The sequence below is a fragment of the Tachypleus tridentatus genome, chromosome 13, assembly GCF_004210375.1.
Source record: "Tachypleus tridentatus isolate NWPU-2018 chromosome 13, ASM421037v1, whole genome shotgun sequence".
In the NCBI taxonomy this organism is placed as follows: domain Eukaryota; kingdom Metazoa; phylum Arthropoda; class Merostomata; order Xiphosura; family Limulidae; genus Tachypleus; species Tachypleus tridentatus.
In genome coordinates, this window is record NC_134837.1 from 73,968,984 (window position 1) to 74,113,102 (window position 144,119).

Here is a 144,119-nt window from a genome sequence, read left to right on the forward strand (position 1 = left end):
CATTCCATGCTAAAGGTCATTTTAGGCGTTTATACAGTTGAACAGCCACCGAAAGCTAGATATCTTGTAAACCATCAAAGCGCTAACAAAGAACGAGTCTTATTTTCGTGTATATAATACTTTCGTATAGTAAGCTGTTTGCATGTCGTTTTCAACTGGCACCGTATATGCGCAGTTTTCATTCCAGTGCATCCTCAACAGAGCAGCGGCAAGTCTTGAGCTAACCTCTTATTGGCTGACGGCAGGCATGTGGCCCCACCGCGTACTGCTTAGGCAAGCAATGACAGCCAGCTAAGGGGCGGTTTGCCTTAGCCGATTGGCAGGCAGCTGAAGTGGGGGCGAAAAGCGGCAGGGCGACAAATGTTTGCTCTCTTGTGGTGAGATATCTCAACCGCTGATGGCGGAGCGCACTTTATGGTCTACCTCGACATTTCATCTGCCAAACGTAAGTGACAACCAAGCCGCAAGCTGGACAGTCTTTAATGTCAAACTATACAGTCGTACACTTAGCAGTGAGATCTCGGTGGTGCTTTTGAATGTAGTCACTTCAATACCGTGATTCTGGAATAGGAAGTAAAGATAGAACCTGGCTTTCCTTGTTATTGTGTATACGAATATTTTAAGCTTAAAAGTTTATTCTGTTCTCTAGAGGTTATTTTTTTTAATCATCTAACATATGCGGTTCTGAAAATTTTCTAAGCCTCAACCCCAAACCTAAAACGTTTTATGCGCTCAAAATATGAATCCCGAGTTGAAGTAACTAAAGAACTACATTAAGATAATAATAAAGAGATAGGAGTGTCTGGAAACTGAAGAACCAGATGACAGACGAAGCAGAAAAGTTAATGCAGAGACAACAAGAAACAAAAAGGCGTCGAAATTACTGCTTGAGAGGACCGTTAAATTAAATTAGGAAAAATATTATAAAAGAGAGGAATATAAACACAGAAGTTGTTTAACGTGTAAACAGTCACAAAGAAGAGAGCGAAAGTTCAGCAGTGAGTGTCCATTAAAAGTAATAATCAAGATTCAACCTGCCTCTCATTTAGTGTCTTGTATCGTGAAGTGTGAACCTGTTCTCACACACAGCTCAGAAGGTAAAGATACTGCTATCCTATAATTTGCTGCATGTTACATAACGTATTCGACTGCTTTCAAATGACTTAGAGTTGAACTGAAATATTCATCAAACGAAACGACGAATGTCAGAGAAGTTTCGTCCTCTGTTCCACTTATAGAAAAGAGAAAAACAAACAAATTCTCGATCTTTATCTGATAATAAGTCCTCCATTTCTAACGAGTTAGGTGTGTATGTTGAAAGTTTGTTTGAATTAATGTGCTGTTTGGTGCCATGTGACACACAAATAAACAGGGTTATATTAACTTCTTTTTTCCAAACCAAGAGAAGGCTTATCTAGAGTCGAATACCGTTTTGCGTCAGGCTAATTTAGCACAAAAATAATAATTTTTAAAGCTATATAGTTTATTATTATTAAATTTATAGTGGAATCAGTAGTGAATCCTTTTCATTTTAATGGTGCACGCCAGCTAGCCAAGAATTGGTGATGTTAATGTACAAGTTCATAATCATATTTCCAGAACGACGCCCTCTACTTTCTGTGGTTAATGTTTGTTGATTGGACTCACCTGAAACTCGGATGATAGAACGTGCTAAACAATAAGAGCAACAATTGTTTATGATTTTAAAAAATTTCTATAAAAGGCCTACTTAGGTGTGAACTGGTTGTTAAAAAACAAGAATAGCAAGAACTTACGTATTTAAAACTATTTATCAAATCCTATCTGGGAGCGAACTGGTTGTTAAGCGACAGGAATAACATGAGTTTATGTATTTAAAACTATTTATCAAACCGTACTTAGGATTGAACTGGCTGTTAAGCGACAAAAGTAACATGTATTTATGTATTTAAAACTTTCTACACAATTCCTATTTAGGAGTGAACTGGCTTGCAAAGTTAGGGTACTTTGTAGCTGCAACAGTTTATAAAACACACGCATAGTAACACTACTTATTACCAGCATATACAGTTTATTCCATACAAGAAAAAATTAGTGAAATTGTATGGAAATTACAATATAATTGGAATAACTACATTGGGCATTGAAAACATCAGGCTTTGGTCTGGACTTCACCAAATCATCAAGACGAAATCAAGCAAGATGAAACTGAACAAGACCAAAAACTGAAATCAAAGCAGAAAAAACAAACTTTGATGAGTATAAATTCGTGAAGAATAATCATCCAAGATCGAACATTTGTGGGGTAAGTATCATTTTTTTTCTACACAATTATCGTCTCACATTTCTTATTGTATTCCATTTCGTCACACATTTATTAACCATGCATGGCTCTAAGATAGATGGAAGAAATATATAAAATGTCCCGCAAACGAAACTTCCACTTCTATAATACAGTGTTTGTTTGTTATGCATTTATCGCAAAGCTACACGAGAGCTATCTGCCCTAGTCGTCCCTAACTTAGCAGCGAAAGAAATAAGGGAGCTGATCATCGCCACTCCCCGCCAAATTTTAAGCTACCCTTTTACCAATGAAATGATCATCACGTTATAACGGCCCCACGGCTGAAAGGACGAGCATATTTGGTGGGACGGGTATTCAAACCCTTGACTCACATATTGCGAATTGAGTGCCCTGACCACTTGACCATGCCGGACCAAAAAGAGAGAAAAGGACTTTGATTCTTTTCTGAAGAAAAGCCGTTGGCTGAAGAACAGTGTTAAAGTTCGGAAAGCAATATCAACACCAACCAAACTCCAGAATCTAGATAAAAGGAAATAACACTCCAAACATGTGTATATATGTGTGTGTGTGGGTATATATATATATATGGGGGATGTGTGTGTATATATATTATAAAGTTCAGTGTTCGTGAAACATCTCTTTCGTTTCTTAGTAGGAAAAAATAAATAGAAACTAAACCTGTAATACTCCACCTGAAAAACAAAATTTCAAAAGTACCGTGAAAAAATCTGTGAAAAAACGGATAATGTTTCATTTAATAAAAAGTGAAAGTTCCGACGTGACTATACCTTAAGTTTGATATTGTAACTATTTTGTTTCGAATTCTTATTGCATGGTTTTTTACCTAACCATATATAGCAGATATTTATTGTGTTGTTTTTTCCTGTAAATATTTTCCTAGTGTTAACAGGACTTTTTTGTTTCGTTTGTTTGTTATTTTTGCCGAAAAGAACGAAAGTTTTTTCTTTCCAAGCCAAGCTCAAAAACACTTATTTCCATTATAAATTGTAATAGTTTCCGTCTGGTTTCATATTTAGAGCATTGCTATATGAAGCTATCTTAACACATCATTATCCGTATTGGTAAACACAATATCTGACACTTCACCAGTGAGAACATTAAACAGGACAGTGTTAATTCGCCTGCGAGAAATTGTACATGGAACGTGAGTGCCTTATCTAAGACTTATTTTTAGAATGGAATGTAAAAATAATACGTGTGTTTATTTGTTTAGTTTGTGCTTATGAAAACTAGAGAACGGTATAAAACGAGCAAGACTTTGAAAGTTCACTTGAACTATGAATGCACTTTTGTTTCTATTGAATGATTCTTATTGTATCAGATAATTTGCTGGCTTGAAATCAGTATGGTTTCCACTGTGATATATATGTATACATTAAATGATAACTTGCTACAAATAATTCAGTAAGTCATGTTCTCTGCTTTACCGAAAACGTTGAAAACTGACCTAATCTTCACATATCTAACACTTAAGCAGTCACAGTCACGTAGACGGAAGGGAAATGAAAAGCAGTCACTCCATTGAACATTATCATGTATATATAATTTCTAATAACGTGTACTTAATAATACGTCATATTTTGAATTGCAAAATATTAAATAAAACAAACAAACCAACTTACATTGTATATCTTATTACGTTGTCACGATTTCTAGTGTATTATGTAACGTAAACTGTAAAAATGGCGGTTACACACGAGAACAAAGCCTATTGTCTCTAACGATGACTACAACATTTATTACATTTAAACACGTTTGGATACCATTTTAAGCTTTCTGCCTAAATAGCTTTGATGCCTATATGTAAATCGTATAAGTCTGTCTAAATTTCTTGGCTGAAAATGAAAACATTAAAAAACGTTAATTCAAACATATTTATATACAAATATTAACAGTTTCAATCATGTTTCTCTAAAATAAAAACAAAGGTTTTTAGTAAATAAACTTACTAAATCTCGTCATGTTATTTTGGTTTATTGGAAGTGGAGGATTTAAATTTTTATGAAAAACATGAAAGTACAGTGGACACGTGGGTTTTTTTGTTATATATAAAAAAGTGAGATAAACATAATTCAACCAATAAACAAACTTTTTGTTATTGTAGGCACACGTGTATCACTAGAGATGGAACTGTTGTCATTAAAGACGGCTCAACAGTACTTAAAAAACAGAATTTACACTTTTTTCGTTAGTATTCAAACGTTTACGTGCGTTTTCTTTGTTGGTAGGTAAAAATAAAGTGAACGTTAAAATATAAGAGCATTCCTTGTTCAACCTTGGTGGGTAGAAATTATAATATCAAAAGTTTAAATGAAATAAACTCTGATATTGTAATGTTTATCTAGCTTTTACTCACTAAGGAATGGAACGTAATACTCGAACAATGAATGTTCTTATATTTTAACTTTTACCCACGAAAAAAGGAACGTAAAAGTTGTTAAAAAAGAATTATTCTGGTATTTTTACCCACTATCTAAAGGGCCATAAAAGATGATCAAGAAATGCTTTAATAATTTAATGTGTAACTAACACTTACCCACAAAAGTAAGGAAGATAACGGTAGAACAAAGAATACACTTACATTTTTATGTTTAACTAATTTTTATACTCTAAAGGAAAAAAATATAACAGTAGAACAAGAAATACTCTTATGTTTTAATGTTAAATTAATTTTTATCCATTAAAGAAAGAAAAAAAACAGTTGGACAAGGAATAAACTAACATTGGTACATAACGTCTTGTTACCTACTAAGGAAAGAAACGAAACTTGCACAAGGAATACACTTACATCAGCACTTAACTCCTTGTTACCCACTAAGGAAAGAAAGCTAAATTGAACAAGGAATACACTTACGTTAGTACTTAACTAATTTTTACTCTGTAAGGAAAGAAAGCTAAATTGGACAAGAAATACACTTACGTTAGTACTTAACTAATTTTTACTCTGTAAGGAAAGAAAGCTAAATTGGACAAGAAATACACTTACGTTAGTACTTAACTAATTTTTACTCTGTAAGGAAAGAAAGCTAAATTGAACAAGGAATACACTTACATTAGTACTTAACTAATTTTGACCCACTAAGGAAAAAACGAAACGGTTGAAAAGAACTTTTATATTTTAATTAATTCTCACTAAGGATATTTTTATTTCCGTTTGGACAAACAGGTCGTGTAGAGGTAGTAGCACGTAATGAAAAGCTAGAAATTCTAACCAACAACTAACTTTCTTTTATATTTTCACACACGTATAAATCATGTACACGTTTACACAGGCTCCGGCATAGATATTAGGCTCTGGTCTGACCACGTGCTATGTATCCCATCACACATGTTAAGATATTACTAACCTACATTCTATAAACATACTCTAGTACATATGTTATTACACATTAGCACAAGTTTATAAAGGGTCTAGAGTACATATTAGACCCTGATACTAACCCACATATTATACAGATCTTATAACACACATGTTGAATATGTGTCACACTTTACAGACGTACATACATTATATCGGTCATACCAAATGTATTTTAAAATATTCCAGTTTGCTCTATTTTCATTTTCAAATTTAGCAGTGAAAGACTAGAGGGAAGGCAGCTAATCAGCGCCACTCATCACAAGCTCTTGGAATTACTCTTGTTACCAACGAACAGTAGGATTAACCGAATCCTACTTATCTTAACTGTCTTGAGTTTCTTCGAGCGATACATAACGTCAGAGCGTGAGTCGCACGTATAAGCTGGTTTTTAAATCTTTAAAACGATGAAAAGTTCTTCAACTAACTTGATTGGAAAAGGTGGACGCTGTGAACAGGAAAAAAACAACATATTTTTTACTTTACTTAATAATATTCATGCAAAGTTACACGAAGGTGTATCTGTGCACATTCGTTTCCAATGTCCCCCGCTAGTACAGCGGTAAATCTAAGATTTCCAAAGCTAAAATCAGGGGTTCGATTCCCCTAGGTGGACTCAGCAGATAGCCCAGTGTAGCTTTGTTATAAAAAAACACACAAATACACACATTCGTTTCCAGTTTTGAGCCAATATACTATAAGGAAGGCAACTAGTCAATATCACCCACCACCAACTTTTACGCTATTTATTGTTTGATCAAAGAGTGGGATTTGACAGTCACCCTAATAACGCACTTATGGCCTCAAAGTTCAGATCGAATTTTGGGCAAAAGTCCACGAACTCACGCTACTCGTATAAAGTTGACAACTTCAGAGTGACTATAAAAAAGTCTCGAGAAGTACCTAAAAGCTAGAGCGCTTTCAAAGAGCGGTCTTTTCTTCTTAGTTTTTTGAAAGCAGTCAAGAATAATTGTTATGTTTTTTTTTAGAATATAAAAATGCTCATCTAGGAGTAGTGTTTTTCTTTGCAACAACATAAATCATACATTTAAAATTACTTTATATATATATATATATCGACATTTACAGACGCAGAAAGAATGTACCCACGTGCGAAGTTTTCCGGAAAATTAACCAGAAAATGTGTTGTGGCACGTGCTTATGCGTAACGAATATTCTGTGTTCTTTACGAGTGTTGATACTTACTCTTTGGAAAACGTGAAATTCTCATAAATCTTTTTAGCTTACCGTTATACGAATAAAACTTTGTTTTAACACACTTGTATGTAAACGTTTATCCAATGAGTCTGAGTTATTAAAAAGTGCGAAAAACATAGCTTTAAATTACAAAATTAAATTGAATACATGTTTACAAATAAGTTAGGTAAGTAGTACAAGTCTATTTCATTGCCTTACTGTATGCGAATCGTGACAACTGAGGTGATTATATTTACATCGGTATCTCAATTAAACATTACGTTTCATTTCCGATGGTAATGTCCATTGGGCGTGGTGCTAAACAAACTATCACGAACTCGACTAAGAGGGGATTTATTGACCTCTTCAATTACCGGATCGTTTTTACACAGTTAAACCTGTCGTTTTGACGACTTATCTCTCTTTCTCTGCTCAGAACCTTACCCCGTGACTTCTGAAATTCGATGTTCCGTATAACTGTCGACGGTGTCAGGTAACCGAAAAACTGTACCCTCGCCTCTTAAAAGACGCCGCTCTTTGCTATATCCAACGAGAATTAGGCGAGTCGAATTTTCCGCGCGGCCCGCACGCACATTGTAGTACGCGGTACGCGAAAACGATATGTCACGACCAGACCAGCGCTGCCAATCGTTCACATGCTTACCCATCCGGAGTTATCTGTGCCGCCTTCTTATTTTAAACCGTGGGGTAATGTGGTAGTACAATGTTGTTTTATTTACAGACATAGAATTAAAACAACTAACAATATATTAATTTAAGATTCCCAAACTGAAATTATGTTACAACATAGGGGGCGATATCGTCACGAAAGCGTTGAAGATACAGATTTGTATCACAACGCTACACATTTGACTTTCCCGAAACACTAAACAAAATAAATTTGTCTTCCATTTCATGTTATAATGCGTATCGAACAAGAAAGAACAAAAAACACTCATTTAATATTTGAAAAGAATATTTCAGTTGTTATTATTTCATATATTATACAATCATTGTATTCTTCATTACAATTAATAGCTACGTTTACATTGGAACATTCTATAAACACGAAACAAAAACATCTAAAATAACTGTTTAAACAAATAGACAGAGAGGAACGCGCATCTGTTTCATACTGTCGTCTGAGAAACATGGTTACTGTTTCTACGCCTCGGTAGACTCAGCAGATAGCCTGACGCAGCTTTGCAATATGAAAACACACACACAGTTTCTACGAACTCTCTGGTTAAGGTAATACAGTTTTATGACAAGCAACAATATAACAGAGTGAATCATACGTAAGCTAGAGAGCTTATAATACTAAACGTTGTTTGATAAAAATAAAAAAAAACGACCTTTACATTCCAGATAAATATAACATATTTTATATTTAAACCAACATTTCGCCTTTGCGGCTTCTTCAGGATTAGTATGCATAACAGTTATGTATGTTAAGTGTAATCTTTAGAAAACTTATATTATCACTCCATTTTATAGATTCTATATTGCTGAAAAATCTATAGAACCTCAGATTACCTTTTCCTTTCATAGATTCTGTAATGTTAAGTAAAATCTACAAACAACTCAGATGATCCTATCCTTTTATAGATTTCATATTGTTTTTAAAAATATCTATAGAAACCTCAGATTACCTCTTCCTTTCATAGATTCTGTAATGTTAAGTAAAATCTACAAACAACTCAGATGATCTTATCCTTTTATAGATCTCATATTATTTTTTTAAAAATATCTATAAAAACCTCAGATTACCTCTTCCTTTAATAGATTCTGTAATGTTAAGTAAAATATACAAACAACTCAGATGATCCTATCCTTTTATATATCTCATATTGTTTTGAAAACAAAATCTATAGAAACCTCAGATTACCTCTTCCTTTCATAGATTTTGTAATGTTAAGTAAAATCTACAAACAACTCAGATGATCCTATCCTTTTATAGATTTCATATTGTTTTTAAAAATATCTATAGAAACCTCAGATTACCTCTTCCTTTCATAGATTCTGTAATGTTAAGTAAAATCTACAAATAACTCAGATGATCTTATCCTTTTATAGATCTCATATTATTTTTTTAAAAATATCTATAAAAACCTCAGATTACCTCTTCCTTTAATAGATTCTGTAATGTTAAGTAAAATATACAAACAACTCAGATGATCCTATCCTTTTATATATCTCATATTGTTTTGAAAACAAAATCTATAGAAACCTCAGATTACCTCTTCCTTTCATAGATTTTGTAATGTTAAGTAAAATCTACAAATAACTCAGATGATCCTATCCTTTATAGATTTCATATTATTTTTTTTAAAAAAATCTATAGAAACTTCAGATTACCTCTTCCTTTTATAGATTCTGTAATGTTAAGTAAAATCTACAAACAACTCAGATGATCTTATCCTTTTATAGATCTCATATTATTTTTTTAAAAATATCTATAAAAACCTCAGATTACCTCTTCCTTTAATAGATTCTGTAATGTTAAGTAAAATATACAAACAACTCAGATGATCCTATCCTTTATATATCTCATATTGTTTTGAAAACAAAATCTATAGAAACCTCAGATTACCTCTTCCTTTCATAGATTTTGTAATGTTAAATAAAATCTACAAACAACTCAGATGATCCTATCCTTTATAGATTTCATATTATTTTTTTTTTTTAAATCTATAGAAACTTCAGATTACCTCTTCCTTTTATAGATTCTGTAATGTTAAGTAAAATCTACAAACAACTCAGACGATCTTATCCTTTTATAGATCTCATATTATTTTTTTAAAAATATCTATAAAAACCTCAGATTACCTCTTCCTTTAATAGATTCTGTAATGTTAAGTAAAATATACAAACAACTCAGATGATCCTATCCTTTTATATATCTCATATTGTTTTGAAAACAAAATCTATAGAAACCTCAGATTACCTCTTCCTTTCATAGATTTTGTAATGTTAAGTAAAATCTACAAATAACTCAGATGATCCTATCCTTTATAGATTTCATATTATTTTTTTTAAAAAAATTTATAGAAACTTCAGATTACCTCTTCCTTTTATAGATTCTGTAATGTTAAGTAAAATCTACAAACAACTCAGATGATCCTATCCTTTTATATATCTCATATTGTTTTGAAAACAAAATCTATAGAAACCTCAGATTACATCTTCCTTTCATAGATTCTGTAATGTTAAGTAAAATCTACAAATAACTCAGATGATCCTATCCTTTATAGATTTCATATTATTTTTTTAAAAAAAAATCTATAGAAACTTCAGATTACCTCTTCCTTTTATAGATTCTGTAATGTTAAGTAAAATCTACAAACAACTCAGATGATCCTATCCTTTTATAGATCTCATATTATTTTTTTTTTTAAAATCTATAGAAACCTCAGATTATCTCTTCCTTTTATAGATTCTGTAATGTTAAGTAAAATCTACAAACAACTCAGATGATCCTATCCTTTTATAGATCTCATATGATTTTTAAAAAAAATCTATAGAAACCTCAGATTACCTTTTCCTTTCATAGATTCTGTAATGTTATGTAAAATCTACAAACAACTCAGATGATCCTATCCTTTTATAGATCTCATATTGTTTTAAAAAAATCTATAGAAACCTCAGATTACCTCTTCCTTTCATAGATTCTTTAATGTTAAGTAAAATCTACAAACAACTCAGATGATCTTATCCTTTTATAGATCTCATATTGTTTTTAAAAATATCTATAGAAACCTCAGATTACCTCTTCCTTTCATGGATTTTGTAATGTTAAGTAAAATCCACAAACAACTGAGATGATCTTATACTTTTATAGATCTCATATGATTTAAAAAAAAAATCTATAGAAACCTCAGATTACCTTTTCCTTTCATAGATTCTGTAATGTTAAGTAAAATCTACAAACAACTCAGATGATCCTATCCTTTTATAGATCTCATATTGTTTTAAAAAAAATCTATAGAAACCTCAGATTACCTCTTCCTTTCATAGATTCTGTAATGTTAAGTAAAATCTACAAACAACTCAGATGATCTTATCCTTTTATAGATCTCATATTGTTTTTAAAAATATCTATTGAAACCTCAGATTACCTCTTCCTTTCATAGATTTTGTAATGTTAAGTAAAATCCACAAACAACTGAGATGATCTTATACTTTTATAGATCTCATATGATTTTTAAAAAAAATCTATAGAAACCTCAGATTACCTTTTCCTTTCATAGATTCTGTAATGTTAAGTAAAATCTACAAACAACTCAGATGATCCTATCCTTTTATAGATCTCATATTGTTTTAAAAAAAATCTATAGAAACCTCAGATTACCTCTTCCTTTCATAGATTCTTTAATGTTAAGTAAAATCTACAAACAAGTCAGATGATCCTATCCTTTTATAGATCTCATTTTTTTTTTAAATCTATAGAAACCTCAGATTATCTCTTCCTTTTATAGATTCTGTAATGTTAAGTAAAATCTACAAACAACTCAGATGATCCTATCCTTTTATAGATCTCATATTATTTTTTTAAAAATATCTATAGAAACCTCAGATTACCTCTTCCTTTTATACATTCTGTAATGTTAAGTAAAATCTACAAACAACTCAGATGATCCTATCCTTTTATAGATCTCATATTGTTTTTTTAAAAAAATCTATAGAAACCTCAGATTACCTCTTCCTTTCATAGATTCTTTAATGTTAAGTAAAATCTACAAACAACTCAGATGATCTTATCCTTTTATAGATCTCATATTGTTTTTAAAATATCTATAGAAACCTCAGATTATCTCTTCCTTTCATAGATTCTGTAATGTTAAGTAAAATTTACAAAAAACTCAGATGATCCTATCCTTTTATAGATCTCATATTATTTTTTTAAAAAAATCTATAGAAACCTCAGATTATCTCTTCCTTTCATAGATTCTGTAATGTTAAGTAAAATCTACAAACAACTCAGATGATCTTATCCTTTTATAGATCTCATATTGTTTTTAAAAATATCTATAGAAACTTCAGATTACCTCTTCCTTTCATAGATTCTGTAATGTTAAGTAAAATCCACAAACAACTGAGATGATCTTATATTTTTTTTTTATCTATTATGATTTTTAAAAAAAATCTATAGAAACCTCAGATTACCTTTTCCTTTCATAGATTCTGTAATGTTAAGTAAAATCTACAAACAACTCAGATGATCCTATCCTTTTATAGATCTCATATTGTTTAAAAAAAAATCTATAGAAACCTCAGATTACCTCTTCCTTTCATAGATTCTGTAATGTTAAGTAAAATCCACAAACAACTGAGATGATCTTATATTTTTTTTTTATCTATTATGATTTTTAAAAAAAATCTATAGAAACCTCAGATTACCTTTTCCTTTCATAGATTCTGTAATGTTAAGTAAAATCTACAAACAACTCAGATGATCCTATCCTTTTATAGATCTCATATTGTTTAAAAAAAAATCTATAGAAACCTCAGATTACTATCTAAATTCCGATATTCCTTTATCCTAAGAAATAAATACGAAAGTTCGAACCAGTGGTTAAAAAACAGTTATTATATATAATGTATTAAAGAGGATAGGTTGGCATTATATGTAGGTAGTCGGTATTATCTTAACTGATTTACTGATTATTGCAGGGACGGAGGTGCATGTTGTGTTATATTAACAACTTCACTCTACATAAATGACACACAGTATTTTGTTCATGTAAACTGTTCTGGGATAAAACTTGGAAAATACACACCCGAACGTGTCTCTTTTGTAAGAGTTTTTCTTCCCGATACTCACTCAGGTTATGGAAGATGTAGAGAAGCCATTCTCTAGAGGGAGCTGTTTTTGCTTGCCATAACACGATAAATATTTTATAAAACATTATAACTCACGATAAATCCTAGAACGAAGTAAGTAAAGTATTCCTCCGCCATCAAATTAACCTAAGTGGGTACTATGAAAAGTTCAAGTTCGTCTTTTTAAAATTAAGCACAAAGCTACTCAATGGATTATCTGGGCTGTGTCCACCACAGGTATCGAAACCCGGTTTGTAGCGGTGTGAGTCCGCACACATGCTGTTATGCCAATGGAGGGCAAGTTCATGTTTGTTCGTAAAACTTCGGAGAAACAGCAATCTGAGGAAAGTCTAGAGAATCCGTATGTTTGTTTAACCTATGATTTTAGTTTAAAATACAGAATAATGTTCATATACACTACCCATAAATCATTAATAGGATAAAAAAACACTACAATAGAATACAGGATCAAACTATATTATGTGTACTATTATTACCCATAATCAAAAATTGAAAACAGAACACAGAACTCTCTGTCAGTACTATTATTAACTATTACCGCAGAATATTGTAGGTTCAAATTTCGGTGTATTTGCTATTATTACCTATTACTGGTATACTATTGTAGAATATTGTTAGTTTGAAACTTCATTATATTTACTATTATTATCTACCATTGGTACACCAAAGTAGACTTTTGTTAGGCTGAAACTTCGGGGCCCGGCATGGCCAAGCATGTTAAGGCGTGCGACTCGTAATCTGAGGGTCGTGGGTTCCATCCCCATCGCGTCAAACATGCTCGCCCTTTCAGCCGTGGGGGCGTTATAATGTGACGGTCAATCCCACTATTCGTTGGTTAAAGAGTAGCCCAAGAGTCGGCGGTGGGTGGTGGTGACTAGCTGCCTTCCCTCTAGTCTTACACTGCTAAATTAGGGACGGCTAGCACAGATAGCCCTCGAGTAGCTTTGTGCGAAATTTAAAAAACAAAACAAAAACAAAACTGCAACTTCGTCATATTTACTGATATTACCTATTACTGGTACACTGACGTAGAATAGTGTTAGGTTGAAACTTCGTCATACTTACTATTATTATCTACCATTGGTACACTAAAGTAGAATACCGTTAGGTTGAAACTTCGTCATATTTACTATTATTATCTACCATTGGTACACTAAAGTAGAATACTGTTAGGTTGAAACTTCGTCATATTTACTATTATTATCTACCATTGGTACACTAAAGTAGAATACTGTTAGGTTGAAACTTCGTCATATTTACTATTATTATCTACCATTGGTACACTAAAGTAGAATACTGTTAGGTTGAAACTTCGTCATATTTACTATTATTATCTACCATTGGTACACTAAAGTAGAATACTGTTAGGTTGAAACTTCGTTATATTTACTATTATTACCTATCATAGATACACTATCGTAGAATATTGTTTGGTTTATAGTCTTTTTCCCTACGTGTACTCTTACTATCCATCTTTAAACAGTATGGATAAGACATTTTGAATATAAAGTTTAAAAATCTCCAACTTGTTACTCTGCAAAAAAACATATTTGTAGTCCTAACCCTATTTCATTCATGCCCACACAAATATATGTATCTCTTCCTTGGCTTATAAAGTGTTAGAAACTAGTCGAGTTATAAGAAAATGTTAAAAGAATCGTTTCATGTTATGAAGGTGTAATCGGTCTACTGACTGATATATTTTTATCAAAGCTTACAGCAAAATTTTATACGCATGATATTGTTATCACGTACTGCACTGCATGTAGAAACTTTAAGCCAATATTACTGAAAGTTGGCGTATTATAGTTTACTCATGCAAATTTAAATGGCAAAATATACTATTTATTATGTTTAAAGGCCCTTGCAAATTATCTATGTAATCATAACCCTATTATTGTATTGAGAATTCTAGATACATACGTTACAATGGCCGCTATGACACGCAAAATTCATGTTCTTATCATTTGAGATAGTCTGTTAAAATGTTTTGTTTATTGTGTGTTCTTTATATAATTAGTCTGTAAATGAACGTATATATAGCTTATGTCCTTCTGTTACATTTGTTACTACGACGGCTTAAAGTGCCGATGCTAATTGAGAGGAAACTCACCACTGCGTTAAGTATGTCTGTACAAACAGTTTATTTTAATAATAGTAATAATAAACAGCATAGCAATGTAGATATAAACGTATACATGCTTACTTTATACACATATTTATCTACAAGCACAGAAATACATACATAGTTAAAATATATAAATATACCAAGAAGTATCCATATACACAGGTTCACTATTACATGTATATATCAACGTATATGCATAGTATTAAAAAACACAAATTCCAGTTCGCACACTCGCCGTGTAACATTACAAACAAAGTGAAATAAACAGTTTAAAGCAGCCATATTTTATCCATGTTAACTGACAACATTCCACACTTCGTAAGCAGAGATTCCCTGATATTAATAGTAGAAGTTTAGCAGGCTTACGTAAGCCATGTTCATTAATCAAATGCATTGTTACCTACAATGGTAGCCTGGAATGGCAGGTGCTTAGGGCGCTCGGCTCGCAATCTGAGATTGCGGGTTCGAATCCACGCCTGAAAGGGCAAGCACGTGTGGAGGCGTTTTAATGTGACGGTCAATCCCACTATTCGTTGGTAAAAGAGTAGTCCAAAAGTTGGATTAGGTAGTGATGACTAGCTGCCTCTCCTCTAGTCTTACACTGCTAAATTAGGGACAGCTAGCGCAGATAGCCCTCGAGTAGCTTTGCGTGAAATTCAAAACAAACAAACAAACCCTACACTATTATCTAGTCTAGTCTCTCAGTTCCCCTATTATATCTTTATATGGAAATATTACAAAAAATACTGTGAAATAAATCTTTCGTTATGTATTTCCGTTGAAGACAGTTTTTATATGGAAAACAATTCATTTTTAGCAGTCGTGAGGTTCGACTAAATGTGATTTAATGTTAAGGGATAGCCTTACTATTTCAATTACCTGTTTAGGTAAACTAAATTTCCTAACAGCATTCCTAAAAATAATCCAATAAACATTAACTGAAAAGTCACTTTATATTCCTCAATAGCATCTTTAGGTTAAAGTACTAACTGAACAGGACCTTAAGCGATCTTTCTGAGCAGCCATTCTGTTTAACATACTTACTGAACAGGACCTTTAGCGATCTTTCTGGGTAGCCATTCTGCTTAACATACTTACTGAACAGGACTTTTAGCGATTTTTCAGGCAGCCATTCTGTTTAATGTACTTACGGAACAGGACCTTTAGCGATCTTTCTGGGCAGCCATTCTGTTTAACATACTGAACAGAACTTTTAGCGATCTTTCTGGGCAGCTATTCTATTTAACATATTTATTGAACAGGACCTTTAGCAATCTTTCTGGGTAGCCATTTTGTTTAACATACTTACTGAACAGGACCTTTAGGGATTTTTTAGGCAGCCATTTTGTCTAATGTACTTACTGAACAGAACCTTCAGCGATCTTTCAGGCAGTCATTCGGTTTTGAAATATCTAGAACACTTCTTGCAATAATCAAACTGATAGTTGTTCCAACTACAGGAAGGTATTATTAACTGACTGAAAATCTTATCCTACTTAAGGCTCAGGAAGGATGGGAGATATAATGTAAGAGAAAATGAATGTTTTAGAAGGTCTCTTGTAGAGTTTGCTTACTGTGCATTAGTTTCGTAGCTACGTCTAAAATGCAAGAATTCTCCAGGTAAAGTATGTTCAAATGTAAACTTCATGTTCTCATGAACGTGGTTTAGAAGAGGATGGAAACGAACTTGAGTATTTAACCCATCTTCCAAATGTCGTAAATACCGTAAATATAAAAAAAACTAAGTTGTTAATCACAACCTTACCAACTATAGAGAGCCTTTGTTTCCAATGAATGCTACGCTATTACCCACAGCTAATCGTTGTAGTTGATGATAAAATTAGTCCCAAGGCCTGAAAATATATGTGTTTATTTCGTTTTTTGAATTTCGCGCAAAGCTACTAGTGGGCTATCTGCGTTGGCCGTCCCCAATTTAGTAGTGTAAGACTAGAGGGAAGACAGCTAGTCATCACCACCCATCGCCAACTCTTGGGCTACTCTTTTACCAACAAATAGTGGGATTGACCGTAACATTAAAACGCCCTCACGGCTGAAAGGACGAGCATATTTGATACGATGGGAATTCGAACCCGCAACCCTCAGATTACGAGTCGAACGCCTTAGCTCACCTGGCTATGCCGGGCCAAATATATATGTATATATAACACGTTCATGGGGTCAGTATACACTAGTTAGAAAACCTTCACGCAGGACAAGTTTAGTTTAATGTTGACCTAAAAAAAGGTCATGACCGTGTCAGTTCTTTCTTGAATACGAAAAGATGAGTATAGCGAAGTTACACCAAAGCTAAAAAAGATATCGTTGGGAAGTTTGTTATTAGAAAGGTTATCTTTACTGAAGAAATCATAGACATCAGTTAGATTAGAATAAAAAATAACTGTAATAGAGAATAGAGATTTTTTTTGCAATAATCTCTGTGTATTTTCTGTAATATTGTTCGTTTGTTATTAATTTTTGAGCAAAGCTGCGCTGGTTGTCCTTATCTTTGAAGTGACAGCCTGGAGAGAAAGAAGCCAATCACCACTAACTCTTGAGATACTCTTTACTAATGTGTATCTGGGATTGTACGTAGTATTATAACGTCTCTACGTCTGTAAAGGTTTGCATGTTCGTCTACGAAATGCGAACCCGCTCTGAACACCCAACCTTCAGTAAGAGAACTAAAGCTGATACAACAGGTTTCAGCGGTATTCTGAGCTTCTAGTTCTTCAGAAAGCGAACATATACAGGTGTTATACTGTGGAGAGATTTTAAAGGTTATAACAATAAACCCACTTCCCTCATCAGAAACTTCATTTATAAGACCATTTCCCTGCTTGAGTTCCTTTCGTCCAATGGCATCTTTAGAAGTTAACTTTGATTTGGCACCATAACTTAAGAATTTGGTAATGATGTCACTTACTTCTTGTCCTTAAAAACAATGCAATGTTCTATATTCTATGACCTACTTGGTGGATTAGGACATGAACAATGGAAGATGAATGTTTTGTTATCACTAAATGAGATATTTGTGGTATCAGATTACTCGGGACTATGGCGTTTGAACGATCCATATGATAAGTTATCACGAGATAAGGAATACCAATTACTGACATCAGCTTTAAGAAGACGCATTCCTCGAGTTTCGCCGTGTTTAAAGTCAAGTATGAGTTGAATGTTTGTGGTTTCTTAGAATTTTCCTCTTACCTGCACCTCTAAGGTGTTTTTCTGAAGAGATGGTAATGTACTAAAGGATAATTTCATTTGTGACATCTTTGAAGGTATTTGTCTCGAATCGAAACGATATATTATGAATAAGGGAAATATTCGACATATGAAAGTTTTAAATTTCAGTTTATAAGTTAGCGAGCTTTTATTTCGTAGCAAAAGCACTGTTCTTGCATTACTTTTTTCAGCATTAATGTTTTTATACACGTTTCATGAAACTTTACCTGAATAATGAATTATCCACCAAAACGAAACCTCGTTTTTAACAAATTACTAATTTTCCTCTAACTCTACTAATCTGATTATTAAAGTTTTCTATGTCTGCAGGGATGTCTTCTGCATTGTTGGTTTTTTTTCGTGTTCAGATCTGATAATTTAACTATCATGCAAACGATAAAGTTTACGTAGAGAAAGTTTTAGAAACGAGACTTTGTGAATCCATGAAATTTGATAGTGGAAGAACAACAAGATGGCGATTTAATGAATCTAAAACATCATTTTGTTACTTACTGTGCAGGATATTATTTTTGTATTGATACTGGTGCTTGTTGCGTGATTTTGAATATCGCTAAAGCAATTAATCATTTAACCTTTATTGCAAAGGACAGAAAAATAAAATAAACGCAAAAAGTCTGTTAAATCTGCTGGGAGAAAACTTCACTATTTATCATGAAATGTTAATCTCTATTTATGACAAGCACTGATTTGTATAACGGTAGATAACTGGTGAATTCATCGATCTTCTCACTGTATGAAACAGATGAAAACGAACAGTCTGCACGTGCTGTTCTTGTGATTTTCATAGTCATTTCCATCTCCTGTCCGTTATCTCAGGTCCTCAATGAACCACTTTGATGGTGTCTCCTATAAAAGAAAGAAGAATAAAAAAACATATAAAAGGAGGTAACGCCGCAGTTTTAACAAGAACGCATTGCTTATAGACAATTTAAACCATTTATTCGGGTTTTGTTAGAGCTTTCAGTTCCACATTGCATGGATGGGCTTACCATGGCCGCAGCTGCTTTACTGTGTGCACATTGCTAGAGAGCTACTTCCTTTTCGCAGGTGTGCCTCTAGCAAAGGACAAAAAGTGGCGGTAGGGCGTCTGGGTTCAAGGCTATGGCGCCTTTCTTCGGCTACCCGACATCTTCGGGAACAACCGGTTGTTGCTACTGTTCAGTCGTGTAAAATGCGCTTAAACCGAGTTTCATTGGGAATTTCGTTTTGTGAGGACAAATCTGGTGCTGCTGGAGACTTCCCGTGCCTTTTTAGAGACCGATAATTTTAACACAAAAGAACAGCTTGCCACGCCACCTAGCTGCGAAGGAGTATTAACGCAAAGTTCAAGAGTATTCGCTCGAACAACTCCCAAAGAATATTCGAATTGGCAAATTAGAATAAAAAAACAACAAAAACATCCGAACATGGTTCTCATATTGGGAAATTGGCTATGAGTAACTGGAACTGTGTGTTCTGTTTCAGAAATTGGTATGAAAGATGGGAAAGCACTCACTATTATAGAGTATGATTATCATGTGTCATTTGCAGAGAATATATTAGGGTGGATTTAAAAATGATTGTACAGAGCAGAGAGGTAATATTATGGGCATGCACATTAACACAGGCTGTAGCAAAAGTTGTTTTTGTAAATGTAAATACATAACGAAATATTGTAAAAAAATATTCCCATCAGACACTAATTTTAGAGATGACAAAATTTTAAGCGAAAAAAATAAAGTGGAGAACAGTATACAATTAAAAGTAAATCTATATTAGAATATGCTTTATTTATCAGAAGGTTAAATAAATTAACTAGCTTTCAAGTACAAACTAAGATATTTGTACAGAAGAGTTGAAAAACGAAACTCTTGTCAAAGGCCCTGCATGGCCAGGTGGTTAGGGCTCTCGACTCGTAATCTGAGAGTCGCAGGTTCAAATCCCCGTCGCATCTAACATGCTCGCCCTTTCAACCGTGAGGGTTTTATAATGTTACGGTCAATCCCACTATTCGTTGGTAAAAGAGTAGCCCAAGAGTTGGTGGTGGGTGTTGATGACTAGCTCTCTTTCCTCTAGCCTTACACTGCTAAATTAAGGACATAACCCTGTGTAGCTTTGTGTGAAATTCAAAACAAACTTTTCCCGTCGTAGCCCGTCTTGTCTTCGTCGGTTTTATAACACCAAACAGTAGATTTAAAAACAAAACTGAGAACTCGCTGGTATCTAAGGTTCGATTGTTTGAAAAATTCTACAAAATTTCCTTCTTGTACGATATTTTGTGTAGAAGAGGTCCAGAACTAAACAAAATAAAACCGTACTCACCGACGACTTAAAGAACGACCATGTTTCACATGTAATCTTCAGTTCGAAATACTGCTCACCACAATGAGTCCTAAACACCGCCAATCTCGCGATCTATACACTTAATCTGACTAATTCCGATTGTTAAACGATTAGGGAGATTTACCCGTCAGGGGCTGAGCTTAACCCGCTTGCGCTTAGTATCTTCGACTGCCTTCAATCCCGTGTTGAAAGTTTTCTTACAAACTGGACATACTCATAAGTTTGTTTACTTCTTACATTGTTAGAGTGAAAGGTGACGGTGTAGGTACTGAATGTATTAAAGGTAATATAGTATAATTGAGGTTGTGAAAAAAAACCCATACCGGAAGTAGTTCGGGAAAACCACGAGCGGAAGCAGATCATTACAAACCTATATAGAATGTATAATACGTAAAACTAAATCGTTAACACATACATAATGTGTAACGATTGTTTGTTTTTTGAACTTCGCGCAAAACTACACGGGGGCTATCTACGCTAGCCGTCCCTAATTTAGCAGTGTAAGACTAGAGGGAAGGAAGCTAGTCATCACCACCCACCGCCAACTCTTAGACTACTCTTTTACCAACGTATAGGTGGATTGACCGTAACATTATAACACACCCACGGTTGAAAGGGCGAGCAGATTTTGGTGTGACGGGGATTCGAACTCGTCACCCTCAGATAAGGAGTCGAGCGCCATAATCATTTGGCCATGCCGGCGTAAGTTTAACGATTTAACAGATACAAATAAGAGTAAAGTCCGGCATGGTTAGATGGTTAGAGCGCTCAGTTCATAATCTGAGGGTTGCAGGTTTGAATCCCCGTCACCAAACATCTTCACTCTTTCATCCGTGGGGGCGTTATAACGTTCTAGTTAATCCCACTATTCATTAATAAAAGAGTAGTCCTATCTGTTGGCGATGGGTGGTGCTGCTTTTCCTCTAGCCTTACACTTCAAAATTAGAGAAGGATAGCGCAGGTAGCCCTCGAGTAGTTTTGCGCGAAATTTCAAAACAAATGAATCAGGTCTCATCTCAATATATTACTTTAAAAGATCAACACTGTCGTGCTTGAAAGAACTTTATTCTTTTATAACTAGTATTGTACACCGGTGTTGTAGTCTGAAGTCAAATATTTTCTGCTAGAAGTATTGTTATCAGCCTTGAGGAAGATCACAAAGTAATATCAAGAGAAAGTAAACTGATTAAGTTAAAATATAAATAGACTGGACAAGATACGTTATAGAAAATAAAAACAATCGTTATTAAACTCGTAAATAAAACAAAATGTACGTATTTGCTTTCTGGACACTAGCAGGTTACCTCTCATTGCACTCACTAGCAGGTTTCCTCAATTGCACCGAAAATTTATCAACTAGCTTTATTGTTTTCCTGTCTACCAGCTCACTTGATATCTTATGTGGTGATTTGTAAACCTAACGTTTCTTATTATTAGATTTACCTATGATAGCCCGGCATGGACAGGTGGTTAAGGGCGTTCGAGTCGTAATCCGAGGATCGCGGGTTCAAATCCCCGTCGCACCAAACATGCTCACCCTTTCAGCGGTGTGGGCATTATAATGTGACGGTCAATCTCACTATTCGTTGGTAAAAGAGTAGTCCAAGAGTTGGCGGTGGGTGGTGATGACTAGCTACCTTCCCTCTAGTTTTACACCCCTAAATTAGGGACGGCTAGCACAGATAGCCCTCGAGTAGTTTTGCGTGAACTTAAAAAAAAAAAGAGATTTATCTATAGCGACTAGCGTTACTAATGTGATTAGTCATTCTCATTCGTAACCTCTAAATATCATACAAACATATTGCTGATATCTATATTATTACACTCAGTTCGAAAACTTTTATATCAAAATAAGAATGTAGAAAACACATGGTATATCTGAATAAAATAGAGACAAACCATATTGCTTCTACTTGAATTAATATAACATTTTGATTATTTTCTGTTTACTACGTTGTATACTCTGTTTTTCACTTAATATTTTAGTCACTAAAGCCGTCAAACTCCTTTCAATTTAGGTACTTGTTGTTCTGTGTCATTTACATAGAATATTTCTTTATTTTCCTGTTAACCATACATTTATAAATATATACAGTAAACTTTCTCATTCATCTGCTAATTGCGAGAAATTATTACTTTTTTGCTAAACACAAAGCCACACAATGGACTATCTGTACCCACAATTAGTATTGAATCCTGACTTTTTATCATTATAAGCCCTGAAGGTTCCCCCTCCAGTGGCAGTAGGGTATGTCTGAGGACTCACACCGTTAGAAACTGGATTTCGATACCTGTGGTGGGAAGAGTGTGTGTGTTTTCTTAAAGCAAAGCCGCATCAGGCTATCTGCTGAGCCCACCGAGGGGACTCGAACCCCTGAGTTTAGCGTTGTAAATCCGCAGACATACCGCGGTGGTGGGGAGAGTAAAAGTAGCAAAACAAAGAAGAGCATCGTTAACTTTGAACTTACAGACTGGAGGGAAAGCAGCTAGTCAACAGCATTCGCCGCCGATTCTAGACCTGCTCTTCACCGAATAGTGGAAATTTACATTTACCATCAGTTTTATAAGTCACAGCACTGCTCTCTACACCATCAGACTACTTCCTGCTCTAGAAATCTCGATTGGCTTAATTTAATTTCTATTGTATATTTGAAGAGCATAAAAAACCTTAAAAAATTCACAAATATGACTTCACTTATTAACGTGAGTTTGTTTGTAATTGAGCACAAAGATACACACTGGGCTATCTGTGCTCAGCAAAAACTACTACTGAGAAAATAATCAACTAACTTTCTTTATTGTTTGTTTGTTTTGAATTTCACGCAAAGTTACACGAGGACTGTCTGCGTTAGCCGTTCCTAATTTAGCAGTGTAAGACTAGTGGGAAGGCAGCTGGTCATCACAACCTACCGCCAACTCTTGGGCTACTCTTTTACCAGCGGATAGAAGGATCGACCGTTACATTATAACGCCGCCACGGCTGAAAGGGCAAGCATCTTTGGTGTGTCTGGGATCCGAACCTGTGATCCTCAGATTACGAGTTGAGCGCTCTAACCACCACCTGGCTATTACGGCCCTTTGTCGTTCGTGTCAGATATGTATAAAGACACCAAGCAGGGTAATACACCGATAACATATATATCTTATAGCTGCCGCAAGAGGACGATTATATTAGAATAAGCATAGTGTAAGGTTTGTGTCTGTTCCTTTCATGTTTTTCAACAAGTCAAAAGCAATGGTGACGTCTATACTTTGGGCATCATTTACGTGCAAGTGAGAAGACACTTGTAACTGAAGCAAGTATTTAGCTAAATGACCTACAAAACGAATGCTTTATTTGTAATTGATGAGTATTTAACCATAACAGTTTGTTATTGATCAGCGAAGATTCAACTTGTCCATCAATCTTTGTAAATGTGGTTCCATACTGAACTGCAAGGGCAATACTAGGCTCTGGCTCACAGGTCAGTAACCTGGGCGCATTTCACAATGGTCCGAATCTATCGCACCTGTAATATATTATATTACAGTTATGTTTTTATTACTGTCTTTAATAACATCTTGGTATCTAAGCTTTAAATACCTCTGATAACTAGTGACGACTCAGCTGAGCAGTATATTAAGTATAATTAGAATCAGGTTATAAATATGTAGTTGAAATTTCATTTATTCTAGTCTTTCGAATTTTAACTTTGAAAATCTGTTTTTGTTTGACTCCGATGGCTTAGCGGTAAGTAAGGGTTTTAAAATACAAATATTCCGAGTTCGATACCAGTAATGGTCACAGCCCATATACAGCATTGTATAGCTTTACGCTTCACAAAAGACTTCGTCTATCCTTGTTTTTTTATACCTCAACTTGATAGGTTTCTCTTCTTTTATTCTAGTTTTGCTATATTTTAACATTTTCAATTTTTCTTATTTCATTCTTTACCTGATTTTATTTTTGGACAAACAATTCTTATTTATTTAGTTCTTTCGTACCCCCCGAGAACGTATGAAGGAAGCCCCCCCCCGAAAGTTTTCTGAACCAAACGTTTTCCTATTTATATTTAAAATGTTTTATTTTTGTAAACTGTTTTGCATATTAATTTATCCACGCCTACTTCTTCTATAACTTTCTAGGAAAATCATAATGTTGAAACTGTTGAAAACCCAGGAAAAAGAACACAATTCTAACTGGTTTCTAATTAAAATGATTGTGAAAATTAACAAGTTATTTCCTGAGAATTTACGAATGTTATTTTTCGCTTAAACAGTTATAACACAAATACCAGATTATTGATGAATTATATATGAAAAACGAACTATAAATGTGTTGTTGTTTTTTCTTTCAGGTCTTTAAGTGATTGTTTCAAGGCTCATCAACCTCAAGACTGAACAAATATACCGATAATAATAATAATAATAAAGGAATAATTTGAATTATTACTGCCACAACGTTTCAACATACATTTTCCTGAAACCTGTAATAGTTGGTATTATTTTTACCATGGCTACTTCTCTGTGTAATAACTCCAGTTCACCTACAGATGGGAGGTCAGTCTCTCAAGAGGGTGGTCATGAAGTAAGAAAGCATTCGTCGGGGGAGTCCACAATGGAGCCGGATGCGCCAAAAAAACAAAATTTGGCCTTTTCAATCGCAAAAATCATGGAATCGGAACCTGAAAAATGTAAACCTGTTAAGCCTAACGTATCATTTGAAACTGTGTTTGAGGATTTCAAGAAACGCTTTAATAACCCAGTGATTTCTCATAGTTCTACGTGTAACCCCGTAAGTCCTCTGATAAGTGCTGGATATCCTACTGGAACAAGTAACTTAGCTCCTTACTCGTTTCTTATGAGTCCTTTTGGACCACGACTTACTGATGTGCGATATAATCAAGACGTGCGAGAATCATATTCAGGCTTCACAACGGACTCAACCTATGAAAGTACTTTTAAAAAAGTTGCAGCTTCCATTGGGTTAAGAGATGTCCCTTATCTGTCGCCTCCTGCTATTGATACGAATCCTCGGTTTCCTCAAATGAGAGCTCAAGACTTACTCCGACATTACGGGGTCCTATACTCTCTCTACCCTCAACAGTCAGTTGCACACATTATGAACATGCGCAATTATGGTCTTAGGCCTGAACATGAACGAGCGTTATCTCTGTGGAGAAATTCGTCTCAACCAAGTTACCCACATTTAGCACAGGACGACGCGTTTTTTAAAATTATACGACCACAACCTATGATCCCACCTACAGGTAGTAGCATAGTTGCTTGTCCTTCACAAAACCAAGAAAAGCGAGACCTGCTGAAACAACAACAGTCAACGTTTCTTACTAGTTCCAATGATATCGTACCGATTGTTTCTTCTATTAATGGTCCAAGAAATTCAGAAAGTACTATATCGACTCCTAATACTAGTGGTGTTCAGATGACGGGAACCTTACGAGGCAGAAGAAGTACAAACAAGCAGAAAACATTCACGTGCACAGAATGTGGAAAAATTTTTAATGCCCACTATAACCTGACTCGTCATATGCCTGTACACACAGGAGTGCGACCTTTCGTGTGTAAGGTTTGTGGGAAAGGGTTCCGTCAAGCTAGCACTTTGTGCCGCCACAAAATTATTCATACAGACGAGAAACCGCATAAGTGTCACACTTGTGGAAAATCCTTCAATCGGAGCTCCACTCTTAACACGCACATTAGGATCCATGCTGGTTATAAACCATATGTCTGCGAGTTCTGTGGCAAAGGGTTTCATCAGAAGGGTAACTATAAAAATCACAAGCTAACGCACAGTGGCGAAAAGGCTTACAAGTGTTCCGTGTGTAACAAGGCATTTCATCAGGTCTACAACCTTACTTTTCACATGCACACACATAATGACAAGAAACCTTACACTTGTAAGGTCTGTGGCAAGGGCTTTTGCCGAAATTTCGATCTGAAGAAACACATGAGAAAATTGCACGAAAATCTTCACCTAACAGCCGCTAGTAACGGGTCGAACATAATTAATTCAAACTCCAGTAGCGCCACCACCGTCAATGTTAATCTTGTTAATCCTTTTTTTGTCACACCGAGTAATAATAGTTATATAGAGCAGTTACCAGGAGTTATCTAACATACAAAAATGCTTTGGAAAATAATTAATTAGACTTGTGTAGTGTAATAACTGTGTGACTTAAGTTACTTAAATTTATTTAAAAATCATAATTTATTATGCATGCATTTAATTATTTGAACAAAATAACTGATCCGCTAAATATTGTGAATTATATACAAAATGACAAATTAAAAGATGAACGAAATTATAATCAAGAGAACTTTGTAATTATAAATTTGACGTTAGGTGGCGACAAAACAAACAGTTTTATTATAACGTGTTTTAAAGTGGTATTTGTGTACATGTTAGGCAGTCTCATAGTAAAGACGCTGATTTAATAATAAATTATTATTATATTACATGTTTATTTTCTAAATATTTCACCAAGACAATAGATTTTACTGCATTTGAAGATTCTATATCGAAAAAAAAATGATTGAAATTTTATTCACAGTTAATTCCAAAACACATTGTTCAAGGTGAATATTGAGTGAGGAAAATGCGCTTTCGCTGGCAGACTGGTTGTTTTGCTATTTTTTCTTTTCAGTTGTTTTGGCAAACACTTAATTTAAAAATGCAATAAGAATAATTTTGTTATTATTTATAACTTTTTAAGAAGATATATAATAAAAGATTGGCAAATTTTTATCTTAATAAATTTGGTTTAATGACGAAAGAAAGTCTCCAGGGTATAAAGTATTCTATTTTACCATCAGTGTATAGGTATAATTATTTACTGTAAAATGTACTCAATTTTTTAAAAAAAATTAAAATTATGAATGGTCTGATAATAGAAGTAATAAATTTATACGTTTTCAAAAGAAAAAAATAGTTAATTTTGTCCGAGTAAAAGTATTCGTGCCCTCCAACTTGAATTTAACAATACTGTATGTTATACTGTAGCAGCGGTTTCAACATTTTTGTTTTATTTGACTATTGTCACTCTGTGGGTAAGGAGTAAGTCTCCGTTATTTACAGCAATAAAATCCAGGGCTCGGTTCTCCACAGTAGATAGATTGCAAATAAATCATTGTGTAGCTTGCGCAAAACAACCACCAATAACATAACGTTATTGCAACTGTATATTATCATAGGTTTTAATTAAAATTAGTATACTAATATATTTTTATTTTAATAAGACAAAATACAACGCTCCATTCAAAGGAAGATATTGTTAGCACCCATGATGAAATTAGATGATTATACCTACTCGCCATAATACTGGATTTATTATCCATACGAATGATGAAAAAAAACAAACTACTGTTACGAAGAGGAAATTATTTCAGATATTGAAGTCAGTCTTAGCAATTTTGGATTAAGGAACTTAAAGGTGTCCACCTACATTTTTCATTTTGATTAAATGTCATACTGTAGTCATAAAGTGGTGTCTACAGATATCTACAATAATTTCAAAAGAAGAAAGTGTAAAATATTTTCATTTCATTACTCCCGGAGACGTGAAAATTGTTTTGATGAAGGATCATACAGAAATATAAACTGTTATTTATCGGTGGTATACTTTGTTCATGATTTAATTTTTAAATATATTTGATTTTTTTTACGGAAGGCACAAACATAATACAAAGTAATAGTTTCAAAGCAATCTGATAGTAGAAAGAGTGTATTAAATTTTGAAGAACTGGTTGTTTTTATGTTCATAATTATGACTTTAATATTCCTTTTCAAACATTTAGACCTAAGGACTATCATTTAATTTGTATAGATATTCTCTAAATACATAACTGCTCGTCACTGTACTTTATGAATGAATGAAACCGGTCGCCATTAGTTTCACTGAAGAAAAATCAAATAATGAATCACATGATATGCATTAATTTAAATTCAAACTTTCCACATCTTCATTCTTTACTATACTTTTCTGCACACTCGATCGTGGGCAACAATTTTAAAGAAAACAATGTAATATAAAATATAAATAACGGGAGAAGGAGCAATAGTAAATATTTAGGTATTTTGTCACTTTTGTATTCTCATATACGATTATGTATGTAAAAGACAAGTTTATTCGAAGCATGTGTTTCTTTTTCGGTTTTTTGTTTGCATAAACCTAAAAATTAACTGTCAACTTCGGAACAAGGAAATAAAGGTATATATATATAAAATATAATTAATAAAATTCTAAACAAGTCTTTATTAATTTTCTCAATTTTTTGTTTTCATTTTGAAAAAAAATGTTTCATGTATTTGTTAATTTCAAAAACTGAATGAAATTTATGTTTTCGGTTACTAGTTTAATGACTTCATAAGATATAAATCTTACCATAAGGAAAATATGTTTCTAAAATCAGCTATTACCATTTTCAAACTATCTATATACATCAGGACTAAACATATATATGTATAAACCTAGTAATGGACATAGTTAAGTATACATAATATTTAATACATATTACGATTATAATGCATTGTTTCTCAAGGAAAGTTCCCTTGCTATTAACTATGTTTTAGGCCGTTAACCCATTACTAGAGACGAAAATAACAAACTAGTTAGTAAACTAAAGAGCATTTCCATGAAAAAATGTTCGAGAGTTTAATTTGTTGTTGATTCACTCCACATCATTCGTTTGAAATTTCGTATTTTTAGTTAGTTAATTCAACTTAGTTGTTTTTCTTTATTTCATGATTTGCTCAAGTAATTTTGGAAATGTCCTTCAAACTACAATGTAAAAATCCGGGACTTGATTCCACTTGATGGACAGTGAACGGGAAATCCTTTGTACGACCTTGCGTCAAAACAAAAATATAAAGTAACAACAAATTTTCAAACAATATATTTTCGGAGCGTCACCTGGTGTAATTAAACCATCAATTAATGTATTGTATTTTTATGCAGCCTTCAAACATTTTTATTTACTTCTACTGCCGAGACTCTGTTAGGATTTATATATATGATTCTATATGTATGTTTCATTTGCTTGAACAACTAAAGTTTTACGAATAACTTAACCGCTAACTTCATGTAATATAAAAGCACAAAATGGTGGTCTAGTATATTGGTGCCGAAACGACTCCTAAATTCTGAAACTGTAAGGTGTTTTCTAAATCATGTTAGCAGTAGAGGTTCAAATAATAATAAAACTAACAAATATTTTAATAATTTTGCTTTTCTATTAAAGAAGTACCAAACGTTAGTGTTAGTTCTTTGTTTTGTTTGGTATTTTATGTGAAAATAATTATGTAAGAAAAACTATCAAATTTCGTTCAACTTGCTCGTAGATTCTTAGAAATTTCAAATGAATCATATATGTTAACAACATCTTTGATTTGAGCCGAAATTTGCATTTGTTCAATTTTTTTTACATTTAATCGATGTTGAACCGTAAGTTGACAAAAGACATTTTATAATCACAATTATAAGCTGTTTGTCAATTTATTATTCTATTAGAATAATGTGTTTCCATGGCCAAGTGTTCAATCAATAATGCACACAAACTCCGCAGTAACGGCTTCTCGTCGTTAAGACCAGGCGATCATTTTTAGCAGTTGATATTCTATGGAATTAAAATATCAAATAGTGGAACGTGTTTTCAAATAAAAAAAAGAAGGATATCGTATTACGAGTCATCCACTTTCCTTAATTTACTTATAGGGGTGAACTAATAGACCGGCTATCGACAGTAAATTAACACAGTGAAAACGTGAAGAATAGAATCCTGAAAGTTCACGTAATACTTAAAATATCGTATAAATATTTCCGTTCTCATGATTACAACCTGTTCTGTTTAAGAACAAATAACGTCTGCTATCTGTAATTTAATTAATCTTATTTATAGTATTATTATTATTCTATTTTTGATCTTGAGGAAGTCAACTGGTAGTTATTTGATTAGCACGTTTTAATTTTTCTGTAATACAATTCTATAACGCACACTATAAAATTAAAACACCACGTGGTAACTGAACAAGTTTTTATATCAAACTTACATTTATTTTGTCCCAAAAGATGGCGTGTTTTATTGAACAAATTTAATCCTCTTGTATGTTACAAGTTGGAATTTAGTAGTTGTAGTTTTACACTCAGTTTAATATGAGTATACACGCACATTTTAAGTTGTTTGATTGTATTTGACATGTAATTATTTTGATTTATCAAAATATGAAATGTGTGAAACTTTAGCGCACCATCAAAACGTATGATACGCCATATATAAGTTAAGATATAAGACTACGCCAATATCTGTAATAAACAGTGTTAGTGTGAGTGGTGTGTTTATCGTCCTTTTTAATTTCTGAATACCGCAAAGTGCTTTCACAAGTTAACTTTTTTCAAAGTTAAAAATTCAGTTAACTATAAAAACAAACAAACAAGTTTTCTTGGTATCTGTTCTGTCATGCATACAATGTACGTATGCATATTTCATCTCACTTTAGTTTTCAAAAATCGGATATTATATCAAAGATTCAAAACTCATTAGTGAAAGACACAATGAATAATCATTTAACACTTTTACACAATTTGTTTTTATTATAACAAACTTCTTTTAAGTGCCTACAGGTGGAGATACACAAATTAGTTGAATTTACACGTCAATGAGTTATTTAACACTTTCATTACTGACACAGGTAACTAGTTTAGTTCACATTTCTAATTGTTTTCTAGTCGCTTTTAGATTCAGCAACTTATTATAAGTTAACTAAAAACAAGTCACGAGGGTTTTTTCTTCCGTATCTTCCAGTAATGCAGCGGACTTAGAACGCTAGAAATCGCGTTTCGATACCTGTGGTGGACAGCATTGTGCAGCTATGTACTTGACTACAAACAAATTTTTATCACTACTCAGTCATTGCAGATACATCTCTTAAAATAAGCAAGATAAACAGCTGAATCACGTTAAAGTATAACGGAAACAAATGAATCATGTTAAAGTATAATGGAAACAGCTGAATCGCGTTAAAGTATAACAGAAACAACTGAATCATATTAAAGTATAACGAAAACAACTGAATCATGTTAAAGTATAATGGAAACAGCTGAATCATGTTAAAGTATAATGGAAACAGCTGAATCATATTAAAGTATAACAGAAACAACTGAATCATTTAAAGTATAACGAAAACAACTGAATCATGTTAAAGTATAATGGAATCAGCTGAATCATGTTAAAGTATAATGGAAACAACTGAATCATGTTAAAGTATAACGAAAACAGCTGAATCATGTTAAAGTATAAAAGAAACAACTGAATCATGTTAACGTATAATGGTAACAGCTGAATCATGTTAAAGTATAACGGAAACAGCTGAATAATGTTAAAGTATAACGGAAACAGCTAAATCATGTTAAAGTATAAGATGTGTTAGGTATCTTAACAGTAAGAAGGATAAGTACATAAGCACTAATTTTATTCCACATATAAAATTTAGGATTTCAAATCATACACATAAAAACTGGAAAATTCGACAACAATGTCGAACTTTAGATAAAAGTAAACTACATACTTCAGTAAACACGAAAGTAGAAGAAACCAAAACCTTAGGCCCAGCATGGCCAGGTGGGTTAAGCTGTTCGACTCGTAACCTGGGTTCAAATCCCCGTCGCACCAAACATGCTCACCCTTTCATCCGTCGGGGCGTTATAATGTGACAGTCAATCCCACTATTCGTTGGTAAAAGAGTAGCCCAAGAGTTGGCGGTGGGTGGTGATGACTAGCTGCCTTCTCTCTATCTTACATTGTTAAACTCAGGACGGCTAACGCAGATAGCTCTCGTGTAGCTTTGCGCGAAATTCCCCAAAAAAAAACAATCTCCGGATTTACAACGCTAAAATCAGGGGTTCGATTCCCTTCGGTGGGCTGAGCAGATAGCCCTTTGTGGCTTTGCTATATGAAAAAACACTCAAAAAACAAACAAACCAAAACCTTAAATTACACACAGTTCATAAATGGACCTTTAACAAAAGGTAAACTCAAGTTCACAAATAACTAGTCTAATATATATAGTAACAATTTAACTTACGCAAGAATACAATAATGTGGAGATACTAATTTGCTTACAAACAGAATTTATATGAAAATATGGTTTTAAAATCGAATACAAAATTTAACTGTTTTTACTCAGAGATAGTCATTGTCTAGTCAAAACCTGTTTTTACTTTGACGTAGCCATTGTCTGGTACAAACTTAACTGCTTTTACTTCGACATAGCCATTGTCTGGTCAAAACGTAACTGTTTTTACTTAGACATAGTCATTATCTGGTCAAAATTTTAGAAACCATATTATTTGTATGTTTATAGGATTCTCCCACTAATTTAATAGGAATGTTATCTAAATAACTGTATCGCATCGCATAAAGCATGTTTATTTGTGATGACGAGAAACCCGCTTGAAGTAAAAATGTATCACAAGACGGCTGGTATGAGTAGTAACACTTTTATTAATTAATTTTACCGGGTGAACATAGTTTTGTGGCTGTGTTTATTTGGTTTCTTAATATGTTGAGTTTTTGTTTTGTGTATTAATGGATTGGAATCTTGGATATAATGTTCTAATACACATCCCCCAACAACAAATTAGCAACCCTTATAGAATTCACTACCACCAAAACTAACTTAATGTTCAATGACCGAAACTACCTACAAATAAATGACTTAAGTATGGGGAACCAGTTCTAGCACAACATACTTCATGATACACATTGAATTTCAAACGTTTAATTCAGCCTTATCCCCACCACCATACTGGCTTTATTTGTTTGTTTTGAATTTCGCACAAAGCTACTCGAGGGCTATCTGTGCTAGCCGTCCCTAATTTAGCAGTGTAAGACTAGAGGGAAGGCAGCTAGTCATCACCACCCACCGCCAACTCTTAGGCTACTCTTTTACCAACGAATAGTGGGACTGACCGTCACATTATAACGCCCCCACGGCTGAAAGGGCGAGCATGTTTGGTGTGACAGGGATTCGAACCCGCGACCATCTGGCCATGCTGGGCCACTATACTGGTACAGAAATGTTGATGATACAGTTGCTGGATTTACATTTACAGAACACACACTTCATTTTTTTTAACTACGTTAACTCCATACACACAAACATTAAGTTCAGCTGTGAACACGAAAAAACAAACAAACTAACCAAATAGCATTTCTTAACCTCAAGGTCATAAGAACCGACACACAATTCAAAACAAAAATCCACAGAAAAATAACCCATACTGACCTATACATTCCCTGGGACTCAGTACACGAAACAAAACAAAAACTCAACATATTTAGAAACCAAATGAACACAGCCACAAAACTATGTTCACCTGATACAATTAACGGTGAAATCAACAAAATAAAACAACACTTCATCAACATGAACAAATTTACTCAAACGACCGTGGAAAAAAGTATACACATACAAACCTAGACCAACAACAAACAAACAACAATAAATCTCAAAAAACAACAAACTACAAAACTTTGCATTGCTGCATACCATATATTCCCCATACCAGTGACAAAATAACCAACATTTGGAAAAAGCTTATAACAAAATACGACATCCCAGTAAATATTGAATTTATTCAAAAACCAGGTACAAAATTAATGTCCATACTATCTAAAAACTATACTGACAAACACAATACCAATATAATTTGTAAAATACAATGGAACAACCGCCACGACTTCTATATTGAAGAAAAAAGGAGAAAATGGAAACTAAAACGAGAACACAAAAAACACCTTCACACATTTTTAAACACTGCAAGTCAAATAAATACAACATAGCCATAGAAAACACTCAGATGCTAAGTAGGAAACAAATATAAACAAACGCAAAATCAAAGAAACTCTTGTTATACAAAAACTCAAGCTAATATTAAACCAATACCAAGGAACATCTTTATAACTACACTAATTAATAATCTAACATATATTGTAACGCCCCCTACAATCCCGTAACCGTTTATTCTCTCGTTCCTTAGACACGTGCCCGGCAACGGTCAGTTGCGAACTCCCTTTGTTAACCTGAAGATGACCTAAGAAGGTCGAAAAGTTGTTCTCTCCTTTATTTTAATGTTTTGTTTGTTTGTTTGTTTTGTTCTTTGAATTTCGCGCAAAGCTACACGAGGGCTATCTGCGCCAGCCGTCCCTAATTTAGCAGTGTAAGACTAGAGGGAAGGCAGCTAGTCATCACCACCCACCGCCAACTCTTGGGCTACTCTTTTACCAACGAATAGTGGGATTGACTGTTACATTATAACACCCCCACGGCTCAAAGGGCGAGCATGTTTGGCGCAACGGGGATGCGAACCCATGACTCTCTGATTACGAGTCGCATGCCTTAACAGGCTTGGCCATGCCGGGCCTTTTTATTTTAATAAAAGTAGATTTATGTGTGGTTCGGTCCTTATCAAGATGAACCACTACACTGCACCAGTATAAAATAGGTTTATGTGTGGTTCAGTCCTTGTTCAGATAAATAATTATAATGCATCAGTATTAAAATAGTTTTATGTGTGGTTCGGTCCTTATTAAGATGAATGATTATACTGCATCAGTATAAAATAGGTTTATGTGTGGTTCGGTCCTTGTCAGGATGAATGATTATACTGCATCAGTATAAAATAGGTTTATGTGTGGTTCGGTCCTTGTTAAGATGAATGATTATACTGCACCAGTATAAAATAGGTCTATGTGTGGTTCGGCCCTTGTTCAGATGAATAATTATAATGCATCAGTATTAAAATAGTTTTATGTGTGGTTCGGTCCTTGTTAGGATGAATGATTATACTGCATCAGTATAAAATAGGTTTATGTGTGGTTCGGTCCTTGTTAAGATGAATGATTATACTGCACCAGTATAAAATAGGTCTATGTGTGGTTCGGCCCTTGTTCAGATGAATAATTATAATGCATCAGTATAAAATAGGTTTATGTGTGCTTCGGTCCTTGTTAAGATGAGTGATTATACTGCATCATTATATAATAGGTTTTTGTGTTGTTCAGTCCTCATGTGTGGACTGGTAAGAGTCTTGATAGCGAAAACAAAGAAACTGATTATGAAATTATGGTGAAATCTCATGAACTTATACGACATGAAAAAAAATCTGAGATCAATTTCCAAGCAAAATGAATTCCTCTAAGACAGAAATAGATTACAGTTAGAAGGAGTAGTAGAAAGCAATAGGCGTTCAACGTTACATTAATTCATGAAGACATCAGCATGGACCAGGATCATCTATTTTAACAAAGTCGGTGATTAGCTAGATGTGTAAAACAAACTTCGGTTACTTTTGTCTCTTTTACTCGTCACTACTTTCAACTACCAATAGAAGAGTAACTCTTGCACTATTTCAAAAAACTTCTGACTTATGGGAACATTCCACGTAATCACATAAATATCACTGCACATGATTCTGTATAGATGGCAGAGCCAAAGTTTGACGACAGTCCTAGGAATTTTTGGAACTTTCGTGTTTTGTTTTTTTCCACTGTGAAAACTGAAGGAGATGGAGTTAAAAATTTGGGGCTTGTTTTCAAACTACAAAATGTATAATTTGGTCTCTTTCTGAATAATCACATTATATCTTAAATATATCTAAGGCCCGGCATGGCCAGATGGTTAAGACATCGTAATCCGAGGGTCGCGGATTGAAATCCCCGTCACACCAAATATGCTCGCTCTTTCAGCCATGGGGGCGTTATAATGTGACGGTCAATCCCACTATTCGTTGGTAAAAAAGTAGCCCAAGACTTGGCGGTGGGTGGTGATAACTAGCTGCCTTCCCTCTAGTCTTACACTGTTAACTTAGGGACGGCTAGCGCAGATAGCCCTCGCGTAGCTTTGCGCGAACTTCAAAAACAAACAAACAAACAAGGATTTCTGAGCTTCTTCAGGAATCAACTGCACGTCTTCTTACACTTTAGTCCTTAAAGTAACAGAATTAACAACTAACGATAGTTCTGTTTGACGTAAAAACTAAAATATAAATACCAAACATATGGGTAAAATGCATTTTAGTCACGCGCATACGTTTTATGTTTTCCAAATGTATTCAAACTTTTACGCTAATATATGTAATGAAACGCTAACATGAAGAGAGTCAGATGTGAAGCTGGAAAATGATTTTGATATGCTGATTTTCAGCCACAAAGAAAAACCACAGAACTTCACTGTCAGAGCTCTTTAATATTTTATTCAAACAATAATAATTAACATCTTGGAGAATGGTCAGTCTGATGCAGGTCCATGAATGTTGGAGTTTTGGAACAACAACAGATGATGGTACCAGGTGTGTGTAGTAGCACCGTGCCTTCACCTAAAACTCTCAGGATACTCTGTAGTCCGATTAGGAAACCACTAGCATAGAGAATGAGTACAGATAATATAATGATGAGTAGGGTAACCAATACAAATAACAGAAATAACATAGCTAAAAAGTGCATAATGTTATTAGAGAAAATGGTAGGATTTGGTTTGAATTTCGAGCAAAACTGCACGAGGGCTATATGCTCTAGCCGTTCCTAATTAAGCAGTGAAAGACTTGAGGGAAGGCAGCTAGTAACCACCACCAACTCTTGAAATGTTCTTTTACCAATAAATAGTGGGATCCACCGAACATTATAATGCCCCCACGGCTGAAAGGCGAAGTATTATTCTTGGGACGGGAATTCTAACCCGCGACCCTCAGATTAGCGAGTTAAGTGCCCCCTAACCAACTGGCCATGCCGAGCCCATATTGGTGGGGAACAGCTTGCAAGTGTAATATACAGTAAAGGAACCTTAATGCAAGATTCAATCTGTATTTTTTCGGTTTATATTAAATTTAACGGTCGTCAGCGGAAACAAAACTTTTCAAAACTTTGCCCCTAACCAACTGGCCATGCCGAGCCCATATTGGTGGGGAACAAGTGTAATATACAGTAAAGGAACCTTAATGCAAGATTCAATCTGTATTTTTTCGGTTTATATTAAATTTAACGGTCGTCAGCGGAAACAAAACTTAAAATCTATAGTTCATGTATAAAACCTACACTTACTGAGTTACAAATATATTCTTATTAAGATTGTACAAATAAAAATAAAAAACTTCTAGTTTCGATTTGTTTTCGATAGAGGGTAAATATTCGATATTATGAAGAAAAAATCACGAGAGGTAATCGAAATAAAGATTCAATCAGTACATTGCCACCAACTCGGTAATACTACTTCGCCACATCACTGACGTCACGTGCATATTATAAATATATTTTGAATTGGTTGGTTGAATGTTCAGGGTCACATATTTACAGCAAGCAGTTTCAATCTACTCCACAAAATTACGTTCGCCCCAGCTAATAAAGAATAAAGGCCTTCGGGGTCTTTTATGTAGACAACTAGAACAGCGTGCAGAGCAGCTAGTCACAGTGGTTACATACCACATTAAATTATTACGTTAATTTGACCACTAGGGAGAGGACAAAAGGCGGGACAAGCCCACCGTAATAACTGTATTTATTTAGTTCAATATCTACTTTCCCCTCGTACCTCTCCATCTTAATTTTACCCTACACACTCACCCCCACTACCCCCACTCTTAATGTCGTTCCCTCAACACAACAGTCTCAAAGTGAAATCTTAAATACACAAATCACAAACCGACAGATGGCAGGTCTAAGCTTTTCATATACTAGTGGTTTTCAAGTGTTGATATACTTGTATAACCACGCACACACATATGCATAATGAGAGATATGTATTGTATGTACATTACCTATCTATCTATATAGATATGTGTGTAAACAGTATGTGTGCACATGTTTATTTGTAAAAAAGGAGAAAACGGGATGATGAAATAAAGGGGGGGGGAAGGAGAATGCGAGAAACTTTCTAAGTAAAAGATACATAATATGAAATCAACTTGTCAGTTCTGATAAGTCGTACAGCACCTAAACAATCGTCCTCAAAACCCCTAGCTTATCAACTTTTGTATCTGCGCGTTCTTTGGCACGATATATGCTACTTTTAGGCCGAGAAGGATCTGGCAGTCCGTTATCTTTAAGAATAAACTCACTAATACATCAGCAGACAAAATGTTATTAGTGGGAGACCGCTGTGGACTCGATTGACGTGATTTCTGTATGTCACAACCGTGCAGGATATTTCTCTCCCCTGTGATATACGCAGCATTATGTCGACTGAAACAGATTGTATTATCTTACCTAAAAGTACTTTGTTTCTACATCTTTCAAAGCATCACGGGTCACATCAGCGATGCAGTCTAACTTCAAACTGTGTGATTGCCGGAAAAATATTGTAGGAACAATTCTATTGAGCGTCTTTCATTGAACAACACGAAATCACGTAATGTTTTTGGTTCTATGTTCGGAAAACATACTCTTACTGGTTTATTTTATTACTGCAAAAGATAAAACAAAAAGAATACGAAAAAAATTGTTTAAATTTTTTTGCGATTATGATGAAACTTGCGTTTGTTATGAATTATAAGTTTTCACTATTCTACAACTCGCTGCTTAACCACCTGAAAAAAATTAAAGCAATTGTATTTCGCAAATAAAAATACGTTCACACACATTACAGGAGTTTCAATCAAACTTATCAAACCAGTATTTGTTTTTGTTTTCTCTTCATTTAGATTTCTGTTATTAGAAGTTTAAAAATGAGAAAAGTTCGATATAAAATTGCAGTTTCCGACCATGTCACTAGTGCAGTATTACATTTATAAAAATCTGACAACCATAAATTTGATGAAATTTAGTTTCTACCACACATTGTTTGAAGTTAAGCACAAAGCTACATAAAGAGCTATCTGTGCTCGGCCCACTACAGGTATTCAAACTCGCTTTCTAGCGATAAAAATCTGTAGACATACAGCTGTGTCACTGGATGGGAGAATATTTTTTATTATAGTTTGTTTGTTATTTGAATTTCGCACAAAGCTACTCGAGGGCTATCTGTGCTAGCCGTCCCTAATTTAGCAGTGTAAAACTAGAGGGAAGGCAGCTAGTCATCACCACCCACCGCCAACTCTTGGGCTGCTCTTTTACCAACGAATAGTGGGATTGACCGTAAAATAGTAACGCCCCCATGGCTGAAAGGGCGAGCATGTTTGACGCGACCGGTATGCGAACCCGCGACCCTCAGATTATGAATCGCACGCCTTAACACGCTTGGCCATGCCGGGCCATTTTTATTATAGTACATGACAGAATCTGACTAGATACATTCTGACCTTTTCTTGTATTTCAAACTTTGTAATGCAGACTCGAGAAATAGATTATTAGAAGCAGTTTTATAATTTCAAGAATATTCTAATATCAAACAGTTGTACTTACAATCTCTGATGAATCTGCAAAGGCGAAAGTTTGGTAAACTAAAAAAAAAAAATTATCTAGAGTTTAAATGTCGTTCTTTCCTAACTTTCTTTTATTAAAGTCGTTTTTACTTTTGTTCGTTGTTAAACGCAAATCTGTACAACAAGCTATCTGTGCCGTGCCCACTGCAGGTATCGAAATGCAGCTTTTAGCATCTAAAGCTCTTGAACTTGCTAGTTAATTATCCAATACTGAAGGAAATAGGAAGTTTTGCTTAACAGGCGCTTAATAAACTTATCGTCCATTCACGACAATGAAATTGGTCAAGTTAACGTTATTTTAGATAAATCAAAAGCATTAGGCGAAATATCAGTATTATATGTGTGTTTATTTTTCTTAGAGCAAAGACACAGCTGGCTATCTGCCTTGTCCATCGAGGGGAATAGAACACCTGGTTTTAACATAGTAAATCCGAAGATTTACGGCTGTTCCAACGGAGGACTCAGCTCTATATGCAGCAATGATAGAAAGACATATGATTTTGTTTGTTATTAAGTACAAAGCTACACAATGGGCTATCTGTGCTCTGCCCACTACGGGTATCGAAACTCAGTTTCTAGCCATGTAAGTCCACAGATACACCACTGTGACAAAGTAAATTCAAATTTTAAAACCGAATTTTCAGGCAGATTTTGAAAGTAATTTTCATAACAAAAACCACGTCATTAGAATGTTTAGCAGAAACAGAAGACAAACTTTAAGTCAACTTACCCAGTATAGCGCCAGTAGCAAAGACAAAAAAATATATATGTGTGTGTGTATTCGTATGCACGTATATACTGCCAATTAAAGTTGTTGGTCCAGCGCTAAGATTGGGCGTTCATCACACTAGAATCGTAGTTTCATTCGCTTCGGCAAGTGTATTATACAGTTTTCGGTTGACCTAACACGGTAGCCACTCCTCCCAGTAGCACAGTGGCATGCCTGGGGATTCATAATGCTAGAAATCGGGTTTCGACACCTGTGGTGGGCAGAGCACAGATAGCCAGCCCTCTGCGTAGCTTTCTAACAAACATATCGTGTGCTTAGTAACCAACAATTAAAACAGTAAACTTGAGCTTTAATGTAATAATTAGATATCTTTTATTTGATCAGGCAAATGTTCTTTGTGTGTGTTGTATATACAAGTTTCACATTGTACAGAACTGTTATACGTTACAACAGTTTTCGAATTGTAATTCTTATATATTTCAGACTGTGATATTTATTATAAACAGACAATTAATTCAACAATAACAAATGAAAGCTAGTTACAATTATCTGATTAGAACAGAAGAAAGAGTGTTCAAGATTTTTTAACATATTCGATAGTGCACTCAGCTCAAAGTTGTTAATACAAAGTGCAAAGAGCAGCGTGGACGTCTGTGAGAAGGAGTGAAAGGGGTCACCGCCCCAATACTTCACAAAAACTTTCATGTATTGTGAAGAAAATATTATATCATCGTATTTACACTACTTATTTTTAGTAATTTTCCTTAAACTTTTTTTTTGCGTTTACGCACAACTAACTAGTTTTTTCTAATCTTTTAACGGTTATCTCATACGTAATCACGTTTTACCACTCGTTAAAAGTTTTTCTATGGGCGCCCATAGAGGAGAGTCTCTAAGAGATGAAGTATATATACTTGTGTTCAAGTGTTTTTAAGAAGGCAAATATTTAAAAACTGGATTTAAAAACTTGAGAATATTAAAGATTATCCCTCAGGTTTGCTTATTGGTGTAAATTTTCTCGTCCTTAAAACATGAAACGCATTGTTAGAGGGTCACATAACAACGACAGAAACATTGAGGTAAAGCTGTAATGTTTTGTCGAACGGCGTGAACTTATTAACGGTCGATTCCGTTACCTACGTATCTGTATTATGGATTGATCAATAGATATCAAGAATTGTTGTCACTTTCAGACATCAACCGCCCGCCAGATACTGCGTGATTAGGCGTTGTGTCGATACGGCTTTGATCAACCAGCCGCTCTCGTCTTGTTTCTTGTCATAAGACTCAATATTGTTAGTAATAATAACAAAAACAGTTCTTTCACAGACGTTATCTCTTTGTTCTGAAATATTCTGAAGGTGACGATTAGACAAACCTATTTTCATTTCTTCCTGTTTAAATTTTAGATCTAACCATCTATACACGCTTAAAAAAAAGTTTTAATATAAAGACACTCATAGATTTTCTCTGTTACATACCAGGTAAAACATTTCACTAGTCAGAAAACTTTGACAAATCTACAATACAAAAACGTCGCTTAAAATGAACTAAAAAACCCATTAACTGTTATCCTATAGTTACACTTATAGTTGAACTTAACACATTTTGCTTCTCGTTCAAACAATTAAAAACGTTAACCTCCATAACGCATTTGATTCATAACCAATATCGGTTTTATTTAGAAATGTCTGTAAAGGCAGTTTTAATACTTCCAGATAAATTGCGACAGTGTTTTTGAAGTTTTAACATAACTGTCTCAGTTGTAAAGTTAAAGATGGGGTTAAGGGATACCATTGGAAGTACTTAACTCAATTCTCTAAACTATCAGGTCATCTCATAAGTAATGTCTGAAAATTTAATACAGAAAGTACATCATCATTTCTAACTTTGCAGAAGACTTTAATGACTAAAATATGTAGTAAGACGTTGTAAAAATGTTAAAAAAAAGAAACTAACCTAACTCTACTTTTCAGATCGTTAATCAAATAAACCCTTATGAAAATGAATGTGTTTGAGGAGCACATTAAGCACATTATGCTTTAAGAGTTTAAAAAAGGCAATAGTGCAGCAGAAACTACATGAAACATTCAAGGTGTTTATGGTGTAAAGTCTCTCAATGTAAGAAGATGTCGAAGGTGGTTTCAGAAATTCAGATCAGGTGACTACAGCTTAAGTGATGTTGTCCTGTTAAGTTTAATGATGACGTGCTGCTGGCTGCACATGATGAAGACTGTGCTGTAACAGTTGAAGAACTAGTAAAGAAGCTTAATTCAACCCATTCAACAGTTCACTGTCATCTGCAACAGCTTAGAAAGGTTTCAAATATTGGAAAAAGGTGCCCCATGATTTGACATAAGCCAACCTTAGAGCAAGAGTGGACATTTGCACTTCTCTGCACTCGTGAACGTAACTCACCTTTTTTGGACAAGTTAGTGACTGGAGATGAAAAATGGATACTTTATAAAAAAGTTAAGCGCCGTAACCAATGGCTCAGTGTGGGTAAACTGGCTAAAACACAGCCCAAAATGGACCCCTACCCTAGGAAAGTCTTGTTAAGCGTTTGGTGAGATATTGTTGGTGTGATCCACTTTGAGTTGCTGCCACTCAATGTAACGATTACATCAGATTCTATTGTCAACAGTTAGAGCGCTTGGATGTTGCACTAAAAAAAAAAGAGGCCTGCTTTGATCAATCGTAAAGGTCTTGTGTTACACCAGGATAATGCAGGCTCCATACAGCAAGGATCATATCTGCAAAGATTGAAGAGCCAGACTGGGAAAAACTTCCACATCCTCCTTTTTCTCCAGACCTTGTCCCATCTGATTACCATATATTCTGAAGTGTGCAGAACTATCTTGATGGAAAAGAGCTTGGAACACATAAAGATGTCAAAACTACCCTCTCTACATTCTTTTCCTCCAAACCCCAAGAATTTTATAGAAGTAACATTCAAAAGCTTGTGAATTGTTGGTAGGAAGTAATTAGTAATAATGAAACATACATTATTGATTAAATAACATTAAAGGCGTTTGAAATCCTTTCTCTTTTTCTGAACCTAAAATTGGACATTACTTAAGAGATGACCTAATATTTGTGACACTTGTAGGTTTTTGATTTTGTTTATTACAGAATCGTTAACAAAGTATGGGTCACTAAAAACAAACAAAACATCATCAAATATCACAGTTAACTACTAAGAGCAAAGAGTCCTGTGTATTTTACATAAAAAATGAACAGTTTAACCAAGTTTGTTCGTGTTTTTTTTACTCTCAGTTTTATAACAGCCAAAAACATAAAATTACTTAGAATGAAATTGTATGTGGGTCTCCCGGTAATGAAGGCTATAAAAACGAAACGATAATTCCAGGATTAATTACTTATTGATGTGTTTAGATGTATATCACACTTTTGCGAAGGCAATTTAGTACATACATCTGAGTTTAGATTTATATTATATTATTGCCAAAATAGTTTAATACATACATAAGTTTAGACCAGTAGTACATTATTGTCAATATAGTTTAGTACATACATGTCTGTTTAGATCTGTATTACATTATTGCCAAGATATGTTAGTACGCAGATGTGTGTTTAGACCAATACTACATTATTGTCAATATAGTTTAGTACATACGTGTGTTTGCATATCTATATTACATTATTGCCATAATGTGTGGTTAGATATATATTACATTATTTCCAAGGCAGTTTAGTGCATACTTGAGGTAAGCAGATCACAAACAACCCATTGTATATCTTTGTATCTAACAGCAACCAACCATCAGCACGTTCTAATGGCAAGAAAAAAAAAACAAAAAAACAACCAGAAATTCACGAGTTTTCTCGATAAATAAGATGTAAAAATTTCACAGTCATTACAAAGTTAAATCTCAAATATGTTCAGATCTTAGCGTCCTCTGGTGAGATGTACTGTAAAATATAAATTATAATTTTTATTTTTCTGTAAAACATCAAACATTCATTGTTCATTAACATAAAAAAAGCAGATAAAACTCAGGTTTTCATTGAAAGTTTACTTTTATACTTATTAAATGTAATAACTACGGAGTTGTAACATAATGTTTTCTTTATGTATTTTCATTTACTCAGATATGGCCATGGTTCATCAAAAGAATCGACTTCTTCCCACAAGTACAAAGGTTACGAGTACAACATTACTATTCAAACGGCATGGTTTGAATCTTTAAAGACTGAAATGAACCTTTCAACTTTAAGACTTAGAGACTTATATGCTCATCAACTTATTAATAATGCAATTGTGTTTCCCCTTAGGAATCTCCCGTTGTTTGTACAGTGTGGAGATACAGTAGCGGTTTTATTCAAAACCTTTCACTAATGGCTTTTCTCTGCTTTAGTTTCCCAGTGCTTCTATTCCTATATTTATGAGCATATAGCGTAAAACATATTTCATACATATATACGTTTAGACATAGCGTGAAAGTTTAATGAGCTTGTCACTAGGTTATATATACTCACCAGATGGAAAGCAAACAACCGAGATACATTGTGGTGTGTATAAAGCAACATTATCAGTGGTTCTATTTAAAATTCTGTTTGCCAAGAACTCCATACTTCTGCTGACGAAGAGTTCACTCTTAACGCGCATGCAACCGCAGAGAGACAACCACATAAAGAGCTTCTCAAAGGAGGTTTACGTCAGAATTCAGCCACAGTATTTAACAAAAGATTCTCTCAAAAGCGAAATGGTATTTTGTTTTATGACTTGTTATGTAAACAGGGATTTGTTTCATGACTTGTTATGTAAACAAGGAATACTTACCGGAATGTCACCACAAGACAGTGAAGCGATATATGTGTAAATATGTATGCTTGCCTATTTGTTGATATTAACGTTAAAGGAGTTATATGTGATATACAAATCGTGTATATACATGTATATATATGCTCGTGTATAGAGGGGGCTATTGATGCTGAGCTCACTATTTTACGCTTGCAACATCTTGAAATGTAGCAGTACATATACATAAAGCACTTCATGTAAATCACGGCTCGAGGCGATATTTCCTGTGTCAATAATAACCCATTTCTTCACTGGAAAGTGATTTTAGCGCCACTGTTTACATCTGGGACAATCTACATTTCTATCAGCTTAAAATGAGAGTTTCCATCGTCGAGACCTTCTTGCTTCGGGCTGGATTTTAACAACATATGCTTCTATTATGTAGTGGGTCTGTGGTTAATGAGGTATATAACGATACATGTGCATGTTTATAATAAATATACTCTCGTTGCCACTCGCTTGCGAATAGCTCACTAATTTATCGTTGTGGGCTACTGTATTTTAATGTTCAACATAACCTCCATCAAGCATAAAAACTTCAATAAGTGCTTGCCATGCAACTTGTGTCCCGGATGTTCAAAATATTTATGTAATTTTTCTTTGATATATTATTTAAGCAAAGTATTCATGATGAAACTATTAGGCATTACCAACGAGACGTGAAACCGTTGCTTAAATCAGGTTTAACATGCGCACACGAATTAAAAAAAAAAAAAACCCATAAATGTACTGGTAGCCAGCGTTTCTCAGTCAGAACCGAAAATACGTAAACTCCGAAGGCGTATGAAAAGACATAGTTATTATAGGTATAATACTTGCTCGTCGAAATAAGGATGCTGTCGAATTCATATAGAATCTATAGAATAAATTCGAGCCGGGATGAGCTGTAAGGTCAGGGTGTATAACACACATATATGTATATTATTGTGTATCACATGTGTATTTGTAGACTGACTACAATAAAGTTCGTAGTGGTTAAGCTATACCTACATATATATTTAAAAATGGAGAAAGCCAAAACAACTCACAAAAATCAGTTTTCTATTGAGATAAATATTACTTACTTAAATCTAATTAATTTTATTACGCTTACATAAGTCTCACACTAGTGAATCATACAACGAGTAAAGAAATTTAATTATCACCTTCCGTTTAGTTTTTTGTGTTTTTTTGTATAGCAAAGCCACAAAGAGCTATCTGCTCAGCCCACCGAGGGAAATCGAATCCGTGATTTTAGCGTTGTAAATCCGGAGACATCACCTTCCGTTTAACGGGTTTGTTTGATTTTGAATTTCGCGCACAGCTGCATGAGAGCTATGGACTATCTGCGTTTGCAGTTCCTAATTAGCAGTAAGACTAGAGGAAAAGCAGTTAGTCATCACTATCCATCGCTAACTCTTGGGCTACTCTTTTACCAACTAATAGTGGGATTGATCATAATATTATAACGCCCCCACGGATGAAAGGACGAGCATGTTCGATACGACGGGGATTCGAACCCGCGACCCTCAGATTACGAGTCGCATGCGTTAACCCACCTGGCTATGCCGAGCCAAAACTTAAAATAACGAGGGTTTCGCTATTGATTTATTCCATCCTTATGCTCTATACCAGTGCTGGGTTCGTAATTTTAAGTTGAGCTCCTTAACCACCTGGCCATGCCGCATCCCGTTTAACGTGTGTAGGCTAATAATTTTATATACACTATACGTCGATGTCTCTCTTTAAAATTTTCAAAAATATATTTTCTGGTCATTCTTAATTCAAAAGGAAAACAAATTTTATTTCCCCTTCTTTTAATAAATAATGCTTTACGTTTCTTCTGCGTTTTCATGTCTGTTTATATAATTGCTAATAACTATTCTGTAATTTATATATAAGTACTCGTTAATCTACTTTCTGTAATCTACATATATTTGTTAATCTCTAACTCATAACCCATGTATATTCATTAATCTCTGTCCCAGTATCCATGTACGTACGTAGATCATTATACTATCACGACGATATCCAGTTACATTTAATGCTTGCCTGTATCTGGATATTCGCCGAAAGTTACTCAATAAATATCTACGCAAGCATTACTTGATTTTAAAGAGGGAAAGCAGCTAGTCAACACCACCTGCCGTCAATTATTGGGCTGCTTTTGTCTAACGTCACACTTATAATGCCCACACGGAACTTAATAGTTATATGTGTTTACGGTAACTGGACACAAACTATGCACCCGCGGATCCACGGTCTTGGACATTGATCACTAGGCCACGCTCGGCCAGTATTTAATGTAATAATCTTTTCATTTTTTCGTAATACAATGAAAATAAAACTCACCTTCTCCCAGTGAATAACACGTTAAATATTACTCTCGCATATTTGTTTCTTCATAAATCTACTTTTATTAATTATTTTTAAGACCTTAATGACAAACTAGATCGAGTGAACTCCTGTCTGCAGGACATTAAAATTCGGGGTTCACTAATCGTGGTTTTGCTCTTAACAGTAACAAAACCATAACGAGTTTGTTTGTTGTTATTTTTACATAGTTTTGTTTTTCTAGCATAATGATCCGCATTAAAGTCAGGTGAAAAGTTTAGGTTATTATTTAATGTTAAAATTATGCTTCATGCCATCAACATTTTGATAGAATGAGGATTTTTGTAACGTCTAAGTTATACTTTATATGAAGAATCATCCTTTGTATAAATATTGAGATAAATTGGTAGAATGAGGGTTTTTGTAACGTCTAAGTTATACTTTATATGAAGAATCATCCTTTGTATAAATATTGAGATAAATTGGTAGAATGAGGGTTTTTGTAACGTCTAAGTTATACTTTATATGAAGAATCATCCTTTGTATAAATATTGAGATAAATTGGTAGAATGAGGGTTTTTGTAACGTCTAAGTTATACTTTATATGAAGAATCATCCTTTGTATAAATATTGAGATAAATTGGTAGAATGAGGGTTTTTGTAACGTCTAAGTTATACTTTATATGAAGAATCATCCTTTGTATAAATATTGAGATAAATTGGTAGAATGAGGGTTTTTGTAACGTCTAAGTTATACTTCATATGAAGAATCATCCTTTGTATAAATATTGAGATAAATTGGTAGAATGAGGGTTTTTGTAACGTCTAAGTTATACTTTATATGAAGAATCATCCTTTGTATAAATATTGAGATAAATTGGTAGAATGAGGGTTTTTGTAACGTCTAAGTTATACTTCATATGAAGAATCATCCTTTGTATAAATATTGAGATAAATTGGTAGAATGAGGGTTTTTGTAACGTCTAAGTTATACTTTATATGAAGAATCATCCTTTGTATAAATATTGAGATAAATTGGTAGAATGAGGGTTTTTGTAACGTCTAAGTTATACTTTATATGACGAATTATCCTTTGTATAAATATTGAGATAAATTTATGAACCATTAGTGTAATGTTGTTACACAGTATGCTAGGAATTTCAAACAAATGTATTCCCTTAATGAGTTAATGCGCTTTCCTAGTAAAAAGGATGTTTTACAACATACACACTAATGAAACATCAAAACACTATTATAAAATCTGCACTACAATTTATGGACTAAACTCTGTACTGCACGTTGTCTCACTTCTAACGAAAAATTAAAACATCCCGAATTCCATACACACACACATATACACAAAGAGGAAAGAAAGAAAGTAAATAAACAAATGTTTAATTATTATTATATTTTGCATTAAAAGTAAATCCTATACTTAGAACAATAAATAAATAGATTTTGAAGAGTAGGTAAGCATTCAGAGCAGCACACGGCCTTATTAACACACACACACGCGCGCACGTTTATACCTCGTCTTGTCTGTTTCTGACAGCCTTTTCAAAGCAGGGTAGGTCCGTGGTTAGTGATGTGCTCTTGAGGTGACGCTAGTCGCTGTATTCGGTACGGCGGAGCTCTCTAACGTAGACTTACACAAAGGAGCTCATTACATGGCCTACTAGGATGAGATTAACATGGTCTTTCACGACAGCCGGATCACGCTGGTTTTTTTATTACTGTCTAATTCTTTTTTCTCTCTCTCTATACTTCTATCTCCTCTTTTATCTCAGTCTCTTTCTATTTTTTAATTTCTCTTAATATCAGTCTGAATTCACTATAAAACTATAACACTGATTTTTTAGCATATGGTAACAAGATCCAGAGATTACGTTGTCTTAGAGTCCCCATGTTTATTAATACAACAAGATACATATGCATCTCTGTCAGGATGTATAATGAGAAGTAATTAACACTGCTATCACTGTGAATGAATCTGTTAGATCGTTTCTGAATTATGTCTTACATGATCGTAGAAGGTAACCGATAACATACTTTTTAAAATCCATACAAGAATATTTACGATATGATCAAAGAACACACACGTGTGTACCCCGCTGGGATAGCGGTAAGTCTACGTATTTACAACGCTAACATCAACGGTTCTATTCTCCTCGGTGGACTTACCAGATAGGTCGATGTGGCTTTGCTATAAGAAAACACATACACATACGTGTTAAACCCATCCTGGAATGTTTATCATGTTATCAGTTCAATGAATGCCCTGGGATACTTATTATGTTATTAGAAAACCTGACAAGTAATGTTTGTTAAATTTCTCCTGAAGTACTTATTATAAAATCAGATAACATAGGAGATAATCTATTTGTTAAACCCCTCCTGAATAATTTAATATAAAATCAAAGAATGTAGAAAATAATCTATTAGTTAAATCCCTGTTGAAGTATTTATTACAAACAACCCAGCATGGCCAGATGACTAAGGCGCTCGCTTCGTAATATGAAGGTCGCGGGTTCGACTTCCGTCACACCAAACTTGCTCGCCCTTTCAGCTGTGAGGGCGTTATAATGTCACGGTCAATCCCACAGTGCGTTTATAAAAGGGTAGCCCAAAAGTTTGGCGGTGGGTGGTGATGATTAGCTGCCTTCCCTCTGGTCTAACATTGTTAAAATAAGGACGGCTAACTTGGACCGCCCTCGTCTACCTATGCGCGAAGTTCCAAAAACAAATCAATAATTTATTACAAGATCAGATAATATAACATTTAACCTACTTGTTAAATCTCTCCTGAATTATTTATTACAACATCAGAAAATATAGAAGAAACTCTATAAGTTAAATCCCTTCTGGAATATCTTATTATTATGGAGCTTGCGACGTATACGTCCAAATCTCGGAAACCACCGCACCAATCATAACCGTAATATTTTTATACTAGACAGTATTTTCATAGCTAAACAATGAAGAAAACAATCGAAATTTCCACAAAAATATGTTTCAGATTTAACCAATAAAAATGACAAAAAAGGAATATGTTTGAAATTTAACCAACAAAAAGGGCAAAAAAGGAGTAAGTTTGAGATTTAACCAACAAAATGGGCAAAAAAGGAATAAGTTTGAGATTTAACCAACAAAAAGGGCAAAAAAGGAGTAAGTTATAGGTTTAACTAACAAAAAGGGCAAAAAAGGAGTAAGTTATAGGTTTAACCAACAAAAAGGGCAAAAAAGGAGTAAGTTTGAGATTAACCAACAAGAACGACAAAAAGGAGTAAATTTGAGATTTAACCAACAAAATGGGCAAAAAAGGAGTAAGTTTGAGATTTAACCAACAAAAAGGGCAAAAAAGGAGTAAGTTATAGGTTTAACCAACAAAAAGGGCAAAAAAGGAGTAAGTTATAGGTTTAACCAACAAAAAGGGCAAAAAAGGAGTAAGTTTGAGATTTAACCAACAAAAAGGGCAAAAAAGGAGTAAGTTATAGGTTTAACCAACAAAAAGGGCATAAAAGGAGTAAGTTATAGGTTTAACCAACAAAAAGGGCAAAAAAGGAGTAAGTTTGAGATTAACCAACAAGAACGACAAAAAGGAGTAAGTTTGAGATTTAACCAATAAATATGACAAAAAAGGAGTAAGTTTCAAATATAAAAGAACCGAAAAAACAAACTTAAAATATTAATTGTGTTTCTTTGATGAAAATCTAGTGAGAGTTTCAATAGAAAAGCAAGATACTTTCATTGATAACTGCAACTACAAAGAAATATTTCAATAAAATGTACTCATTTTCAAACAAAAATTTCAATAAAATGTACTCATTTTCAAACAAAAATTTCAATAAAATGCATTTTCTCATGAATGGTGAATAGTATCGAACGTCAAATTTAAGTATATTGTCGTAGAACTGTCAGACAATTCCAAAAAAAGGCTACAGGTCCAACAACCTTCCGCTGCAGGAACTAGCCCAGAAGGCGAGTATTTCTGTTAGTTTAGTAAATAAGCGGAACACGTAATACGTGATAATTTATCAAAATGTTTTGGTGTGTTTTTTTAAAGACGTTCAATGCAGAGTATGTTGTCATACATTGTTCAGGGACAAGCGTGAATTCACTATATATGTAAAAACAATATATCTACAAGACAAAACATCGATGTGTCCAATAAAAAAGACAGAGAAAAAAAACAACTTTGAATTTCACAATCTTTCAAATAAATATATGTAGTGACAAAACAATTTCTTTAAGTACTTTGAGATTATCACCCATAAAAATAATAGGGTCCATCCCCTCTAAATCTTTCATATGAATAGAAGTTTTAAAAATATACCTCAAGTACTTTGTGGTTGTTTTATATATTTTAGGTTACAAATATAAATAGAACATTTCAAGGAGACTATTGACAAAATATATTTAATTTTACCCCAGATTTGTACTCGATAAGATGTTCTTATCTTCATCTGACATCACACTATAAACATTTAAAGACTCCAATAATAAAAACATTTGAGGATGAACTATCTATCGTTAAACTTAAAATAAGAGGGTTTCGCTATTGATTCATTCCATCCTTAAGTTATATCGTTAAACTTAAAATAAAGAGAGTTTCGTTATTGATTCATTCCATCCTTAAGTTATATCGTTAAACTTAAAATAAAGAGAGTTTCGCTATTGATTCATTCCATCCTTAAGTTATATCGTTAAACTTAAAATAAAGAGAGTTTCGCTATTGATTCATTCCATCCTTAAGTTGAGTTCTATCGTTATACTTAAAATAAAGAGGGTTTCGCTATTCATTCATTCCATCCTTAAGTTATATCATTAAACTTAAAATAAAGAGTTTCGCTATTGATTCATACCACCCTTAAGTTGAGTTCTATCGTTATACTTAAAATAAAGAGGGTTTCGCTATTAATTCATACCACCCTTAAGTTAAGTTATATCGTTAAACTTAAAATTTGTTTGTTAACTCGAAAACTATGATACGCATCACCACGATGTAGTACTAGTGCTTATGTAACTTCTCAAAAATTGCTGTTGAAAAGAAGTTTTGTTTCTTTTTTGAATTTCACACAAAGCCACTCGAGGGCTATCTGCGCTAGCAGTCTTTAATTTAGCAGTGTAAGACTAGAGGAAAGGCAGCTAGTCATCACCACCCACCGCCAACTCTTGAGCTACTCTTATACCAACGAATAGTGGGATTGACCGTCACATTATAACGCCCCCACGGCTAAAAGGGCGAGCATGTTTGACGCGACCGGGATCCGAACCCGCGACCCTCAGATTACAAGTCGCACGCGTTAACCCACCTGGCCATCCGGGCCAAAACTTAAAATAAAGAGGGTTTCGCTATTGATTTATTCCATCCTTATGTTCTATACCAGTGCTGGGTTCGTAATTATCAATATATTAAAACTTTCTAGTACTTAAGTTTGATAGTTTCTTTGACTGGTCGATTTATGATACGTTGGATTGTTTCTTTTATACTGTTAACATCATCCTTCTCACACCAAACATGCTCGCCCTTTCAGCCGTGGGGGCGTTATAATGGTACGGTCAATCCCATTATTCATTGGTAAAAGAGTAGCCCAAGAGTTGATGGTGGGTGGTGATGACTAACTGCCTTCCCTCTAGTCTTACATTGCTTAGTTGGGGACGGCTAGTACAGGTAGCCCTCGAGTAACTCTGAAGAATTTGAAAAGAAACAAACCTGTTAAGGCCACCGTAACTGTTTGAATCATGTTAGGTTCTATGTGCTCCTCGCAGCTTAACTATAATGAAAAGTTAGAAGATTCAAACATACTTCTGATGGAACAGTTTTAAAAGACTTATTTAGATTTCTCATATAAAATATTTTATAAACTGATCCTGAGATCAGGTCATAAGATACAGATGATCTAAATGTTGATTCTCCACAGTAGTTGCTTGAAGAAAGATTGGACTGGCTAGACATGATAAACAGGATGAAGATAATATGCGGCAAGTGATTCGAAAAGACTGAAAGTAACTCTTTATAATCTTTCCCCAACTTGAAGTTAATGGATAAATGCGAGTTTGGATGAATCTCAATTACACACTAAGATGTAACATATACGGGCACGTGAGAAACAACTAACTGTTTTCAATAAACTCTTGTTGATATTTGTACGCTATGTTTTTATTGTATATCCTGTACTTTTCATATATATTCTACGATTATGATATTTTTACAAGTATATCTACAGTTGAGCTAATCTACCTAACAAATGCACTCAGTACATATTTCAGAACGGAAGTCAGCTGCTGGATATGTAATAAGACTCAATTCGATAGAAAACAGGTGCAACGTTTTCAGCGTCATTTCTAAACGTATCTTTTTGGCTACAGTTACGAGTGAAACATTCATTCTAAACGCATCTCACTTAACAACAGTTACGAGTGAAACATTCATTCTAAACGCATCTCACTTAACAACAGTTACGAGTGAAACGTTCATTCTAAACGCATCTCACTTAACAACAGTTACGAGTGAAACATCCAATCTAAACACATCTTACTTAAACACAGTTAAGAGTGAAACATTCAGTCTAAACACATCTTACTTGTCTACAGTTACGGGTGAAACATTCAGTCTAAACGCATCTTACTTGTCTACAGTTACGGGTGAAACATTCAGTCTAAACGCATCTTACTTGACTACAGTTACTAGTGAGACATTCAGTCTAAACACATCTTACTTGTCTACAGTTACGGGTGAAACATTTAGTCTAAACACATCTTACTTGTCTACAGTTACGGGTGAAACATTCAATCTAAACGCATCTTACTTGACTACAGTTACGAGTAAAACATTCAGTCTAAATGTATCTTACTTGACTAGAGTTACGAGTAAAACATTCAGTCAAAATGTATCTTGCTTAACTACAGTTACGAGTAAAACATTCAGTCTAAATGTATCTTACTTAAGTACAGGTACGAGTGAAACATTCAGCCTAAACGCATCTTACTCAACTACATTTACGAGTAAAACATTCAGTCTAAATGTATCTTACTTAAGTACAGGTACGAGTGAAACATTCAGCCTAAACGCATCTTACTCAACTACAGTTACGAGTGAAACATTCAGTCTAAACACATCTTACTTGTCTACAGTTACGGGTGAAACATTCAATCTAAATGTATCTTACTTAAGTACAGGTACGAGTGAAACATTCAGTCTAAACACATCTTACTTGAGTACAGTTACGAGTGAGACATTCAGTCTAAACACATCTTACTTGTCTACAGTTACGGGTGAAACATTTAGTCTAAACACATCTTACTTGTCTACAGTTACGGGTGAAACATTCAATCTAAACGCATCTTACTTGACTACAGTTACGGGTGAAACATTCAATCTAAATGTATCTTACTTAAGTACAGGTACGAGTGAAACATTCAGTCTAAACACATCTTACTTGAGTACAGTTGCGAGTGAGACATTCAGTCTAAACACATCTTACTTAATTACAGTTACGAGTGAAATATTCAGATATATACATGTATGTGTGTATGCGTATTTGTATTTAAATCTGAATACTTCGTTCTCTTTTCCCTCTGGGTTATGAAGGATCAATAGTTATTATACGTTTTAACCGAACTGTAACAGTAAGCGAATCTCCCAATGTTGTAAAATGACGTTGTTATTACCTTAAAGTCGCGATCAAGCGATACAACGTGAACTTCAAAGCTCGTGATCAAATGGTATTGTGTGAGCTTTAAAGCTAATGATCAAGTTGTAAAGTGATAACTTTAAGTTCCTGATCAATTGGTATGGTAAAGGTTGTGATTAAGAGCTTTAAAGCTACTGATCAAGTTGTAAAGTGATAACTTTAAGTTCCTGATCAACTGGTACAGTGTAAACGTTAAAGGTAGTGATTAAGTGGTACGGTGTGAACTTTAAAGCTAATGATCAAGCAGTACAGTGTTAACTATACAGCTAGAAATCAAGCGGAACAGTGATCAAGTGGTTCAATGTTAATGTTAAGCCAAGAGATCAAGCAATACAACGTGAGCATTTAAGCTCGTGATCATGTGATACAACGTGAAGTTTAAAGCTCATGATCAAAGGTACAGTGTGAACTTTATAACCCATGATCATGATGTCTAAATACATGAAGAGGATCGGTTTAACTCAGGCCAGGTGCAGTGAAAAGGTGGTTAAACAGATAAGTTAAGGTTGTCAAAATCCGCGTGTTCTCATTCTCTTGCATGGATCATTAAGTTGTCTCTCAGGTGAACCCAGCAGGACAAACTTTTCCTCGAGACCACGAGGAGTGTTTTGATCGAACGTCATATTTATCATGCTTCTTTTCACGCGCCCAACCTGTTCTTCAAATCCGCTGTGGTTTAGCACCGATTACAGTGCTCATGTTACTCCTTGTCGTTTCAAGTTAGCATATGCATGGAGGCTTTACTATAGGAGCGAGCACTCGTTACACGGCGCTTGTTACTGGCTCTTCACGAAAGAAGGAATTATGAAGGCCATCAGAGAAACATACTTAGAAGACGAACTTCGGGAATATTTGTCCTCGAAATCTATGCACATATACACCCTTGTCCCGAGCAAGTCCATGCTCTTCACCCCTCAGGAATGCCACGCCGATGTTCACTCGTTCTTTTAGAAAGCGAAGAGCGTGGACTAACTCGGTGCTGTCTTGGTGCGGCTCGTTCACGTCAAGTCGGGCGCTCAAGTGGTCGTAAGGCCTGTACAGGGTACGTTTTGAAGGAATCGTGAGGTTTTGAAAAGAGAAAAGCGAGCAGTTTAATGTATTGTTGTTGTGGGCCGTTTACAGCTAGAAGAGAAAGATGCGTATGTGAAAATAATCTGAACTAAAGTTGAAGGTGTACTGCAACAGACGAGCTAAAGAGTCCGCCAAACTATGTAACGTAACATTAAAGTAATTCTTTACACGGTGCGCATACAGATATAACACAAGTTTTACAGACCAGTCTAATCATTAAAGAGGCCCTTGATTTTCATCTTTTTCTGTAACAGCTAGGCAAAATATCAAGGTTTTAAGTTCGATACTGTTATATGTATATTTAAAAGACATTAAATATATAACAGACAACATTTCCCTGTAATGAAACATCAACGAATTTCCATGCATATTGCATTCATAGATGATTAAAAAGAAAATTCACTGAAGTCCACAAAACATTATGATTGAATGATTTGAGAACATAAAAGAACAGCGGTGTTAAGTTTTGTTAGGTTGGCTATTATCCCGATAACGTTAACTACAGGTATTGTTTGTTTGTCTGAAGTCATCCACAAAGCTACACAATGTGCTATCTATGATTTATCCAGCACCGGTATCAAAACCCGGTTTATAGCGTTGCAAGTCCGCAGACATACCGCTGTGCCACTGGGAAGCATGACTACAGGTAACAAAGTCAAACTGCAGCTTCACTTATAATAAAATTCATTTTTTATCTACTGTCACATATATGTCCCTCTTTATAGAGCACTAACTACGTGGGTAACATATTCCACTCTATAGAGCACTAGTTACATACAGGGTGGCTCGTAAGTCCCTACCCATCCATATGTTATTATGTTATATTCAATTACGCATGTATTATAAATTTGTTTTTTTTTTCAGAGAAATATGGCCGATGTAAGCCCATTTACACTTGAAGAGCGTATTGAGACAAGTAGTGGGTTCATGAGCGCAAGAATACTGGTGACACCACATAGATACACTGGATACATAAGATATATGGATGGGAAGGGACTTAGGGGCCACCCTGTATATATCTGTCCTTTCTAAATCGCTAACTATATATATATCTTTTAAAGCACTAGCTACATATACACATATATGTCCCTTCTAAAGCACTGACTACATATATACATATATGTCCCTTCTAAAACACTGACTATATATATACATATATGTCCCTTCTAAAGCATTAGCTATATAGACACAAACACGGCACACACTACTGTTTTGTTTCTTGTTGTACGTCTAACATAAACTTGACAGTGGATAGTTATTAATTTATAAATGTACCATTGAAAGAGTTATAATATCACAATATCTTTGGGTTTATTCTTACTACTACGACTGGTTTTTATGAAGACTTCGCGTTTTCCAGTATAAGAAATAACACAGTTTATGTTTTTATTTTGTACATCTTACTCTAGCGCATTAGTCTTCTGATATTTAAATAATACAGTTTATGTTTTTATTTTGTACATCTTACTTTAGCGCATTAGTCTTCTGATATTTAAATAACACAGTTTATGTTTTTATTTTGTACATCTTACTTTAGCGCATTAGCCTTCTGATATTTAAATAACACAGTTTATGTTTTTATTTTGTACATCTTACTTTAGCGCATTAGTCTTCTGATATTTTCGGTTTTTCTTTCGCCCTTCGATGCTTTATTGTGTTCAGTGTTTACACAATCTCATGTTTCTCAAGCTTTTTTTCAGCTTGTTTCGTGGTTCTTTTTGAAAAAGATACATATGTATGACGAGATACACTGAACTCTGCAGTTTAAAAGAGATACTGTTCAAACTTTTGACTGATGTGGCATGTTATAGATGTGTTCGCGTGTTGGAAAATAGTCCATGCAATAGCAGCATGTAACAGCTACGACATCTTTGTTGAACGGCGTATCTTGTTGTCACGTCACTTAAAAGACGAGCCTGCAACTTGTGATCTGAGACAAATTCTTTCGCCTTTTATTAAAACCCAAACCACAAAAAGCAGCGAATACAGATATGAAAAGACACAATATAAGGACGAATGGGAGTAGCTCCTTCCCCCTGTTAAACAGTGTGTACATAAAAAAAAAGTACATGTAAGGAACAATCACTCATTCACTAAGAAAGATGCACGTGCGTTTAGGTCGTAACGCAGCACAGGTGTGTACGTGGGTGCTCTGGAGAGGAAAGTGTCATTCGGAGAACAGAATACGCTGTATTGTTAATACAGGAGAACACACCCACTATGTAACTCTAAGGCAGGAATACACACTCTGTGAAGGATCCGCTTCGTAAAAACAGCTCTCTTGAAGAATATATAACACCAGGTACAGATGGGGTTTGATTATAGCTTCACCGCTGTGGTCAACAGAAATGTAAGTTAGAGGGACTTGCATGTGCCCAAGATTATGCACGAAAGTATTATTGGTCCAATCACGCTTTTCTTAGATTGTTTTTTCACATGATTTTCATAACACATTTTTTTTTCATGTTTAAACGAACTTATTTTTATTTTTGGTATAAATACAAATCAATCAATATGTATACACATTATATTTAAAGGTTATTTAACTAATTTTTGTCCACACATCCCAGTAGCTCAGAAATATTTGATTGCTTGTTTTTTTAAAAAACAAAGCTACACAATGGACTATCTGTTCTGTGCCTACCACGTGTATCGGAATCCCGGTTTTAGGGTTATAAGTTCCCACCCTTACCACTGAGCCACTATCGAGCAGATCAGTAGAAAAACATGTGGGTTAATAACGTTAAATTCAAGGTTCGTTACCACGGGTAGCGTAGTGCCATTAGCCAATTGTGTAGTAATGGATTTAGAAAACAAACAATCAAAGTTACCACTCTCAGGTAAAACAATTTCTCTGACTGTTATTTTTACTTCATTGAAAATATCGTTATTTAAAAATACAGAGTTTCTAGTGTAGTTACTAATTCCGTTGAACAGTCCTGTAGGCAGTTGAAATACGGACTATACGCAAGTGCCTGTTGGTTTATCAGTTAAAACAATATTAGATTACGTAGTTAAAGAAAAATGTCACCAAACAAGACAGTAAACATGAAAATACTTCTATCTATCTGAAGATATACAACGTTTCGGACTAGCGCCTTCTTCACATTTTAGTTTAGTTTGAGATTGCACAAAGCTACACGAGGGTTGTTGTTTGTTATTAAGCACAAAGCTACGCAAAGGGCTATTTGTGCTCTGCCCACCACGGGCATCGAAACCCGGTTTCTAGCAGTATAAGTCCACAGACATAATGTTGTACCACTGGGAAGCGCTGCACGACGGCTATCTGCGCTAATTTAGCAGTGAAAGACTAGAGGAAAGGAAATTATCATCACCACCTACTACCAATTCTTGGACTACTCTTTTACCAACTAATAGTGGAATTGATAGTCACATTATGACGCCCACACGGCAGAGAGGGTGAGCATGTTTGGTGTGACGTGGATTCAAACCTGCGACCTTTAGATTACGAGTCGAGTGCCTTATCCACCTGGCCATCCGGGCCAATTTATAGTAATCTTTTCATGAAGTTGATATATGACGTTTTGGTATAGCACCTTTTTTTCAGACAAAGTCTCGCGCCAAACATGCTCGCCCTTTCAGCCGTGGGGGCGTTATAATGTGACGGTTAATCCCACTATTCGTTGGTAAAAGAGTAGTCCAAGAATTGGTTATGCGTGGTGATGACTAGCTGCCTTCATTCTTGTCTTACACTCCTAAATTAGGGACGGCTAGCGCAGATAACCTTTGTGTAGCTTTGCGTGAAACAAACAAACAAATTACTATAAATATTTTCATATATACTAACTTTTCGATCATTGTTTCAAACAACTTAACGTATTCCTTTTATTCTTTTCACCCCATTCATTATCCAATTTTCATATAAAATACAGTTCGGTCGGGCGTGGCATAATTGTTAGCGTACCTGTGAATCCACATTCTGAGAGCGTTAGTGGGCTGAAAGAATAGCCGTCAAACAGTATTAGTCCAAGAGTTGCGGGTGGCTGCTGTTTCACTGTTCACTGTCTCACACACTTCTTATCTGTAAGTCCAGAATTAGAGGTTGAGCGGCAAGTATGAAGGCTTATAACTCTTTAAAAGCGGTTTTCGATATTTGTACCACAGCACAGATACCCAGACCATAGTGTGTCTTTATGCTCAACTGTCAATAAAAATATATCTGCACAGTTACATGAAAATTCTAAAAACGTATGTGTGTTTTAAATATGCCAATTTTATGTATCCGTGTTTCACATCAGGTTTCATTATCCTATCGTTATTTGTTTTTTGAACCTGTTGATTTTACGACGTTGCTGCTCACATGAGTGACTTCACTATTCAATTTGTCACTGGTTTACACATGGGAGAAACAATCTTAAGTTCTTTTTTCGTTTTATTCAGATATTACGTTTTATTCCAACAACACTTCAGAGAACTGAAATTGTGTTTGCTCTTTTTGAAGTGCAAAAAAATGGAATAATTTACGATTGCAACTATTTTACATGTATATAAGAAAACGCTGGAATATCAGACTTCCCCCTCCTTCTTTTATTAATTTATTCTACTGATGTCGTGACTTCAAAGGTCATTCATTCTTCAGGAAATAGTTATACTGAGAACCTATAACCAAAACATACAAAGTATCGCTTTTCAATTAAGCATGAATATTCTAAATTAAACATATGTACTTTTCAAACAACTTTATAATCAGATGGTTTAGGGTCATTTAAACGATACAAAGGCTTTTCAAAAAATTCGAAGTTTAAATAAATTGAAATGCGTGACTTTTATAGAAAATATTAAATTATCTTATTTTTAAATTTCAGATTATATCATCAAAAAAGAAAAAAATATTTTATTTAAGTATCATAATTCATGAACTGAGTATTTTTATATAACTCAAAACAGATTAATGAATTATTGTTGTCTGCGGACTTACAACACTAGAAACTAGGGTTCGATACCCGTAGTGGGCAGAGCACAAATAGCCAATTGTGCTTAACTTCAAACAACCAATCAAATCAATCACATTGGAAAACCTCCTGATATCTCAGGGAGACCATTTGTCGGAGGTAATAAAAAATTACCAAACATTTAATTGACCTTTCATACACACATTGTTAAAACATTTTTTATCTCATATGACTAGTCTTGTTAGAGACGATTTTGAATTTATTGAAAACTTGCTAAGAAAAATCAGAGTTTGTTTCTTTAGATGTTTGTTTTGAATTTCGCGCAAAGATACTCGAGAGCTATCTGCGCTAGCCGTCCCTAATTTATCAGTGTAAGGCCAGAGGGAAGGCAGCTAGTCATCACCATCCACCACCAACTCTTGGGCTACTCGTTTACCAATGAATAGTGAGATTGACCATAACATTATAACGCCCTCATGGCTGAAAGGGCGAGCATGTTTGGTGTGACGGGAATTCGAACCCGCGACCCTCAGATTACGAGTCTAGTGCCTTATCCACCTGGCCATACCGGGCCCAAAGAAATAAAGAGTTAATAGATTATTACTAGAACTAAAGCATTATTAGTTCTGTATCACTATCCGGTAAAAAGTTATATTAAAAGATTTTGAATTTTCTAAGAATAACCTTTTAAATAAAAAAAACATATCAATAGAAACACTAGTGAACCTAAAGAGAGTATTATACTTTTTGTTCTGACTCATATTCCAAATACATACATTTATATTTCATGTTAGTACACAGTTAAAACAATTAGTACATAAAACAACTTAAAGATGTATTCAAAAATAATAAAAACATTTTACCAAGAAGACAGGCCAGCGCAGATAGCCCTCATATAGCTTTGTGCGAAATTAATAAACAAACAAACCAAAAAGACAACCTAAAATTTGTATAGATTATTGAATAAATGTATATTGAAATTTTTCTACACAAGTTATCTTCGGCTGTAACAGAAAAAACAACAACTTTTTATGTAATTTAGGTTACATACCAAAACAATAAAGAACAATAACAAACAAATAGTGTTTTCTTTGCTAACTCATTTAATTGTATTTCTAAGAGCATGATACATCTTTTAGAATTATAAATGATGATGAATCCTATACTGGTAAAACAGATAATTTAAGATTAAGGATGAATTTAGATAAATTCCATGTTAGATATCCCGTAAAAAGCCCACTATATGGCAGTAAAAATTTTAATGAATATATTTTGAGAACATTTTAAATTATTTTATAAGCCCTCCAGTGGCACAGTCTGAGGACTTACAGTGTTAGAAACCGGGTTTCGATAGCCATGGCGGGCAGAGCACCGATAGCTCTTTGTGTAGCTTTCTGCATAAAATAAACAATATTTTCACAAGATCATTCTTCGAAAAATAATAAGTTCTTGTTTTGGCGACACTTTAAATAGATAGTGGTAAGATTGCAGAAGTAATTGGTTGTGTAAAGTCTGTAGGAATTGGGAAACCATGGAAACAAAACAGTTACTAAAACTTATATAAAATAGGGTAAGTAAGAGTACGAAATTACGGGAAAATAAATTGCCCTTTTGTGATAGTAATAAGAAAAAGTATAATTAGAGTAAGATTTTAATTTAGAATTGAAAGTATATTGACTGATTTTATCCACTTTTGAGCATTTGTAACGTACTTAATTTATACATAGTGTACCACATGTTTGTATATTTGAAAAGTACGTGCATTTAATTTAGATAAGTTATTTTTTGTGATAGAGTCTCAGTAAAACTATTTCCTTAAGAATTAATTTTAAAGTTACGAAACCGATATAAGAAATTAATGAAAGAAAGAGGAAACAAACAGTATGATATTCTTAATGATGTGGTTTCATATATATATAAGGAAACGTGTATATGTGTGCATATATTTTCCTGTTTATATATATATATATTAATACACACAGTTTATCTCTAACGTTTTTCAATAAATCCACTCAAACTTCAAAGTTACAACTTAATGAAAATGTCAGTGCCACAGATAATCCAATTGTGTTTGAAAAATAAAGTCTCGAAAAACTTGTGTCATTAGTTCTATACCGGGCCGGATTTATTGTAAACCTATTTATCTAGATCTTATAAAATCTATTCAACAAAGCTATAGGGCGTCGTCATACATTTATAGGTAGAAAATAGTATGTCATCTACATCAACATCATATATGCTTCAGTTTGTTTTTCAGATCTCAACGACATAAGTTACTGACATGTTATTATCCTTCAGCTCGCGCAGAAACCTTCCAAACAAGCACAGTGTGAAGCCTGACTCACGAGCAACAATCAGGACGGAAGAACTACACTAGTTCTGCAGACTGGTAGTATAGTCTTTGGCATACAAGTAGTCTGTTGCCCGCTAACTTTCAAGTTCTCTTGGCGGGGAGGGGAGGGAACATTTAGGCCTCTTGAACAACCACCGCAGTCGTAGAAAAATCTGGTATAATTCTTGTAATCAGTCCCTTAATCCGAACAACATATGTCTGATCCTGTCTTTCAATGCCTTCTAGCTCATAGAGGGAGACGCAAGTACCACGTTTAGCCACGTGATTCTATCGCCTCGCTTGGCTTCGTCGGATAAAGCCCTCTCATCGTGGCTCTTCTTCTCAGTGTACATGATATAACGGAAAAAATTCCAAACGAAATATGACCTAGCTAAGGGCGTGCTAAATAAGCATGTGCAGTGATCGCTCAGGCTTAAGTTTTCGTATTCGTAAACATTGAAATCTCCGTACAATCATACTGATGATATTCTGTTGTCCAACATCATATCATCGGCGTCCAGTAGGAAAAAAAAAAAAAGACATTGATTCGCGCTCTTTGCTTGTCGATGATTGAGCGTCTACCTGCACGAATATACTAGGTCTTAACTGTCTAATAGCATCGGGGATTACTATCAACTCGGATAAACGCTGCGGCATTCAGTTCTTAAGTGAAGCGAGAACGCTGCTTTGGTTGTGGCCCACTCGTGACGGTGGATTAGCCTTATAAACTAGTAGAGTGTAAAAATAATGAGAGCAAACAGCATTTTAATTTAGCAGCTCTGTGTTGACTGATGTTTATGAACATATATGCACTTAACAATAGTCATTCCCTAGACAGCGGCTCCGTCTATCGGTCGTAATAACGCACTCATGCGTGCATGAAGCATATTATGTTTACGGATTTTTACACAATTTCTTTTATAGCTATGACATATGACGTCTCTATGTAGAACACAACACATAAACGTTTTCTATCAGCCTTTGCATACGTATTAATTAATGATATCATAACAGATAAGCCCTCTATATTGGCTTAGATCATTGAAATAGGTTTAAAAAATGCTGATAAATTTTGAAATATAAAATCGTTAACGTTCCAACCGCATCAAGACAATAATACGTATGAACTGATATCCACTAATATACTAGAATGTTCTTACTGATAACTATGATTTGTCTGAGTTTAAGAATATCTACTTTGAAATATAAACTTATTAAAAGAAAAAAATAATCGTGACACTTTCCTTTTTTTTCTTTGCAGTTGTTATCTTCTGTCCTGTATATTGCATACAGGTTGTCAGAATCTAAGGCATAGCATTACATGTACTTGATCTATATCAAAGCCTCTCTCAACAGACCACATGCGATTTTACTTGCATTTCTTCTATTGAAATCTGCCTGAAACAGATCGACTGTCAATAACGTAGAGGACCGATGAAATAAAAAACACGATTTATTGATAAAAGATATTGAAGAATAATAAAATATGCTGTTTCATTGAGAAGGGCTTAAGCCTAAATAGCTAAGTACAAGTAATCAAAAGTGCTATCTGTTGTTTGCCAGTGACTATTTATTAAATCTATATATTAACAATATATAAATGACAAAATTGTTAGTATATAGATTTAATATTCTGGTATTTCCAATATTATTTTACATGATATTTCTAATTATACTGAAATATGTGATTAATAAAATTAACCTACACTATTGTTATTTACAATACTGTTTTATACGATTTTCCTTATACTGAAACCTGTGTTTCATAAACGAATACTAGGCTTAGGGTGGCTACAGTATTGGTATTTACCGTATTGTTTTATACGTTTTTGTTAGATTTAGCTTACCATAACTAAATTCATCATGGATTATTTGTACCCATAATATTTTTCTCTCCCATAAATAAGTGAACAAACCCATCATAGATTATTAATATTTACAATTGTATATATTTATTAGTAGATTGAAGCCTCAACATTCGCTTTATCACGGAAAACACACATCACAGAGAACTCCGAAAGGTCAGCGGCACGTTTACAGACTTTTAACACTAAAACCTGGGTTTCGATTTTCCGTGATAAATAGACCGCCTATAGATAATTATGTGTAGCTTTGCTCCGAAACAAACCGTCTCAAAGAGGGGCGCATTAACAAGTGTATTTTTAAATAGCAGCCATTTATACGGCACATAAAGAGCGTGATTTACTTTTAACAAGTTTATGTGCAGTAGCCACTTACTGGACACATACAAAACTGTGTTTTACCTTGGATACGTTTGTATACAACATTCACTAACTGGACACTTACAAAAATGTGTTTTACTTTGGATAAGTCTGTATACAGTAGAGACTTACTGGACACATACAAAACTGTGTTTTACCTTGGATACAGACTTATTTATTCTGCACGTGGAAGAGTTTGTTTTACTTTCGGGAAGTTTGTGCACAGTAGCCATATTCTACAACTTTGAATATTTATTGCTGTATTGCATTAAGTTAGCACAATGAATAGGTACTGTTATATTATCTTAAAATAGCGTAATAAATATTGTTGTATTACATTACAATAGCGTAATAAATAGGTATTGTTCTATTACATTAGTACAAAAAATAGGTATTATTATGTTATATTTGCACAATGAACAGACATTTTAGTATTATATTACATTAGCACAATTAATACGCATTATTATATTACATTAGCGCAGTGAATGTGTATTGTTGTATTATATTACAGTAGTAGAATTATTATTTAGTTTCACTGTTTGTTTCCCGATTGTTCAGCGGTAAGTTTCGGAGCTTAGAGCACTAAAAATTGGAGTTTAGTGTAACGTTGGTGAGCGCAGTGCAGATAGCCCATTTCGTAGTTTTACATTTTAAACACACGGATTCCACATATCTAAACAATGCCTTTAAAAGTAAGAAAAAGAAAAAGAGAGACTAAAAATTCAAATTTGGGTTTTATTTTGTTCGGCAAATAATAAAGTTTTGCCAGATACATAAAACAGCGCTGACGATTTTGTAGGTACATTTCAAGAAGGTCGATACACTACAAAAAAAAAAAAAAAGTTATTTTATTTGGTTTGACAAATGTGAATGCTATCGACTTTAATTAACTCCTTCCTAAAATTCATCTATATCTTCTGATCTGATCCGACTCTTAACTATTTTGATGCTAACACTGAAACTTTATAAACAGATTCAGGTACGCTTGTCTTCAGCAGAGTTTAATAACGATAAAACATTCCGACCCACTGAAGCAGAGTGGAGAAGATGAGACGTAGAAGAAAAATATCTACAACTTTCCAGCATGAAACTCCTCTCAAAAATAGAAGCAGAGAAATGAAAGTCGAGTCAAGGACACTTGGAAATGACAAGGGCTCGAAGACGTGACGAGGCTGACTTAACAACGCTAAGCCTAATGATCTGATAAACCACCACTCAAGCTGCCGTCCGGAGCGTTGTACATTCACTCGACTCATTTGCCAATCAAGGAGACAGTACAACAACGAATATTTCTTTCTTCTCTGATTATCATTGGAATCTTCATCGTTTTATGCACGGATTCGAGCGATATCTCTGTTCCATCTCTTGTAGACCAAGCTGCTACAAGCATATAAACTCAGCCTGAACTGTATCTTTCGTTTGTCGTTGTTTCAGTGGCTGAAGACGAAAACCAGGTTTTGTCAATCTCACAAGAGTGGCTTTACTTCTCTCCCTGCATCTTCAATAACTGATAGAAAGAGATATGGCGACCGTATTCCCAGATGAAAAAAACAACAGTAACGGTCCAGCTCATCAACCCTGTTTGTAATCTACAAAATACTTAAATCAACTAGCACTGTCTCATCTGTTTAATGAGCTAACTGATAAGTAATATGTACATACATATAAACGTACTATGTGTTTCTAAAGGTTGGAATGAACGACTGTTTACTCGATGAAAGTGGCGACAAAACACACACATGTACTGACAACTAACTCAATTCTGAATATGAATGACACTTTATGCGTATGCGGACTGAGCGACCAGGTCAAAGACCCGTAGGGTTCAGATACAGTTGTCACTAACCATTAATCGCTGACCACAAAAAAGGCACCCAGCAGGCATAACCCGCCACTAATAGGAACATAAAACGTGATTGACTGTCACATTTATAATATGCCCATATTGGTTATTACCATCTAACATGTCTACTGTTTAAAGCGAGGAACGTGTTCAACGGCATAACGTCTCCAACGCTGTGCTCTCCGATCCGCAGCCTTGACCTGTTATTCAACTCAACTCTTGTGAAAACAACAAAGATGGACGAGTGTCTTAACAGAACACTAAACTTCCAGAATAATTAAAATACTAAATACACTAGTGCACCAGAAGCTCTTATTCGTTCTTCTTCTAAATATACAAATGTGACAGAAGTTCTTACTCGTCTTCTTCTTTACTTTTTCATATTACTATTTGTTTTGTGAACAAACACTTTAAACCGATTTATTCAAAAAATGTAGATAAGAAAATCAAGATGTTTTTAAATATTTTATTCTTGTTTGGTTTACACGTTTTATACACTATCGAGTATAATTATTAAAGAGGTATTTTAGATATATGGAGATATTGTCGGGTGTAGAATAGCGTTTAGTTTGCTGGACTGTTAATCGAAGGTTCGCGTCCCGTTGTCGCAAAATAGCCCTGCGCTCTGAGGAACCAGAAGAATCTTATAACACTGACGATCAAATCCCACTATTCATTTATAGTAACCTGATAGTAGACGATGGCTACTTTTGACTGTCTCTTCTCTAGTATATCAGTTCTAAAACAGGGGCGGCTAGAGTAGACAGCTTCTCTGCAGCCCTCCTAAAACAACACAAATAAGGAGATGATGTCCTTCCAACTGTTAAACAAAATGGCGTCGCTAGGTTACTGATAGTCCACTGAGGTCACTAAGCTAAGTGGTTGGTCTTAACTGAATTTATAATGGTATTAAAAAAAAAGAAGGAGGGCATATGTGGAAGAAGCAACTATTCTAAGAGTTCTGCGTCAAATCATAGGTAGGTATACAGAGTTTAGTTAGTTCACTTGAACGATACCAATGGTTAAAGACCCCTGTTATTCAGGTAAAGCCGTTCCTAATTTTTTAACATGTGTGAGGCAACGAGACGAGAGCACCCGCCATCAGAAACGGAAACTTTTGATCAGATGACAGTATCACTAGCGTGTTTGATAGAACAAGGCCTAGGATTCGAGGCACTCGGATCTCAAATACAAATGAAATCACCATTAGATTACATTCGAGCCAGATGGTTAAAACCTACTGTGTCCATAAGAAAATATCAAACACATCGTCATTAGTCTAAAAACTATATTAAATATTAGCACCAATATAAACGATTATCAGATGACAAATGAATTCGGATTACATATTATACGTAAACATATTTAAAATGATAGAAAATTTACTTCAGAAAAGTTTACGACTTCTATAAAAACACAAGTGTTAATTTTTTAATGATAACTTTCTGATAAAATCCTAAAACACTTTAAACTTTGGGAACAGTATTTAATACAATGAAATCAAAGATTATATTTACATGAAAAAAAAATCGTATTTCCTGAACTTTATCAGTATTGATACTTTACACAGCATATCAATCACACTTTATTTGAAGTACCTGCTGCTCGTGTAAGCATCCTATCGCTAAAGACGAAAACGTGATACGTGTAGCACAGGTATATTTGGTTCACGGTTAATTCAAACATTCAGTGCAATTCCACATCGGGTAGACTTATGTTTGGAGACACATTAAAAAATATTTTCCGAACGGAAATACATTAAAACGAAAATATCAAACACTTGTTTCAGTGTAAAGTCAATTCAAACTATCTGTACTCTGTCCACATCAGGGAATCGAACCCCATATTTTGGCATTATAAGCCCGTAAACTTATCACCGATTCATGCTGGACGATTTTCAGACGAATTAGTCAAAGTATACAATATTTTGTATGAGATAGCAAAAATTTGCATAGCAACGCATTTAAAAGTTCAACAGGCTTCGAAAGTACTCCCCAGTTCATTCGGAAACAATAACTTCATTCCCATAATAAAGGTTGCGCTTATGAAACCAGATACTGTGATTCGAAAAGCCTTTGCAGTAAAACTAGACATGTCTTCTAACACCGTTAAAAAATAAAATAAACAAGCTCTAATAACTGAAGAACTCTCACTAGCTACCAGCCGCATTTTCGTAAGAAAGAAGGCTGAACACATTGGAATGACAACACTTCCATTCGATCACGTCCTTGCCAACTTCCACCATGCAACAGGTCCAATGACCTTTTCGTCAAGCCTTTGGTCTGTTTAAACCCAAGTATTGTGAAAGATGTGTGCAAAGTATTTCAATATGTGTGGCCTAAGATTGATTTACTATCCGTTGTAATAGCTTATTAGAACAGAAATTACAGAAGCGCTGAAAAACAAAGTGAAAACAAACAAACGAAGGTCTCACCTCGTGCATATGACTTACTCTTTCATACGCACGAGTTCGTAAAACATGATGTAATTAATCGTAATTATTCATATTCCTCATACTGTTTTAGTCAATTGTTTGTTAGCAACGTAAGAACATTGTTTACTAATAATCTGACTGAAACTGAAAATATACATTTGCAAAAAGGAAATGTGAAGCTAAACAGTTTAGTGTCTTCATGCATCCACTAAGAATTATAGCAAAGAGAAATGTTGGGAACACAGAGTAATTAACATGGTACAATTTTAAGTTCCAGGACACTACGGAACGCTACGAGAAAACGAATGTTGTTTCGTCGAAAACACTGTCACGAATGGCAGTTGTCATACACTGGCGAGTGTAACGCCAAAGGTATGCGTCGTCAGTTTTACTGCTTTAAGCGTAAAACAGTTTCTGGTAGGTGCAACTCCCTATCTTGTACATACGAAATTAAACCTTCAATTTTTTGTTTTCACCGTGCGGTTCAGGAGTTCCTTAAGAACTGATGGTGCTTAGCCATAGAACATGATCGTGGCCATCAGAATAAGCAAAAACGACGAAACAGAAATGCCATTCTAAAGTGATCAGCCTAAGTACATGTTTAATAAGTATGACAACCACGAGAGATAATTTAAGCTTCTAGTCGTCGCATGTACGGACGACCAGTAAGAGTTTTGATCTGACATACCTCGGTTAAGAACTGTTTTGTTTGTTTGTTCTGAATTTCGCGCAAAGCTACACGAGAATTATCTGTCACTAATTTAGCAGTGTTAGACTAGAGGGAAGGCAGCTAGTCATCACCATCTATCGCCAACTTTTGGACTACTCTTTTTACCAACGAATAGTTGGATTGACTGTCCCTTGTAACACCTTCACGGCTGAAAATGCGAATATTTTTGGTGTGACGAGGATTCGAACCCGAGACCCTCAAATTACGAATCGATTGCCCTAACTACCTGGCAAGGTTATTAACTGAAAGCAACACCTTTATGAATAATTCGCCCAATAACTAAAAACATCACATTCTTACAATCAGTTGTTAAGTAGGAATTTACTTATAAAATAACACTCTTATTAATGATACGACCAATCATTAAAAATATTACATTCTTAAAATTCCACATAAATAACTTTCATTCATAACTATTTAACTGAATTTCTTTATAAACCTGAAGTAAAAAAGTACCAAGACGTTACTTTTCAATTCAGTATGACAGTGAACATTAGGAATCATTTTGTTAATATGTTTAATAACAATAACACGGTAACTATAACCTAAATTTATTAAAAACGATTTAGTTTTGCTTGATATGTAAATAATGTACGAATGAAAACGTTCAAATTTCTTCCACAAAATTTTATTGGATAGTTGAAATTCAATAAAAATTTTTTGTATAATAGAGCTGCCATCTATCGACAATTTAGGAAGAAACAAGGGATAGCTGTTGATAAATGTATTGCAATTTCTACCTTTTAAGCTGACGTTTTACGTAATTAAAATAGATTAAAGCTTTTATAATGATATTCTTATTATTTTTAAACGTATTTCATTTTACGTAATAAATAGAGAGAAAAATCGTCTTTTAGTCGTGGGTATTTTTAAGTAAAAAGGTTTTGAAATAAGAATATTTTCAGGTTAAACGCCACATTAGGTTAAAATGATCGAATGGAATAACCCCCACAGCCTAAAATGCAAAGTGTATTCAGTGGCTAGAACGTTGAATCTTCTAACAAACAGCTCTGAAACTGTTTTGTTTGTTTTGTTTTTGAATTTCGCACAAAGCTACACGAGGGCTATCTGTACTAGCCTTCCCTAATTTAGCAGTGTAAGACTAGAGGGAAGGCAGCTAGTCATCACCACCCACCGCCAACTCTTTTACCAACGAATAGTGGGATTGACCGTAACATTACAACGTCCCCACGGCTGAAAGGGCGAACATGTTTGGCGCGACGGGGATGCGAACCTGCGACCCTCTGATTACGACTTGCACGCCTTAACACGCTTGACCATGCTGGGCCCACCTCTGAAACTAACAATAGGACTCGTACGATCCAATGAATAGAAGGACATCGTCTTGACATTATAGACTTCTAAGAAACGTTTCGAATAAACACAATGACCGAGTGATATTTCATTATTTTAAGCACATAATCTAAGTAAAGCTAGGTATCAAATCTTAATGATGTTTCATAAAGGTTTTTGTTTTAGCGTTTTACACTAATATTTAATATGAAACATTTAACTTTGATCCACATACATTGAAAACGCAGAACATCTCTAAATTCAGTACATCTTAAGCTCTGCTATTTACTTAAACAATTGGCCCATTTAGTGCATTGAAACGAATTACAAGAATTGCCGTTCACAATGGGAAAGGGCACTCTCCCCCTAATTTACAGATTTCGATCTAACCCATGAATACAAGCTACAAATCTCCATTCCTCTCCGTGGGCTCGGCAGATAGCCCGATGTGGCTTTACTATAAGAAAACACACACACTGCAAGAAGACTGGTTTGTTTTTTTAACTATTCACATTTGTATAACATTAGCTATAGGAACTTTCACTTATATTTATTTTTCTTAACATAATAAACATCAAGGATGTAATAAAAATACATAGAAGTGTCAATACTGAACAGGAATACATACTGTTTTCAATATAACGTCAGATGTAGGTCCAGCCACCCTCATGTTGTCCTGCATCAATAGGTCAAATCTGGTGATGATTGATCTAGAGATGTGTAAACGTATAATAAACAAATATACACGCACACAGTGACGTTTATTTTATCGATAAGAATAAACTTATCAATTAATGGAGTTAAATGTTACTTCAGGTGTGAAAAACAGCTAAGTCTGGTGTTTTTAATAAGAGACATCTGCTTATTTGGATTGCGAGATAGCGAATTTGGTTTTGGTTGTTCATTTGTTATTCCTTCTATCATTTAATTTATCTATGACTATTCAGTTATATTTAAAACATTAACTTAACTTCTTCATGATTACGTCTATTTTGCCTGTTATTATGAGACTGACATCAGTTTCTCCTAGCGGTGAAGTACAGATATCATTAACGTTGCACAAGAAAATGTACATTATGTACAGGATTACGTAAATTATAATCACATGCTTTGTAATTTCTTGATCTAACAAGTGAATAAAAAACCTTTATGTATTGAAATATTTATTAACCTGAATTTCTATATTATATCGTTCATTAACATTTGTTAAGAGTCCTGGCCAGGCACATATTTCCGTGTTTTGGTAAGTTATGAACTTTGTATTTCAATAGTTTGAAAGCCGCACTTCGAATTTTTATGGTTGTCAAAGAATAGATTTTTTTTAGTTCAACCCTGGTTGTAGGGGAAGGGGGGAAGAGTTACTTTAGGCCGTTACAGGTTTTAAAGACATATTTTTTTTTTTATTCCAAAGACACACAACGACCTTAGTTTTAAACAGAAAGACTATAAGAATAACAGCTAGTCTATAGCATCCACCGTCACCTTTTGTCAGACGTATCAGTGGAATCTGCCCGTCACGGCCAGGTGGCTCAGGCGCTCAACTCGTAATGTGAGGGTCGAGGGTTCGAATCCCCATCACACCAAATATGCTCGCCCTTTCAGCCGTGGGGGCATTATAATGTTACGGTTAATCCCACTATTCGTTGGTGATGATGTCTAGCTGCCTTCCCTCTAGTCTCACACTGCTAAATTAGGGACAGCTAGCGCAGATAACCCTCGTGTAGCTTTGCGCAGAATTAAAAAACAAACTGCCTGTAAAGCTTATAGCATACCTACAGCCCCAAAGGGCGGAGTGTGATTTTGCAGCAACAGGAAACGAACCATCATTTCTCAGGTTTACAGCTCAGGCATACTGACCGCTGGGCAACCCACGGCCCTCCCTCCATAGTACAACACTGAACAACAATCGCAACTATCTACACTTTTGAACGTATGGGAGATCCGATATTGTTCTAAACCTATTTTCTCACCTGGTCAGAGTTTGAGTTTTTATAAGTAATAAGAGTTTATGTGCATTTATAATAATTTACCATACAGACAAGTGAAGAAAACTAGTTATAACATCACCTGAATAGTGAACAACCCCAAATTCTCATTCGAAATGGCTGGGAATGTAAATATGACTGGAAAAGAAAAACACATCTCTCCTACTTATACTCTGCATTTTCTTACACTGAAATTTACATAAAAATATTCATCCAAAACATGAAGAAATAAAGGTTCATAAATATTCATGTAATTCAGGTTTATTCAAAGTTTCCTTTAATGCGTTAAAATAAAAAAAAACAACCGATAAACGTGGATTGTGTGTGAAATTTAGAATATAATTATAGTTTGAGATTTAACCCCTCGCTAGTACAGAGGTAAGTCTACTGATTTACAACGCTAAAATCAGGGGGTTCGATTTCCCTCGGGGTCTCAGCAGATAGCCTGATGTGGCTTTGCAATAAGAAAACATACACACACACACACTTTGAGATTTACTTTCACATTTACGCTTCACATGATGTATATCACAGTGCTAAATACAATTTCACCATATCATACTACACAAAAATGTGATTAAATTGACGACAGGCGACATCTAACGAGTTTAAGTTAAATCTTTTAAAATATGAAACCGACTTTCCTCCTCATAAACACGTGTGGACGATATAAGCATTGAGGCCGTGAAACAACAAAAAGAATTAACTTCTGTAATTTCATGTCAATACAGTGGTGTTATTCGTAACTTACAAACTAATGCGACAAAATATGCATATAATTAGTTCCTCTGGTTTCATGCAATTACAGATTTATTACGCTCTAAAAGTGTAATGGTAAAAAAATATTTTCATACAAATTCACAGACAGAAACGGTTAGAAAATGAAAGGATATAATTCAGTCATGCTAACAAAAACTAATGCCATTATATAAAAAAATAATTCAATGATACAAACTAACAAAATCTGAAACAGTTATATGAGGAAATAGCCCAGTCACACAATGAAAAAAAAAACAAAAAAACAACAGAGGTTATAAACTCTAGAGATCACATATTTGAAGTATAAAGTATAGCCTAAAAGTACTTGTTAGGTTAGTTGTAGGCTTGATGGCTTATAATGCCAAAAGCAGACAGCCTAATGTGTAATTTGATTTTTAAATCAATGAGACCAGAAAGTGTTGAAGTATTCTAGCTACAGAAATGGTATTTGTACATGACATTTTTTAAAGATATGTTCATGTATTATCAGTTTACCTCTGAAGGTTTGTTTGTTTTAAATTTCCCATAAAGTTACCCAAGGGCTAGTGCAGATAGCCCTCCCTAATTTAGCAGTGTAAAATTAGAGGGAAGGCAGCTTATCATCACCACCCACCACCAACTGTTGGGCTACTCTTTTACCAGTGAATAGTGGGATTGACCATCATATTATAATGCCCCCACGGCTGAAAGGGCTAACATGTTTGGTGTGACAGGGATTATGAGTCGAGTGCCTTAACCACTTGGCCATGCCAGGTCGTTTACCACTGAAATTTTAATCTTCATCCAAAGACTCTACTAAGCAAATTCTTCTGCAACTTCTATCACTAAATACACATGAAATTCAATACCAGGTAGGCTCAGGATATAAACTTTATATGAAATAAAATATGGTAAATAATACAAATCAATCAATCCATACATGGTTTCATTTTCTTCACTGATAACAATAACACTATGCAGGTAACGGTGTTTTGCATCAGAAACATTAAGAAAAATCAGCATTCATGATTGCACCTTGAATAATGTAAGTGCAATACCTTATGTATAAGGCATTTTGTTAGTGCTTTGACGAGACAGCAAACCTTTAAGCATATACATCCTCACATTTGTAAAAGTTGAATTTAATAAGCACCTTGGCTCTCACATTCTTTAGATTCATATTCATAAATACAAAGCCAAAATCAATGAAATTGAAACATCTGTCTTATACCAAAAATTCAAAGTTGTTCACATATTCCAAAAAAAGATTATTATTTATCTACCATCTTATTTTGAATTATGACAAAGTAACAAGTGTGAAAAATATTCTCCATGACTAAAGAAATGACAATGTGACAACGGTACTAGTAGTTAGTCCTAACGCACAAATACATGGACCTATATATGTGTCATTCATTAGGTCTTTCTAGATCATAATTCTGTCTTCTTCTGGTAATATCCAGATCATCTTAACTTACCATCATAGCTTCTGGGTGTATCGTGTGTGAGGATATTTTATTAACATTTCATGATCTCATATAAGTATTCACAGCATGAAATTTTTTGTTATTGAAGGGAAAATATGAACTTCTATATAGACTACACAAAATTATTGTATTTTAAAAATACAACATATGCATTTACAAATAACAAAATGGCACAAACTGCTGTGATACAGTCAATAAACACACACAATATAGAGGAAAACAAGAAATGGTAGACATGATAGATGTTTTTCTTAGTTTTTCAGAAAATCTAATTTAATATTAAAATACATTTTTACAAGTCCATTTACAGATTATTTCACATTTTAACAAAGAAATGCATTACAATACCTAGTTTTCCACAGAATCTTATTTCAGGCACAAATGACTTTTGAAAAAAAACAACACATTTTAAGTCTTAAATAAGAAAATATTCACTGATATACTTCATATTATGTAAATCAAAAAATCTGTATAGGTACTAGAAACACAAGAGGTAACATTTCATAAGATAAATCTTTAGTATAAACTCAAAAGGGAATCAAAACATTATATGCTTTATTGTAAGAAGTAAGAGGTATCAGTCACATACTGTAACATTTTAAATTACTTGCCAAGTTGCTGCATCTACATTTGTCTGCTGTGTCTTCTTGACTTTTGGATATTAGCCAATTTTGTTGAAAATTACTCAGAAAACACATCGAGCCAAACCTTTTCCTCTTAATGAGATACCCAACTGACTATTATAAGAAAATTTAGATCTACAGATATTTACTGCATAAAACATCAGAAAAAATAAAAACACCAATAACATTAACTTGTGATTACTTAAGTGTAATGGGAATTTGTTGTTAACTTAAATAAAAACTTGCACTTTTCAACCAAATCCCAAACAAAAAAAATAACTTTTCATTTGTTCACATTAAAAAACTGCTAGGTCATGTCAGAAATCACCAAAAGTTTTTAATTATTATCAGTTCTATCAGAACTTACATGATGAGTCACCATCTTATCAAGACTAGAGCTAGGTAATTAACTAGATTATATGAGAGCACTGAATACAGCAATTAGTGTCACTAAAATAATAATTAAACCAATTAACACCACAAAAATAATTAATTCATCAAAAATTACCCTTTCTGATTACTACTCTTAAATTATTCCTATTATTGAAGCAATCAAGATACTGCCACTGTGATTTCTCATTATTTTTTGATTAATTCATACTTGTTCGGCTTCACCAATTAGTGCAACAACTCAAAAATAATTAACTAATCAAAACAAGCATTTCATACTATTACTATTTTTGATATTCTAATTATCCAAGTTTTATGTGTGAGGCATGAAGTTAGTAATAGTTTTTTCTTTCAGACCCAGGTATTTATTAGCAAATAATTATTATATGATATGAAGTACATATTGTTGTAGTCTATATTTTCAATGTTTTAATTTGGATTTTAACTTGAAGGTATATGATGTTAAGAGTTGGCCTAGAACATTCTATATGTGACCTTCACAAAACCCTAGTTAATTTTGGGAGTATCAAAAGAGAAGCCAGATTATACATACAAGGATCAGTGTTTTGCTTTCAGAGAGCATAGTGAATAATGAACCAGTACTGAGTCAGAAGTGTGTTATACGAGTCAGTTTTAGTATAGTGAAGTATTTAGTTACAATGCAGGATTTGGCTCAGTGTTAGTTAGTACATATATTCAGTTACTCGAGTACTGAGTCGTAAAATTGTACAAGTAAATTTTTTTTTATGTTAGTTCTGGTACTTTCATTTAAGCATTATTTACAAAATTACTTAAGCCTACAACTTGCATGTTAGAAAAGCATACCAGAGGAAAAACAACTTGCAGAAATAAACTTCTGTTACTGTTATGTTGACTGAGCTTTGAATTATTTTCATCATATGATTTACAAGAACCCATCCAACAAAAGATCATTACAAGAATGTGACATTATTAACATAATATGAAGTACATACTACCTTACCCACAAATAACTTATCACTTTCATAGTAAGTTTTCAGTATAATATTTACATTTTGTATAATGCTTTTTGAAAGTCTAATCTATGATGCATCACAACAGTTCACATGATTTTGAACACAAATGGTATTTATTGTTGAATGATTTGTTTTGCAGTTATGTGACATATTGTAAACATGTGACATTCACATATATTGAGCTGCAATGTATAAATATTTAACTGCAGAGTTTGTTAAGGGATGGCTATCAACGTACACAGCGTCTGTACAACAGCTATCTATGTACTAGATGTAACTGTAGTTCAGAATCTATTGGTGTCTCATATTAATGTTAATAGCCAGTTGTGTATGATTATACTTCATTATGCAGTACTCATAGTGCTAATGTATTTGTCACTTTTCCAGTTTAAGAAAATTGCCTTGTGTGTTGTGTATCAAGAAACAATTTCTGAAAATCCACTGTCTTTTTGCTGAGTTGCACTAATTGAAACTAATGTAGACAAGTTAGTTCCTAAACAGAGAGAGTTGTCACACTATATGTAGGTAGTAAACTTTTAAATAATTAACATAGAATATGCAAGATATTTCTGGATAACATAGTATTCAATTGATAATATAGTGAGAAGTGTTATGCAGCGATGATATGCCGACACACGACTGCATCATTTCATTTTTCACACAATAATTAATGAGCCCAGTGATCACACACTTATAAACTTCCACTAATTAACCAGCTCTAGTCAAGATTAAGAAAATATTACATGCAACAGAATTAATGACTCAGATTTTTTAGAAGCTCCTAAGAGTCATGGGGTTAAATTTTGGGTGCCCTTTGATCCATCTTAAAGTCCTTTCTAACAACTTGCTTTGAACAAGAATGAATAATTCCTTAAAAACAAATCCTAAAAGTGATGAAATGAGTCAGGCTAAGTCATGGAGTCAGTGTAACAAAAACATACATTTGAAAAAGTTGCTCTCTAATGACACGGCTGAAATACAGAATCTTGCACAAAACCGGCTTTCAAGTTAAAAAAAATAAAAAATAAGTTTATGCTATAACTTAAAATAAAAAATTTCCCATTCAAAAATCTAATTTTATAGTAGCTCATAAGGCTGTCAGCTTTCACTGCAAATTGCTAATGTTCAAATGTAGAAAAATTAAACTTTTAGAATCCTGTAACGTATCCTATTTTAAACACATCACACATGTAAAGCCTAAATTGTGGAACACATTTCAATCATTCTTTCAACAAGCAAGAGGAAACCACATTACCAACAATGTAATAATAACAAAATTCTTAAGTAACTTTTAATGCCCAATTTCACTAGTTTTGCCAAATCAACCTTACAATATAAAGCAACAAAGGACCTAAAATCATGTTTTAGTTTTTCACATTTTTGTGGTTTCTTTTGGCAGATATTGAATTAACTGTACTTTCTGGAGAAGTTAAAATACACAGCACAAAAAAAAGTAAAACATCTTACCATATGGAAACAATTTTTTTTGCACTCTTTCAGACCAAAAATATTGCATACAAGTTTAATAAGAAAAGAATTCTGAACTTAGTATTTGTTTAAGTTACTAAGTAAAGAAGGCAAGAACAAATCTAGTTACCATTTTCAAACTGTGAACTTTGTTTTCGAAGTGTTGGAGGTAAATGACTCACACATACTTTTAGGACATAAATTAGTAAACATCCAACAAAATAGCAAATAAACACAATGTATGGCTCCTTGTCAATGAAAATATTATATGTTTAAATGCATAAAAATGAGTCTAGATTTGTTCCTGTTATTCTAATTTAAATTTTACTAAGTAGAAGTTCATGACTGTACCTGAGAGTATCACAAGTGAGATTATCATATTTTTCAATTTAAAATCTTATTACACACAAAGCACACATTTCTACAGCTCCACTAGACTTTTAGTACTGTTGGGATGGATACGAAGATGACTGAATACATTCCCCTGGGTTATGAAGGACAGCCCACAAATGGGACAGAGATATGAGCACTCTCCAGTGTGAATTCGTTTGTGGTTTTTTAATCCTGATTCCTGAACAAATGTATGAGAACATTCATCACACTGGATTACTCTGTTAGGAGCATGTTTATCTTTTATGTGTAAGTTCAGTTTTTCTCTATCATGGTGGCGAAACTTGCAATACATGCAATGAAATATTTTTGGCTCAGTGCTAGGTAGGTCTTTTTTATGAGAATGTTGTTCAGTTGTACTTTTCAACAGAGTATAAGGCATCTTCCTTGAACCTGACTCATTGAGATTTTTCTGTATTCCAATGACCTCTTTGGTTTGACCAACTTGATTCTTTTTGGAACCAGCTTCACATTTACAAGAAGCTTTACATTTCTTACAGTCCTTTAGTTCAGAGTTAATATGTTCTGACATAATGTGCCTTGCTTTCAACCGGCTGCTAACAAAAGTTTTTGAACAGATTTCACACTTTTTTGTTTTTTTCTCACTACTTGTATGTTCTAACAAATGTTTCTTCCAGCAGTCCTGATCTTTAAATTGCAAACTACATGTTTCACATTTGAAGGAAGCCAACTGACTAGCATGGAATTTTTCACTTTGGTAAAACTGAGACTGAACAATTTTTTGTTTGCACATCTGACATAACTGTGTGAAAGGTTTGTCTCCTTTATTATTTTTCTGGAGAATAATAGGTTTAGCACACATCTTACAGTGACTCGTTGGCCCAGTGGGAAAATATGTTGAATCATTATTATTCTGCCATTTAACATCTGTACTATTATAACTGTGAATGCCTTCATCTGAAGAGGAACATTCCATTGCATGAAGTGCTATGTGTCTTTCTACCGATCTATGTACTTTAAACTGTTGCCCACAGATTGGACAAGAATAAGGCCTAGCAATTCCATGGTCACTCAGCATGTGTTGATCAAATTGTTGTCTAAAACGAATAACCTTTCCACATTCCTCACAAGTATATGGACCCTTTCTATTAACACGTGACGTTTTTTTACATTTCTTCTTATGCTTAGAATAGCCTCTAGCTAAATGCCAAGAATTCCCAGGGTCATCAAAACCTAGTAAACTTTTTACAACATTATCAAAATCCTCATGGTCATTATATTGAACTTCAACTAATTCAAGAGGTGTTTCAAATTTTTCACCATCGTCATCATCATAATCAGAACTATTTCCAGCAACTTCAAACTCTTCTACTATCTCTTCCTTTAACTTAGAATTCTCATTAGCTGAAGAACTACTGGAAACTTCCTCCCTTTCTTTATATTTACCTATTTTGTTTGGAACCTTTGAAGTGACACCAACTGCAAGTTGACCAGCACTCCTACTTCTGGTACATATTTTATTTTCAAACTCTTCTGACACCTTTGAAGTTATAAAAACAGACTCAGAATTATCTCTAAGTATTTCAGTTTGAACATCATTAGCAACAGAAACTGCAGCAGCCATGGTGAAACTGTGTTTAACTACGTATAATTAGCAGTATTGAAATACATATCAAATTTATTACTCCTTACTTTGTAAACATTCTTTCATTTGCTGATTCATTTTATCCATATATATATAATTATCTGTCTGCACAATTCTTTTTCACAGCACAAACAGGTAAACATTATCTCTATTCCTACAGTCATCTTGGGTTTCTTCTTTTATTTGATTCCTTCAATCACATGTACTTGTGGCATCTGATAAATAAAAACATACAACTGCAATTAATGGAATATTCATTCATTTATATATTATACAACATCAAATAAAGAAAAGTACAATTTCATATAAAATAGAAGCATATTTTCAAATAATCTGTCAATAATACTGACAAAATATTAATGTTTCAAACTTATCATCAGATGAGGAGACTATCTACAAGTACAATATTCATTTAAAGAATGTAAAAAAGATTACACAGATTGAATACTAGTACTATAAAAATTTTAATGCAGGATAAACATTTAGTCTTCAAATAATAGCCACTTAAAATAGGTTATAACACTTTAACTCCATTATTTTCACCACACAAATCAGTAGCTGCAAATTCCTTATAAACAGACATACTAGTTTTTATTATTATACTCAAATACTAATATACTTTTCCTTCAGATTATAACAAATTCACACATTGTTATAACTCAAGTGCACACTTCTCAACATAAAAAGTTTCCAAATATGAAAACTGTCATCAAATGCAGTTAGATTTTTCTCAATTTAACCTTTTTTACCAAGTCTCAGCTTTAAACAACTTTTTGTATCTGCAAATTTCAATATATTGTGATATACCATTCAGGTAAATAATGAAACAAAACATAATTCAGAAAAATTTCCTTTAGGAAAACTGCAAGTTGCTCTAATCTAATATGAAAAAATAAATTCTTCTTCCATCCTCTGCTTGTGAAAAGCAAATATTTTAATTATACATTTCTGAATATTTCCACTTGTACTTCAGTAACGTAACCTGTTAAACTTGTAAAAGAATTTTATTAAAGGAGTATGTGAAGTTAATATAATTGTCTACAGAGAAACTTTCATTCACATAACTGAAGTACCATAAAAAAGTAATGAAAAAAATATTACCTATTTTATGATGACAAACAATGACTGAATTTCACTTTTTGAAATAGATTTTCTGTACAGTCCTCATCTATAGCTCAAAAAAAAATCCTACTAATTCATCTTGCAGGCCAATAACTGTACGTCTCTCTGCATCTCTCCTTAAACGTAAAAACAAAAGCAAACCTTCAATCACTTGAAACTTCACTGACATTCAAGCATTTTTAACAAATCATAATTATCATTTCCATCAGTTTACTACTAATGATCTTTTATTAAACTTTAGGATAGAGATCAAAATCAAGGAGGTGTTATCTTTTTAAGCTCTTCAAATTTGCCAAAAGCAGTCTAATCTTAACAAATGTCTTTAAAAATAAGCTAAATAAACTTAAGAGTAAGATTCTCCTCATTTTCTTAAGTGTTTAAAATACTACAATTGAAACAAAATAATCAATACATGAAGTATAAAGCTATTTTAATTAAGATACTAATACAAATAAAACATCTTATGGACTCTACTTTTTTTATATTTTTTTCTTTTTGCTGTTTATAATGGAAAAACTTTTTCTGGCAGGATTCAATATCCTAAATCAAACACATTTTTGAAGCTTCTCTATACATTAGTGAAGGCATATATAATATTTTAAACTTCAAAACAATACATACTTCTAATTAGCCTCATTTAACTGCAAGCATATGTTATTATTATGAAACAAACAGGACAAAGTTTTTAAAATATTTTTATATGACTTACAAACATACAACATTACTTGCAAACGGAAAATGCTAATATACCATTACATTACATGGGTCAACATTTTTGATAACTATTAGGAGTGCATAATCTGCTAGACTCTGTATCATGTAATTTGTACACGACAAAAAATTTAAAAAGACATTCTGGTTCTGATTGTTTGTTTAATAATATCTAAAGTCTAGCTGTACTGTTTTTTTTTAATGGGAAAAATATTAAGAGTACATTTTGATCCTGAAGTTCTGGTTTATAATGATAATATTAAAGGTTTAATTATAAGGATATATGCTTCAGCTTCAACTTCCTAACTTAATTTAGCAAAATGTCAATACCTTTAAAGTTTAACATCTGAGCTTCCCATGAAGTCGTCAACTTCGGCCATGCACGTGTTATAAATAAATGAAATTCAATCAAAAGGCATGCGAAACATTTTCTACATCAGATATATCAGAAAACAAAAACAGCCTAAACTAACGACCAGCCCTAGTAAATGAAATAATGGGTAATGGGCTAGCCTAACGACGTATCAATAGTTAAAAAAACTAATTTATATGTACATAAATACACATGCGATACAAACCTTTATTTTCGAAGCAAACGACTAGAAAAGGTTATATTTAAAATACTCAACGTAAGAAACTGAATGCTTATAACACTTTCTTCTATCAATAATCATATTATTAACATTAACAAACAATTCCAATCTTTACACTTTCCTAAATTTTCATTCCTCTCTGGAAGAGAAAACGACCTCTCTTTTGTTTTAGGAGAAGCTTTACGTATTGTATAAATAACAAGAGTCTAATAATTTAATTTAATATATATATGTTCAAAAACTATGATATATACAAACAAAAATCAATTTTTTTCAAACGAAAACATATATTTATTGGACTACTCTTTGGAAAGCTTATCTTTTTGTAAAAGAAATTAACTCCTCAAGGCGTTAAAAGTACAAATTCCACGTATATTTCTGTAGTTTTTGATTGATTCATTTAAACGTGTTTATAATTGTTTAAATAATTGTAGAAAAGCGGGATTGGAATTTTAAATCTCAATGGTATCTTATGCATTCATGAAATACACTACATGGCCAAAAGTATGTGGACACCCGACCATCACACCCAAATGTGCTTGTTGAACATCTCATTCCAAAATCGTGGGCATTAGTATGAAGTTGCCCCTCCTTTGCTTTTATAAGAGTATCCACTCTTCTGGGAAGTCTTTTCACTAGAGTTTGGAACATGGCTGTGTGGATTCATCCCTATTCAGCCACAAGGGCATTAGTGAGGTCGGACATTGATGTCGGGCAAGAAAGCCTGGCTCGCAGTCGGCGTTCCTATTCATCCCAAAGATGTTCGATGGGGTCAAGGTTATAGCTCTGTGCAGGCCAGTCAAGTTCTTCCACACCAACCTCGGCAAATTATATCTTTATGGACCTCACTTTGTGCACGGGGGCATTGTCATGCTGAAACAAAAATGGGCTTTCCTCAAGCTGTTGACACAAATTTGCAAGCACACAATTCTCTAGAATGCCATTGTATTCTACAGCATTAAGTTTTCCATTCACTGGACCTAAAGAGCTTAGCCAAAACCAGGATAAACAGTTTTAGACCATTATTCTTTCTCCACAAAACTTTACGGTTGGTACTATGCAATCAAGCAGGCAGCGTTCTCCAGGTATCCGCCAAACCCAGATTCGTCTGTTAGACTGCCAGATAGTGAAGCGTGATTCATCACTCCAGAGAACGCGTTTCCACTGCTTCAGAGTCCAATGGCGGTGTGCTTTACACAACTCCAGCTGATGCTTGGCATTGCGCTTAGTGATTTTAGGCTTGTGTGTGGCTGCTTGGCCATGGAAACCCATTTCATGAAGCTCCTGGCGAACAGTTCTTGTGCTGACGTTACTTCCAGAGGGAGTTTGGAACTCAGTAGCGAGTGTTGCAACTGTGGACAGACGATTTGTACACGCTACGTGCTCCAGCACTGGGCGATCCCGTTCTGTGAGTTTGTGTTGCCTACCGCTTTGTAGATGAGATATTGTTGCTCCTAGACGTTTTCACTTCACAATAACAGAACTTACAGTTGACCGGGGCAGCTCTAGCAGGGTATAAATTTGACTAACTGACTTGTTGGAAAGGTGGCATCCTATGAGAGTGTCATGTTAAAATTCACTGAGCTTTTCAGTACGACCAATTCTACTGTAAATGTTTGTCTATGGAGTTTGCCTGAGTGTATGCTTGATTTTATACACCTGTTAGCAATAAGTGTGGCTGAAATAGCCGAACCCACTAATTAGAAGAGGTGTCCACATACTTTTGGCCATGTACTGTAAACAGCTAAGACAGAAATTCAAAGATTCAAGCTTAGCTATTCTTAATGTCTGACTACTGCAAGAAGGAGGGCAAACATTTGTTCCGGCTCTTTAAACTGAATAACGAGGTGCATAAATACTTTTGTAACTAACGTACAATGGCGTATTCACTGACTTTACATCTCGAAATCCTGGGCTCTTTAATCTGTAGCTCTACACACTAACTACTAGGCTACGCCTACCCCAAGTTATTGCATAGATTAGGTCAAAATAGTATGAACATTTTCACCTATAGTAATAAAAATAACTACAAACAACACATAATGGCAACTAGACAGTGAATTTATAAATAGTGTAATACATTTTTACGGAAATGCAAAATAAAAGCGAATAAGTTGTATAATAAATTATGTATGAGCCCTTTACTTTACACCAAGCATGAAAATTTGTTTTTATGTTGTTTATCAACAGATGATTGGGATATATTGTTTCAAACGTTTTGTATTTCTCCCTAAAAATAAACATATTGTTAGATCGCTACTTTAACTTTTGCAGATTTGATATACGCCCATACAACATCGAAAATACCTGTATCTAGACTTATTTTAAAAAACAACAACCATGGTTATAAGTATTCTGTTAGTCCATTTATCGTCAGAATATCGTTTGACTGCACTTGATGCATGCTTGGGAACACTATCTTACTAGAAGATTAATTTCTGCATGTATTTGTAAACAGTAAGAGGACGATCAATTCTATATAGATTACTGACATTACTAACTAGGACGAAACCCCAGACTTTTACGTTATCTCTCTTATGCTTCACTTTAAATGTTGTACGTTGATTAAGATAAAGTTCTCCTCTTCCCATCAAATAAGCAGTTGTCGATTGTTTCTGTTTTGGAATTTCACGCAAAGCAACACGAGGACTATGTGCGCTACCGTCCCAAATTAAGTAGTGTAATACTAGAGGAAAGGCAGGTAATTATCACTACCCATCGCCAACTCCTGGGCTACACATTATTACGCTCCCACGGGTTAAAAGGCGAGCATGTTTGGTGCGACGGAGATGCGAACCCGCGAACCTCAGATTAGGAGTTCAGTGCTTTAACCACCTGGACATGCGGGCTGATTGTTTCTTAACACTTTGAAATTGGATTTAACCTTAATTAACAAACACTTCTAGCTTTAATGATTACACTTTTGTTGGTTCAATATCCATTTCAATCTTTTCATTTTGTTACTTCTTTTCAATTGGCCCGGCATGGTCAGGTGGGTTAAGGCGTGCGACTCGTAATCTGAGGTTCCCTGGTTCGCATCTCCGTCGCACCAAACATGCTCGCCTTTTAACCCGTGGGGGCGTTATAATGTGACGGTCAATCCCACTATTCGTTGGTAAACGAGAAGCCTATGAGTTGGCCTACTTAGTACATGAGTGTTTTCCATGGTTATGTTGTGTTTATTTGATTTGCAGTGTTTAAAAACGTGTGAAGGTGTTTTTTGAATCGAGTTTCCATTTTTCTACTTGTCTCTCCAATATAGAAGTTGTGGCAATTATCACATTGTATTTTATAAATTGTGTTGTTGTGTTTGTCAGTGTAGTTATACATAGTATGGACTTTATTTTTGTACCTGGTTTTTGAATAAATTTGGTATTTACTGGAATGTTGTGTTTTGTTGTAAGATTTTTCCAAATGTTGATTTTTTTTCGCTGATGTCGGGAACATATGGAATGCAGCAATAAAAGGTTTCAATGTTTCTTGTATCTTGGGATTTATTATTGTTTGTTTGTTGTTGGTCTAGGTGTGTGTGTGCGTGTAATTTTTTCCACGGTTTTTTGAGGGCATTTGTTGATGTTGATGAAGTGTTGTTTTAATTTGTTGATTTCATCGTTAATTTTATCAGGTTGACATAGTTTTGTGGCTGTGTTCATTTGGTTTCTTAATATGTTGAGTTTTTATTTTGCTTCCTGTGCTGAGTCCCAAGTAATGTATAATCCAGTATGGGTGATTTTTCTGTGGATTTCTGTTTTGAATTGTGTATCAGTTCTAGTGATTTTGAGGTTAAGAAATACTATTTGGTTAGTTTTTCCTGTTCACAGGTGAACTTAATGTTGGGGTGTGTCGAGTTAATGTGATTGAAAAAACTAAGTGTGTGTTCTGTAGATGTGAATCTAGCAACTGTATCATCAACACACCTGTATCAGCATAGTGAGGGGTGTAAGGCTGAACTGATCGCTTGAGATTCTTACTGTGTCCTAAAAATGTTGGCTAGAACTGGTGACACGAGATTCCCCATACTTAGGCTATTCATTTGTAGGTAGTTTTGGTTATTGAACATAAAATTAGTTTTGGTGGTAGTGAATTCTATAAGGGTTGCTAACTAGTTGCTGGGGGGGGGTATCAATGGGTTGGGGTATTAGATATAAAGTTCTAAGTCTATCTTGCAGGCTTCAATAACCAAATAATCAACATTTGAAAAAAAAAAATAACAAAACACAACATTCCAGTGAACACCAAATTTATTCAAAAACCAGGTGCAAAACTAAAATCCATACTATGTAAAAACTACACTGACAAACACAACAACAACATAATTTATAAAATACAATGCAACAATTGTCACGACTTCTATTTTGGAGAGACAAGTAGAAAAATGGAAACTAGAACACAAAAAACACCTTCACACGTTTTTGAACACTGCAAATCAAATAAACACAACATAACCATGGAAAACACCCACGTTGTTATCTGCTTATCAATAAAAGTGTTAATACCCATACCAGCCGTTCTGAGATACATTCTGGTGTAGTATGTTTTCATATGACAAAGTAGTATTTGATTGTATATTCTTTTTTTTTTCTTTACCATTTCCCTAGTTCTTTCCAATAATATACAATATGTTTGAATAACGTTTTCATGAGATTAGAGTTCTTGTTTTTAACTTAATTCTGTACAATTTTTGCCGGACGTACGTCCAAGTTTTCTGGTGCTTACTGCATATTTACTCTACAACGCAGCCCGGCACGGTCAGGTGGTTAAGGCAGTCGACTTGTAAACCGAGGGTTGAGGGTTCGAATCCTCATCACACCAAACATGCTCGCCCTTTCAGCCGTGGGAGCATTATAATGTGACAGTGACAGTCAATCCCACTATTTGTTGGCAAAATAGTTTTACACTGCAAAATTAGGGACGGCTAGCGCAGATAGCCCTCGTGTAACTTTGCGCGAAAATTCTAAACAAACTTTACAATGACTTAAGATGTGTCCTTTACTGGTTGACAGCAGCTTCACTGACTTGCAATGCTAAAATCCAGAACTTGATTCCCCTCGGTGGATAGAGCATAGATAACTATTATGTTATTTATTTGTTGTATGCGTTATCTGTGCTCTGCCCGCTATGGATATCGAAACCAAACTATAAGTGCTTTAAGCGTTCAGATTTACTGCTGAGCCACCGGGCGAGGCCTATCACGTAAATAAAACTTTACGATGCTCTAAATTTCTTTTATGCTATTTATGAAAACTTTTATCAAAGACTTTTGTCTCCTTTAGTTTATTTTAATTGGATCCATCCCAGATTGATATTTTAGTAGTGAGGGATTGTTTGTTTGTTTTGGAATTTCGCGCAAAGCTACACGAGGGCTATCAGTGTTAGCCATCCCTAATTTAGCAGTGTAAGACTAGAGGGAAGGCAACTAGTCATCACCACCCACCGCCAACTCTCGGGCTCCTCTTTTACCAACGAATAGTGGGATTGACCGTCACATTATAACGCACCCACGGATGAAAGGGCGAACATGTTTGGTGCGACAGGAATTCCAACCCACGACCCTCGGATTACGAGTCGAACACCTTAACGCGCTAGGCCATACCAGGCCCAAGTAGTGAGAGAGAATAAGACTATTTTGAACACTCAGTTTAAACTAGTTAGTAATATATGCATAGAAGAACTAAATTTAAACGCCTCCACGGCTGAAAAAAAAACTCATATGTTTGTGTGACGAGGATTCGAACCCACGACCCTCAGATTGCAAGTCGAGCACCTTAACCACCTGGCCATGCAGGGCCAAATTTAGTACTCTCCTAAACTTTCCTAACTGACCTAACCTTATGAGATATTTTTGGAATTATGGCTGAAAATATCGTCAAAATTGTAGCAGCAAGTTATTGATTGAATGTAGTAATTTGACTACCAATGCTGCACATAGAAATGTGGTACTTCAGGATAGAACTTTTATTTGTTCTCTACATGAAGCGTTAACGTAGGAAAAATAGTCAAAATTTTCCAGTGCCTGCCTTAATGCTCGGACTTGAAATCCCTCCTCATCCCCTATGTGAGGTAATGTGTGTGTATTTTCTTATGATATTGTTCTTTTAGTCAGTTTATTGTACAATATTGACTTTATTAAATGACAAGTTACTTTTTAATAATTGTGAACTGTATAGTTAGTTAGCTTACTTTTTATCAGAAATCTAAATTTTTTTAATGGGCCTGAAAAAATGTTTAACGTATCAAGCTGCGATTTAGAAGGTCCAAAGTTCCTTCAGCGATGTCATTGACATGTTCTGTACTTTAAATGTGTGTGTTATAAAACAGTTAATGCCGTTATTCAATTTAAAACCTGTCAAATCTTTTGTGGAGATGGATGCTGCCCGCTGAATGTTATCTCTTCGCTCAGTAATTCAAAATCAGCGAGGGCTATACCTGAGCCCATAGTGATCTCTAACCAGGCCATTTAACCCACTGTCGCATAAGATGTCACTCAAGTGAAACTGCAAATACTTTATTAATTTACCTAGAAGATAAAACATTATATTGTGGCCTTATCTAATAATAATTAAATTATTACACTAAAAATGAAAATATAAATGATAGTCAAAATGTGTAATATTATACTTATGACAAGACAAAACAAATGCTATAAATTAATATAAGTCACTCCTCTTGATTCAATGTTACGCATTGATTCCATATGGTGATCATTCGTGTGATCTAGAATACGAATGACTAGTTTTCCAGCCTGTACTAGATAAAGTGATCTCATGCACTGTCTTCTCCTTTGTTATTGTCAGTGAATCAAGTACTTTGAAGTTCTCTAAGTTGTTGATGAGCCACAGTAAGCACTCTCAGAAGACATGCAAATACTCAATTTTGTTAAGAGCCACTGTATGAATGAAAGCTAGCCAATTACAGCGTATTGTTACACATGGATTACGGTGGACTGAGCAGATAGCACGATGTGGTTTTTGTTACAGCAAAATACAAACATACACATGAATTAAAATGTTAAAATCGTAATGGGAAATACGTATTTTTCAAGCCACTAGTACGTTTACTTGGACACCTGTACAAAGCATATCATCATTCAGAAGGGAAACCAACGATTACTGTATGTCAATTGAAAATCATAGAATACCTGTTGTGACACTGACTCAGCAGCTAGATGTTACATAACAGTACAGACAGTTGTAGATACATTACACAAAGCTGGTCTGTGTTTTAAATAAATAATTAGGTGAAATTTGCTCAAAACAGGACAGAAAGAGTTAATTTTTAATGGTTTCAAGTTGAAGAACACATTCAGTGGGCCAAAGATGTGTAGGGAATTTTTTTTTTATTTGAGGTGTGTATTTGTTTTCGAATTTCGCACAAAGCTACACGAGGGGTATCTGCGCTAGCAGTCCCTAATTTTGCAGTGTAAGACTAGAGGGAAGGCAGCTAGTCATCACCACCCACCACCAACTCTTGGGCTACTCTTTTACCAACGAATAGTGGGATTGACCGTCAAATTATAACGCACCCACGGCTGAACCCACTTGGTCATGCAGGGCATTCAGGTGAGTAATACTTAAACTTGTAACCAGAAACAAGGCATACAATCCTATGGGAAGAATCTATTTTTATTCAACTTTTAACCCGACATGGTCAGGTGGGTTAAGGTGTTCGACTCGTAATCCGAGGGTCGTGGGTTGGAATTCCTGTCGCACCAAACATGTTCGCCCTTTCATCCGTGGGTGCGTTATAATGTGACGGTCAATCCCACTATTCGTTGGTAAAAGAAGAGCCCGAGAGTTGGCGGTGGGTGATGATGACTAGTTGCCTTCCCTCTAGTCTTACACTGCTAAATTAGGGATGGCTAACACAGATAGCCCTCGTGTAGCTTTGCGCGAAATTGAAAATAACAAACTAATCATGTTCATCATAAAATAACAAAAATTGCACTCGCGCGCGCGCAAACATATTCATACTTGTATAAAGTTATGCTAGAAAATTAAAAAGTTACATATGTGGTGTTTTTTACAGATAAAATTACGTTGATTGGGACCTTATAAATATTGCTCACATACGGTTCGTAGAAACTCATTAGTAATTCATCAGATCCGAATAGATGTGTAGAAACAGCAGTACTGGCTAGGAAACGTTTAATCAAGTTTTAACAAAACATTTTAATCTAGCACTGAAAACCTCTTCGTCACCAGTCTTTTAATTAAATCAAGTATAAAATGAATGTCGAAGCTGAGAATAGGGTCAATTATATTCTTTGTTTTATACTACTATTAGCCCTTATGAAGTTAACATACAAACTTCACTGATGAAAATGTTTGAAGTACTTCTCTCGCTTTATGATTTTATAACTATTTTATCTTTGGAATCTCTGGGTTAGTAGGTATGACGAATATTGCCTACAAGCCAGACCGCACGCGAACTGCAGGTCATTGTCGAATGACATTTACAGAAATTCGATGATGCATTTTGTAGTTGTTATAATCGATATGACAAAAAAAAGTATGTGGAGAAAAATTATTGATTGTGCATGTAACGTTCGTAAAATGTTTAAGTTATGTGTGCTATTCCAGCTTTTAATAAAACTAAAGGAAATTGTAACCAGATACTGTGATCCATTTGTTCGTTTTAGGTATTGTTTTTAAATACTAACTTCGCTATCCTTGTTTAATTTTTCTATATATTATGAAAAAGGCTGAACCATCAATTTTATTTTAATTGATTGTTTGTTTTTTAATTTCGCGCAAAGTTACACGAGGGCTATCTGCGCTAGCCGTCCCTAATTTAGCAGTGTAAGACTAGAGGGAAGGCAGCTAGTCATCACCACCCAGCGTCAATTCTTGTGCTACTCTTTTACCAACGAATAGTGCGATTGACCGTCACATTATAACGCCCCTACGGTTGAAAGGGCGAGCATGTTTGGTGTGACGGGGATTCGAACCCGCGACACTCGGATTACGAGTCGAACGCCTAAACTACCTGGCCATGTCGGACCTTTATTTTAATGATGTTTTTTTAAACTTTCGTGCAATAATTTAATCTCGAGCTCAGTGATTAACTTAGTTGAAAGTTTGTTTCTAACCATCAGATTTATTTTTCCTTATCACTTTTTTTTTATATATATTACGAACTGAATTCACAGAAAATTTTGTATAAACACATAGTTATCATTAGTGATCTGTTGATAAAATACTAGGCTATATAATATAAAACAAAAAAACACAGGTTTTCAATTAAATATGTTTGGAAAGTCACAGATGTATGACTACAAAGTATTTGATTGTTTGAATTTTGCGCAAAACTTCATAAGAGCTATCTGCGCTAGCTGTCCCTGATTTAGCAGTGTAAGACTAGCGGGAAGGCAGCTAGTAAAGTATCATTACTTTTCCTTACAATCTAAACTTTATTTTCACGATAACTATTTTTACCTTCAGTTAGAGAAGTTATGTTCTTGATTTGAAAGTACAGCTAATTTGAAAGTTAATTAGACTATACATTATTACTTCAATCTTGTAAATCTTGTCAGAGTTTGGTATCTTCAAGGTAGTGGTATTAAATTACTCATGTTATATACATAAAGAGTGTTATTCTTTACATCAGAGTATTATATACCATTTTTAATTGTCACGAAGTTCTCTCTCTCTCTCTTTTTTTTTTTTTTTGGAAGCTTACGTTTAATTTTCATTTCGAAACAAACAAATTATGTTATCAAGTAGGTCCGTCGTAGCTGGGATTACGCTACAAGCGTTGTAATGAAATCCCACTATTCGGTCAGACAAGAGTAGCTAAAGAGCTGCTTGTAGGTGCTGGTGAGTAGCTAGCTGCCTCCCCCCTAGTGCATCAGTTGAAAATTAGGGACGTCTGTAAGTAGATATATAGTCCTTGTGCAGCTTTTCGCGAAAATTCTGAAAGAAACAAACTGAAAGACGCATATTTTAAAGTCTATTTTTCAATTCAATTTTTGAAATATAACTTCCCCTTAGAACCATATATCAAAATTCTTGACCATTAATTCCGATATCTATTTACTGTGTTTTCAGAAACTTCAGAACCTTCTTTTATACCGCCAGGGGTCTATATTCAGATATGGTGAAATCAAATTGTAATGTGTAGTGTACAAAGATCCTTAGCTGTCTAAAGAAAGATTTTAATGCAAACTGGATGCAACATTTTGTGTTGTTTTATAATGGTGAGAAAATGCTTAGGCTCAAACAACTTCTTAAGGCATAAAAGTATGTAGAAACCCATTCTTTTCTGGATTTACCTATGTGTCTTTTCTTAAGTTCGTATTTAAAGTTTGTACTAAAACGGATTTCGATTAGCTCAGTTGATAAGTTCTATAAATGCATTAAAGGCCTAATGGGTTTTGACCTATCACAAAGCGAGAGAAAAGAAAGTAGCCCTGACATTCTCACACTGAAAAGTACTGTCTTTTGAAAAGTATTATTCAGTCTAATGAGTCGTCCTGAAAATTTTCAAATTAAACTGTGAATTATGGTTATAATTTTGGATTGATTTTTAGCTGAAGGTGGGTCAAGCTAACGAAATCTGATTTTATAAAAAACAAACGCTTAATTTAGAGTAACTTGTGACGCACAAGCAACTGATCCGAAATGCTAGTTCACATATCTGTGGTTTGAACTTGCAATATACTCCGAAGACGTATCGATTCCTCTCGGTGGGCTGAGCAGATAGCCCGATGTGGCTTTGCTATAAGAAAAACACACACTCAACAAACACACACCCGAAGACGTAAAACAAGATTAAGCCTAATGTACCGTACATTTAACGATTTAGTAGCTCTGAATAACAGAAATATTATTTTCTTTCGACATCTCTTTAGACACATTGGAAACTAGAGCGTTGTTTGACAGATTTCATGTTTATTAGACATATATCCTAAGATACGTTACGTGTTAATTAGACAATTTCTTCGTATTGTTTCCTGGTTCAGCAATGTCGTTTAGACGTTATTTTGTTTCGTAACACAGGGTAAATTTTGATGGATATTACTGTGCCTCGTTTAAACATTAAAGCTATTCTATTTATAATTCCTATGATATTCGATAATTTAGATGAATAATGAATATGCACTTTTCTTTTTCAACAATTTAAGTTTCTAGAAAAATATTTTGACCTAATAATTCTTCAGAATCTACACACACACACACACAAAAAAAAACAATTTGGTATAAGCGTGAAATGTAACTATCTTAATATTTTAAACAGGTCGCGTGCGCAGTCGTATGAGTGTATAATTTGTCATACGTTAAGAACAGGGTCTGTGAGCGTAAATATTCCTGAAGTCCATGCATAACACATTTTGAAGCACGCTCGTTCTATGCTGCAGGCGTTTCTACCGTCGAGCACCTGTGTATTTTATTTTGCTATTCTATCACGGAACAGATATGTTCAAAGACAGGCAGAATGAACATCAGAGGTAAGAAGGTTAATTAATGTTAGTTTTAACAATCCTGCCCACTTTACGTACCAAAACATTTAAAATTAAATATCTATCTTACGAGCACTAGTAGGATCAAGATGGTTCAAGTAAATGCGAGTTAATGCATTGACACGTTTCTTTTCAAAGTGATTAAATGAAGATGGTTTAGTAACAACATTATGACATGCTTTGTAATATTTTATTCCTTATGTTATATGATGTTTATGCATTAATCAGAAAATAGTCAGACATAAACGATGATACTGGTTTGAAATAACAAATGTTTGAAAGAATTACTTATTGAAAAAAACGCACACTAAAATTTCAGTTATTGAAATAAATATTAACTTCTTTCCAGGAAATAAAATTTTAAAAATGTCGCACAAAGAAACACATAAGATAAAAAAACCTTAGAATGTACAATGAAAAACACGAAAGCCCAGTATATATGGAACATTCTGTAGTTCATTACTGTAGGAATAATAACCGGAGTTTATTGTTTTTCAGACGTTTCGTTCTTTCTTTAGTGTTTGTTTGTTTTGGAATTTCGCGCAAAGCTACACGATGGCTATCTGCGCTAGCCGTCCCTAATTTAGCAGTGTAAGACTAGCGGGAAGGCAGCTAGTCATCACCACCAACCGCTAACTCTTTGGCTACTCTTTGTACCAACGAATAGTGGGATTGACCATCACATTATAATGCCCCAACGGCTTAAAAAGCGAGCATGTTTGGTGCGACGGGGATTCGAACCCGCGACCCTTAGATTACAAGTAGAACTCCTTAACCCACCTGGCCATGTCGGGCCCTTCCTTTATTGAATTTACTAGTTGGCCTTATTTATGCCTTGTCTTTCTTATTTACATACATTTTTAGTGTTGTAAATATGTGAGATTTCACGTATATAATGTTTTTAGAGCTGACGTGTTTGCTGTAAGGGGCCTAGACGGCGGAACATAATTGAATTTTTTTTTTTTGGGAGGGGTGGTGGGGAGGCCGACGAATTAGTGACACCTTATTTCCAATGTTAACCACGACCATTAAATTCAAAACTGAAACAGTAGCTTTCATCGATGGTTATACTCAAGTTTCTATTTCCTAATTTAAGAGGCTCTTCGCTGCTGGCTCAAAATTGGGGTAGATCTGCCCTCTGGTTTTGCCTTTTTGGGTGTTTGAGTTAACTCATTAAAGTTGTACATTTTCAGTAGCAGCTGGGCCGTAAGTAAACTATCACCCTATTCAAGACTCAAACATCTTAATCACCCGGTATGGCCAGGTGGTTAAGGCGATCGACTTGCAATCTGAGGGTCGTGGGCTCGAATCCCCTCTGCACCAAATATGTTCACCCTTTCAGCTGTGGGAACGTGATAATGTGTAGTTAATCCCACTGTTCGTTAGTAAAAGATTACCCCAAGAGTTGGCGGTGGGTAGTGATGACTAGCTGCCTTCCTTCTAGTCCTACACTCCTAAATTAGGGACGGCTAGCGTAGATAGCCCTCGTGTAGCTTTGCACGAATTTCAGAAACAAACATCTTAAGCTAAGATGTCGTTAAGCAATACGGTTTATCATTATTGTTTCGCAAAAACCTTTACATGTATTCGTAGCCGTAAAACCATTGTTACAGAAAAGGAAACAATAAACAAAAAACGTTAATACTTACAGAGATTTGATAGTTTTTGTTGTTGTCTTTTTGTCATTATTATAGCAGTATCTCTGTAACTAAGGTGATCATAAGTTGTTACTTTCTTCAGTTTTCCTGCTAGTAGTAAGCCAATGAAGTTACTTTCTCTGCGGTAGTGAAAGAAGAAACTAATTTTCCCTTTTTCTCTCTGTATTATATAGAATCTCACACTCGTCTAAGCCATGGGTAGGAAAATATCAGGTGTACGTTAAATTCTCAAGGGAATAATATTCTACTTGAGAAAAGAATGTTGTGGCAATCTGCCACAAGACACTTTAATTTTGTACAATGCCGTAGTTTATCTTTCTGGGGTGTATCCATGTCCAACCGTAATGTGAGAAGTAAAACACAGCAAGTATGCGCGGTGCAACATTATATTGTACATATAATTGCAGACTATCAGCATAGAAGTAGAGCTATCAAATTTTATGATTTGGTAGCCCTATTATCTATCCTCTTAACCCAATTCAAGACGGGCTGCCAGTAAATTCGCTTCGCTCTTTCAGCAGTAAATGTGTTATAAGAGTGTTAGCCAACCCTACCATTCAGTTAACAGTAACTACTTCAGACGACGAGTACTATAACTGGTTTCTTTCCACCTGTAATTCAAAATCATAGACAGTTATGCCTGAAACCATATATAAATAGGATTTCTGGTCTGATTGTTTAGTCCAATGTGATTTATAAGCTTATGGTATCGCATATTACTAGAAAGACGAACTCCTTTTCAACTCTATCTTAATTACTTAACTATAAATATTAACATTCGTCTTAAACATCAAAGTTGCAAACATTTAGAAACTTGTTGGTCCATCTCAGCTGTTCCATCCTCTAAATCCAATTAAAAATATTAAATAAATACATTAGAAAAAGAAATCAAGCTTAAAGCCCAGCCCTTATCATTCATACATCTAAGCTTTCTTTTACACTCACTCAAATTTATTTCTTCTACAACATCCGAAGGCAACCCATTTCATAGGTCAACCACCCTATTTGAAAATGAAATTGCCTCAGCTGAAGACGGCTTTGAACTTGTCTAAATTGATATTTGTGTGCACTAGTTCCCTAATTGTCGCCGTTAAGTATGAAAAATATTGATGCATCAGCATTATTAATCCCTTTTACAATCTTAAACACTTCAACCAGATCCCCCATAATTCTTTATTTTTTCAATAAAAAACAGTTTTCAGGATCTTAATCTCTCTTCATATGACGACCCCTCCATCCCAGGTACCATTTTAGTAACACTCCTCTGAACCTTCTTCAACAATTTGATGTCTTTCCTAAAGAAAGGAGCCCAAGATTGAACACAATACTCCAATGTGTCCTAACCAGTATCCTGTACAATGAAATTATAACCTCTTTAGACTTGTATTCAGTATTTATGTTGATAGAACCTAAAATCCTATATGCCCTACCACTGACGACAACTCACTGCTCGGATGGCTTAGGAGACTGATCAGCCATTACACCAAGATCCTTTTCTTTCATTACACTGTTAAGGTCATTCCCATCTAAATTATACTCATAACATAAATTATGATAACCTACATGCAATATCTTGCATTTATCATAGTTAAAACCCATCAACCATTTATTTGCCTAACTCACTAAATTGTCTAAGTTCTTTTGTAAAGCAGCAGCATCCTCTTCACAGCAAGCAACATACAAGACCTTAATATCATCAATAAATTTAAGTAAGTTATTGATCATTTCTTCATCTGTGTCCTAAGACTGAGCTTTGAGGTGCACCACTTGCAACATTAATCCATTTGACTGAAGGCCATTTATAACAACGTTCTGTTTTCTTCCATCCAGTAAATTTTCTATCACATTTGCAAACTTATCTTCCACACCTGCAGAGATGACATTTTTACAAGCCTTTTATGTGGTACTTTGTCAAATTATCTCTGAAAGTTCAGGTACACCAAATCTACACCCTTACCCTCATCTAGATATGCAGTAACAGTTTCCAAGCAAGTCGAAAGATTTGTAAAGCAAGATTTTCCCTGAGTGAAACAATATTGACTATTCAATAAAGTTCTAAACTTTGTTAAATGACTTTGTAAAGTATCTTTTATTAGGGTTTCCAAAACCTTACTCACGACTGATGTAAAACTAACACGACTATAATTACTGAGACAACATCTATTACCTTCTTTGAAGAAAAAAGTGACATTAGCTGATTTCCAATCTGTTGGTACTTGTCCACTATTCAAGGACTTACAAAAAATCGTGGCAAGTGTCTCATATATCCAGTCCTCGACCTCCTTCAAAATCTTTGAGCTAATATTATTTGGCCCAGGGTTTAAATTTATCTTTTGTTTTATCAATCTCAGAATCTATGCAAGTGCTTTGTTTAACTTTGTTTTCAACTGTCAGTTGCTCAAGACGAGGAGTACTTCTTAAGTCAAATTCCCGTCCAACTAAACATGCTTGTCACTATAGTCATGGAAGCGTCATAATGTTATGCTTAATCCCACAATCTGTTCATAAAAGATTATCCCAAGAGTTGACAGTGAGTGATCATGACAAGTTGCCTTTCCTCTATGCTCACACTGTTAAATTAGGGCTGGATAGCACAAATAGCCCTCGTATAGCATTACATGAAATTCAAACCAAACCAAATGATAGTGCTGCCAAATATGTTTCGCACTTTCGCCTGTCGATGCTTTATAAAAGTAACACCAGGGCTGCTTGGTTAAGGCAAGCGTCTTTAACTGGCGGGTATTTCCGATTAATTGCTTTCCATTAACTGTAATTTTAAATTAGGGATGCCCATGCCTATCCAATTAGGGAAAGTCTTTAATCTAAGGTATTTCATTTTCACAGTACACGCATATAAGTGTTATATTATATAACACATTCTAATAAGTCTGTTCTATGAAATTATTTTTATTGTACTTGTGTGGTTGTGAAAACTTTTCAAGTACGACTCGCACAATATCTCACGCCATAATGACCATAGGTACAATCATGAAAAGACGGAATCAGAACTTCGTAAAGTTATTACACTGAATGTGTCTTTTTGTTACTCTTACACTTTATAGAGACATATTTAAGGCACGAACAATAGGTGTAATTTGTAGAGCTAAGTAATGTTCAGTGTTTCAGAAAATACCCGAAGAAGGGCGAAATACAGATAACTCATTGTTCAGCTTTATACTGAACAACAACCAAACCATATAGTTTGATTGTTTGCAATTAAGCACAAAACTACACTATGGGCTATTTGTGCTCTGTCCACCACAAGTATCAAAAACCGGTTTCTACTGTAGTAAGTTCACAGACATGCCGCTGTGCCACTGGAGGGGAGGGCAAAACATGCAGTAACATATATTTAAGTTACATTGTGATATATTTGTTATATTTGTACGTCGTTTGTTGGTTGTTAATTTCAATGAGGAAAACTTTGTTTTTCCGCGCGGGTTATGAACTCCAACGTAGAAGTTCGTGAAATTTATGCATGCTTTGGAAATAAGGACTATTTTAAATACAGCACTAGTGGCACAGCGGTATGTCTACGGACTTAAAACCGGGCTTCGATATCCGTGACGAGCAAAGTACAGATAGCCTTTTGCATAGCTTTGTGCTTAACAACAAACAAGGAAACAAAATGTAAATAACAAGAATAAACTTATCTGCACGTGTATATTGTGAACAGATGAGACGATAACACCGCAGATTTGCTCTCATCTTTCAATTTAAGATATTTACGAATTTACGTAGTGTCACTAATGATTTTGACAGTATCGTAGACCAAACTAGGTAAAACTAACTTGGGTTATTTGGGTATAAAGGATCGAAAAGTGGTGTGATCCAAACACTAGGTAGGAAAAAATCAATGGATTTATTAGCATTACTGTACTTGCGACCTAGTGGCGATATATTGAAGTGAGACATATATCCCGTATATTACATACATATTGATTTAAAGCAGTCTATTATTTTATTACATAAAGTTAATTCGTAGAGTAATGGATGATTTTTTTATTATTATTGTCATTTTGCTGTTAATCTTGGTAAGTTGTACGTATAAACTAGTTGTTCGAGGAATGTTACCGATATAGTTGTCATTCAAACTTGTTTCATTTTTATGCATGGCCTTTGTTACGCTCGTTCTCTTGTTCAATATATTTGATACACATTGTTATAATAGTTTCTATTGTTGGACGAGTTCTTTCTGATTATCAAGTAGAAAAAAAAACACAAACGAAGTCCAGTTCACTTTGTTAACAAGTTCCTTAATTTTACAAAACTGACGATAGACGTTTTGTTGTTGTTTTTTAACGAGAAAAAAACAGAAATTTTACTTACTTGGTAATTTCATATCTCTTTTACTTAGTCGCTTATTTGTTTGTTTCGTTATTACGGAAAAAGCTTCACACAGGGCTACCTGTGCTCTTCCCACCACTGGTATCGAAACCTGGTTTCTAGCAGTATAAATCTGCAGACACAACACTGTGCCGGCTTACTTCGTTGCAAGAACTAACTCAAAATGTACACACTAAGTTAACTAAATGAGTGTTAACAATAAAACAACTAACTAAATCATACATTGATGATTGGTTAATTGACCAACCGACTTTCACTAAACAATAACCTACCGCAACAGATTCATTGACTAACACTAGTCTAACTTGCGTTTTATATCTCCCATATTGTTTTCTAAACGAAGATCCTAGTCATTAAACTACACCCATAAATATACATCAAACCTCCCTTTGGCCAAACGACAATACAATAGTCTAAATGAAATAAAATCATAGCCTACAACAACATATAAAGCACGGTGTCCATTTCTCTGTTTCTCTGGTGCTACAACTAATTTCAATGAAATGTGTTGGAGAAACTGAAGGCGGAGTTCTCAGAGATGGATTTAACGCGTTAAATTTACCATTATCAACAGCAGTACCACCAGAATTCATGGTTTGTTTGTTTCTTGAATTTCGTGCAAAGCTACACGAAGGCTATTTGCGCTAGCCGTCCTTAATTTAGAGGTAAAGCAGTTAGTCATCACCATTCACCGCCAACTCTTGGGCTACTCTTTTACCAACGAATAGTGGAAGTAACTGTAACAGGATAACGCCCCAAGGATGAAAAGGCGAGCATGTTTAATGTGGTGGGGATTCGAACCTGCGACCCTTAAATTACCAGTCAGGCGCTCAAACCACCTAGCCACACCTGACCTAGACTTCATGAGGGTCTTTAACCACTATTGTAGGGTTCTCAAGAGGTTGGAGTGGCACAGAGGTATGCCTGCAGACTCACACCCCTAGAAACCGGGTTTTGATACCCGTGATGGGCAGAGCACAGATCGCCCATTGTGTAGCTTTGTGGTTAATTTCAAAACAAACTGTTAATGTAATATATATATATATATAACGTTTGTCTAAATTTATTTAGGTTTCATCTACTCTTTTAATTTTTTGTATGATTATTGGTATATAAGACGCACAAATAAAAACGTTTTATACATCATAGTAGCGAGGAAAATTGTATAATTAATTCCCCACGACTTGTGTTTTAGCACAAAGCCACTTTGACCTATCTGCTGTGTACATCGAGGGGAATAGAAGCTCGAATTTTAGCGCTGTAAGTCCATAAGCTTCAGAGCCGATTCACCGAGTGATAACATTTCCCGAGAACTTAATTGGTTTGGTTTGTTTAAATTTCGCGCAAAGCTACACGAGGGCTATCTGCGTTAACCGTCCCTAATTTTGCAGTGTAAAACTAGAGGGAAGAAAGCTAGTCATAACCACCTACCGCCAACTCTTGGGCTACTCTTTTATTAATGAATAGTGGGATTTATCATCACATTATAACTCCCCGACAGCTGAAACGGCAAGCATGTTTGGTGTGACGTGGATTCAAACCCGCGACCCTTGGATTACGAGTCGAGCGCCTTAACCACCTGGCCATGCCAGGCCTGAGAGCCTACTAATATCGTGTCTTAATAATGCTCATGTCAGTTATATTAAAGCGATTGTTTCATAAAAAAGTTTTGCTTACAGTTTTGTGAGCAGTTGCCACAAATGTTTGGTATATAATCAAAATTACAGCAATTATCTGTGCTCACCTTTAGGAAATTATTGTTATTTCAAACTTTACTTCCTTGTGCTCGTTATATTAGAATTTCAAATATTAATCCTAAATAACTCCGACCAACCAATTGAAAAAACAAATTATTTATTTGAATTTTCTGATGTCTACGCCTGCCCCCTAAATAAAATCATATTTTTATATGATTAAAATACATTAAAACTGGTCTCTCCAAAATGATTGCGTGCATGGCTACCAAATTTTAATACTTGCTTTATTTTAAATGTAACAGTAATGTTTTGCCGTCTACGTAACAGATTCTATAATTATTTTCTCCAGCAATGTTCGTTTATACAGTGGATTGCCTTATTTAGTGTATCTTACGAGCCGCGCCGCAGTATGTTGTTAACTTTAGTAATGGATGTGTGCATGTCTTCTGCATGTGTTTGGTCGTTGTTTTGTTCTTTGTTTTCACACAAAATAAAATTGTGCGGTGTTTATAGCATCAATGTTTCATAAACTATTAGCAACAGTAAAATGAAAACCATGTAAGTAGAATTCCCCTAACTCAATAGCTTAACTACTCTCACTAGATGGCGGGACGATAGGTCACATAAAAATTGAATCAATTCAACCGAATTAGGAAAATGATATTCATATTATTGTGAAGCTGTTCTGACCAGATCATAATGCATAAACCACCTTGGAAAAATTATCACAAAACAACTGGTTTTTATAGTAATTCTAGGCAATATTTGATGAAGAACCCTGGCCGGAAATCTTGTCACCATTCGAAAATAAATATAGTGTTTTCCATCTACTGTTGCTTATTTTTGTCAAATTACATCATTTCCGGTTATACTACACTATACATATGAATGTTAGCTTTTTAATATTATTATTGATATTTATTGTTCTACGTCACGTCATATATGCTAATAATGTTAGTAAAGACTGCAATAAATATAATATTACGTCATAGTATATGCAATAACTTTACATGAAGTTAATAACAGTAAAAAAAAAATTCACACCATCATATAATGTTGGTTTTTGATGTGTAGTTCTGTAATCAACACTAATAAACTAAATGAGTTTGTGTGGTAACATGCTGTCATAATAGATTAGGCCTCTACATTATTTTTTCTTCACTGAAATTCTTGTTTTGTTGAATAAAGGAAATAGCAACATAGTGTTTTCATTTCACAACACAACTACAAAATAATAACAGTGCATTAGTTTTGTTTAAGTCATTGAAGTGAACTCTTTATTCTATACTGAGGATAATCGAAACTTGATACCACGATTCCTAAAACAACTTTATATTTAGTAGAAATTTTACAAGCTAAACAGAATATACTCACAATTCGAAAATGCTTGACACAATCTTTTACAAACAACACAACTGAACTACAAACTTCTAAGTTAGCAATATAGCCTTAGTACGAAAATTTGGGAAAAGAACCAGAGGTGAAAACCTAACTTTGTAAATTGCATCAAAATCCAAATAATATATATGCAGTTCTTACAAAATCTGATTAATTTTATAACATTTATAAATTGTCACAATGTTTCAAGCAAAATACAACGGTTTTTCTTCTTTCTCTTTGGTGTTTTCAAAGACTGATAGGTTTATATGCTCTAAGATATGTGTATATCTTATATATGTGTGTGTGTGTGCGTTACTAACGTATAAAGGAGGAGGAATATGAACTGACGACTGAATATGATTAAATAAGAATGCAAATTTAAGAAACTTAGGAACAGTAAAAATAATATTTAAAGGTACGTGGATTCCTCCCAATAAAGTAGTTGACAGAGAAGTTAAATGGATCTTAGTTGTACAGTTTTCGAGAAGTTGACTTTTTGTATCATGAACAGGACACGAAAGAAACTCATGGTGAATAGACTTCAAAAAAAGTCTCGTATGAGGAACTTTATGGCTAAGTCACTTGACCAGTTTTATGCAGAGTTTAATTACAACAAGTAATCAGTCATAATTACGAATATACAGTACTGTAAAAAGTATTAGGGCAAAATTAAAAAAAAAATAGATTTCAGGATATTTTCACCGAACAATGGCAGTTAAATCACAGGTGAAACATCAAAATTTTTTTCAATCATTATATTTAATATAACAGAAACTTAGTGGAAGTGCATGAGTTCAGTAAACAGATAATATTTTGTCTCCCTTTTATTTTAACAACTGCAGATAGTCTTTCAGGTATTGTTGTAACATATTTAATTAAAGTGTCCTTTGGGATTTTACACCAAATGATTTTAATATACTCCCACAAAGTTTCTTTGGGAATAACTTTTAATTTGTCAAGTTTTTGATCTAACAAATCCCATATCTGCTCAATTGGTTGATATTGGGTCTCTGTGGGAGTCATTGTATCATTTTAATGACTCCAGTAGCTTCTTTCTTAGCTAAATTCTTTCTGCAATGGGTTGTATGAGTGTTTGGGGTAATTGTCTTCTTAACAGTAGAATGCTTTACCAATAATACGCAAACCGCTGGGTATACCATGACGAATAATTGTCTGATGGTACTTGCGCTGGTTCATTATTCCATCTATTTTGCAAATATCTCCTGGTGCCTTAGCAAGAAAAACACACCCAAACCATCACACTGCCTCCCCCATGCTTTATGGCAGGTGCTACGCATTGAAGTAAGTATATTTCACACTTTTGCTGCTTTGAACCAAATATTTCAAACATGGGCTTATCCATCCATGACACCCTTTTCCAATCATAAACACTCCCGTTTTTGTACGTTTTAGCAAATTTCATTCACTTGACAATATTTGGGGTTCAAAGGTTTTTTAACTTACACAACCAAATATTCCATTCTCGTTGAGTTTCATTGATACTGTAGATCTGAACACTTTTCTATCATTTGGTACATGGTTGTTTATCTCCTGCTTGAGATCAGTGACAGTCTTCTTTTTGTACCGAAGGCTTTATAAACAAAGATACTTAACATCAGTATAATTGAGTTTAGGTGTTCTGCCTCTTCCTTTACTATTTTCAAATTTATCTGTTTCGGTTTCATGATCTACGATGTACTTGACAGTGTTTGTGGAGCATTTCAAGTCTGCAAGAATTTGTTGGAGAATCCAACTAACATTACGTAAAAATTTTACACAAAATCTCTGCTTTACTGACAATTCTCTATGCTCTTTTGGGCCATGACATGACAACAAAACTTACTGTATAGTGTTGAACACTGTTTTTATCAAGATTTAATTTATGGAGTGCTATTCAATTTATACCTTCTATCATATACTGGTACCATAACTAATTTCTTGCTAGCTTCTTTCTATATAGTTGAGATAGTCCAAGTGTTACCATGACAACTATTTTAATCCCTAAACTCGATCAGTATGCTCATTGAAACAGAACTCTTATGACATAACCCTGGTATAAGTACATGTAAATTCTGAAGAATGATAAGCATTCTTACCCTGGTCAGGCCCGGCATGGCCAAGTGTGTTAAGGCGTTCGACTCGTAATCCGAGTCCTTTCAGCCGTGGGGCGTTATAATGTTACGGCCAATTGCACTATTCGTTGGTAAAAGATTAGCCCAAGAATTGGCGATGGGTGGTGATGACTAGCTGCCTTCCCTCTAGTCCTACACCGCTAAATTAGGGACGGCTAGCGCAGATAGCCCTCGAGTAGCTTTGCGCAAAATTCAAAATAATTAACTATAACTCACCCTGGTGTATTTAATTGTCAACAGGGATCAGTGAAACATTATCTTAGTGCTGAAATTTACATTCTGTAATAGCATGAAAGAATTAGCCCAATAAAATGGAAAGAAGGACAAAATATTCTATTGTCCTAACAGTTTTACACAGTACTGTAATAACTATATTTTGATGTATGTTCTTTTTTCTATTTTTGCAGTAAAAGATTTGGTTAATAGTGTCAGAAACAAATTGTGATGTATGCAAATTAGATCATTTTTAGGAAGTTCACCAAGACTAAAATCAGCAATAATAATACAAAGGAAGAGGAGGAAAAACCACGCACAATCCAAGGCTCAAAGATGGGAAGAATAAGAGAAGAAGCTTCAAAACATGAATAAAGAACTGTTAACACTATAAACATAGTATGTGGAGTAGTATTCCACTGTAGTGCTGAAGAGGTTATCAAGGAATGGAAGGACAGAGGTCACAGAACATTGTAACCTATTTAAATCTCCACTGGACTATTAAATACCGTCGCTTTTGGGCTAAAGGTGTCTAAGAAACCAAAATTTGCAAAACAGGGGTATGATTATAAGTCATGGCTTCCACATAGATAGATATTGTTTCTGAAGTAAATGAAAAGTAAGAGAAGTCCAATTCTGGATGAATTAAAACACAATACAGTAACAAAGGAGTACAACGATTGACTCCATACAACGTACCATCAACAGCTCGAAGAAAACTAACAGGTTTCTTACAAGGCACTAATGAAATATTCCAGTCATTACTTAGTGTCTGGCATGGCCAGATGGTTAGGATGCTCGACTTGTAATCTGAGGGTCGCGGGTTCGAATTGTTGTCACACCAAACATGCTTGCCCCTTTAGCCGTGGTGGCATTATAATGTGACAGTCAGTCCCACTATTTATTGGTAAAAGAGTAGCCCAAGAGTAAGCAGTAGGTGGTGTTGAATAGTTATCTTCCCTCTAGTCTTACGCTGCTAAATTAGAGATATCTAGCGTAGGTAGCCCTCGTGTACCTTTGAGCGAAATTCAAAACAAACAAACAAATAATTGTCTAGTACACTTCTGAGTTATTTGATTTCTGTTACTTAAGGTTATATTCACCTTCTTCACACAGAGTTTCAGTATGTCCGCATAATTCTTATGTGTAACAACCCTGTACTTACAGTTCAATTCAGAGCAGGAAAATCTCCACATATCAGCCCAGGTTCGAAATAAGTTCATATAATTTTGAATAGTGAAGCACATGAAACAAAAATGACATCTTTGTCTCTAAATGAAAATACCATTTGCACAAATAGCACAAAGAAAGGAGGTGAATGTTCATTCAAAAAATAACAAAACTGTTTCCAATATATTCGTTTATATCTCTGATTGTGAGTTTTGATGTACGTCTTTTGATTAGAGCACTTTCTTCGAATATTCTTCAGAAGTAAAAACATTGTTTCATTGCGACTGAGAGAGATATTTCCGAGTGCAACAACCCTCTTACACAGCTACTAGGACAGATGTTTCCCATTGTCATTCAAACTTTCCGCGCATGACGTATGTATGGGAGTAACATTAATTGAAAAGTATTTATTGGTATCCCACCTAATGTTTATACATGGTTTCGCTTAGCATCTTGTTAGTTAATGAAGGACTAAGTGGAAAATATTGAGGGAAATGCACTAAGCACATTTAACTCAGATAATTTAGAAGAAAAATAAAGTGAGTCAAGTGGTGTTCATATGCATGATGATGAAAAGACAATGAGACAAGAGGATGATAGCCTTCCGTCTAATGATGATATTCAAGACGATTAATCTGGACCCAGCATAATAAGATGTAAACAACTTTGACAATGGGAAATATTTACCCCAGTCGCTTCGTAAAGGGTTGGGAGCACTAGGAAATATAAGCCCCAGCCGCAGTGGATGGGTTAAGGAAAATAAAATTATAAAAACAAATAAAAAGCTCCACTTCTTCACTACTGATATCAATATGTGCAAATCCCCAAGGGAATGGTGTGCTCTGAAATTCCTACACATAAGTACATAGGAATGAATGTCTTCCGCCATTCAATATGATTACTAATAATCAAAGGTACTACAAACATTGTATGTTACAGCAAGGACGATTGGGAGAGATTTCATCACAATCTTAACTTTTAAACATTACAGGAGAAACGTACAGGAAGTTAACTTGCTGAATAAAACACAAGGTCCACCGCGACCACCAAGAAAACGACCGTAATAATAAATTAAGGAAAGAATAATTAATAATTTTATGTTTAACAATTTTAACAAACTGTAATAATATGAACCTGCATAACGTGTGGTATATTTAACTTTAACCCCAGAGCATTCCGTTGTAGAGCTTTAAGATGGGCATTACAAGAGCACAAGATATAATGAACAACCTACTGTTTGGGGGTTTGATATCTAATAAACTTCTATGGTGCCTTTAGAATAATTATAGTTTTTACTAAATCATTATTGACTTCATAGTTATAATTTATAATCCATGCTTCAAAATAAAGTCTGTTTAAAATTGTGAAACTGGCTTTGGAAGAATCGCTCTTAGATGAACTGTTAACTATTATAGTGTAAAAACTGAGACAGAAGTAGCTTGTTTGGATTGCATTTGTATCAAATATTAGATTAGAAATGTTCAAAAACAACAACATTTATCTTCTTGTGAAGTGCGTTGTATTCTTAACAAATCTTCTACCAGAGGTAACAAAACGTCACTCTTTAAACATTCATTAATTGTAATGGATTCCTCGTCACATTATGATGCCTTATTACTACGTTTATGTTCTACCTCGGCATTGAGCACCAGTATATCCAAAGTGCTATCAGTGAAACAAAACTTGTGCCAGATCATTAATGTCAGATTTTACAGGAAAACACTTAAAACCAATATTAATTTGAATTGGTAAAACTCAAAGTATTTCCTAAGCCTTCTTTTCCTCCTATTCTGTCACTGGGCACCAAGGAGAGTGTAATACGAATTGCAAAGCTCCTGGGAAGATTTATTGCAATTATTTCTGACGACACTCAAAAACAACTTCTCAGCATTCTCTAGTATATTTTGACAGCTGAATAACTATAAACTATCCACCTAATTGAAACACTTCAAACAAGATCTGGACAGTAAAGTAGAACTTGACTTACGCCACTAAACTATTATCAGCAAGATGTCACAATAATTTCAGAAATATGTGGTACGTTACAAGTGACTAGAGTATAGTAGTATAACAATTACGTACTATGGTATTTTATTAATATCACTGGCATTAGGAAGCGGATTGTCATGAAATTTCACTGGAGATGATTTTAAATACAAGGTGTTTCGTTTAGTAGTGGGTGCAAAGTTTTATTTGAAGAAGGTTGTGATATGAGCTAAGAAACAGTAGTATACATTATTCTGATGCTATACAATCAACGACCACCATTTCAAATCGAGCCAGTCAAGGAACAACATTCTTTACATTAAATTAAACCTTATTCAACCGTGTACATAGAATATTTAGTAATCAACACACTAATGGAATTGTGATTTGGCGTTGAGGCTACTCGTAGCTAAAGTAAAGCTAGAATTTTGGAAACTAAATCCAAATACCCAGTAAGCGTTAGATTATTAGTTTAAAGTAACTACATCAGTAAATAATATATGAGTAAGAAGAAATTAAACATTATTAAGAAAAATTATATATATAAGAATCATATAAAGTTTAAGGTATTCTTTCTTTTCTATTGGACAACGAGATTACAATTTAACACGGACGATCAGTGATTATTGAGAAAACGTATGATCAATAAACTTAAGTGTAATAACGAACTCGTTTAGAAGACTACAGTTACCATGATAAAAACCTTAGCAGCCCCCCAGTGGCTCAGCGGTATGTCTGCGGACTTACAACGCTAAAAACCGGGCTTTGATATCCATGATGGACAAAGCACAGATAGCCCATTGTGTAGCTTTGTGCTTAATTCGAAACAACAACAACAAAAAACCTTAGCGCCACTCAGTGTCTACCATTTTGTCCCACTATGAGAATAATACGAGGTCTGTTAAAAAAATACGCGGACTAACGTCATAAAACAAAATGTACTTTATTTAGAAGTTACAGGTCTGGGACCCCTTCAAAGTACTCTCCTCCCCAACGCACACACTTATTCCAACGGTGTTTCAACAAGTGGAAACACTTCTTTTGTAATGTCTTCCAGCTCCTTCGTCGCATTTGCCTTAATCTTGGGAATCGTCTCAAATCTTCTTCCTTTCAAGGGTCTTTTGAGTTTGGGGAACAAGAAAAAATCGCAAGGAGCAAGGTCAGGTGAATAGGGGGGGTGGGGAAGAACAGTGATCGAGTGTTTGACCAAAAACTCACGAGTTCTGAGGGCTGAATGGGCTGGAGCGTTGTCGTGATGGAAAAACCAGTCGCCACTCCTCCACATTTCTGGCCTTTTGCGACGGATGGCGTCCCTCAGACGTTTCAGAACTTCAATGTAGTAAGTCTGGTTCACTGTGGAGCCTTCGGGGAGGTACTCGTGGTGAACAACACCCTTAGCATCGAAGAAAACTGTCAGCATCACCTTGACCTTGGATCGAACTTGGCGAGCTTTTTTGGGTCTGGGGGATGTTTCACCCATCCACTGGGACGATTGGACCTTCGTTTCAATGTCATAACCATAAACCCATTATTCATCACCTGTTATGATCCTTGATAAGAAGTTTTCATCTTCTACTGAACGATCAAGCAGTTCCTGACAAACCTGGACGCGATGGGCTTTTTTGTTTGTCTGTCATCAGGCGTGGCACAAATTTCGCAGCAACGCGGTGCATCTTCAATTTTTCGGTCAAAATCTCGTAACAAGATCCAACTGATATCCCACACTCTTCAGCAAGCTCCCCTGACAGTCAGACGTCGATTTGCCCGCACCAGGGTGTTGATTTTGTCGACGTGTGGGTCGTCAGTTGACGTGGAAGGACGTCCAGGACGCTCATCATCTTCAATGGACTGTCGACCATCCTTAAAACGTTCATGCCACTTGAAACATGCCGTACGCTTCATAGCAACATCACCGTAAGCCGTGTTAAGCCTAGCAAAAGTTTCAGTCGCAGATTTTCCAAGTTTAACACAAAATTTCACAGCAAGTCGTTGCTCCTTCAGGTCATTCATTCTGAAATCCGCCAAACGAAAAAATCGCACTTCACTTAAAACCGCGTAGCTAATATACAAATGAAGATATCTGCAATCGGGAAATGGCGTCGTAATCAGCTGATCTATGCGAACCTAGCGACCCTGGAACCAACTGGAGCCGCGCAATTCAAACAGTCCGCATATTTTTTTTAACAGACCTCGTAAGTATTACAATTATTAGAAAAAGAGGTTAAATATAAACGTAATAATAATTTTAAGAAGATAACGATTCACACTTCTCTCTCTTTGTTTGAAGGTTTCCTCATATCCTGTATTTTATCATTCAAACAGACACAACTGATACTAATCACAACATATAGTGAATCGGGTAGGATTTGATTTTCTCACATTTCTGGCTATGGTTCAGCTTTTAAAGAACAACAGGAAAAGTCAAATAAATATTTTTCTTCCGTTATCATTACAATTAATCATCTTCATCATAGTGAAATATCATCATAACAACAAAATACCATTAACAAAGTCAAGGTACATTATACACTTCTCTTTTCGGTAAGAAGGAGTCCTGCAAATGCATCTGTATTATTCCATACCACAATTTGGTCATAAAACTTTGTGACTCCCCGTCACACCAGACATGTTCACCCTTTCAGCCGTGGGGGCGTTATAAGTTCCGGTCAATCCCACTATTCGTTGGTGGTGGGTAGTGATGACTAGCTGCCTTCCCTCTAGTCTTACACTGCTAAATTAGAGACCGTTAGCACAGATAGCCCTCGAGTGGCTTTGCGCGAAATTCAAAACAAAACAAACCCTTTGACTCATATTAATTTGAGTGTCAGTAGTAAAAACTTTAATATTTAAAGTTTTCTTGTGAACAAAGAGACGTTGTAGATTGTAAGTAAAAAAAAAAGAAAAGAAACTAGCTGATATAGCATCAGTCCTAGGATCATTCAGTTCGTTCTTCTATGTAAAATATTTTCTCAACCCAAACGAGCCGTTTTTGCATATAAGTATTTTATGACATTGTTAGTTGTATAACACCATCAGTGACACTCAGTTACACAACACCTTTCAAACATGTGGTCAGCTTCCGGTCAGTTACCTCTTTCTTTGTGAACCTGACGATGAGCGAAGAAGGTCGATATTAGATGTTTGAATATATAATTTTATTTATTTTATTATATTAATATAGGTATAAAGGCGTTCCTTTATATTGGTTTAAGTTGTTGTATAAGTAAGGCTTCTTTAATTTTGCGTTTGTTTATGTTTGTTTCTTTATTTAGTATTGGAGTGTTTTCTATGGTTATGTTGTGTTTATTTGACTTGCAGTGTTTGAAAACGCGTGAAGGTGACTTTTTATGTTCTTTGAATCTGGTTTCCATTTTTCTACTTGTTTCTCCAATATAGAAGTCGTGGCAGTTATCACATTGTATTTATTTTATAAATAATGTTGGTGTGGTGTTTTTCAGTGTAGTTTTTACCTAGTATAGACCTCAGTTTTGTGCCTGGTTTTTGAATAAATTTAGTATTGACTGGAATGCCATATTTTGTTACTAGTTTTTGTCTAGGTGTGTGCGTATAATGTTTTCTACGGTTTGTGGAGGAAACTTATTGATGTTGATGAAGTAATGTTTTATTTTGTCTAATTCATCGTTAATTTTATCTGGTGAGCATAGTTTTATGGCTGTGTTTATTTGGTTTCTTAGTATGTTGAGTTTTTGTTTTGTTTCATGTGCTGAGTCCCAAGGAATGTATAGTCCAGTACACACACACACAGTATACGCACACACCTAGACAGAAAGCAAAATCAACCAACAAAAGTAAATATATCTCACGAATCAAAAAATCACAAAACCATATACTGCTGTATACCATATATTCCTGACATCAGCAGACAAATAACCAACATTTGGCAAAAACTAGTAACAAAATATGACATACCAGTTAATACCAAATTTATTCAAAAACCAGGCACAAAACTGAGGTCTATACTATGTAAAAACTACACTGACAAACACCACACCAACATTATATATAAAATACAATGTGATAACTGCCACGACTTCTGTATTGGAGAAACAAGTAGAAAAATGGAAACCAGATTCAAAGAACATAAAAAGTCACCTTCACACGTTTTCGAACACTGCAAGTCAAATAAACACAACATAACCATAGAAAACACTCCAATACTAAATAAAGAAACAAACATAAACAAACTCAAAATTAAAGAAGCCTTACTTATACAACAACTTAAACCAATATAAAGGAACGCCTTTATACCTATATTAATATAATAAAATAAATAAAATTATATATTCAAACATCTAATACCGCCCTCTACATTCCGACACTCAGTTACACAACCCCTTTCAAACATGTGGTCAGCTTCCGGTCAGTTACCTCTTTCTTTGTGAACCTGACGATGAGCGAAGAAGGTCGAAACGTTGTTCGCTCTTCTATGTAAAATATTTTCTCAACCCAAACGAGCCGTTTTTGCATATATATTTCTCTACAAGTGGGTTTTCTCGACATCACTAATGTCATAAAATACTGTTTACCTAGAAACAAATTTAACAGTAAAATTGTTTAGAACAGACGTTACAAGATGAGATTTTAAAAATATCGTTTAACCAACTTGTAATACAACTGGCCACCTTCTATAATTATTGGCTCACGTCTGAGCTACATTGTGTTTTGTAGTTCTGCAAGATGTTCGTTTACAATATTGAGCTTTGTAGGTTCCTCAGCAAATATCAAACTAAGGTGATATTACATGAATCATAGTTTTAATAGCAAAAAGAAAAGTCAAGTAAATGAACTTATCAAGTTTTATGAACAAATGCAGTGATTATTTTATTTATGTTCCTCTTCTTTTTTTTTGTAAATCAGAGTTGAATGAAGATGACACAGGATGGTAAATATAAGATTAATTCCTATAGCCTTCCACGTTTTTGACATCCAACAAAAGATAGAATGTGGTCCATTGCCGATACAAGTATATTGAGAATACCGTAACTATAAAAGTACTAATTCACAACTATCACTAACTTATACACAACAGTTCTCGTAGATACATTACCCATTTATTGAAAGATTCAGTCACGGTTAGCAAGTCTCTCCTGTGAGATAACAGTAACTTTATGGACTTACAGCGCTAAAATCTAGGATTTGATTCCCTATGGTAGACACAGCAGATAGTCCAATGTGACTTTTCTTGAAAACAAACAGAATCAATAAGTAATTATTTTCAACATAAGCTTTGGGATTAGATCCCATTATATCAACTTCTATATCACCATCAAATTCAGTTACTTTAAAACTCTGAATTGGACCTGCAAATCCTTGTTTAGTATATTTTGCAGTCTAGCACTCTTGCAGATGACATGATAAAACATTATTTTAATGTATTTTGTCATTCCATGACAGTACCCTCGTCTTAGAGCTTTAACTGTTAGGTGACTTATTTCTAGATATTCAGCAGCTGGAAGTTTATGTAATTCAGTTAATACAGCGAATTTTAGTGACAAGCGTTGGTCATGATTTACAGCTTCTTTGTATAATGCTAGATCACTTCGAACACAATGTCATGATTTTCTAGTTGTATTTGCATGTAATGTAGAACGAAAAGGTAAATATATACTTTTTAAAGTAAGCAGATATGTGTTGATTGCCATCACATCTTGAATGTCATGGAACTAATTGTTGCCTGTCTTTAAAATTAACAATAGTTAAAAGTTAGAAAATAGTTTTGTTAAGTGAATCAACAAGGTGTCCGTTAAAGCATTGGGTAACTGATGATAAAGCTCTTTCCTAAGTGCCTTTGAAAAGGTCGAATTTTGCAAGTTCAGAAAACAGACATAGATTTATGCATATGCACATTAATATTTGCAATGGCAGCTCGCGGCCTAGGCGAACTAGTCAATCACCTGGAACCTACAAGAGCCAGAGAAAAGGGAAGTTTACTTCGGAATTCATTTGGATTTGTGCTATCTAGTGGGCTTTTTGCCATTGCTGTAGTATTGGTATTATTGGCGTTTATAAGAATGAGGTACTAGTAAAACATTGAACATTATAAAATCGCGTTTGCATAAAGATGAGTCCATGTGAAATTCCTGCCTAGAGCACATATTCTCCTAGAATCATTACTTAATGCTCGTATAATAAAACACCTACTTCAAAATAAGAATGCCACAAAGTTGAGAAGATTGTGTGATTTTTCCATGATTGTTTTTCTTTTTTTAGTGACACTATTGTGACTTTCCGCACACGTTAGACAGAGCAGTGTATTATGACTTAGACGTAACAATAACTTCTATCATAACAACTCCAAATCAGCATGGATCACCAAAATGGTAAAGATGGTTGATGGTAAGTCTAGCGCTAACTAAAAATAAAAAATGTTAAATAAACTCGGTGCTTGAAAATTCTAGTTGTCTGTTGTCTGGAAATTGTGATATTTAGTTCCAGATGGCAGAAAATACTTAAGTCAATGAACAAAATAGAAAATTTAACAAACATTCCTCATTACATATGTTATTTACCGGAACTGTTGAAAAGTTCAGCAATTAAACAAATAGAGTCATATTTATTTGAAAAAATAACAACATAATCTCTAACTCACACAGAGACTGATACAGTTATTCAGGCTGAAGTTTATAGGTTTTGATTTTATGTGAAAACAGTAATGCATATGAACATAATTGTTTTTAAGATGTAGCAGAATCAATGCCAGATACAATATATACTGTGCCCAAACAATGGTCATATTTAGGATGATTTGGATTACCTGGATAGTTTTCCCATTTAAATCTGTATTACATTAAGAATTTTAGGAATTTCATTTCAAGTAACACAATTTTCAGAAAAGTTGAAAAAAAAAAGTGCAGCATTATCACTGAATCATCTCTGTATGTTTAAGTAATCTTATGAAAATCTTAGTCTCAATATAATAAACGTAATTGAGCCAGCTATTGTACACGGTTAGAACAATATACATGTTTGGTATTTATCTTTAAAGGATATATTCTGTACTGGTTTCAGACCAAAAATACCCAAAAATTTCAAAGAGAGTCTGTTCCCTGTAACCTCCCGCTAGGAATACTCTCCTTTCAAACCCCCCCATGGACCTTCTCTCAAAAGCAAAACCTTTAGTCTGGTACTTCTGGCCGCAGAATTTTAATTACATTTCTATTGTCATCCGAACTTCTGATTTTTATTGGTCAGTTTTTTTCTTCGATATACTGGAGTCGACATTCGTAAAGAATGTTGTAAATGATGCTTTTCCTCTTCATCGGATCTTTAAAAGGTTTAGAGTGTGCAATAATTGTGGTTGTATTGTTGTAACTCTTGAAAGCTGTTGTGACTTGTCACTCTACATATTTTCTGTACTGTTGTATGATAGGTTGTTTTGATATAGATGTTTGTACTGTTGTTTCATACAAGTGAAATGAAATTAAAATATTAAGAAACAAGAGATAAAAAACATGGAAAGAAGAATATTTTTTGTTAAACGTAAAGCCACACAATAGGCTATCTGTGTTCTACCTAAAACCAGTATCGAAACCCGGTTTCTAATTTTAAGCTTTCAGAGTTACTGTTGAGCCATCAGCAGGTACACCAAGAAGAAAGAGACAAGAAGTTTAGAAAGGAAATATAAGAACAAGACATAACCTTTACAGTTACAATTATGAACAACAACAAAAAAAAAAAATCAAAGTAACGAAAGGAAACGTACAAAAGGACATCTAGGAAGTTAAAAGGGAAATACAAAAGGGAGTCAATTAATTTAAAGAAGACTATAACAATAATGACATAGAAAACAACATAAATAGTAGGATAAAACTTCTAGAAACTAAAATGGAAAATGCGAGTATCAAACATCCATACGCCTCTTTGCATCTGCTCAAGAAATCTAGGCTCAAACATCATGAACTATACGATCACGTGGAACGTTATAACTTGTCTGTTAGCATAATATGCATATCATGTAAAGTTTGAAATAAATTCTAAGGTTGATTAACTAGATGGATTTTATTTTCATACTCATGTGTACATGTAATTATTTGAAAATCTGTGCATTCCACAACTCTTCATATTTTGTGAAATTTTTAGTTTGTTAATTATGTATTGTAATATTTTACACATTATTATACAAAGTTTCTCTCTTTCTTTCTTTTTTCAGTTGTAGACGGCGTTGTTTCCATCTAACATCAGAAGCGATCGTGGTTACCAATTCATCTGTGATTGAAATGGCTGGGGTATATCCGGTGGAAAACGTGATTCTTGCTACTGACTCTTACAAGGTATGCTATAGTTTTCGAACGTTCAACCTAAAAAAATGGCTCTTGAAACTAGATGAAAAGTGTTTATTATTTTTGAGTTGACACTATTTCAATTAATGTGGAGTGATTAAAGACTGCGAGGATAAGCTAGACTATTAACGAATATCTCTCGCCGTTGAAGTGACAGTCTAATGAATCACTTGTACAGCTACAACTTGTAAATGTACAAGAGATTGTTGAGGCATAACATGGGTGTGAGATTTTAGGGTTTGGATTAGTCATTTTTGCACAACACATGTATTTCTGTGATTGTCTAAGTACTAGTAGTATTTCTTATTGAAAATGTTAAATAGAAAACTAAAAAATCAGTGGGTGTGACTTAGCAACACGGTGAAATTTAATGGTTTTAATTGTAAGTTTATATTTTATGAGTAGCATTCAGTTTGGACACATTAGATACAAACTAAAAATAAAATGCCTATTGCGAGTGCTCGGTGAGTTTTCTGAATTCGTAGAAAATTTAAGGCTTGCTCGGTTAAGGTTCTTATATACTTGTATAAGTTAAAAAGTTGTCTGTGTGGCTCAGCAAGTTGTTTCATGAAAAACTTCCATGTTTCCTGCGATAATTTGAACAATTGTCATTTATTTAATAATATACTATGGTATGTGTTTAACAGTAGGTAATACTGTTTTAGCATTGAAAGTTTCAATTTTCTTTCTTTTTGAGTATTGTGTTGAGCAAGGTTGCCTTATTTTACATGAAGAAAATATCTGACTGTATGACCATCTTTCTGGTTTGTAAAGTTACTGAAAAATTGGAAAGGTTAATTCATGTAAAAATAACTATTAAGAAGTTGGTTGTAAATTAAGTAATATTGCATTCTTAATCCTTCCTTAATTTTGATTTCTAGATAACTCATGAAGTTGTTCAAAATTGTACTTCAACAACTTAACCTAGCTAACATCATAAAATTTGTTGGTCATGCTGTTTATTCGTATAAATAGCAAATCAATCTAAAGTTTCCCAACTGGCCTAAATTGCTCTGGTATTGAACAAAAAGTCTTGTCAGTAGTGATAGAGTACATGTAGTATAGTCAACATATTCTTATACATTATTTTTGCTCAAGTTCTCAGAGGTGTGACAGTTGCCTTTACACCCAAAGTTGCATCCTTTATTGTTTCTGAGTGACTGTAGATTATGCTTAAATTACCTATTATACTGATGTGTATTAACATTAAAGTCTTAATAAAATTTCAAGAATAGTTGTAATTGTCATCTTTTACAACTATTTAAATATAAAATTGTGTACTAAATTGCTATAGTCATTAAATAAAAATTTAAACTTCTTGTATCATGGCTATATATTATGTAATAAATATTAAAACTAACAGTCATACTCTAACAGTACATAGAAGCAACCTTTCAAACTTTTTATTTATTAGATTAGTAACCTTATGGGGTAATTTTTAGCTAGTGGAGAATTCAACTTAATATTTTAACTCACCTTAATTTTGTTTGATGGTCATAATGACTGGAGAGTTATTTTTATATCTTTACCTTGACTTAAAGCCACTCAGACATAAGTATAATAGATGGAGCTTTGAAGATATACTGTTCAAAAGGTAATTCACCCTGTACTTTTCAAACATTTCAGAATGTTTCACTTGTTCACTTCCAATACAGAAGTATTGGGAACACACATTTACTTTCATATAGTTTTGGTTTTGAGTTATAATGTTGTTAAAAAAATTCAAACTTTTTGTTATGATATTTACAGACATTATTAGAACTTGTGACTCCATCATTACATAGATATTGTTATAAAAGGAAACATTGTATAGTATTGTAAAGTTCATATGATCTGTTCAAGCAATATTTAAAATACAATTTTGTTGACCAATCTGAGCCATTCCTATGTTCACAATGCAGTTGGCTGTCTGACAAGAACTGCCTTGAAGGACTAAATGGTTCTTTGCTGTATGTGTGTGTTATGCTGTGGGCCTAGCTCTCTCACCTGTCAGACTTATTTTATACTTGAAGTAAATAAGTGTCTTGTGTAAAACTCTATAATGAACCTCAGTTCCTATGTTCAGGACAAAGTCTTGTAGGTTTAAGATAATAATGTAGCCCCATGGAGTCATAAAATTACATTAGTATGACTTTTATCAATTTATTAAATTGTTTTTAATTAAATTAATTTAAATTTAAAGGGTTCAATTAAAACAAAGCAAAACTACAGAAAACTTCAACTTGAAATATTTATAAGGTTTCTTTATCTTGATATCTAGACAACTCATCATTTGCAGTACCCTCCAGGAACAAGTACAGTGTACTCCTATTTTGAGAGTCGAGGAGGAAGGTTTCCATATACTGTGTTTTTTGGTTTACAGTACATCATAAAAAGGTGGTTAGTTGGGCCTGTCATCACAGAAAGTAAGATTAAGGAAGCCAAAGAAATCTGCCAGTCTCATATTAGACAAGATGCATTCAATGAAGAAGGATGGAAACACATTCTTATGGTAAATTCAGAATTTTTATGAAAAATATAATCATTTGATGGTTTTTTGCATTGCATGATTTAAATTTTCTTTTACATCATAATAATTAGAACTTGTAATTAAATGTATTTAGTCATAACTGCAAAGTGCTCATATTTTCCACTGGTCACCTGCTGGTACAGCAGTAAGTCTACAGATTTACAATGCTAAAATTAGGGGTTCTATTCCACTCGGTGGACTCAGCAGATAGCTCAGTGTGGCTTTGCTATGAGAAAACACACACACACACACACACATATTTTACACTGAAAAGTTTTTTGTTTTATTTTTCCTATGTGAATGAGGTAAAGCAAATTAATCAAGCTTAATATGGTACTAAATTTGTATTTAAGAGTGCTGTAAAAGTTTTTTTTATTAATTTTTTTATCATCCTAGAAGTTCTCTCTGAATCAGTATCTTTTTTTAGATAAAGATACCAAAAGTGTAAACAGTATGTCAAGCTATATTTATAGAATGAGAATTTCTCTTAACTTGTAACTATTATGTTTAAAAATATTCTAATGGTCTTTTAGTTTCTCTACCAGAAACAAAACATTGCCTCAATGACTCAATTACTTGGATACTACTATGCCTCGATCATTTTCATCTCTTATGCTGTTGAATGTGTTCTTATCTGTATTTAACATGTGACAAAACATTATGATAATCAAAGCATATTATGTTGCACATGTTACAGAAATCATTTCTCAAGTATTTGTCCAACTTACTAATCAGTTTATATCACTGTAGTGCTTCAACATAAGGTAGAATAATCAAGGCTATATTATCAGCATGCTTTAGTGACTTGCTGATTAAGCCCCAATAATTTTCATTGAGATTTGCAAAGTTTCTTTTGTTAAATTCTCTAGATTTTTACCCATTTCAGAAGTATTATCTTCTGTCTTATAGTTCTCATTAAACATTATAAAGCATAGCTTGCAGTTATTTGTGAATTTAGCTCTTGAAATAAAAAATGATTAAATCAAAGTTTCATTAGTTTTATAACTTCAAACTGGTTTGGTTTTTTTTCAGTTTTACTTAAAATGAAATTCACAAAGAAAAAAGGGAATATTGAAATATCTCAGTTAGGAAGTGTTTAAACTGTATGTTTAAAGTTTAACACTTTAACTGTCTATCATTTTATCAGACAGTGACTATCATTATGTTCCTTTTTTCCTAAAATTAAAAAAACTTTTTTATATTAGACTAATGTATTTACTCCAACCAACTTAATTTTGGAGTGTCTTAGTGTGAGTAATGTTCAAAATTTTTATTTTAAAGAAATACCAAGAAAAATGAAATGTAAAAGAACATTCTATCTCTCTCTTATTGCTGTGTTACTCGGGCCTTCTGTATCAATATTACGCCCGTTTTATAGCCGTAGGTGGTTTGCACAAAATAAGGAAAATGTCAGCTCAAAAGAGGAACATGTATAGATGAATAAAAGAAAATAATAAATCTTTTCATTTTAAAAGGAACCATGTGACTCTTTCTACCATCTGAATTTTTTGTTCATTATAATCAATTTGTGTTGCCATATGATATTTCAGTTTCAAACATTTTCATAGTTACTATGGTTACTAGATAAAACAGAAGGGTTTATTTTTAGTCAGCCTTTACCAGCTGATATTAGGGTGTGGTTCAGGTAAGAAAGTTGCAGATCAAATTTGTTCAGAGAAAATGATAGATTAATAACATTAGAATGTACATAAGTAAAGGAATGAGCCAAAGTTATATGTGGATTTAAGTAATCAATTGTTCATGTGTATAGATAAAAGAAATAGTTTTATTGCTTATTAAGATAAAAATATATTGTTTGATTATAATTGATAACATTTGATTTGAATGTGCATTTGTATGGGATGTTTTATTTCTTAAGTAATCATTCTGAGTTTAGAGTATACTCTTAGTTGCAAACATGTTATAAGAAATGGAATAGTTAAGATACTGTTGAAATTCTTTAGCTTTATCCAAATGAATTGTTCTCTCACAATATACTTAGCATGGAAGTAATGTGTATTTCACAGTATTTTGTGTACAATTATCATGAGGTAACTTAAATGCTTCAGACTCAATTTTGTTTTCCTGACAATATAATAGCCTGAAAAGTTTAATATTTTACATTTTTATATACATATAATTCATGTTAAGTACAGACTTTTCTTTATGTTAAATATATTTTTTTTATTTGCAAGCTATTCACCCACTGTAAGATGGCTGAAAGCCTGCAAATAAAAAGTTTAACAGAGAAAAGTCTGTATAATTCCACAAGTCAAGACATTGTTATGCTTTTAACTGGTATCTGATGACTTCCTGTAATATAAGCAATAAAATAATTGCAAAACATAATACAGAAAATTTCATAGAAACTTTTAGTATTTGTTTTCTTTGTAGTGCTTCTGATGATTACCATCTTTATCAATTTACAGCTCTTGCAGAAAAAAAATATAGCTGACTCTAAGAAAGTTTGAGATATTGTTAGAAACAGCTAGTAGAATTGTTTTACTGAGTGTAAAAATAAATTGTGCCTTTGTTACACTGTTACTCTGTTTGTTAAATCTAATAAATGTGTATAACCAGTAATTAAGTGGTTACTTTTGATATAGTTATATGGGAGAAAAAAAAGTTTGATTAGTTAATCAACAAGGAGTGAATCTTAACTATTGTGTTAAAAATATGTATTACTCTAGATTTGTAAAACAGTCACTGGACTGCAAAACAATAGTTAAAAGTGGACACAAGATGAAAATACAAAAAATATGTTAAGATTTTTATCTCTCCCACCAGCTACATGCAGAATTCACCTGATGCTGATATGTAGTTTATTATAATTTTTATATGGAAATTGTTAGTACTTTTACCCACAATTAAACTTGCACTTCAGTTGTAAGTAATTAGTGGTGATTTCTAATGTTAGATGATACAAAATACTTCCAAGTCAGTTTTTTTATTTTTTTGCCATGTTCTGTAAGGAACTTGCAAAGTGGGATCATAAATATAAGTAATGCTTCAGTTGGGATAGCTTACAGGTTTTGTTCATATTTATTGTAATTAAGATTTACTTCTAGTTGACTACCTAACCAAACCTATTTATTTTTAATCATGTTCCTTTATGAAGCATTTCTATTTCCAGATCAACCATCTAATATAAATGTATATTGCAACTTTACAGCATGGAGAGGTACCATGACACCCATTGGTATAATGCATCATTCATTGTCTGGATAAATTATGTAATGCCAAACTGTTTACCATTAACTGGAAGTAAAAGTTTGTTTTATCATGTTGTTATAGATAGCATATTTCTCATGTTTCTAGAAGCATAAGGGACATCTTCCACTAAGAATTAAAGCTGTACCTGAAGGCTCTGTCATCCCTACACGGAATGTCCTTTTTACTGTTGAAAACACTGATCCTGTTGTTCCATGGCTGACAAATTGGTTTGAGGTGTGTTGAAATAGATGTTTCAGAATTTCTTTTTTGTTCTTGTTTTGTTCTTTAACAGCTTCTAGTAGACATGATGAACCAGTGAAATTTACACAGTTGAGTTTGAGTAATGATTTAAAAAAAATCCTTTTAAAATGTTAATTTGTTTGGAAAATATTTATAATTTACTATATTATAATTCAAAAAATTAACATTCTGTTTAGTATGTTTTTTCAGTATTCATAGTTTTTAGAGAAGTGGAAACTTAAACTGTGTAAGTTTTAAAACCTTGTGTCTTTCAATCTAATAATTTTAACAACCTTTCTTAAGTGTAGAGATGCTGGTTCAAACCCTCCTGAGTCTGAACTTGTATTTTAGGTAAAGAACTTGTTCAGACACAGTGGTAAGACATAGGCTCTAATTTCATTTTAGTTTGGCTGTTAACACACACACATATATATAACTATTTTATTTAAAATATCCTAAAGATTAGTGTTAAAACTCTTTAAAGGTTTGTGCTTTTGGCTTATGACAGTACTATTACAAGGGGTTAATCACACTTGATGTTAATACCCAAGTTTGTTGTACATGTGAACTATAATACCATGAGGATCATATTCATCATCTGTATATTTTGTTCCCTGTGATCCTTACCATCTGAAAATGTATTATTGTCATACATAAACTTACATCTAGAGGAATGTGTATGTTTTCCAAGGAAGGATATTGGTGTATTACGAAATGGTTAAATGATGTAATTGCATAAGACTCAAAATAATGAAAAATGGAGTTATCAGTGTAATGAAATCTAACCTTAAGGTAATACAATTCTTGCTCATATCTTCAAACTGAAGGCTATAGTCATTAAAGAAAATTAATTGGTAAAAAAAACAAAAGGTTGAAATGAAGGTTGACAAGCCATATGTTTGCAGGCTTCCAGCCATATTTTAAAAACATTGATTGATTTCACGAGAAAGAAGGCCAAATAAAGTGGAATTATAGCAATTTTATTAGATCATGTACATGTAAAGTCTTTCTAATGAAAGTCTGGTTCTTTAAGCCACTTAAACATGATGTTAGAAAAGTCCACATACAATAGAGGGTGTGTGGAAAGATTATCAAGCTACATAGTTTAAGATTGCCTTCACCAAAATTTGCAGAAGTATGTAATTGCAGTTATCAGACTGAGCAAGGTCAATGATGTAAGTACCAAAAGTTAACAATAGAACTTGAACATTATTGTTTTTATAAACTATGAAAAACTTCACCATCTCTAGTTGTGATAAGAATCACAGCATTTGTTGGTATATATTACAAAAAAGTCACTGGTAAAAGTTTGTGACCATTGTCTAAATATATGCATATATTTATACCATGACCATGACTTTTTTCTTGTTTGTGTTCTCATGTGGTTGTGGATCAAATATGACATACTCAAAATAACTTTGAATTAATGAAAAAAGTTACCAGAATGAGAGTGTATCTAATAAACTTTAAAAAAATAAAACAACAACACATTTCTAATTTCTTGCAGATAGATGCTATTTAATCTTGTCATTCATAGAAAAATGACAAATATTGCATATATAACCCATAAAAAGAAGTAATTTTTAAAGGTGAATGTTAATATATGCTGTCAGTTTTGTATAGGCTGGGATTTTTTAGAGTAGGTGTTTGTAACTTATTGGCAATAAATATGAAAAATAAACTGACAGCACACGATCCAATTATTTTAAAATAATGTATTCAAAACAAGTCAGATGTATATACAAAAAGTCTTTACACTGTAGGATATCATAGTTGTATCTAAAACCATAAATAATTCTATTTTCTTCTGAAAAGTTCATACAGGCTGGTTCAGTTAGTTTAGAATACAATTAGCAAGACCAATTATTTTTCCTATCTCCATTACAATACAACTGTGAAACACACTATAGATATCACTCAATAAGGCTGATCACTCACATTGGTGACAGGTGGAAAGATCTTTAAACAGGCTTCTGAAATACAAGAGTTTAGAGGTTATCTTGGTTGATAGTTTTGTTTAAGAGCGTCTAAAACCACTGCTAATTCTGTTGTATACAAGCCATCTTGAAGAGCCCTGATATTGGGCAAAACACCTCATTGGCACTGAATGTAGCAGATGCTTTTTTGTTCACATATTACTACATACCCTTATTTACATTCCTTCAGTTTTTATAGTTACTATTTTAGTTTTTAACCCATTGGTGCTGTGGTCACTTAACCTTCTAGATTATTTGAATAATGAGTAGGTTAACTGAAGTACTAAACAGTTGATATTAAATAATAAGAGTGTATATTGTTAAAGTTCCTTACCACAATTGTGACATGTAGTGACTTGTGTAAAAATTACACTTTGGTTAATACCAAAACAACTGCTAATCAAGCAGTTTGCTAACGAGTATTGCTTCAACTGCAACTAAGTTTGTTATATCTCAGCATTAGATGTAGCAGAGGTGGTTTAATTGATACATTGCTTATATTCTTGTTTGCTTTCTTTCAGAAGTTTGTATTAATGATTATAAAACCAAACCTGCAGAATAACAATGGCCAAGTATTAAATCCTGCTTTTCAACAAATTATTTCAAGTCAAAAAAATTCAAAATTAATAAATAAACTGGTATTTGTCATTGAAAGATTGCTGTGTCTGATGCTTTGTCCACAAACAATGAAAATTTTCTTTTTAAATTTGAAAACTAAAACTTCTGATCACCATATCCCAAGTAACCACATTTATGTGGCTAACATTGAAACTTATTAATCAACCACATATTCAGAAATTCTTATAATATTACTATCTTAGTGTCAAGAATTAGTGCAGGTATCATCAAATTATAAGTCCATTCCAGTCTTCCTATCATACTCTGTCCTTGGTTCTTAGTACTGTCCATTACCTGGTCAATAAGAATCAGTCAGAACATACATTCTATCTAACATATCAAAACAGATGTCTTGTTGATCGAGCTCTATGAACGTAATGTAATATCTACTAGTTAAGTAATAAACTTTTAAACAGAACTAGCCAACTATCAAAAACTAGTAGTTTTATTTCTAATAGTCTGTGTTATGCTGAGTAAAGATTATTAGCACAGAAATAAATCATACAACTTAATATTATGAAGGATCTTAACAATGTGTCAAGTCAGTGACATTGTCTTTAAAATTTCAAAATGGCAGTTTATGGTCTTAATGATTTTTAGACTCTCCTAGTTCAGACTTGGTATCCTACTACAGTTGCTACTAATTCAAGATGTCAGAAAGAATTGCTTGCTAAGTACCTGTGTGATACAGCAGATGACTTAAACACACTTCCAATGCAACTCCATGATTTTGGTTTTCGTGGATGTTCCTCAGTGGAGGTTTGTCATTTCTTGGGTTTTTATTCTTTTTACTGTGAAACATTTCTAGATGGTAACAAATTTCCAAGACAAGATTATGGATATGAAATAGCATATGTTCATAAGTTTTTCTATGGTTACTTATATATAACATATATTTTAAAATTAAGCTTTTCATGATATGTTTAGAAGCTATTTAGTTTATCCAAATGCTAATGTGATGTAAATATGCAAGTTATTGGTACAATACTATTGTTAATATATGTATAGTTATATTTTAACAATGTTTTTGCTTCTTTCATTTCTGAAAGTGGTAAGAGTTTTTAGATTTTTGCAATAGTTCTTGTTAAAAAAAAAAAAAAGCATAATGTATAAAGATTTATGCCAGGTTTTTTTCTTCCAAGTTGGGTCTGGCATAAATACTAACATGTTTTTATCTTTCTTCCTTTATGTTACATCAGTCAGCAGCCATAGGAGGAGCAGCTCACATGGTGAACTTTATATCAACAGATTCAATAGCTGGTTTACTACTTATCAGAAATTACTATGGATGTAAGATGGCTGGGTTTTCCATTCCTGCCACAGAGCACAGGTTGGGTCATGAACAGAAATTTAGTTTTAGTAGTTTTACTGTAATTGATTATTCATTATTAAAATTTAATACAATTGTTCATCCATCTCAGAACATTACATAATATAAGAGAAAATGAATTTACACACAAAACCTAAATGACCACATACAAAAATTGACTTGGGCCTTTTTTTTTTTTCCCTAAATGATACAAAAACGAATGTTTGAGTATATAAGGAACTTCATAAAACAAATTTCTTAATCATGGTTGTAAATACCAATGTAAAAATGAGCATTTGATCCAAGAATTAAATTGTTTGTTTGTACATTACTGTCCTCAGCACAATGACAACATGGGGTGTGTTGGGGGAACTGGAAGCTTGTCGTAATATGCTGAATCACTTTCCCTCAGGAACTCTAGCTGTGGTAAGTGACAGCTATGATGTGTTTAACTGCTGTGAAAACATCTGGGGTACAGAGTTAAAACCTTCTGTCGAGGCTCGAGGAAAGCAAGGGGGTGTGCTAATCATCAGACCTGATTCTGGTGACCCAGCCACAGTGGTGTTAAAGGTCAGTGTACTTATAAGTGACAATAGTTATTGAGAAGTTAGTTTATTTCTTTAAATTAATGTGTTCTTTCATATACTTTTAGCAGGTTCTCTAGAGAGTGTGTGTAAACTATTGTAGTCTTTTGTGTTTCTTAATCAGTGTTTCGTGTAATTTGTGATAAAAATATCTTTAATTCTATATAATAAAAATATGTGTAGTAAGTCATACAAGTCTAAGCAAACTAAATTTTAGTTTTTATTTCTCGTAGAAAAAATTATATATCACAACCATGTCCTTAATCATATCTTTAATATAAATCTATAAAGACAGTTAAGTGCTTAAATATTTGCACGTGATATTTACCAAGTTAACAAAGGAGAGCATTCAATATTTTATAGATAAAAAATCTATAAAGAAAGGTATGATGTTAATGCAGTTTTAAGAACTATCAACAAGTGTGAAAAACAAGAAGACAAATTTTTTTTTCCTGAAATGTAATATATGGAATAAACACCACAGTAAAAATTGGAAAAAAAACGTTCATAATTTTGGTTTTTATGATCTAACAAACGGAAAAATATTGGTATGTAAAACATATAAAACACATACTACTTGAGCATGTGACTTATTTTTTTCTATGAGATAATAATAGCAAAGAAATAGTTAACATTCCAAGCTGTGTTTGTTAACATAAAAGATTGTGGCCTGTTATGATTAATGTAGTGTCTTACTCACAGTTTCAGCAGTATGTTTGTGAAATGTCAAAATACATTTATTGATTATTTAGGCAAATTATGGAATATTTTGACTGGCCTGTATGTATATACCTGGCAGATCAGTTTGCTGTGGATGGCAATAAGTTGAAATTAATAAAATCAATTCATAACACACTAGTGAAGGTAATCCATGAATTTATTGACTTAACACAATTTTAGTGCATTCTCTTGAAAAAATCATACGTATCTCCACTTTGAAAGCAGATACAATTTGTCATAAAGAAGAGATTCTAAATTACAAAACTACAAACAGCTTGCCAATCAGTTCTTACCCACTTTTTTTTTATGTTGACAAATTTTGAAATGTTGATTTGACAACTGCTGTACTTTGAATGCTGTATTGAATAGAAACTATATAACCTCAGTACAAATGACATTAAACCACTAGTGAACATTAATAAATTTTTATAAATGATGATGAAACTACTAGTGTTACACGTTACATCTAATTTTTTCTTGGTCTCTTAAATTTTCTGCCTTCACCACACTTGAAGGCAACTCCTTCCAAAAGTCAACCACCCTGTTTAAAAGTAATAATGTTTAAACAGCAGACAACTCCTATACTGCCAAAATTTGAATATATAATAATTCCTTGCCATGTTGTTTTCACTGTGAACACAAAGTTTGATGGAACTGTATTATCAATAACTTTAATCTTGAACACCTCAATCATCACCCTTTTCCTCTACAGAGAAAATACGTTTACATATTTTAGTTTCCTCATAGGACAATCTCACTATCCCAAGTAACATCGTATTGGCTTTTCTCTGAACTTTCTCCAACAGTTCAATGTCCTTTGTGAGGAAGGCAGCCCAAAACTGTTTACAGTACTCTGAATAAGGCCTTAGAAATGATCTATACAGTGAAACAATGATATCCCTTGTTTTGTATTTCGTATTTCTATAGATGCTACCTAAAATTGTGTTTGTCCCTTGTCGCTAGCTACAGTACAGTGTTCAGATAACTTAAGTGATTTTTTTTATCACAACACCTAGATCTTTTTTCAATTACTTTGATGTATTCCCATTCAAATCCCCTCAGTGTGGATTCCTGTACATGGTGAGGGGACCTTCCAGGGAAGGTTCTGTTCTTTCAGTTTACTTCCGTGTGTGGCAACCCGTGAAGGGGAGGGGAGGATCCTGGTGGTTGAGGGGTCCAACTCTGACACACCACTTTGGCCTTAAATTCCTGTAGATGGTTAGCATTGGGGTGACCCACCTTGTGTCAGTTGGCTGGTCCACTCGGGCTAGGGTCAACCAAGTACCAGTGTTGGATGTTCTCAACAGGTGTTGTGGACATTGTATCTGATGCTGGTGTTTGGGTATAGTGCTCATGAAACCCTGGCATTGCTGTAGTGTCCTTGTTTGACATTGTAGTGCATCCCCTCGTAGGGCTCCATGGTGGGTGAGGTCAGTGGGCATCAAAATTTCCCTTTCTTTACAATAGATACTCCAGTTAAAAATCTTAATAAAATAGTGAAAAAATAGTCTATAGGTAAATGACCACATGTTGTACCTCATTTTCTTATATTGCATTTACTTTCAGACAAACCTTTAGGACAAAAGTCTCCATTTTTCAATCAGAAGGGACAAGAGGGACCTGCTGGCCCTCCAAAGTCAGTTAAGAAGCTTGGATCTGGTGAAATGTTGGTGGAAACATCCACATCTCAACACAGTGAACTCCTTTTACATTCAAAGGCAATTGGGGATATACCTGTTGAGGTTACACCTCATGCTACTTTGAATTCATCATGAGGAGTTATTGTTGAGAGGGATTTGAAGAACATCCTAGAGTCGGAGATTCTCGCTGGTTTCTCCACCCAAGGAGTTTCTGCAGTGAGGCGTATCTCCACTCACAAAGATGGAATTATGGTGCTGACCAATGTCCTCATTCTCTCATTTACATCACCACATCTGCCTGCCACCATGAAGACAGGTTATCTTAATTGCAGAGTACAGACATACATTCCAAACCCTCTTTGATGTTTCCAGTGTCAATGGTTCGGTCACTTGAAGATGTCAAGTCATGGTTCCTTGACGTGTGCTCGTTGCAGTGGCAAGGACCATGATGACTATGAGTGTGAAACGGATCCTCATTGCATCAATTTTAATGGTTCTCACCCATCCTACTTTCGTTCTTGCCCTAAACATTTTTTTGTAAATGATTCATAACATTACTTATCCTGAGTGGGCAGTATCACTCTGACCCCTCTCGATCTTGCTCTCTGATGGCCAGGAAGTAGCTGATACCCAGAACGTTTACGATACTCTAGATGAAAGCTTTTGCTGAGTATCTAGCACTTCTGCTTCTTAGCCATCAATACTTGGGCAGAGCAGTCACCTCTTTCCTTTTGAGGTGATTGTCTCTATGACTATAATTATCCCTTTACACTGGTGGAACTTAAACTGGCCCTTCATTGGTCTGGCGGTACATAGGTTGGACCTGAAGATATACATTATGATATTTTGTGCCATCTATCTCCTGCTTCCCTTGCTATTCTTCTGATTGTTTTTTACTGCATCTGGCAGGAGAATGTTTTTCCTGATGCCTGGTGCCAGGCTGTTGTCCTACCTTTCTCTAAGCCTGGGAAGGATCCCAAAATTCTTTCTAGCTACTGTCCAATTGCTTTGATGAGCTGTCTCTGTAAGACCTTAGAGAGGATGGTTAATGTTCGTTTTGTTTGGAACCTCGAATCAAACAACCTCCTCTTGCTCACCTAGTGTGGGTTCCGACGACAGCACTCCACCATGGACCACTTGATTCGACTTGAAATGCTGATCAGAGGAGCCTTTCTCAAATGACAACATGGGGGTATGGCATTTTGTGAGACATCCATATATATGGGTTAGATGGCCATTTGCCCATTTTTAAAAAAAATTTTTTAATTGACAAGAGATTCCAAATTCGTGTAGTTTCAACATTTTCCTGTTCTTTTCCACAGGAACTTGGAGTCCCTCAGAGCTGTGTTCTGAGTGTCACACTTTTCAATATAAAAATTAATGCCATCACTGAATAACTTCCTCTCACTATTGCAAACGGGCTCAACATCGACTTTCACGTCTCTTGTCAGTCGTCGAACATGAGGTATATTGAGCGGCAGCTACAGAATGCCCTCAATTGTTTACTGAAGTGGACTGCAGCAAATGGCTTTAACTTCTCTCTAAAACCATTTGCATGCACTTTTGCCACCAACAGGGTGCTGACTCTGATTCTGAACTCTGTATTGGTGAAGTTGTGCTGTCTGTGGTCCCAGAGACAAAGTTCTTTGAGCTTATCTTTGACCATAGTCTGACCTTTATACCACACATCAAGCAACTACGGGTCAAATGTACAAGAGCACTGAACATCCTCTGTGTCCTCTCTTCCACCACTTGGGGAGCGGATTGATGTTCTGTGCTAAAAATATATCATGCTCTTATTTGATCGAAACTCGATTGTGGTTCACTGGGCTGTGGCTCTGCCAGACCATCGGTCTTAAAGATGCTGGACCCCATTCATTATCAAGGACTTTGGCACTGCACCAAGGCTTTCTGCACTTCCCCAGTCCAGAGCTTGTACACAGAATCTCATGAACCTCCTCTACACCTCTGGTGTTTGCAACTGTCTTTACTGTATGCTTCAAAATTTTGATCTTTACTGCAGCATCTCACTTGGAGTTGTGTTTTCCTTCATCAGTGGGCCATTCTTTTTCACAACAGACAGTCTGGCATTGTTGCTTTTGGCCTTCGTATCCAGGCGCAGTTGGGTGAGTTGGGTCTGTCGTTGGATAACATTGCTGTATCCACAGGTCAGCTCATCCCACCATGGTTTCTTACAGTCCCCAGATATGACCTGTTTTTAAGTCAGCTGAGAAAAGCAGACTCTACCAATTGGAAATACTGTCTGCTATTTGCTGAACATCTTTTGAACCATCCTTCCATTCCTATTTATACAGATGGTTCGAAATCAGGTGACTGTGTAGGCTCTGTAGTTTTTCTCTTGACGTTGAAGACTAGATGTAAACATTGGTTTTTATGCTATTTATGTTTTTTAAACTTTGTTTTGTTTTACCTTAATTTCCTTTTATGAATTTTACTAACTTTTAACTTTTTACCAGATGTTTGGTGCAGATAGCCTAGCTGCTTTGTGCAATAAAACACTAAATCAACCAACCAACCCATTTAAATTGTGAAAACCTACACACATCACATTACATTTTGGATAGTTAAACATCATCTGCCACATACTGGCCAAACACATCAAATGATCTAAATCTCCTTATTAGTATGCAGCATCTTTGATACAATTAGCTGTCCCAGGAATTTTAATGTTATCTGTTTGCTTGATATTTTGTTAAATACACCATTTGTTGAAATCTGTAAATATCTGATAGTGTTTTTTAATACATATGAAACTTTGTTTATAGAATGATATGAAAATAATCTTATGTGCAATAAAAACATTCATCATCCTCATGGTTTTCAATCATAAGTCAATTTGCTACCATATTCATAACCTGTAAATAACTCTTACTTGATGTCTTATTATGGAAACTTTTTTTTCCAGTGGGCAAAATGTCGCATGAATACATTATTAATAACCAAAAGAACACCAACAGTATTTATATAAATTAGATCCTCAGGACTCTAATTACTTGCAAAATATTTATCAATTTATTTACAGTGGAAGTTGATGTCAAAAGAAACATATCTGTGGAGAGTGAATAGGGATGATGTTCAATAATATAAAAAAATATTTGTTTTGTTTTTTACTTTTTTTTCTATTTTCAAGAGGCTTGGCATAGCCTGGTAGTTAGAGTGCTCAACATAGAATCTGCAAATTTGAATCCCACCAAACATGCTCACCCTTTTAGCTGTGGGGACATTATAATGTAATGATTAATCCCACTATTCATTGGTAAAAGTGTAGCCCAAGAGTTGATGACGGGTGGTGTTGACTAGCTGTCTTCCCTTTAGTAGTCACTGCTAAATTAAGGGTGGCTAGTACAGATAGCCTTCCAACCTTCCTATAAGCAATAAGTATTGGAATGTTAATCATAATGAAACATAAACATATACTTCAAACATCAAGTAATCTACTTTACAATATTTTCCAAATGTCTGACCTAAACTGTTGGATAAGTAGGGCTATGAATGTTTGGGAATGGTCAGTATATTTTTACAATAACTTGCCTGTTTGGCCAGTAGCTCTGGTGAATTGGTTTCAATTGCTGCTTAATTCTTCCTTTTTTGTTTCTTGTAGCTTGATGGTACTGTTTTTCTATATTTATAAGATTAGCAAATATTACATGGAATTCAGTTATTAAATGAACAGAAAACATAAGGCAGTTATTTTCTATTTTTGTGTCATAGTAATGGTAAGAAAAAAATACATTTCATTACATGCAACAAAATATGTTAATTGAAGAGTTGGAAAGAAATATACAGTTTTCTTTACCATGTAAAAGGTGCATTTTGGGGCTTTTGTCATAAAATTGGCTTAAACTCATTTTTTTACAGTGGTGTTTATGTGAAAATAAAAAGATAACTTTTCTTTTGAGATTAACTTTTTATACTTTGATAGTTGACATTACTTGAAAGTGCAAAATTTCTTATTTTGGAATTTTATTCAGCTGTTCTTATTTTTGGCTACAATCTAACATTACTGGAGATAACTTGCAACACTTCATTCATATTGTTCTGTGATTATATAATCATTGTTCAACTTTTATCAGCCACTTTACATAATATTTCTACCTTGAACAAAAGTATCACTAAACATACTTGTGACAGATCACATTACTAATGATAAATAAATAATCTGTGTTAGTACAAAGTATCAGCTATGATGCTTGTAGTGATTGTCACATTGCTTATGATAAATGACAATTGTACCTTTGCCAAGAGTTTCAGAAATAATGATCACATTTCTGAATTTTTGTGTGTTGAAAATATGATGCTGAAATTGTTTTTCAAGTTTTAAAGAAATAATGTATCCTTTGGAAATCTTCATAATTTTTAGGGCTTATTTACAATAATTTAGCTTGAGGTATCTGATGTTTAACTGGTTTGGGAGGGTATATTGGGTTTATCCTGCAGTAGATGAGTTGCAGGAATGAATTTTCATATAACTTAAGTTTTCATCACACTGACCAGGATGTATTGATTTATTATTGTTACTTGAGGTAACATTAAGAAGAACTAGCATATATGATTATACCCAATTATTTAGCTGATATGCAAAAAATATATATCTGTATTTCTTCATAAGTTCATTTGAAAGAGGATAGATACAGGACTTGATATAAAATACTTCTTAGCACAAAAGGTGTATGAACTTTCCATTTTCGTTGTGTCACAGAAGCTGAATAAAGTTCTATTTTGTCACAATTTTTAAACCACCTGTTATGTCAGAGAAGCACTTAACACTGTTGCCACTTTCCAAAGATATGTAAACTGTTTGTTACTCAAAGGTATTAAAATTTATTGTAAAAGTGTGTCATCTTTCTATCTAATGTTATATGATGAGAGATTAATGAAGTGTGTTGTGATATCAGAAAAGATTTATATTTTACATTTCAGGATATTTTTAAAATTTAAACTTAAAACATACAAATTACTATTGCTGTGAAACTTGGACACTACTGATAGTTTATTTACATTGAAGAAGGTTTCAGTTCTCCACAAAATAAATAACCAGAGTTATTTAGTTAAGACCTAGTTGTTTAGAGCTTTAGCTTGAGTTATTTCTGAAAGTAAGATTTTGCAGTGCTTTGATCAAGGAACTTTTCCTGATAAAATATTAAACATACTTTTGAACTACTGGTTTCTATTAAAAGTTTTAATGTTTCTAACTCATTTTTCAATTCTGCTAAAATTGGGGTTCGATTCCCTTCGGTGGACTCAGCAGATAGCCCAATGTGGCTTTGCTATAAGAAAAACATGCACACACACACACACACACACACACACACACACACACAGTTTAATTCCTTTGGCAATCTAATTAGGCCTATATGAACTACATTTAGACTGATGAAAATTCCAACACTAAAGTTGAAAACTTGCACTAAATAAACCTTCAAACAACTTATGGAAAAAAAACAAACCTTTTTTATTTAATTTAAATTATTAATTTAAAAAAGTATTTAAATTTAATCCTGTTGATCTTGTGCTTAGAAAAAACAGTTTTGCAAGCTTTACCTTTGGTTCTTGTGTATTTTATATATTGTAATTTTTACATGTTTTCAGATCTTGAATATTCTAGGCAAACAATTTGGAACAACTAAGAATAAAAAGGGGTACAAACTACTTCCTCCTTACGTTCGATTAATTCAGGGAGATGGTATCAGTTACAAAACTCTGGAACCAATACTTCAGAAGTTAAAAGAAAATGAGTGGAGTACAGATAATGTATTTTTTGGGAGTGGAGGTGCCCTCCTTCAGAAGCTAGACCGGGACACAATGAAATGTGCTTATAAATGTAGCTTTGCTGTTGTGGATGGGAAAAAGGTGTGTGGTCTGTTAGTGTAAGAATTAGCAATAAAATGTTTTGATATCTTAACTTTTCTGATTGAAATTTCATTACCTTTTTTGTTTTTTATTGACTGGCAACTTATTAATTTGTAAATATTATAACTTTTATTATTCTTAGAATAAATTATTTGATGTTAGTAAATTATTTCATACTAAGCATATTTAAAAAATAGATCTTTTCCAAATGATTTTGGTGTATTTTGACTTGTAATAAAACTGCAGATTTTGGAAATCATTTCTTATTACTGTCTAAGGCTTGGCTGCATGTTTGGTTGGTTTCTTAACTAAATATATTCTCTGGAAAATTGTTTGGAGTTTAACAATGTATTTTGCACAATGCTGCACGTGTATGAAATTAGGCTTAGCAATACAAAACAACAGAAGAAAATCTATTTCTGGTATATAGTACATTACCTCTCTCACATATTCATTGTTGCCTTCTATATGCAAAAAATATTTTCCATACCACATACCTTGAACTCTCACAATCAACATGATTCAACTGCATCTCTCTTGTAAATCAACATGTGACAACCCTCCATCATCAGGAGTGTGGCACACCCTCCTGATGCATGTGAATTCTTCTGTTTGATTCCATTTAACAATCGCTTCTCGTTAGGCAGAGATTGAGTACAGATGTTTTTCAATTTTGCTCTTTTCGTGTGTCTTTTAATTTTTTTGGGAAGGAAGTAAAGTTTTATTTGATTTATTCATTTGCTACAGTTAGGTTTATGTGATATTGTTGTAATACCTTACCTTTGTTTATTGATTTTTTTTTCTCATTTTCAACTTCTTCACAGTTTATGATGAATTTGAAGTCTGTGTTTTTCAACTTTTGATATTATTGCCAACACTTTGAGTGCCATTACACAAGCTTCAGATCTGGTCTGAAGATTTTTCTGCAATTATTCATTGAGAGATTGTTATATAAGCTATCCTTCTCATAACAATATTTGGGTTCCTCCTACATTGCTTAAACCTGTTCATGATAAGGATTTTGACAGCTATTTTTCCTCTTCCTAACTATGTTGTGCCTTCCAGTGTTTCTCCTACAAAATCTACTAGGCTCCACTCAGATTTTTGGATATGCTCTCTCAGGTGTGCTTCATACATCCTTTCTTGACTCCTAAAAGTTGGAATTCCTTTCACTAATATCAGGGAGACTGTTCTTGAAAATCCTGTTAACTTCTCTCACATCCAGTTTCCTGCTTTCTTATTATTGTTAAGTTAAATAACTAATAATATTAAAAAAAAAGGTTTTGCAAGGCACGCATCCAAGCAGCTCATTGTAGCTTGTGTATAATGTAATTTGTTAGTGTAACATGAGCTGCACATTCCCTGAGTTATTTACAACTCATAATGGCACAAATAGTAGACAGACATGATTAAAAGGGCAATAAAATGATGAAATTTAATTATATACTGTTACTGGCTTAAAGCCACTTAGGATAAACAAATATAGTTTCATGTTACAATTTGAAGTTATTCTAGAAAGAAATATGGGTAATTTATATATATTTCAAGTTTTTATTTTATTTTATTTTGTGGTTACAAGGTCAGTCAATTTGACCAAGCTCATGTTGAGAGAGTAAATGGATTTTTTGACATTTTGTAATACTTTTAATTTGTATACCTAATAATTAAAATGGGTCCAGCATGGCCAGGTGGGTTAAGGCGTACGACTCATACTCTAAGGGTTGCGGGTTTGCATCCAAGTCACGCCAAACATGCTCGCCATTTCAACCGTGGGGGCATTATAATGTGATGGTCAATCCCACTATTCATTGGTAAAAGAGTAGACCAAGAGTTGACGGTGGGTGGTGATGACTAGCTGCCTTCCCTCTAGGCTTACACTGCTAAATTAGGGATGGCTAGCACAGATAGCCCTCGAGTAGCTTTGTGCGAAATTCAAAAACAAACAAACAATTTAATTAAATATCTCGCTTTTCATACTTTTCATGGCAAGTATATAAAAAAGTCACTTTAGTAAAAAATCTTTTCTTGCACTCAGTAAAATTACAAGGAACAGTGGGATTCGGTAAAAGACATCCTTGATGCTACTTAGTGAAGCTGAGTGCTCTGTTGTGTTGGATGCACCCATTGTAATAAAACCAAAATATTTTTGCTAGCAATACATTGCAGTCTGTCTCCTTTGCTTAAAAACAAACACTGAAATTTTTCTTATTGAAAAAATCCACAGAGTGATAAAAAGTTGCATATAAATGCTGATCCCAGGGATTGATTGGGTTGGCTGCACATGTATTACTATTATTAGGAAAATTACTGTTGAATTGTTTTAGTAGGCATCTGCTAGTGTGTGTGTAATTGTTTTGCACACTATTTATTAGTTTAAATACAAAACATATCACAAACTTCTAGCTTTGGTATGGAAACAAAACACTTGTATTAAATTTTTCATTAAAGTTACATTGAAATCAAAAGTTTTATATTAAAACAAATTATGCGTTTATCTTATGAGTAGTAAGGCATTTTTAATTATGCAAACTTTATTTTGGTTATTAATTGCATTTCATTATTAGGATTAAAAACTGTTTTAGACATTTTATTATTCACCGTTGTCATGAGCTCTTATTATGTGAAGATATATTTTGATGTTTTGAAACATTTTACTGTGATCGGGTTGTCTTTGCATGAAAAAACAACTAAAGTTCTATTTATAACTTGATAAATATTGAAATTTAAATTTTATTTAGATAAATGTGTTTAAAAAACCAATCACTGATCCTGGAAAACATTCCAAGAAAGGCTGGCTTTCATTAGAAAAGCAAGGAAATTCATACTTAACAATCGAAGAAGGACTTGGAGATCCAGAAAAGGTGATAGTTCTTTATAAATAATTTCCATTGTTTTTTCCATATTTAATAACATGACAAGCCAAGTTTGTGATACACTGTAAGTTGAATGAGCATTACTATTATATGATAAGACAAACCTATCAAATGCAAGATATCTGTTAAAAATATCTTTGAATTTTAGTGAAAATTCCTTACTACAATGCCCATTTTGTCCACTTTAAATATATTGTCAAAGTGACAATCCAGATCTATACTGCAACTGTTGGTAATCATGAAATATAATTTTGTTACTGTTCTTGCTAAATAAGGTATTACTGAAGTATTCAGCTCTGAAATACCTTTAAAATGATTTATAGAATAAGGATAAAAAAGATTTTATTTTAGTATAGGGAACAGGTTTATAAAATTGTTGATTCTCAGTTGTTATATCTGATTGTTTATGAGATTAAAACTTATTTCCAGTTAGTTATAGAGCTATGAAAAAACAACTTTATAATGTGTTAATTTGAAGTATATGCATAAACTCCTGCTACAGACTAACCGTAATTAGAATTCCATCAAACATCAATCAAACTAGAACCCTTTCTACCACTCATTACTTGTAATAGAGTAATAATTATCTACACAAATACTAAATACAAGATGAAAAATTATTTTTGATCAGAAGTTATTTTAGTAACTATTGGTTTGACTTTATTTTGATGTAATACACAAGTACTTGAGCTTTTCATATTGCCACACATTAATAGTGTTTATATGTGTGTGATCTGAAGACTTTTATCCAGAATAAGTGATTTGTAAACATGTTTTTAAATGGAACTCATAACAGTAAAAAACTGATAACTCTATGTAACAAAATTTTTACTTGTTCCTGTGCAGAAAGTGGTATTTTCCAATTGCTTATGCCTAAACTAAATGGGAAAAAAACCTATTTTTCTCTTCAAACTTTACTTTTGTGACCTGGATAATGAAATTTTCAAATTTACCCATTTTCCAGAACATTCCAGGTAGGTTTAATGCTTAGTAGCCGATATAGAATATTCTCAAACTTACAAGAATTTTCAAGAACCTTTTAGAATTTTCTAGACCTTTCCATAGTAATATATATATATATATATAGGGGTTCACCACTCACCACTTCAGTTTAGTTCTAACTGCCTAAGTGAACACACAGACCTATCCAAGGAGGCTTTACCAAGTTTCCCTGTTATCTTTGCCTTTGGGACAGCAAGGACACTGCAGTGCATTACAACAGGAAGCACTGGCTACAATGGACTGAGTTCTCTGTGGGGAGGCACAATGTCAAGTGTGAGCCACTAGTAGACCTCCAGAAGGTGTTGTTCCCACCATTGCACATAAAATTGGGTCTCACAAAACAATTTGTCACAGTTCTGAAAAGGAGTCTGCAGCTTTCAAGTACCTTCGAGACTTCTTCACTGAGCTGTCTAAGGCAAAGGTCAAAGCTGATGTCTTCATTGGACTACAAATAAAGAAGATCCTGGAGTGCACAGAATTCCCCAAGAAGCTTGCTCCGTAGGAAGGAAAAAAAAAGTTTGGGGCAGCTTTGTCACAGTGGTATGGGGCTTCTTGGGCAATCACAAGGCCAAACGTTATATGGAACTGGTTGGGCTCTGGTAAAGAACTATGGCAAGATGGGCTGCAGGATGTCCCTGAAAATCCATACCCTTGATGCTCATCTTGATAAGTTCAAGAACATAGGACCATACTCAGAGAAGAAAGTTGAGCACTTCCACCAAGATATACTGGACTTTGAACACTGCTACCAAGGAGCGTGTAACAAAAACATGATTGGAGACTATTTTGGGGCTGATACGTGAAAGTGATTTACATTACAGTTGCAAATCTAGAAAAACTACTCACTTTTAAATATTTTTGTATAACTTTATAAATACGTGTTAATCTTGATTCATATGTTATTTTATTCAGACATTATGTAACTGAAAATGTGCAAATTTGCCCATTTTTATGTAGAAAATAGGTTAATTTCTAAATTTCATTATCCAGGTCACAAAAGCAAAGTTTGAAGAGAATAATGGCCATTTTCTGTACTTTTACAACATAAGCAGTTGAGAAATAACACTTACTATCCAGGAACAAAATTTGTGTTACATGGTGTAATTATTTTCATATGTTTTGTGCTGTTAACAACAGCACATTGGACCCATTCTATACAGTGTTATCTAATCAGATTGTGAGGAGTAACTCATTTTTATATATGGATAGATGTAAACTTTTGTTCTTTTCTGCACAATGGTACCTTATCTGGTAAAAAATAAATAAATCATTTTTTTTTCAGAAAAACCAAGCTGATTGTTTTCACTCATATAGACCACAGTATCAGTTTGCATGATTATATTAACATCTTTTGTAAATAATCTTAATTTTGAGGGCTTTCATTGTCTATGTTTCCTGCCAAATACTGATGTAGAGCCATTGTTTTACCCTCTCTAAAAGTGAGTAAAGAAGTAAGTTTTCATTGCACACTAAATTCCATCAAAGAAGGTGCAGAATAGCTCTCAAGTAGCTTTGCACAAAATTCAAACCAAACCATCAAAGAAGTTTTTTATGAACTCAGACACTTACCTTGAAGACTGGATACCCAGATAGTACAACACATGTTAACACAACTAATTCAGCAAAAAAAGAAAAAAAATCATTCTATAATTACTCTAAATATTCATGTTAATCCTGCCTGCTTTTAATTATCATTGATATTGCCTTTGGGTGGGCCCATGACATCTCATTTCTATACCACCAACAATTATTTGCCTCTTAATAAAAGTTTGCATTTCCCAGTATATATATATACTGTAGTTATTCTTAAGTTTATAAAATGAACTATTAGTTTTGAACTTTATAAAAAAAAAAGTATATATCTATATATAATTTTCTAATCTTAACTTTATAGAGTCACAAATATTTTATTGCATAATGTTTTCAAATGCTTATACAAGAATAACACCTTTTTGCAATCATAACTGAAAAACTAGTTTTGTACATACTGCAAGGTATTGTATTGTTGGATTATATGACTTCAAAAATTAAAAAAAATGTATAATAATTTGATTAATAGCCTGGATGGTAGATAAAATTGTGTTGTTGATTAAAACAATTTCTAAAATCCTGACTATATAGCTTTCAAGATTTTTTTTTATCAACAGAAACATTTTTAATATAAACATACCTAAATATTCAAAATAATCTGTAAGCTTTTATCTTTTCAGGATCTTTTAGTAACTGTGTTTGAAAATGGAAAATTAATCCGAGAATACACACTTGATGAAGTGAGAAGAAATGCCGAACTGGATATAGTTAAGAACAGTAGGAAAATATAGTATTGGAAGATCCTTATTAATTTAGTTTATTGTTTAGGTTTATTTACAGTGTTTTCCACTCATAATAGTACAGTTTTGCAGGTTTTCAATTCACAAATGGTGCTAATGTTGAAATACACTAGCACTTCGAAATCTCATGTTTTTCATTGTAATGTTATTGATTTTGTACACATCATTGTATCAATCTTCCATTTGTACCAGTGGTAGTATTCCTCCATATGTTAGAGGAATGCATAAGACATGCAAATGTGATAAGCCAAATAGTGACTTGTTATACTAATTCCATTATGAATCTTCAGAGAAGAAATATTTTTACTGGAAAAGCAGTTAATTTGCTTTAATTGTATACATATAGAAATATAGTTCTGATCTTGATAGAGAATTTAGATTTTTGAAAAAATTGATGTGAAAAAGAAAAAAGTACATGAGAAACAGGCATTCTGGAACTGATGTGATTCACAATAACACTAAAAGTTTTAATGTGAAGTTTTTAAATTAGTAACTGGTTACAGTATTTTTTGTGATATTTAAAACTAGTCTGTTATTTTGCAAAGAGTAATGTTCAAGATGCATAAATCATTTTTAA

The 144,119-nt window shown here is 34.1% G+C and overlaps 3 protein-coding genes across 9 annotated transcripts in view; 2 read left to right on the forward strand and 1 right to left on the reverse strand.

Moving 5' to 3' along the window:
* Positions 1–358: 358 nt before the first annotated feature.
* Positions 359–30,075, forward strand: LOC143235986 (uncharacterized). Its single transcript, XM_076474138.1, has 2 exons — positions 359–2,284; positions 24,738–30,075. The coding sequence occupies exon 2, from the start codon at positions 24,893–24,895 to the stop codon at positions 26,513–26,515; it is 1,623 nt and encodes a 540-aa protein (XP_076330253.1). The 5' UTR covers positions 359–2,284; positions 24,738–24,892; the 3' UTR covers positions 26,516–30,075.
* LOC143235987 (uncharacterized) lies at positions 16,942–84,480 on the reverse strand. Of its 4 annotated transcripts, none has more exons than XR_013019416.1 (5): positions 84,302–84,473; positions 82,992–83,128; positions 77,031–82,105; positions 72,838–72,919; positions 16,942–18,924 (listed from the first exon to the last, which is right to left on the reverse strand). XR_013019416.1 is itself a non-coding variant. In XM_076474140.1 (4 exons), exon 4 carries the CDS (start codon positions 81,867–81,869, stop codon positions 80,316–80,318), a length of 1,554 nt encoding a protein of 517 aa, XP_076330255.1. In that variant the 5' UTR covers positions 81,870–82,105; positions 82,992–83,128; positions 84,054–84,093; positions 84,302–84,473; the 3' UTR covers positions 75,808–80,315. The 4 variants fall into 4 exon arrangements, 2 of the variants coding, with proteins under 2 accessions (XP_076330255.1, XP_076330254.1); XR_013019415.1 differs by lacking the exon at positions 16,942–18,924 and adding an exon at positions 36,655–36,811; XM_076474140.1 differs by lacking the exons at positions 16,942–18,924; positions 72,838–72,919 and adding an exon at positions 84,054–84,093 and having other exon boundaries at positions 75,808–82,105.
* A 34,027-nt stretch (positions 84,481–118,507) lies between these two features.
* Positions 118,508–144,119, forward strand: part of LOC143240378 (nicotinamide phosphoribosyltransferase-like) — a 27,109-nt gene continuing 1,497 nt past the window's right edge. Inside the window, exons 1-9 of one of the 4 annotated variants that reach the window (XM_076482703.1) lie at positions 118,508–118,648; positions 120,918–121,148; positions 124,485–124,613; positions 127,814–127,972; positions 128,413–128,543; positions 128,864–129,092; positions 137,077–137,337; positions 140,076–140,198; positions 143,423–144,119. The exon at positions 143,423–144,119 is cut by the window's right edge and continues 1,497 nt beyond it. In XM_076482703.1, coding sequence (XP_076338818.1) covers positions 118,595–118,648; positions 120,918–121,148; positions 124,485–124,613; positions 127,814–127,972; positions 128,413–128,543; positions 128,864–129,092; positions 137,077–137,337; positions 140,076–140,198; positions 143,423–143,533 — 1,428 coding nt within the window. In that variant the 5' untranslated portion in view covers positions 118,508–118,594 and the 3' untranslated portion in view covers positions 143,534–144,119. Of the gene's footprint in view, positions 118,649–118,849; positions 119,122–119,149; positions 119,290–120,917; positions 121,149–124,484; positions 124,614–127,813; positions 127,973–128,412; positions 128,544–128,863; positions 129,093–137,076; positions 137,338–140,075; positions 140,199–143,422 lie in introns of those variants that run through there. The other 3 variants (XM_076482706.1, XM_076482704.1, XM_076482705.1) reach the window with 3 other exon arrangements.

Bases quoted from the DNA above. Each gene is read 5' to 3' on its own strand.
- LOC143235987 (XM_076474139.1), bottom strand. From the start codon at position 81,869: ATGGCTGCTGCAGTTTCTGTTGCTAATGATGTTCAAACTGAAATACTT.
- LOC143235986 (XM_076474138.1), top strand. From the start codon at position 24,893: ATGGCTACTTCTCTGTGTAATAACTCCAGTTCACCTACAGATGGGAGG.